This window comes from Mobula hypostoma, chromosome 6 (genome assembly GCF_963921235.1).
Source record: "Mobula hypostoma chromosome 6, sMobHyp1.1, whole genome shotgun sequence".
Classification (NCBI taxonomy): domain Eukaryota; kingdom Metazoa; phylum Chordata; class Chondrichthyes; order Myliobatiformes; family Myliobatidae; genus Mobula; species Mobula hypostoma.
In genome coordinates this window covers 149,196,833-149,341,011 of record NC_086102.1, presented here as the reverse complement: position 1 = coordinate 149,341,011, position 144,179 = coordinate 149,196,833, and the positions used below count along the sequence as shown (strand labels likewise).

Below are 144,179 nucleotides of genomic sequence, written 5' to 3'. Positions count from 1 at the left end.
TGTGGTCCAAAGGAATGCGAAGCAATACATTTGGCATCAGCTTGGCTGCAGGAGCTGCCAGGAGTTGACGAGATACGTCATCCAACCACGTTAGGGGCTCCACTCCAGATTTGTGTAGGGTTTACTCCTTAGCCTTCTCTTCTCCTGAAGATACCCACAAGGCAGTGGGATCCGTAACCTCTACCTGATAGTTACAGTGAGAAAAAGGCATGCCCTGGGTGCTAGAGGTCCTTAATAGTGGACACTGCCTTTCTGAGACACTGCTCCCTAAAGGTGTCCTGGGTACTTTGTAGGCTAGTACCCAAGATGGAGCTGACTAGATTTACAACCTTCTGCAACTTCTTTTGGTCCTGCGCAGTAGCCCCTGCATACCAGACAGTGATGCAGCCTGTCAGAATGCTCTCCACAATACAACTATAGAAGTTTTTGCGTGTATTTGTTGACATGCCAAATCTCTTCAAACTCCTAATAAAGTATAGCCGCTGTCTTGTATTCTTTATGACTACATCGATATGTTGGGACCAGGTTCGATCCGCAGAGATCTTGACACTCAGGAACTTGAAACTGCTCACTCTCTCCACTTCTGATCCCTCTATGAAGGTAGGTATGTGCTCCTTCGTCTTACCCACAATCAGCTCTTTCGTCTTACTGTCATTGAGTGTCAGGTTGTTGCTGCGGCACTATTCCACTACTTTATACTTGTACTTTATACGTTAATGTCGCCAAACACTTGATACTAGAACGTACAATCATCACAGCGATATTTGATTCTGCGCTTCCCGCTCCCTGGATTACAAATATTAAATATTAAGAAGATTAAAAACAGTAAAAATTAGTAGCTATTAAAAATTTAAATTATAAATCGTAAATAGAAAATAGAGAAATGGGAAGTAAGGTAGTGCAAAAAAAACGAGAGGCAGGTCCGGATATTTGGAGGGTACGGCCCAGATCTGGGTCAGGATCGGTACAGCAGTCTTATCACAGTTGGAAAGAAGCTGTTCCCAAATCTGGCTGTACAAGTCTTCAAGCTCCTGAGGCTTCTCCTGGAAGGAAGAGGGACAAAAAGTGTGTTGGCTGGGTGGGTCGTGTCCTTGATTAACCTGGCAGCACTGCTCCGACAGCGTGCGGTGTAAAGTGAGTCCAAGGATGGAAGATTGGTTTGTGTGATGTGCTGCGCCGTGTTCATGATCTTCTGCAGCTTCTTTTGGTCTTGGACAGGACAACTTCCATACCAGGTTGTGATGCACCCTAGAAGAATGCTTTCTACGGTGCATCTATAAAAATTAGTGAGGGTTTTAAGGGACAGACCAAATTTCTTTAGTTTTCTCAGGAAGTAAAGGCACAAGTTGGCATATCTCACTCCTGTACGCCTTCTCGTCACCACCTGAAATTCTACCAACAATGGTTGTATCATCAGCAATTTTATAGATGATATTTGAGGTATGCCTAGCTGCACAGTCATGTGTATATAGAGAGTAGAACAGTGGGCTTAGCACATACCCTGAGGTGCACCAGTGTTGATCGTCAGCGAGGAGGATATGTTATCACCAATCCGCACAGATTGTGGTCTTCTGGTTAGGAAGTCGAGAATCCAATTGCAGAGAGAGGTAGAGAGGCTCAGGTTCTGCAACTACTCAATCAGGATTGTGGGAATGATGGTATTAAATGCTGAGCTATAGTCAACGAACAGCATCCTGACATAGGTGTTTGTGTTGTCCAGGTGGTCTAAAGCCGTGTGGAGAGCCATTGAGATTGCATCTGCTATTGACCTATTGTGGCGATAGGCAAATTGCAATGGGTCCAGGTCCTTGTTGAGGCAGGAGTTCAGTCTAGTCATAACCAACCTCTCAAAGTATTTCATCACTGTCGATGTGAGTGCTACCGGGCGATAGTCTTCAAGGCAGCCCACATTATTCTTCTTAGGCACTGGTATAATTGTTGCCTCTTTGAAGCAAGTGGGAGCTTCTGCCAGTAGCAGTGAGAGGTTAAAAATGTCCTTGAATACTCCCACTAGTTGGTTGGCAATATTGCATAAACTAATTGATTTCTCAGTGCATCATTAAACCCATCACTGAACTGGCAATACTCAGACAATTTCTTCAATTCGACCATGTAAGATGATATGGACTCTCCTATGTTTTGATTCCACGTATAAAATCTAAATCATTCTGCAAACAACAATGATCAGTTCTAAATATTCTTGCATTACAGGTCGACTTTCACTAATCCGACTACTTGTAATCTGGTTCCTTCGATAATCTGCACTGATTCCAAATTTTCCAGGCCACTGTATCAACCTGCTGCGCTTGTTTTGGTAGCTCTAGATCTGTTCACATGTTGGCACACTCCTTTAAGCACAGACAAATGATTCCTGCTTGTTTTCCTGCATTTATTTATATCATTTGCGTGAGGTGTGGCTGCCCATCACCCGCCTGTCTCACCCGCCAGCGGCGGGGGAGCTGGCGCACGCTGGGTCAGTCCGCCTTCTCACCAGCCTGCCAGCAGTTGCACATTGCCCTCCAGCGTCGCCCGGCCGGTGCTCTGTTCTCTTCTACCTACAACTTCAGATCAGACGTGGTGACCCGCTAAACTTAAGCATATTACTAAGCGGAGGAAAAGAAACTAACAAGGATTCTCTCAGTAACTGCGAGTGCAATGCAGTCTTTGGGGTAACTGCAAGTCTGTGTCTTTGCTATCGCTTAGCTCACGCTTGAGTGCTGGTAGTGGGTGCGCTTAATTTTTTGCCAGTGGGGAGGGGGCATTGCTGCTTGCTGCCACTTACACGCAGGAGGGAGCGGAGCGGTGGGGGGGGGGAAGCTTAGGGGTTCTAACATTTAACTGTCGTTCATTCTTTGAGGCACTCCTCTGTTTTCATAGATGGTTGCAAAGAAAAAGCATTTCAGGATGTATATTGTATACATTTCTCTAACATTAAATTAACCTTTGAATCTTTTGATATTTTAAAGGTATGATGAGGCAGTTAGCTATTGCTTGATGTGATCCTTCTGTAATTTGGCATTTTCACAAATCCGGCACTCCTGAGTTCCCAATGGTACCGGATTATAGAAGGTCGACCTGTACCTTCACGATATCATCAAAGCTTATTGCGGCTGGTTTGGTTGGAGCAGTCAAACTTCTAAGCAAGCTGTTTGCTCTTGCATCAACTGCACTCAGCAAAACTGGCACTCGTTTCTCATCATCTATTCCATTTGCTTTAAAATACTACTCAATTCATTCAGTATACATCATCCACTTACTTGCTGTGCCATTGAACATGTCTATCTTTCTAATGCAGCCAGCCATTTGCTGCTTTAGTTTTATTTATTACTATTATTATTACAGCCTAGTGTCTACTGTTTATGAACCTGTACATCTTGTCCATTTTCTGCCTTTTTTTCAAACTCGACCATCTCTGTCCTGTTTTCCAAAGGAAATATACGCTGCTAGATAACAGGTAGGTAGTTGTCTTGGGTTTCATTTAAAATTACCTCATCTTCACTGTTATGCTTTGTAATACAAAGTGGCCGTGCCTCCAGCACAGTGTCTAGCCCTGTAGCTCAGAAGGGTAGGGCAAGGAAAAGGAGGGCAGTTGTGATAGGGGACTCGATAGTAAGGGGGTCAGATAGGCGATTCTGTGGACGCAGTCCAGAGACCCGGATGGTAGTCTGCCTCCCTGGTGCCAGGGTCCGGGATATTTCTGATCGTGTCCAAGATATCCTGAAATGGGAGGGTGAGGAGCCAGAGGTCGTGGTACATATAGGTACCAATGACATAGGTAGGAAAAGGGATGAGGTCCTGAAAGGAGAATATAGGGAGCTAGGAAGGGAGTTGAGAAAAAGGACCGCAAAGGTAGTAATCTCGGGATTACTGCCCGTGCCACGCGACAGTGAGAGTAGGAATGCGATGAGGTGGAGGATAAATGCGTGGCTGAGGGATTGGAGCAGGGGGCAGGGATTCAAGTTTTTGGATCATTGGGACCTCTTTTGGTGCAGGCGTGACCTGTACAAAAAGGACGGGTTACACTTGAATCCTAGGAGGACCAATATCCTGGCAGGGAGATTAGCGGGGGCTACTGAGGTGACTTTAAACTAGAATGGTTGGGGGCTGGGAATCAAATTAAAGAGGCTAGGCGTGAGGAGGTTAGTTCACAACAGGGGGATGGGAACCAGTGCAGAGAGACAGAGGGGTGTAAAGTGAGGGTAGAAGCAAAAAGTACTAAGGAGAAAAGTAAAAGTGGCAGGCCGACAATCCAGGGCAAGCATTAAAAAGGGCCACTTTTCAACATAATTGTATAAGGGCTAAGAGAGTTGTAAAAGAGCGCCTGAAGGCTTTGTGTGTCAATGCAAGGAGCATTCGTAATAAGGTGGATAAATTGAAAGTGCAGATTGTTATTAATGATTATGATATAGTTGGGATCACAGAGACATGACTCCAGGGTGACCAGGGATGGGAGCTCAACGTTCAGGGATATTCAATATTCAGGAGGGATAGACATGAAGGAAGGGGAGGTGGGGTGGCGTTGCTGGTTAAAGAAGAGATTAACGCAATAGAAAGGAAGGACATAAGCCAGGAAGATGTGGAATCGATATGGGTAGAGCTGCGTAACACTAAGGGGCAGAAGACACTGGTGGGAGTTGTGTTCAGGCCACCTAACAGTAGTAGTGAGGTCGGAGATGGTATTAAACAGGAAATTAGAAATGTGTGCAATAAAGGAACAGCAGTTATAATGGGTGACTTCAATCTCCATGTAGATTGGGTGAACCAAATTGGTAAAGGTGCTGAGGAAGAGGATTTCTTGGAATGTATGCGGGATGGTTTTTTGAACCAACATGTTGAGGAACCAACTAGAGAGCAGGCTATTCTGGACTGGGTTTTGAGCAATGAGGAAGGGTTAATTAGCGATCTTGCCGTGAGAGGCCCCTTGGGTAAGAGTGACCATAATATGGCGGAATTCTTCATTAAGATGGAGAGTGACATAGTTAATTCAGAAACAAAGGTTCTGAACTTAAAGAGGGGTAACTTTGAAGGTATGAGACGTGAATTAGCTAAGATAGACTGGCAAATGACACTTAAAGGATTGACGGTGGATATGCAATGGCAAGCATTTAAAGGGTGCATGGATGAACTACAACAATTGTTCATCCCAGTTTGGCAAAAGAATAAATCAAGGAAGGTAGTGCATCCATGGCTGACAAGAGAAATTGGGGATAGTATCAATTCCAAAGAAGAAGCATACAAATTAGCCAGAGAAAGTGGCTCACCTGAGGACTGGAAGAAATTCAGAGTTCAGCGGAGGAGGACAAAGGGCTTATTTAGGAAGGGGAAAAAAGATTATGAGAGAAAACTGGCAGGGAACATAAAAACGGACTGTAAAAGCTTTTATAGATATGTAAAAAGGAAAAGACTGGTAAAGACAAATGTAGGTCCCCTGCAGACGGAAACAGGTGAATTGATTATGGGGAGCAAGGACATGGCAGACCAATTGACTAATTACTTTGGTTCTGTCTTCACTAAGGAGGACATAAATAATCTTCCAGAAATAGTAGGGGACAGAGGGTCCAGTGAGATGGAGGAACTGAGCGAAATACATGTTAGTAGGGAAGTGGTGTTAGGTAAATTGAAGGGATTGAAGGCAGATAAATCCCCAGGGCCAGATGGTCTGCATCCTAGAGTGCTTAAGGAAGTAGCCCAAGAAATAGTGGATGCATTAGTGATAATTTTTCAAAATTCGTTAGATTCTGGACTAGTTCCTGGGGATTGGAGGGTGGCTAATGTAACTCCACTTTTTAAAAAAGGAGGGAGAGAGAAACCGGGGAATTATAGACCGGTTAGCCTAACGGCGGCGGTGGGAAAACTGCTGGAGTCAGTTATCAAGGATGTGATAACAGCACATTTGGAAAGCGGTGAAATGATCGGACAAAGTCAGCATGGATTTGTAAAAGGAAAATCATGTCTGACAAATCTCATAGAATTTTTTGAGGATGTAACTAGTAGAGTGGATGGGGAGAACCAGTGGATGTGGTATATTTGGATTTTCAAAAGGCTTTTGACAAGGTCCCACACAGGAGATTAGTGTGCAAACTTAAAGCACATGGTATTGGGGGTAAGGTATTGGTGTGGGTGGAGAATTGGTTAGCAGACAGGAAGCAAAGAGTGGGAATAAACGGGACCTTTTCAGAATGGCAGGCGGTGACTAGTGGGGTACCGCAAGGCTCAGTGCTGGGACCCCAGTTGTTTACAATATATATTAATGACTTGGATGAGGGAATTAAATGCAGCATCTCCAAGTTTGCGGATGACACGAAGCTGGGTGGCAGTGTTAGCTGTGAGGAGGATGCTAAGAGGATGCAGGGTGACTTGGATAGGTTGGGTGAGTGGGCAAATTCATGGCAGATGCAATTTAATGTGGATAAATGTGAAGTTATCCACTTTGGTGGCAAAAATAGGAAAACAGATTATTATCTGAATGGTGGCCGATTAAGAAAAGGGGAGGTGCAACGAGACCTGGGTGTCATTATACACCAGTCATTGAAAGTGGGCATGCAGGTACAGCAGGCGGTGAAAAAGGTGAATGGTATGCTGGCATTTATAGCGAGAAGATTCGAGTACAGGAGCAGGGAGGTACTACTGCAGTTGTACAAGGCCTTGGTGAGACCACACCTGGAGTATTGTGTGCAGTTTTAGTCCCCTAATCTGAGGAAAGACATCCTTGCCATAGAGGGAGTACAAAGAAGGTTCACCAGATTGATTCCTGGGATGGCAGGACATTCATATGAAGAAAGACTGGATGAACTGGGCTTGTACTCGTTGGAATTTAGAAGATTGAGGGGGGATCTGATTGAAACGTATAAAATCCTAAAGGGATTGGACAGGCTAGATGCAGGAAGATTGTTCCCGATGTTGGGGAAGTCCAGAACGAGGGGCCACAGATTCAGGATAGAGGGGAAGCCTTTTAGGACCGAGATTAGGAAAAACTTCTTCACACAGAGAGTGGTGAATCTGTGGAATTCTCTGCCACAGGAAACAGTTGAGGCCAGTTCATTGGCTATATTTAAGAGGGAGTTAGATATGGCCCTTGTGGCTACGGGGGTCAGGGGGTATGGAGGGTAGACTGGGGCGGGGTTCTGAGTTGGATGATCAGCCATGATCATAACAAATGGCGGTGCAGGCTCGATGGGCCGAATGGCCTACTCCTGCACCTATTTTCTATGTTTCTATGTAATTCCAGAAATTAATCGAAAGGAAATCACAGGAGCTCAGGATAACTTGTCTACTTAGTTGCTCTTTAGTGAGGCACTAACGTATGATGTGGTGGCTCAATGTTGTATGCCATTCATATATTTCTAATGATGTATCTCATTAACCCATTATGAATTATGTAAACAAACAAAGAATGCTTAATCAAGCAATATATTTACAATATTACTCAAATATTACTGAAACATTGAATACACAAAACACTGGCCTTGAAGTGGATGGGCTACCACAGCAGAAGAACATACACTGAGCGTATGTGAGTAAATTGTGCACAAATTAGCCACATTTCTCATGTATAGCACAGCTGTTATTCTTATGCTGTTAAATCATATTCTGCATCTCGAACTAAAAGTGTAAGTAACTATTAAATGCAAGTCTTCCTTTTCTCTGCAAAGGAGTGACAAGGATTGTGTTAGCAGGTAAACATGAGAAACAAATCTGATTTCAGCTTACATTTCAAAACTTTGGCTGCAGGGCATAATAGAACTGCATGACAAGATATGGGGAAATAATTTAAATTATTCTCCTTATGACATATCTTGGATAAATTCTCACATATATGTCAAACTGGCTGCATAGTCTATCAATACAGATTCAATCTCACCAAACAATTTCTTATTTTCCGTTGTTTTCCACTGTGGGTGTCCAAATTTTTAACCTTTATCTTAAAAATTTATTGAAACAATTAGAGAAAAGCACAATTAATGCATTAACAAAGTTCATCATGGACATGGCCTTTTCCTTTACCTATGATCTGTGATCAACAAATTTGGGGATCTTTTACCATGCACAAACTTGCAATGGGTAGCATTAACTGTTACTGAAAAATAGGTTTATCCTTTCTAGTCAACAAAAGTTCAGTAAATCAGCATTCAGGTATTTGAGACCAAATGATTTAATTTTACATTTATTGAATTGAATTTTTGAATTTCATGTCTTTTCCATTCGTGTGGGAGATTTCTCAACTGGACATCTGCTCTCAATCTTCATTTTGTACTGCTCTTGAATACCAAAGGTCTTAACCCTTACATACTGTTCGGGTCAAATTTGACCCGTATCTATTGAAATGGATTTTAGATCTCTGAAACATTAATTAAGGATTAATCACCCATTTTTAATGTCAGATAGGCTATTTATACATTCTAAATAGGTCTGAGGTTCAAAATTTGGTTTAGACACTTGCTATGAGGGGATTCTTGGGCCGGGTCAATTTTGAAGGTATAGAATACTGTGAAGGTATAGAATATGAACAGGTTGCCTGGGTTAATTGTCTGATGTAGTGCTTCTCAGAAGAGGCATGCAGTGTCTGCAGACTTGTGTAGGCACTGTCATAAATTGTGTTACTCCTCCTAGTTCTTTAATACAGCAGTTGAATGGCTACACTGAGAGAACTTTCATTTTTGAAGATTCACCTCTGCTGATGGCCTGTGAACTGGATTTCAAAGCTCTTTAACCTAAGGTTTCCTTAGCTGTCTGTTTAATTTTCTGATATTTTTTGGCCTCTCTCTTGATCCCTTGATTCATTCCAATGAAATCTTTCACCACCTTTTCAGTGTGTTCTCTCTGTGTGATAGTTGAGAATAATTACTAGACATAGAAGAAATAACAGAGCAGGACAGAGCCTGCACAGTTGTGTAAGGAATCATGAGGATCTAAAGCAAGTATAAGTGAATGTAAGGTGTAACATTCTGGATCAGAACAAATGGTTGGAGGGGAGGAACTAAGACCTGAACATTTAAAGCACTCATTTCTTTAAAAAATGCCATTGTCTTTTACATTCAACTTAGGGGATAGAAACTTGGTTTAACCTTTCATTTCAGATTCACAAGGTTAATAGCTGGGATGATAGCATTATCTTACGAGAGGTAATTGAATAGATCAGACTTCAACCTCATAGAGGTCAAAAGAACGAGTTGTAACTTTATTGAAGTACAACACTTTTTTAAAGCGATTTGATGAGAATGATGTAGATGAGGGAATCTATAATTTGGAGGTATAGCCTCAGGATAAAGGGCAACTTTCAGAACGAAGATGGGGAGGAATTCCTTCTCTCAGAATCTTTGAGCTCTCTACTAAAGAGAGCTCTGGAGGCCAAATCATTTCACATATACAAGGTTGAGACAGATATTTGGAGAAGAGTGGAAAGCATGGGCTACGGGCACTGGGCTGAAAAATGGGAGTTCAGGTCACTGATTTCATTATTCACAATTGCACTGAGTGTCAGTGCAGTGTGAGAAGCAATTTTAAACATAGGGCATAGAATAGTACAGCACAGTACAGGCCCTTTGGCCCACAATGTTGTGCCGACCCTTAAGCCCTGCCTCCCATATAACCCCCCACCTTAAATTCCTCCATATACCTGTCTAGTAGTCTCTTAAAATTCACTAGTGTATCTGCCTCCATCACTGACTCAGGTAGTGCATTCCACGCACCAACCACTCTCTGAGTAAAAACCCTTCCTCTAATATCCCCCTTGAACTTCCCACCCCGTACCTTAAAGCCATGTTCCCTTGTATTGAGCAGTGGTACCCTGGGGAAGAGGCGTTGGCTGTCCACTCTATCTATTCCTCTTAATATCTTGTATACCTCTATCATGTCTCCTCTCATTCTCCTTCTCTCCAAAGAGTAAAGCCCTAGCTCCCTTAATCTCTGATCATAATGCATACTCTCTAAACCAGGCAGCATCTTGGTAAATCTCTTCTGTATCCTTTCCAATGCTTCCACATCCTTCCTATAGTGAGGTGACCAGAACTGGACACAGTACTCCAAGTGTGGCCTAACCAGCGTTTTATAGAGCTGCATCATTATCTCACGACTCTTAAACTCCATCCCTCGACTTATGAAAGCTAACACCCCATAAGCTTTCTTTGCTTTCTATAACTCCTATCATTATTGTTTTCCTTTTGAAACAAGTCACCACTGACTCCCTTTCAGTATACTATTGATGTGTCAGCAGTGTCACACAGTTTGCTGTCCACATTTGTGTTACAGGAGAGAGGGGGCTCGGTGATGCTCTCTCTGCAAAGACAACTGCCTGTATTTAGAGAGCAACAGGTGGTGTAAGTACACAGTTTTGAGAGTGCTCCTAGTTCTTTGGGGTGTAGTGTATCACCTGATTGCACATACTTCAGTCTGCAGGCACCACATGTCTTTTCTGAGACGTTTTACAACAAAGAGCTGAGTCCCTCTGTATCCTGCCTGGTGTGGAACCAGTGACAACAAGCCCTGCAGGTTAGTTCCTACTAAACCTGACATCTGCGTCCATGCTTCCACTTGGCTCCAGACTTCGATTCACAATCTGAGGCACCGTAGCAAAAATAATTTTGGCTATTGGTGACAAGAATTCCCGCTGATTGGAGGGTCATGAAGATCAGTGGCATACTGAGGAAGGGGTACCATTGTCAGGATCGTGCTGAACCTGGCAGAGCCGGTACCAACATCCATAGAGCCTTCTGGATGCTGCTACAATCCCCCATTATGGGGGTGCGGACTCTGAGGGGCAGAGAAGTGGTGCAGGACAGGACACTGAGGAAGAGGTGAAGCAACCTGTAGATTCCTTTTCCAGCTGGGCTGTCTGCGAACATCTCTAGCAACTGAAATGGCAGTAAATACAGCATCAGTTGCCCACACTGATGGTCACTGTCAACAAGAAGTAAAACAGCACTGGCAAAGAAAGGGGCAGGGCTGAGAGGATGAATATTGTCTTCCAAAGAAAGGGCAACAAATTTGTGGCTCAGGGAGTCATGGTAGCATTCCTGGCAAGGTACCTCAGGGCATTAGGATGCAGTTGGCAAGACTGCTGATAGAGACCACAAACTTCTTTGGCTGATAATTGAAGCAGGTAGTGAGAGACTCTTTTCAAAGGTACACTTCCGACCACAGCTTCCAATATGATATTGTTGATTTTTTTTGTGCACTGCACCTAAGCACTTGGAGCCGGATTTCTAAGACAGATTGCTGCAGTTATTCCTCCCACTTGCTTTGTCTTGAAGGCCTCCTGATCTTTTAACATCAAGCCTACATTACACCTCCTCCACCAAGCTTCCAGTGCCATATAAACTGTAAAGCCTGCTGTCTCTTTGGCTGTGACATTATTATAGTGAATTCCACATCAGGTTTAGTCATTTGATGTCTTTCATGATGGTTTATTTTCTTAATCAGTTTCCTCTTTGAAAGTTGCATGTTGGCTTCAGGTAGCCAGACTAGCATTAAGATGTGCTGGCTGATAATTTCAGGTCCCCTCTGAATCATGCCTCAGCTAACGGCAAGGTTAGTTTTGGCTGCTCACTGTCACCTTGTAAATAACAGGCACCACAAGTTTGGCATGCTCGCTGCAACAGGAACAGGTTAAGAGTGCATCATGATCCCTGTGCCTATTTTCTATCCAAGTTACTTCCTTTCTTATCAGCAGATGGTGTGAATAAATTTATCGAGTTGTTGGAGATATATAATAGACTACATTTGGATTAGTTGCTTTCTGGAATTTGGAGTGTGTGATACAATCCTTAGGGCGTGTTGGAAGATCATTCGCTTTATCCTTCATGGACCTGTACGTTTAATTATCAGGATAAATGTTTTGCACACTAGGACAGCAGGTTCAAGTGAACCAAAGTGAACATGTGCCTCTCTTGGGAATAGGATGTGGAAGAAGATGTATAGTCTGCATTTATATCCCTCCTCCCCCCCCAACTACAACTATTTACCCTCCTCTCATTCAGTACTGTAGCACTTTGCAGTACAAGTCTTTGGATGAATCTGCTCTCAGAACATAGTGCATTCAAAGCTGATGGAAGTAGAGAGCTTGAATGTAATTTAGATGACTTGCCCGGAGTTCAAAGCAGCATGATCTCCTTTTTTCACCAGCCCATTGTTCCTCAACCCTTTTACCACAAACCTCCCAGTGGAAAGAAGGAAGCCAGTACAGGTGGAGGAATTAGCTGCCAACAACACTCCACTTGAAGCCATGCAAAGACGACACCCCGAGCAGCCTAATTACCAGAAATTGTGGGCAGGATGTCTCAGTCCTAACCCAGATAAACCAATGGAGCTTTACCGTGTGAATTACTTCGACTGGCCAATGCACTGTCTTATCTCCACCCCAGTGAATAAACTGGCATACAGTACTTACATATCTGACATAGCACCTGTGATGTTATTTTGCTATATTAGAGCAATTACTTTAGAAAAAGTGTATATTTTTCTCTTCAAGGCTATATATAGTTCATGAGCATGCTTGATATTTGGTTTGAAAAAACAACATCCATCTCTTCCACATTGTGCAGAAATGATCTTCCAACTTCTAAGTTCAAAGTGCAGAGGTTCATCAAAGTAAATTTATTATCAAGGTACATATATGTCACCACTTACAACCCTGAGAGCCCGAATGGTGGGGGTCTTTGATAATAGATGCTGCTTTCCTGCGACAGCACTCCATGCAGATGTGCTCGATGATGAGGAGGGTTTTACCTTTAGCGTTAGTCCTGATGAAGGGTCTCGGCCTGAAACGTCGACTGTACCTCTTCCTAGAGATGCTGCCTGGCCTGCTGCGTTCACCAGCAACTTTGATGTGTGTTGCTTGAATTTCCAGCATCTGCAGAATTCCTGTTGCTAGGGTTTTACCTGTACTGGGCCATATCCATTACTTTTTGTAGGTCTTTCCATGCAAGTCAATATAATCTCTACCCTCATCTATAGAAGTTTGTCAGAGTTTGAGATGACGTGCTATATCGACACAAACCTCAAAGAAAGTAGAGGCATTGCCGTGCTTTCTTCAAAATGGCACTTACATGCTGGACCCAGGACGGATCTTCTGAAATGATAAAACATAGAACATAGAACATAGAACATAGAATAGTACAGCACATTACAGGCCCTTCAGCCCACAATGTTGTGCCGACCCTCAAACCCTGCCTCCCATATAACCCCCCACCTTAAATTCCTCCATATACCTGTCTAGTAGTCTCTTAAACTTCACTAGTGTATCTGCCTCCACCACTAACTCAGGCAGTGCATTCCACGCACCAACCACTCTCTGAGTAAAAAACCTTCCTCTAATATCCCCCTTGAACTTCTCACCCCTTACCTTAAAGCCATGTCCTCTTGTATTGAGCAGTGGTGCCCTGGGGAAGAGGTGCTGGCTATCCACTCTATCTATTCCTCTTATTATCTTGTACACCTCTATCATGTCTCCTCTCATCCTCCTTCTCTCCAAAGAGTAAAGCCCTAGCTCTCTTAATCTCTGATCATAATGCATACTCTCTAAACCAGGCAGCATCCTGGTAAATCTCCCCTGTACTCTTTCCAATGCTTTCACATCCTGAGGCGACCAGAACTGGACACACTACTCCAAGTGTGGCCTAACCAGAGTTTTATAGAGCTGTATCATTACATTGTGACTCTTAAACTCTATCCCTCGACTTATGAAAGCTAACACCCCATAAGCTTTCTTAACTACCCTATCTATCTGTGAGGCAGCTTTCAGGGATCTGTGGGCATGTACCCCGAAATCCCTCTGCTCCACTACACTACCAAGTATCCTGCCATTTACTTTGTACTCTGCCTTGGAGTTTGTCTTTCCAAAGTGTACCACCTCACATTTCTCCGGGTTGAACTCCGTCTGCCACTTCTCAGCCCACTTCTGCATCCTGTCAATGTCTCTATGCAATATTTGACAATCCTCTACACTATCTACAACACCATCAACCTTTCTGTAATCTGCAAACTTGCCAACCCACCCTTTTACCCCCTCATCCAGGTCATTAATAAAAATCACAAAAAGTAGAGGTCCCAGAACAGATCCTTGTGGGACACCACTAGTCACAATCCTCCAACCTGAATGTATTCCCCCCACCATGACCCTCTGCCTTCTGCAGGCAAGCCAATTCTGAATCCACCTGGCCAAACTTCTCTAGATCCGATGCCTTCTGACTTTCTGGATAAGCCTACCGTGTTGAACCTCGTCAAATGCCTTACTAAAATCCATGTAGACAACATCCACTGCACTACCCTCTTCTATATGCTTGGTCACTTCCTCAAAGAACTCTATCAGGCTCGTTAGACACAATCTGCCCTTCACAAAGCCATGCTGACTGTCCCTGATCAGACCATGATTCTCTAAATGCCGAGAGATCCTATCTCTGAATCTTTTCCAACAGCTTTCCCACCACAGACGGTAAGGCTCACTGGTCTATAATTACCCAGACTATCCCTACTACCTTTTTTGAACAAGGGGACAACATTCACCTCCCTCCAAACCTCCGGTACCATTCCCGTGGACAACGAGGATATTAAGATCCTATCCAGAGGCTCAGCAATCTCTTCCCTTGCCTCTTGGAGCAGCCTGGGGAATATTCCATCAGGCCCCGGGGACTTATCCATCTTAATGTATTTTAACAACTCCAACACCTCCTCTCCCTTAATATCAACATGCTCCAGAACATCAACCTCACTCATATTGTCCTCACCATCATCAAGTTCCCTCTCACTGGTGAATACCGAAGAGAAGTATTGATTGAGGACCTCACTCACTTCCACAGCCTCCAGGCACATCTTCCCACCTTTATCTCTAAACGATCCTACCTTCACTCCTGTCATCCTTTTGTTCTTCACATAATTGAAGAATGCCTTGGGGTTTTCCTTTACCCCACTCGCCAAGGCTTTCTCATGCCCCCTTCTTGCTCTTCTCAGCCCCTTCTTAAGCTCCTTTCTTGCTTCCCTATATTCCTTAATAGACCCATCTTATCCTTGCTTCCTAAACCTCACATATGCTGCCTTCCTCCACCTGACTAGATTTTCCACCACACTTATCATCCATAGTTCCTTCACCCTACCATTCTTTATCTTCCTCACCCGGACAAATTTATCCCTAACATCCTGCGAGAGATCTCTAAACATCGACCACATGTCCATAGTACATTTCCCTGCAAAAATATCATCCCAATTCACACCCGCAAGTTCTAGCCTTATAGCCTCATAATTTGTCCTTCCCCAATTAAAAAAATTCCTGTCCTCTCTGATTCTATACTTTTCCATGATAATGCTAAATGCCAGGGAGCAGTGGTCACTGTCCCCCAGATGCTCACCAACTGAGAGATCTGTGACCTGACCCGGTTCATTACCAAGTACTAGATCTAGTATGGCATTCCCCCTCGTCAGCCTGTCCACATACTGTGACAGGAATCCGTCCTGGACACACTTAACAAACTCTGCCCCATCTAAACCCTTGGAACTAATCAGGTGCCAATCAATATTAGGGAAGTTAAAGTCACCCATGATAACAACTCTGTGATTTTTGCACCTTTCCAAAATCTGCCTCCCAATCTGCTCCTCGGTATCTCTGCTGCTACCAGGGGGCCTACAGAATACCCCCAACGGAGTAACTGCTCCCTTTCTGTTCCTGACTTCCACCCATACTGACTCAAAAGAGGATCCTGCTACATTACCCAACCTTTCTGTAGCTGTAATAGTATCCCTGACCAGTAATGCCACCCCTCCTCCCCTTCCCCCCCCCTCTCTATCCCTTTTAAAGCACTGAAATTCAGGAATATTGATTCCATTCCTGCCCTGGTGCCAGCCAAGTCTCTGTAATGGCCACTACATCATAATTCCATGTATGTATCCAAGCTCTCAGTTCATCACCTTTGTTCCTGATGCTTCTTGCATTGAGGGTACACATATTTCAGCTCTTCTACCTTACTGTCTTTACACTGTTTATTCTGCTTCTCTTTCTTCAAAGCCTCTCTATATGTTAGATCTGGCTTTACTCCATGCACTTCTTTCACTGCTCTATCACTCCGGGTCCCAACCCCCTTGCAAATTAGTTTAAACCCTCCCAAACCATGCTAGCAAACCTACTTGCTCCCCCTCGAGTTCAGGTGCAACCCATCCAATCTTTACAGGTCCCATCTTCCCCAGAAGAGATCCCAATAATCCAAAAATCTAAAACCCTGCTCCCTGCACCAACTCCTCAGCCACACATTCAACTGCCATCTCCTCCAATTCTTACCATCACTATCATGTAGCACTGGCAGCAATCCTGAGAACGCCACCTTTGAGGTCCTGTTCTTCAGCCTTCTGCCTAATTCCCGAAACTCACACTTCAGGACTTCATCCCTCTTCCTGCCTATGTCGTTGGTACCAACATGTATCACGACTTCTGGTTGCTTTCCCTCTCGTACCAGGATGTCGTGCATCCGGTCAGGGACATCTCGGACCCTGGCACCCGGGAGGCAACAAATCATGCAGGTGTCCTTCTCACATCCACAAGATCTTCTGTCTGCTCCCCTGGCTATAGAGTCTCCAAAGACAACAGCTCTCGTCTTCTCCGTCCCACTCTTCTGCACCACCGGGTCAGACTCAGTGCCGGAGGCCCTACCACCGTGGCTCACACCTGGTCGGTCGTCCCCGCCAACAGTATCCAGGACGGTAAACTTATTATTCAGGGGAATGGCTACAGGGGTGCTCTGCACTACCCGTCTGCGCACCTTCACTTTCCCCCCTCTGACTGTCACCCAACGACCTGCTTCCAACAGCCTAGGTGTGACTACCTCCCTGTAGCTCTCATCTATGACTGCCTCATTCTCCCTTATGAGTCAAAGGTCATCCAGCTGCTGCTCCAGATTCCTTACACGGTCTTCCAGATCGCCCAGCCGTATGCACTTCTGGCAGATGCGACTCTGCGGGAGAGGGGCGTTCCCCCAAGACTGCCACATCTCACATGAGAGGCACATCACCGTCTCAGGAGGCATTGTAAACACTAACTGCGAGCAAGCTTGTCCTCTGCCTCTTCTCGTCGAAGCCTCTCGAGTCAAAGCCTCAAATCTCCACTCCTTCACTGGCCCACTCACTCACTGGCCACTTTCCACAGGCCACTCTGCTTGAGCTACCCCTCTATTTATCTGTTTGAGCTTTTCACTTGACACTGAGGAATTTAAAATTGCTGACCTTCTCTACCTCTGACCCCACCCCCCAATGACGACTGGCTTGTGGACCTCTGGCTTCCTCCTACTGAAGTCAATAATCAGCTCCTTGGTCTTTCTGACCCTGAGTGAGAGGTTGTCATTGTGGGATCACTCAACCACTTGCCTAAGGAATCACATGCTAAGTGAAAGTAAATGGGTTTGGTACCTGATGGTCAGCTTAGATATGGTAGGTGGAAGGGCCTGTTGTTATGCTCCTTGACTCCAACACTCTATAGCAGAGACTTATCAGTCGCTATTTTAAATAAACTTCAGACATTATCCAGCAGTTGTCCTCTTCTCAAATTGAAGATCTCTACGTAAATCTTTTGAAAATGTATGAAGCAAAAGTGAAATAAACATTCTTCTCATCATGGAATTTATGAGAAATTTCTCATTGCAAGTAAGGACACAGAAGGACTCCACAAAAATTTATCTTCAATTGGTGGCATAAAATATTCCATACCACACTTTTCCTCAAATATTGACGTTATTAACTTTACACTCTATCCCTGAAATTAATACTGTAATGAGCTATAGCTACTACATAGCACTTTAGGATTCTACCTGGGGCTGATATGCTAGACAAACATTTTTAATATAATATAGTATAATACTTAATATAATCAAACAGATAATAACATCAATGATTAAGGATCTTAGTTATTGGTAAAATGGTAATAAATTTTAATAACCTATGAATGTTTGCATAAGAATCAATGTGTGTAACATTGTTTATTCCTTTTGCTAAGTATCTTTGAGAATCCTGTGGTTATAAGAACCAAATGCACTTCACAATGGCCTCTGCACCACTCCTCTGTCAGCAGAAGATTGGTAGAGTAAATGGGTCATTAAATTCTTAGCAGCTTGCCCTTGACTAAAATAACCTTATATTCCCAGATCTGCCATTATTCAAAAAGAATACCTCTGTACAATTGTCATGCCCTGATATATTTTATTGGAATAAATTATTGCAGATTAAATTCATATAAGTAAATTTATATTGAAATCTGCAATTCTCTTAACTGAGGAAATATTGGAAAAAGCATGGCTTGGATCAGCAGGCCACTAGAAATAGTAAGAACTTGCTCCCTTTTACTTTTTTAAAAATCAGAATTCATATTGGACTTAATTCCTTAGCTTCTGAACACCTGGAATATTGCATTTCCTTTGCTGCATCTGTTCACTTTAATTTGACTGCAGTTTAACTGTCAGAGAATGCATGTGTTTGTATGTTTGTGCATTTGGAACATCCTGCAGTTAATCTGTGTTGTTTTAAATGCTTTCTCCAGTTATATCCTCCACGGTTCTACTCAGCAGCTCCCCATCAATTTTGTTTCCCTTCTAACCTTCAATTCTCTCTTCTATCCTCAGTAAGCCTACCACTTGCCCTTTCTATATTTAATATATTTAAAATTTGTCTGGGGGAATCCAGGTAATTGTTGTGTGTTAATGTGGGAGAAAATAATCTTCTGCTTGTTTTCAGATGTCTTTGCAATAGTTCCTGCAACAGTTTGCTAATATTTGGGTGCCATGTCTTTGTTCCCTGGTTCTATTTCTTGGCATCATACTTGCACAAATTGTCAACAGCAGAACAACTCCTATTAATGAATAACACAGTTGCTGATTATTACAGCATTATCAGTCCTAACAAATACTGAATACTCAGAAACAATATTAGTTAAAAGACTAATCACACTAAATGTGCAATGATAAAGAGACCATACTGACTATTGCACGTGTTCACAGCTTGCTCAAACTGATGGTTGACCCTTCCATAATAAGCAGATGAATTAGGCTATCTAGTCCATTGAGCCTGCTCGGCCATTCCTCAATTTCAACACTGATCTTCTACCAGAGCTACATTTTCCTGCACTACTCCATATCATTTCCAGGACTGTAATATCCATAAATTTATTCAATTCAGTTGTGAATGAATCCAAGGATGGAGCTTCTGCAGCTGTCAGAGTAGAAAATTTTAATGAATCTCCACCTTCTATGTGAAGAGATCTTTTCTCATCTCAATCCTGAATAACATATCCCTTTTCCTGATACTCTCCGGACTGCTCAGTCAGAAGAACCACCCTCTCTGCTTCCAGCTTGTCAAAACCTGAAATATTTTGCAAGTTTCAAAGAGATTTCCTGTCATTCTTCATATCTTGAGAGAGAGTCCAGGCCTAGCCTAATCTATGCCTCCTTATTTGCTGCTGTCATTGAAACCACTCTGATGAACCTTTGTTCTTTTTCCGGCAATTAAATTAATTTTCAATTTAGGGGACAAGACTGTCCACAGTACTCCCAGCAAACCTATCTAATTGCAACAGGACACAGTTATCAGAAACAAAATCAGAATCAGGTTTATTATCACTGGCATGTGATGTGAAATTCGTTAACTTCGCAGCAGCAGTTCAATGCAATAGATAATCTAGCAGAGAAAAAAATGAAATAAAAAATAATAATAAGTAAACAAGTAAATCAATTATGTATATTGAACAGATTTAAAGAACCGTGCAAAAACAGAAATACTGTATATTAAAAAAAGGTGAAGTAGTGTCCAAAGATTCACTGTCCATTCAGGAATCAGATGACAGAGGGAAAGAAGCTGTTCCTGAATTGCTGAGTGTGCGCCTTCAGGCTTCTGTACCTCCTACCTGATGGTAACAGTGAGAAAAGGGCATGCCCTGGGTGCTGGAGGTCCTTAATAATGGACGCTGCCTTTCTGAGACACCGCCCCCTAAAGATGTCCTGAGTACTTTGTAGGCTTGTACCCAAGATGGAGCTGATTAGATTTACAACCTTCTGCAGCTTCTTTCGGTCCTGTGAAGTATTTTACTTTATTATCGCCAAACAATTGATACTAGAGCGTACAATCATCACAGCGATATTTGATTCTGCGCTTCGCGCTCCCTGGAGTTCAAATCAATAGTAAGTATTAAAAATTTAAATTATAAATCATAAACAGAAAATAGAAAAGGGCAAGTAAGGTAGTGCAAAAAACCGAGAGGCAGGTCTGGATATTTGGAGGGTATGGCCCAGATCCGGGTCAGGGTCCATTCAGCAGTCGTATCACAGTTGGAAAGAAGCTGTTCCCAAATCTGGCCATACGAGTCTTCAAGCTCCTGAGCCTTCTCCCAGAGGGAAGAGGGACGAAAAGTGTGTTGACTGGGTGGGTCGTGTCCTTGATTATCCTGGCAGCACTGCTCCGACAGCGTGCAGTGTAAAGTGAGTCCAAGGACAGAAGATTGGTTTGTGTGATATGCTGGGCTGTGTTCACGATCTTCTGCAGCTTCTTCCAGTCTGGACAGGACAATTTCCATACCAGGTTGTGATGCAGCCTAGAAGAATGCTTTTTATGGTGCATCTATAAAAATTAGTGAGGGCTTTAGGGGACATGCCAAATTTCTTTAGCTTTCTCGGGAAGTAAAGGCACTGGTGGGCCTTCTTGGCAGTGAACTCTGCTTGGTTGGACCAAGTCAGGTTATTTGTGATATTGACCCCAAGGAACTTAAAGCTTTTGACCTGTTCCACTTGCGCACCACCGATGTAAATGGGGTCATGCGGTCCGCTACTCCTTCTGAAGTCAACAACCAATTCCTCGGTCTTGCTGACGTTGAGGGATAGCTTATTGTCTTTGCACCATGCCACCAGGTTCTTAATTTCCTCTCTGTACTCAAACTCTTCATTATCTGAGATATGGCCTACAATTGTGGTGTCATCAGCAAACTTATATATTGAGTACGATGGAAACGTGTTACACAATCATGGGTGTACAGTGAGTACAGCAGGGGGCTGAGTACACAGCCTTGTGGGGCACCGGTGCTCAGAGTGATTGTAGAGGAGAGCTTGTCCCCTCTTTTTACAGCCTTGGTCCTGTCTGTGAGGAAGTTGAAGATCCAGCTGCAGATCTGAGTGCTAAGGCCAAGGTTCCGGAGCTTAGGAATCAGTTTATTTGGAATGATGGTGTTAAAGGCAGAGCTGTGTCAATGAGAAGGAGCCTTACATATGCGTCTTTATTCTCCAGGTATCCTAAGGAGGAATGTAGGGCCAGAGAGATGGCATCTGACCTGTTGCTCCAGTAGGCGAATTGCAAAGCGTCGAGGTTGACCGGTAGGCTGTGGTTGATGTGTGCCATAACCAATCTCTCGAAGCACTTCATAGCAATTGATGTCAGAGCCACAGGTCGATAGTCATTCAAGCATGTCACCTTGCTCTTCTTCGGCACCGGGATTATCGTTGCCTTCTTAAAACAGTAGCCCCTCAATAGCAGACAGTGATGCAACCTGTCAGAATGCTCTCCATGGTACATCGATAGAAGTTTTTGAGTGTATTTGTTGACATGGCAAATCTCTTCAAACTCCTAATAATGTATAGCCGCTGTCTTGCCTTCTTTATAACTACATCGATATGTTGGGACCAGGTTAGATCCTCAGAGATCTTAAGACCCAGGAACTTGAAGCTGCTCACTCTCTCCACTTCTGATCCCTCTATGAGGATTGGTATGTGTTCCTTCATCTTACCCTTCATAAAGTCCACAATCAGCTCTTTTGTCTTACTGTCAGTGAGTGACAGGTTGTTGCTATGGCACCACTCAAATCCTCTTGCCATAGGAGGTACCATCAGCCTTCCTGAATGATTGCTACAGTAGCATGTTAGCTTTCAATGGTTTTAAGATGGCACCTCGGTCTCACTGAATATCAACATTTACTAATCAGTCACAGTTTGAAAAAAATACTCTGCTTTTCTGTTTTGTACACCAAGGTAGGTAATAGATTTTTGGATATTAGTATTCCACTTGCCACACTCTTGCCCACTCACTGAGCTCAAGTACTTAAAGCCTCTTTACGTCCTCCTCCCTACTCAATCCCAATGATCTGAATATCATCACTGAATTTAGGAATATGACATTAGATGTCCTGAGTCATTTTGTTAACACAGGATAGGAATAGCTGGGCTCAAGCTCTTCATCACATGTTCTCGATATTAATTGCTTTCTTATTTACTATTATTATTTAGTTGTCTTTGTTCTTTTTGTATTTGCACAATTTGTTGCCTGTTGCACTTTGGCTGTTTGTAGGATTTTGTGAAGAAAACATGTGAGATCTGTTTTATGTACGAAACAAAAGCAGCTGCTTTATACTGACATCATTACATCACACACCATCTCTCAAAGTGAACTCAACTCAATGGCGGTGTTTGTGAATTATGTAAAACAGTTTCTATCATGAATAATATGTGTCATCTGTCACCCAGCACATTACCCTACACAGGCCTCCCCAAGAGTTCTCCAAAACTGGCATTGTGAGTCTGTCCGAAGCTCATACGAGCCTCCTAACTCAGGTCCTAAGTGCTTTGGTTGGAGTAACAGCAGGTGCCTCTGGCTCGTGCCGGTGTGTGCTGGCACACACGTAGTCATGCTGGGGTTCGGGGATGTATGGAACCATCCAGGTCTTGGTGGGCCCATGCAGGGCGATCTACAGAAATATATTCAGGGTTACCCTTTCTATCGGCAATAAAAGTCTTTTATCCCTGTTCCAAAATGTATTGTAAGGGGGTGTTGATGTGCGTCGTGGCTGGCAAAAACAAAGTAGAACGTAGGTCAACAGGAACCGGAAAGTGCTGTAGACCATGATGGGAGGTAGGAATGGGTGTAAAAGAATTGACCTTACTGAGGAAGGTGGCACGCTGCTGAGATGTCAACCCGGTGGTTGAGGCTTGAGGAATAAAATCATCAGCTGGCACCCGTGGCAGCTCACTCACTTGTCCATCAGGGAGGCCCTCAGAGCAGCCTCTAAGGAAAGGTAAGATCATTCGCACAGGTCATTGGACTGCAGGTGTTGCACTTTCATGCCGAGGTCTGGGCCATTGCAGCCGAGAGCTCTGATGTGAATTAAGAACAGTGGTTGGAAGAAATTTCAGATGGGGTGGCAAACCGAGTGACCCAGATGTTGCTAAAAGTTCAAGCCACATCCGCTGCTGTTGTTGCTGCTAGAGGGACAACCTCTGTTCACCTGCAGATATGGTCCACCATGGTAAGGAGATGCATGAAACCATGGGGGGGGGGTGGAAGGGGGTGGGGAAAGGGCCAACCAGTTCCACATTGATGTGATCAAACTGACTTGCAGGGTCCTCGAAAGATGCTGATGGTGCCCGAACCTGACGGTTAATTTTCACCTGCTGACACACAACACAGTCTGCATTCCAGTCTCACATGTCCTTCCTAAGGCCATACCACACAAGCATTAAAACAACCAGTTTCTGTGAAGCCTTCCTGTCTGGATGTGAGCGGTTATGAATGGCATTAAAAGTATTTGGCAGGCACTATGGAGTGAGGGCAACCAGTTGAGACATCGCACAGAAGAGAAACTCCTGCATCCCTGAATTTGTCGCCAGCCAACCACAGGCCCATGACTGCTGTCCGGCAAGCCGGGACCTCTGGTTTGGTAGCTTGGTCAACTGCCATGCCGGCATAGTCAACCCCTACATGTATGCCATCGATGGCGGGTCATCAGAGGCAATCAGCTACAGCATTATTTTCCTCTTCGATAAGTTGTATGTGAGTCATGAATTCTGAAATGTCGGTCAAGTGGCCTCGCTGACATGCAGACCAAGGGTTTGACACTTTGGCCACCGCGTGCAAGAAGGGTTTATGGTCAACAAAAGCTGTGAAATGCCAGACCTCCAGTAGAAAAGGAAAACCGCAGACAGCCAGATCGAGATTGAGAAACTTACAATCAAATGTTCTGTATTTCCTCTCTGAGGAGTGCAGGGGGTGAGGTTGCGGAGCTGCCGGCCAAAGAAGGCAAGAAGCTGCCATACCCCTCCCGCTAACTGTTCATGCACAGCACCCACAGCAACGTCTGAGGCATCAGTAGTGATGGCCATTGGTGTGTTAAGGAGTGGATGCCGATAGGGTCACGTTTGAAAGAGCTCATTTGGTGCTGTCAAATGCTCTGGTTAGGTCTGCTGACCACTCAAGTATACAATTAGGGGTACTGTCTTTAAGGGCATTATATAAGTGGAATGAAACTGTTAGAAATTCACCATACCAAATATCTCTTAGAGTGCTTTGGTAATGTGGGACAGTGGAAATTTTATAATAGCAGCAACTTTCGATGGCCGGTGTATTGCACTTACTGCAGAGATGCAATGGCCAAGAAAGTCAATTGCAGACAACATGAACTGACATTTAGTGGGGTTAATACTCAGCCCATTTTGGCTTAAGCACTTGAAAGGTGTTCAGAGATGTGATAAGTGTTTGGTTTGGATGTACTGGTGACAAGCAAGTCATCCAGGCAAACAAAGAAAATCTTTTAACACAAGAGACCATTAGTCACTGGAAAGTCTGTGCTGTGCTTTTTAGCCCAAATGGCATGTGCAGAAACTCAAGTAGGGGTTATAACAGCAGTTCTGGGAATGTCCTCATTGCACACAGACATCTGATTGTAACCCCTGACTAAATCCACTTCAGAAAATATTATCTTTCCAGATAAACGTGCCAAAAAGTCTTGAATATATGGGACCAGATAACGATCAGGTGGTGGTGGTCTTGTGAAGGCAACCTTGCCACATGGACCACAACCACCATCGGGTTTAGGGACCATGTGGAGGGGTGAAATTCAAGGGATATTCGACCTGCATACAATGCAAAGCATTTCCCTGTCAGTAAACTTAGCCTTTGCATTGTTCCTCTTCGTACTTTGTGACACATCAGGCGGCAACCTTGTCATTCCTTTAGCATGTCTGTTCTTTCCCATGAATCCCAGTTGCTAGGTCAATGCTCAGCCCAGCTGATGAAGGGTTCGGGCCTGAAACTTTGACTGTTCTTTTCCATGGATTCTTCCTCCAGTGTGTTGTGAGTGTTGCACTGACCCCAGCATCTGCAGATTATTTTGTGTTAAGTGTGCAGGTAGCTGCCTGGACTTGAAGCTGGGGCCACTCGCCTCGAAGTTCGGTGCAGATACCACTACACCGCCGGGCGCCTTCGCCTTCGCGCTTGCCAGCTTTCCTCAGTCCAGCCTAGGTGCACAGACGTGGACCAGCGATTCACTTGTGGAAATGTAGTGCCCACGTTTTGTGACTGTAGTGGAAAATGTGGGCTTGGTAAGGTTAGGGAATTTCCCCATCAGGTGAGTGAATTTACACATTGTGGTGCAAGTGCCATACAGAATTATCATAGGAAATTTACTGGAGGTACAGGGTTTTGACCCAAAGAACATCTGCAAGCCTGCTTTTCTTTAGATTTATTGACAGTCCTTTGGCGCACAGAAAATTTGCACTGAGCAGAGGTCTAGCATCTTTAGTCAAGACAAAGTCCCATGCATAGCAGAGCATCACCTATTGTGTCCCATAAGTCCAGATCCTGCTGCCACTCTCGGCCTCCAGCGAGGCTCCATCACTCTCTGCCTTACAATCAACTGGCAACACACTCACTTGAGCACCTGTGTCACACAGGAAGCGTTGCCCTTAAGGGGTGACCGTAATGAACAATAGATGGCCCTGGCAGCTGGAACCCATGGTGTTCACAGTCCCCTGTCGTCCCGATGCGCAGGCACTGTAAAAGCTGCAGGGCAGTTGGCACTTCTTGGCATTCATGCCGAAGCGTGAGTGGTAAAAACACAGATCCACCAGTGTCTGGTTTGGAGCTGCGGACAGGAATCTGCTGGCAGGGCCTAGTGAGACAGGGAAAGGTGTAGGAACAATGCATCTCTGCTCAGATGAGTGTAGGCTGCCAGCCATTTTAGCAAGCTCCCTGTAGTCCTTCATGTGTGTATTAGTGGGGACTGTGTGGACTTGATCAGGCATTTGTTGCAGAAAGAGTTCTTTAAAAATAAAACAAGGATAGTGATTGCCCATGAGAGATAGCATGTGGTCCATCAGTTCTGAAGGCCTAGTGTCACCCAGGTCAGGGAAGGAGAGCAACTGTTTGACTCAGACAGTCTAAAGGTTTGCAATAGGTAAGCTTTCAGAGTGACATAACTTCTAGTAGACTCAGCACTCTGGCAGCAATGCAACTACTTAGCGATGCCACAACGTAGTAACATTTGGCACTGTCTGCAATGGTTTCCTGCAGCATGAACTGCGCTTCCACCCATGAAAACTGTACAATAGTGTGCTGTTCCCAAAACTATTCAGCACAAAATGACGGCGTTGGTCAATATGTCGTTGAGCACCTCTGGGATCATCGGACAGTGTCAGAGCCACCATTGTAGGATTTTGTGAATAAAACATGTGCGAGTCATTTTATGTGCCTAAAAAAAGACCGAGTCCTTTACTTTTAAACCCCAAAAGTGGTCACCTTATACTGACATCATTACCTCAGACACCATCTCTTAAAGTGAACACAACAACTCAGTGACGGTGTTATGGATTATGTGGAACAGTTTCTATTATGAACAATATGTGTCATCTGTCACCCACTACATTAACCAACAGTTTGTCCATTGTGTGTGGTTTTTCATTGATTCTGTTTTGTTTCTTTGTATTTGCTGTGAATGCCCACAAGAAAGTGAACCTGGAGATAGTATATGGAGACATATATAGTTTGATAATAAATTTATTTTGAACTTTGAGCATCAGACTTCGAAACATCAATTCCAACAGAACCTCACTACTCACAGCCTGCCAATATGAGACAGAGACGTGTTTAATCATATTCTTTTCTTTCTCAATCCAGGCCAGTACATTACACCAATCCCACGTGTTCTAACCTTGAAATGGACCACATTTGCATTGCCGGTCTTTTTCTCTTTACATACCTAGAGAGGCTTCTGCAGTCTACTTGCAAGCTTTCCATTGCTTTCTTTGCAAATTCTAATTCTTTTTTTAAAATCAATTTCTTGGTCCCATTCTGTTGAGGTCTATACTGCTTCTAACCCTCAGGTTTACAGCTATTTCTGGCAACTTCACTGTCTCTTCCTTTGGATTTACTATTATTAATTTTTCTTGTCAGCTGTGGACAGATCACTTTTCCCTTTTTTGTTATAAAATATGTTTTTTGAAATCATATACTATTTCCCCAACTACTAACCATCATACCTTTTAGCTTGGTTCTCCAATCAACCACAGTCATTTGACTCTTCTTTCCTTCAAAGTTTTCTTTGTTTTGTTTAAAGACTTCAGTTTCTGTTTGAAGGACAAAACATACAGAATCAATGAAAAATGTTATCATGTTGTGTTCATGCTTCCTAAATGTTCCTTTTCAACAAGATTAGTAACCAACACTTTCTCATTGCACAAACTGATTTAATATAGCTTTTTCGCTCATTAGTTCAGCAACATATTAGTCTAGAATACCAAAATTCAAAGTACAAAATAAATTTATCATCAAAGTACATAAATATACAACCCTGAGATTTATTTTTCTTACACTATATATAAGAGAAACAACAATGAAAGACCTCACCCAGCAGGATAAACAATGTGCAAATGACAACAAATTGCACAAATACAAGAAGTAAAAAAAAATGAAAAAAAAAAGCAATAAATACCTAGAACATGAAATGAAGAGTCCATAGGCTGTGGGAACAGTTCTGTGACGGGGTGAGTGAAGTTGAGTGAGGTTATCCCCTCTGGTTCAGGAGCCAGATGGTTGACGGGTAATAACTACTCCTGAACCTTGTGATGCAGGTCTGAAGACTCTTGTACCTTCTTCCTGAGGACAACAGTGAGAAGAGAGCAATTCCTAAATGGTGGGGTCCTTGATGATAGATGTTGCATTCCTGCCACAGCGCTCCATGTATATATTCTCAATGGTAGGGATGGTTTTACCTGTGATGGACTGGGTCGTACACCTTGCAAGAATTTGTCCTTAATTTCATGACCACTAATTTGACTTGTCCAGTCTGTATGTTCATGATTAGTGTATTACCTCTAATTTTCACTCTTCTAATCCTGTGTTATACCATGCCAAATATAACAGCCACTATTTGGTGATCAAGATCTAACTCCCACAACGTCTTCACCTTTGTGTTCCATAGACACAGTCAAGCTGATTCTAATTGCTCTTCATAATCTGATGAGCCAAGATAATTTCTCACTACTCTCCTGATCTCATCTCTTATTAATAGTGTCAATATATCTCCTTTTCCTTTTTCTCTAAATGTGGAACATATTGAACATTCTGCTCCTTGTGGAAATATTTCTATAAAGACAATTTAATCATTTCCATCTGTGCTATTAATTTATCTAACTTCCTGCAAATGTTGCATATATTTTGAATCATCTTGTTTAATTTTATAAATTTAACATTTTTTCAACACATTTGCTCAATTTGCTTCTTCCCTTTGTATTCCCTGCCTATTTATTTTAGTTAATAGTTTTCCAATTTCCACTTTCTCTCAATTTCTTTCTTTTTGAATTCCCTCCAAGCTTCCCATTACCCTGTCAAGATTCCTCTCCCAGCAGACTCCCTTGCAATGTTATTGGAACCAGACCCAATGAAATGTGACCCATCTGACTTCTATTGGCTCCGCCTTTCTCAGAAATGGTCCCAGTGCTTCAGAAATTTAAATTCCTCCCTCCAGCAACACAATTGATTCCATTATCTTGTTTTTCTATACCTGTTAGTGTATCGCACAAGGAGTAATCCTGAGATTTTGAGATCCTGTTGTTAAATCTCTTCCCTACTTCTTTTAAGTCTGCTTGCAAGACATCATCCCCTTTTTCTACCTTTTCTATTAGTAATGACATGGATCAGAACTTCAAGATCTTCAGGATGTTTTTCCATCATTCGGAGACATCGTTCTACACCCATAGAAGACAGAGGATAGTGGTTGATAGGTCCTTTTCTGTCTGGAGGTCCATGACTTGTGGTGTTCTATAGGGATCTATACAGAGAACTCTTCTGTATTTGATGTATAATTTGGATGAATATGTGGGTTGGTTAGTAATCTTTGCATGATACTGTATTAAGAAATAGCTGAAAGTGCTGAGTGCAGTAAATGGTGCAGAATGACAAATCTCAATTGTATATTAAAGACCAGCGCTCCTAGAGTAGATGCATACAATTATAGAACACTACAGCAGAGAAACAGGCCCTTTGGCCCATTTTGTCCATGTCGACTTGGTCTTCTGCCTAGAAACAGCGACCTGCACCTGGACCCTATCCCTCAATACCCATCTCCTCCATATACCGTACTTCTCCAAACTTCCCTTAACTGTTTTTAGGGTCTTTTAAGAGACTCCTGGACAGGTACATGAAGCTCAGAAAAAGGGAGGGCTATGGGTAACCCTGGGTAATTTCTAAGGTAGAGGCATGTTTGGCACAGCTTTGTGAGCCGAAGGACCTGTATTGTGCTGTAGGTTTTCTACGTTTCTATGTTATAGTTGAACTTGCATCTTCTATTTCCAATGGCAGCTTGTACATTGGGTGAAAACATTCCCCCTCAGGTTCCCCTTAAATATTTCACCTTTCTCCCTACACCTATGACCTCTAGTTTGAATCTCACCCAACCTGAGGCAAAAAAGTCTGAATGCACCTACCCTCTCTATATTCCTCATTATTTTGTATACCTCTATATGATCATCCCTTCATTTATCAGAGCTCCAGAGAATAAACTAAATCAAACTTTCCCTAGATTTCTCAACTCCTGGTACCATCCTTGTAGATTTTCTCTGCACTCTTTTAAGCTTACTGCATCTCTAGACAAGCTGTTCCACTTATGTTCAAACACCAGCAGCTAATTGACAATGTGAAAGTTGTTTTGTTCTCAAAAAGGCAGGACAAATCCAAACTGATTAATTGCTTCACAGCCATCTATATCTTAGCCGTCAGTAACATGATGGAAACTGTCATGTCATATCAGGGACTGTGAAACAGTACTTACCAGTTTATGTTTCACTGGGGCCACTCGCTCAGTTCCAGCTCCCATGAGACCCCGGATTTTAATATGGATGCATGAGCTGAACTCCAGAGATGAGATGGTCGTGACTGCCCTTGACATCAAGGCAGCATTTGACCAAGTGTAGCAACAAGACTGAAGTCAATGGATATCAACTGGGTTTCAACGGAATACACCCCAGTTGCTGGGAGTCTTAGCTCGCAAAAAGGAAGATAGTTGTGGTTATTGGAAGCCAATTAACTCAGGCCTAATGTATCAATGCTGGAGTTCCTCAAAGCATTGTTGTAGAGCCAATCATAGAAACATAGAAAATAAGTACAGGAGTAGGCCATTCGGTCCTTCGAGCCTGCACCGCCATTTATTATGATCATGGCTGATCATCCAACTCAGAACCCTGCCCCAGCCTTCCCTCCATACCCCCTGATCCCAGTAGCCACAAGGGCCATATCTAACTCCCTCTTAAATATAGCCAATGAACTGGCCTCAACTGTTTCCTGTGGCAGAGAATTCCACAGATTCACCACTCTCTGTGTGAAGAAGTTTTTCCTAATCTCGGTCCTAAAAGGCTTCCCCTTTATCCTCAAACTGTGACCCCTCGTTCTGGACTTCCCCAACATCGGGAACAATCTTCCTGCATCTAGCCTGTCCAATCCCTTTAGGATTTTATACGTTTCAATCAGATCCCCCCTCAATCTTCTAAATTCCAACGAGTACAAGCCCAGTTCATCCAGTCTTTCTTCATATGAAAGTCCTGCCATCCCAGGAATCAATCTGGTGAACCTTCTTTGTACTCCCTCTATGGCAAGGATGTCTTTCCTCAGATTAGGGGACCGAAACTGCACACAATACTCCAGGTGTGGTCTCACCAAGGCCTTGTACAACTGCAGTAGTACCTCCCTGCTCCTGTCCTCGAATCCTCTTGCTATAAATGCCAGCATACCATTTGCCTTTTTCACCGCCTGCTGCACCTGCATGCCCACTTTCAATGACTGGTGTATAATGACACCCAGGTCTCGTTGCACCTCCTCTTTTCCTAATCGGCCACCATACAGATAATAATCTGTTTTCCTGTTTTTGCCACCAAAGTGGATAACTTCACATTTATCCACATTAAATTGCATCTGCCATGAATTTGCCCACTCACCCAACCTATCCAAGTCACCCTGCATCCTCTTAGCATCCTCCTCACAGTTAACACTGCCACCCAGCTTCGTGTCATCCGCAAACTTGGAGATGCTGCATTTAATTCCCTCAACCAAGTCATTAATATATATTGTAAACAATTGGGGTCCTTGCACTGAGCCTTGCAGTACCCCACTAGTCACCGCCTTCTGAAAAGGTCCCGTTTATTCCCACTCTTTGCTTCCTGTCTGCTAACCAATTCTCTATCCACATCAATACTTTACCCCCAATACTGTGTGCTTTAAGTTTGCACACTGATCTCCTGTGCATCTTCTGGTACTTCATCAATGGCCTTGCTTCTTTTGGAACACCTTCAGTGGGGATGTTCACTGGTGTCTGCTCCACCCACAACTCCTCAGTCAAGTCTGCATGCAGCAAGATTTAGACACATTCAGCCAAGAGCTTATAATTGGCAAGTTACACTGCCAATACAAAAGCACTAGGCAATGAATGTCTTCAACAAGAACGAGTCTAACCATTTACCCTTGACACTCAGCAGCAGTACTATTGCAATTCCTTTGCTATTGACATTCTGGGAGATAGGGGGAGGGTGGTGTGGGAGGTTAGGAGAGCACCATAGACCAGAAACTAAACTGGACCAGCCACATAAGTGTTGTGAATAGAAGAGCAAGTTAGGAATGGGTATCTTGTGGCAAGTGACCCAAATCCTGACACCCTTAAATCTTTCTAGCAAAGTAGGAAAGCACTCCACTTACCTCAATGAATGCTGTGCGAACAATACTCAAAATGCTAGCAATGTCCAAGTCCCATAAGTGAATAGTAAATGAAGCAAGCTATCTCCTAACCAATTCAGAGGTGTGATGTGCAGGTAGGCAATGCAGTCACAAGTTAACACTCACAACACGCTGGAGGAACTCAGCAGGTCGGGCAGCATCTGTGAAAACGATCAGTCAACGTTTCGGGTCAGAACCCTTCGTCAGGACTGTTGGGAGAAGGGGCAGAGGCCCTATAAAGAAGGTGGGGGGAGGGTGGAAAGGAGAAGGCTGGAAGGTTCCAGGTGAAAAACCAGTAAGGGGAAAGATAAGGGGGTGGGGGAGGGGAAGCAGGGAGTTGATAGGCAGGAAAAGTGAAGACGGAATAGGGAAAAACACAATGGGTAGTAGATGGAGGCGGAACCATGAGGGAGGTGAGTTTAGCCTCATCGTGGCAGTAGAGGAGGCCGTGTATGGACATATCCGAATGGGAATGGGAAGCAGAGTTGAAGTGGGTGGCAACTGGGAGATCCTGTCTGTTGTGGCGGATGGAGCGGAGGTGCTCGACTCAGATTGGAGGAGCAACACCTCATATACCATCTAGGTAGTCTCTAGCCCCTTGGTATGAACATAGTGTACGGGGTCTTACTTTTATTACATTTAAAATGGCGACTTTGTTATGTTAATCTGGGGAATGCGGCTTTGTTGTGCTTTAACGCTGAAGAGAGTTTGCGCTAACAGTTTGTTTTACTTTAAAATGAGATAACAAAGTTCTATTAGCCAATGGGTGGTTATGTATCGTTTTGTTTTCAGATACCATGCTGTATGATATGACTGTGGACTGAGTTTTGGCGGGGAGTCGGAGGAAAGACGAGGAAGACCGCGGACGTGTGGAGAGGCTCCGGTCGATCACTCAGGGTGGTCCCGAGCCGTGAGTCGACGGAATTCGGGTGGTCGTCTGAAGTCGAATTGAGCTCCAACGTAGCGCGCGAAGAACTTGGACTTTGATAAGTGTTGGCGCCTTTTTTTTTCATTACTTTCCTCTCTGTATCAAATGTATATTAATGTCATAGAATTAGTAATATCTATAAAGTGTATTTGTTAAAATTCACTGGGCGTGCTGGCTGATGATTGATGTTTGTGATTGACTCGGGCGGCAACCGACCCTGTGGGGAGTGTTGAGGCGGGTGCTGGGCTGGATTTCCCCTAGACATACACGAGGCAATATAACTGAACGTTACAAGTGGGGGCTACCGTCTGGGATTTGGACTTTTCGGGAAAGTTGTACTTGTCGTTGTGGTAAGTGGTGTGAAGATGGATCGAGATAAGATTGTCAGTTGGTGTGAATTGGAGGAGGTACCGGTGAATCATGCATGTGTGGTAAGCGGGGTCGATTATCGCATTCCGGCAAAGGTACTGGTGCGAGGGTTGAGTTTGATTAAAGGTATCGGGCAGGTAGAACTTGTAGCTGGAAGGGCTGGGAAAGAACTGGAGGCTAGCTGGATGTTGGTGCGGACGAGTGCCAACGTCATGACTTTGGAACTACCAGCGACAGTCCATGCCCCGGGGGTGGCGGGGCCGTGGGGTCTCCACACTCTCCCCGAGGACGCAAGTGAGGAGGTGCCGGAGGAGGAGGAGCTAGATGAGGCCCCAAGGGAGGTGCCAGTAGCCAGGGGTGGAGGTGTGGAGTGGGCAGGTTTGGCCAGGCCCGGCCCCCCATGGGCGGGATGAGATTGCCGAGTTAACGGCTGCCATTACCTCCCTGGCGAGAAGGGTTGAGGGGCCCCGCCCGAAGCTGAGAATTTTCTCGGGAGCCAAGCCCACCCCGGAAGGGGAGGATGACTATGATACCTGGGTTGAAGATACATCCCAATTGTTAGAGGTGTGGCCAGTTTCGGATGAGGAACAGAGACAGCGATTGGTGGAAAGCTTAAGGGGCGGGGCGGCCCGGGTGGTCCGCGATCTGAGAGCGGCACGCCCCTTGGCTTCCCTATCGGAGTGTTTGGACGCTTTGGAGGAAGTGTTTGGACTGTCAGGGGATCCCTGGCGGCATTTAGCGGAGTTTCAACGGATGGGGCAGAGAAGAGGGGAAAAGCTCTCAGACTATGCTTTCAGGCTGGAAGGAAAGCTTACGGGGTTGCTGCGACGAGGGATAGTGAAGGAGGACGAAGTGGCGGAGTTAAGGATGAGCCAGATATGTAGCGGTTCCCGGGAGGATGACAGAGTGGCTTGGAGTGTACGGCAGTCATTTAAGCAGAGCCCCCCTCCATCATTCGGACAGCTGATCCGAGAGGTACGGGCCGAGGAGTGTGCTTTGGGCCGACCAGGGGGCTCGGACCCTCAGGGACGGTCTTCAGCGGTTCAGGAGGTGGTAGTCGGGGTGAGACCAGATAAATCCAAGGGGTCTCTGGGGCGCCGTATCGGGAGGAGAGAGGCGGCGAGTAGTGGGTGCTATAACTGTGGGAGAAAGGGGCATTTCCGCCGGGAATGTGAGTGGCCGGGGGCGTGCTACCGCTGTGGGGAAGCTGGCCACTTGCGGAAGGATTGTGAGAGACGAGATGCGCCGAGGGGGGGCGGGCCACTAATAAGGGAGAGGTGTCGGGAAACTTAGGAGAGGCTCAGTGAGGGAACGGACTGGAGTCTCGGGAGGAACACGTTCCCAGAAAACCGCTATGGAACCCCAGAAAGAACAAGCCCAAATTCCTGATGGACTGGTGGGACCCCGTTCCAGCGTGTCCCTACGGATAGAGGGAATCTTTGCGAAAGCCATCCTTGACACTGGGTCGCAGGTTACCTTACTGTACCGGTCGTTCTACAACAAATATCTGAAACATTTGGCAGTCACTCCGTTTAAAGCATTGGGGATTTGGGGCATAAGTGATGGTGATTACCCGTACGATGGATACTTGTCAGTGAGATTAGAATTTTCGGAGGGAGATGTGGGAGTATCGGAAGCCTTTGAGACGCTGGTGTTGGTTTGTCCGGACCCGGTGGAGACCGGTGGTGCTGCCCTATTGGTGGGGACTAACTCCCCTCTGGTGCAACGGCTCTTGGGAGTCTGTAAGAAGAAGGGGGGGGGAGAACTTTTTGGAGACCCTCTCGGTACACCCTGTATTCCGAGCGGTGTACGAAGGAGTGAGTGACCCCCAGGGGCTGGATCCTGAGTGCAAACAAGGGACGGCGTGGTGCACTCAGGCGAGGCCTAAGGTGATACGGCCAGGGGAGGCGGCATTAGTGATGGGGACCCCCAGATTCCCTGGATTACCGCCGGGCGAGGCCCTGCTAGTAGACGCCCCCGACGACCTGGAAGGAGAGTCCCGGTTCCCGGCTGGGGTGCTAGTGAGACCTGAATTGCAGAGGCCTTCAGCTGTACAGGCACGGCGGATGGGGGTGATGGTAAGGAACATAACGGAGAGGGAGATCACCTTTAAGCGCGGGATGTCCCTCGCCCACTTGTTCCCGGTGACGGTGATGTCCAGCGCCCCCGTGAAGCCCACTGGAGGGAAACTATTGGGAAACGGGGGGCGGCCGACCGAGGAGGCCTTTAATTTTGAAAACTCCCCTGTACCGCCGGAGTATAAGAGCAGGCTGGTGGAGAAGATGCTGAAGTTAGGGGATGTCTTTTCTCAGGACGAGTTTGATGTAGGGTATTCCAAGAGCACTCGGCACACCATTTGGGTAACAAATGACACCCCGTTTAGGGAGAGGTCGCGGCGGTTGGCCCCAGCAGAGGTGGAAGATGTGCGGCAGTTGAAAGACGCAGGGATTATTGTGGAGTCCCGAAGCTCCTATGCGTCCCCCATAGTGGTGGCAAGGAAGAAAAATGGGAAGGTACGCATGTGCGTGGACTATAGGACTCTGAATCGCCGCACTGTACCAGACCAATATACGGTCCCGAGGGTGGAAGATGCCTTGGCTGCCTGAGTGGTGCACAGTGGTTCAGTGTATTGGATTTGTGGAGTGGGTATTACCAGATTCCGATGAGCGAGACTGATAAGGAGAAGACAGCCTTTATCTGCCCCCTGGGGTTTTTCCAGTTCGAACGAATGCCCCAAGGCATCTTGGGGGACCCAGCCACCTTGCAGTGGCTCATGGAGCGGACAGTGGGGGATATGAACCTACTGGAGGTATTGGTGTACCTGGACGACCTGATAGTGTTTGGATCTACGTTGGAGGAACATGAGGAGCGGCTGCTGAAGGTGCTGAGTTGGCTGACGGAGGAAGGATTAAAACTTTCCCTGGATAAATGTCAGTTCTGCCAGACGTCAGTCAGTTATGTTGGGCACATAATCTCGCGAAATGGAGTGGCCACCGATCCGGATAAGATAGCTGCAGTCACCACCTGGCCGAGACCTCAGAAGGTGAACGCCTTACCCTTGTTTTTGGGGTTTTGCGGATATTACCGGCGGTTCGTGAAAGGATATGTGAAAATGAGTCATCCATTGAACCAGCTGCTGTGTGGCTATCCACCTGTGGGGAGGAGGAGGAAGGGAGACCGAGGGTCGGAGGTAGGAGGATACTTGAACCCGGGAGAGCCTTTTGGATTGAGGTGGGATGCTCAATGTGAGGAGGTGTTCCAATCTCTAAAAAGTGTGCTGACGCAGGCCCCAGTGTTGGCATTTGCTGATCCCCGGAAGCCGTATGTTCTACACATTGATGCCAGTCACGAGGGTCTGGGGGCTGTTCTGTACCAGGAACAGGGAAACGGATTGAGGCCGGTGGCATTTGTCAGTCGGAGTTTGTCGCCATCTGAGAGAAACTATCCCACTCACAAGCTGGAGTTCTTGGCGTTGAAATGGGCAGTGGTGGACAAGTTGAGTGACTACCTATATGGGGCCCAGTTTGAGGTGAGAACTGATAACAACCCCCTCACTTATATCCTGACCTCGGCGAAGCTGGACGCTACTGGGCACCGGTGGTTAGCAGCCTTGTCTGCCTATGAGTTCAGCCTGAAGTACCGCCCGGGGAGTCGGAACATCGATGCAGATGCCCTGTCTCGTCGGGCGCACGACGAGTCAGGCACGGCCGAGGAATGGAAGAGTGTCCCCGCTCAGGGAGTAAAGGCCATGTGTCAAGTTGGGAGCGACGGGGAAGTGGGAGCACAGATGGGAATGGATCGGGCAGTAGATCAACTGGGGGCTGACGATGTCGCGCTGCCCACTGTTTACTGTAATGTGACTGCTCTGAGGAACAGGCAGCTGCCGGAGTTGAGTCCCCAGGAAGTAGAGGTGGCTCAGCGTGATGACCCAAGCATTGGCACTATCTGGTACGCGGTTAGCCAGGGTGATATGGGGCAGGTGGAGAAGGCGAAGCATGCCTCCGTTCCCCTACTACTGAAGGAGTGGCCCCGGTTGAAGCTGAAGAACCACGTCCTGTACTGGGTCACGTCGCCCCCGGACCACCCCCGGCGCTGGCAGCTGGTCATGTCTGAGAAGTATCGGAAGACTGTGCTCCAGGCACTACATGATGATTCCGGGCATTTGGGGGTAGAGAAGACCTATGGATTAGTCAAGGACCGGTTTTACTGGCCCCGGATGAGGGAGGAGGTGGAAGAATGCTGTAAGACCTGTAGCCGTTGCGTCAGGAGGAAGATCCTGTCTGCGCAGGCGGCCCCGTTATCCCACTTGCAGAGTGCGGGACCCATGGACCTGGTGTGTATGGATTTCCTGTCTATTGAGCCAGACACCAGCAATACCGCGAATGTCTTGGTCCTCACGGATCACTACACTAGATATGCGCAGGCTTTTCCTACTAAGGATCAGAAAGCGACTACAGTGGCGAAGGTGTTATGGGAGAAGTACTTTGTTCATTATGGCCTTCCCCGACGGATCCACAGTGATCAGGGACGGGACTTCGAGAGCAGGCTTATACATGAATTGCTGGATATGCTTGGGGTTGAAAAGTCCAGAACCACCCCCTATCACCCGCAGGGTGATCCTCAACCCGAGAGGTTTAACTGGACCCTGCTGGACATGCTCGGCACCTTGGAGATTGGACAGAAGAGTAAGTGGAGTTGGCACATCGCCCATTTGGTTCATTGTTACAATTGTACTCGCAATGATGCTACGGGGTACTCGCCCTACTATCTGATGTTCGGGCGGGAAGCGAGGTTGCCCATTGATCTGTGTTTTGGGACTGAAGCGGGGGAAATACCTTCGAAGCCATGTCTGAAGTACGTGTCCGATATGAGGAGAGAGTTGAGAAGGGCGTACGAGTTGGCTGAGGCGGCAGCCACCAAGCAGAACCAGCACAATAAAAGGAGGTATGATCAGAAGGTAAAGTTCATCCAGCTATTGCTAGGAGACCGAGTCCTTATCCGGAATTTAGGACTACAGGGTAAGCACAAGTTGGCGGACCATTGGGCAGCCACCCCCTATGTGGTGGAGAGTCAGATGCCGAATCTCCCGGTTTACTGGGTGAGACCTGAGGCTGGGCAGGGGCCTGTCAAGGTACTCCATCGGAACCACCTGTTGCCTCTGGGTCGAGAGGTGAAGATGGACCCAGAGCTCAAATGGGAGTTTACTCCTATCACGAGGACTCTGCGAGGGCGCGGGGCGCGGGAAGAGCTCTCTGCGAAGAAAACGGGGCGGGTCCCCACCTCGAGAAGGGATACGTCACCGGAAGATGATGAGTCGGACGTGTGGTACCTGCTTCCGTTCGCTGATTCCCCGGTGCCGGGAGAAGAGACTCTTAGCCCTTCCATCACTGAGTCAGGGGAACCGAGGGAGGGAGTTGCAGAGCCGCCTGTAGTCCAGCCGGGATTGGGGGAGGAGAGGGTGCAGGCAGAACCCGAACCAGAGGGCTCACAGGGGCAGAGGGATCCCGGTGAAGGGGAATGTCCGACAGATTGGCCCGAGGGGTCAACTGGGGTGTCTGAACAGGGAGAGTCAGCAGAGGAAGTACAGAGGCCTCAGAGGAGTAGGCATCCCCCGGAAAGACTCACTTATATAGCGCTGGGAGAGCAGGGTGTGATCTCTACTGCCCTGCAAAGTTATGTCACTGCTTTATGCACCTGGGTGGGGTTTTGTGTTTTACAAGGAGCACTGGTGAACTCTGTTAATGTCATGAGGGCATGACTTTTTGTGGTGGGGGGAGAGTGTACGGGGTCTTTCTTTTGTTACATTTAAAATGGCGACTTTGTTATGTTAATCTGGGGAATGCGGCTTTGTTGTGCTTTAACGCTGAAGAGAGTTTGCGCTAACAGTTTGTTTTACTTTAAAATGAGATAACAGGGTTCTATTAGCCAATGGGTGGTTATGTATCATTTTGTTTTCGGATACCATGCTGTATGATATGACTGTGGACTGAGTTTTGGCGGGGAGTCGGAGGAGAGACGAGGAAGACCGCGGACGTGCGGAGAGGCTCCGGTCGATCACTCAGGGTGGTCCCGAGCTGTGAGTCGACGGAATTCGGGTGGTCGTCTGAAGTCGAATTGAGCTCCAACGTAGCGCGCAAAGAACTTGGACTTTGATAAGTGTTGACGCCTTTTTTTTTCATTACTTTCCTCTCTGTATCAAATGTATATTAATGTCATAAAATTAGTAATATCTATGAAGTGTATTTGTTAAAATTTACTGGGTGTGCTGGCTGATGATTGATGTTTGTGATTGATTCGGGCGGCGACTGACCCTGTGGGGAGTGTTGAGGCGGGTGCTGGGCTAGATTTCCCCGAGACATACACGAGCCAATATAACTGAACGTTACAATAGAATTCTCCAACTTCCAGTAATTCCCTCCCCCTCCCTTCCCTATCTCTATTTCACTCTGCCCCCTTCCCCAGCTGCCTATCACCTCCCTCATGGTTCTGCCTCCTTCTACTACCCATTGTGTTTTCCCCTATTCCTTCTTCACCTTTCCTGCCTATCACCTCCCTGCCTCCCCGCCTCCACCCCCTTAACTTTCCCCTTACTGGTTTTTCACCTCGAACCTTCCAGCCTTCTCCTTCCCACCTTCCCCCCACCTTCTTTACAAGGTCTCTGCCCTTTCCCTCTACAGTCCTGACAAAGGGTTCTGCCCTGAAACGTTGACTGATCGTTTCCAAGGATGCTGCCCGACCTGTTGAGTTCCTCCAGTGTGTTGTGAGTGTAGCTTTGACCCCAGCATCTGCAGAGTATTTTGTGTTCGCAGTCACAAGGTAGTTCTCCACAACACTATCAACCCCCACAAAACTAATTAATAAGCTTCAACACTGAGCCGCAATACCTCCTTGTGAAATGGGATTTGCTGCGGATCTCTTGCTCCAGTAGGCAAATTGGACTGGATCCAAGTTGCTTCTCAGGCAGGAGTTGATGCGTTTCATCATCAGCCACTCAAAGCACTTCATTACAGTTATACTGTAGGTTATACTAGATGATAGTCATTGAGACAGGTTACCGTGACGCCTCAGAATTGCTTCAGCTGGTATGTCACAGGTGGATTTTTGCTGCTGCAAAAGGTGAAGTTGGTATGCTCTGTTCCACAAAACCAAACTTCCCTCTGAGGCACTGAAGGGGCAGACTGACCTTGGGCATCTGCTGCCATTGCAGGCTTTCTCAGTGAGGACACTTGGGCATTGCACCATGTCACCATTATGGCTCCCAACCATATCCCACCAACTCTCACTAACAGGAAGACAATTAGTAGTAGAGGTTCAGAGGGATGTGCTGGCAGCTCTCACTATCCACTGCAATAAAAAAATCCACTGGAGCAACTCAACGGGTCGAGCAGTACAAGTGGGAGGAAAGGAATCGTTCATGTTTCAGGATGAAACCCTGCATCAGGACTTTGAGAGGAGAGGTGAGATGGCCAGTGCGGACAGAGGAACAGATGTGTGCTGAGAAAGGAGACGTGAGGCAGTTTGTGCCAGGTAGGGAAGGGAGTAGGGGTGGAGTTAACAGGTGAATAATAGGTGGAGGCAGACAAAGAGAAAAAATGAGGAGAGGCAGATGGAACAGGGTGGGGGAGAGGAGTGTGAAGATTGGAGACCATTTCTGAAGGGAGATAAGTGGGAACACAAAGGACTACTGGTATTAAGTTAAGACACTGTCCATTCATTCTTAGGGAATCACACCTAGCGCTTACATTTCAGGGGTTACAATGTTCTGAGGATGGATTTTGGCAGACAAGGGCTATCCTCTGCTCAAATGGTTGATCATTCCGATCACAGCCACAAAGATGAGCAACGCTAAAATCACAGCTACAGTATGTCATCGCCAGAAGCTTTGCCAAATCATTGCTTAGCAGCATTCACTAACCAGAGTCTCTTCCATTTTATTGAGGTGCATATCTTGACCATCAGGTAGGACTAGTCAATAAATGCTAAGGTAGATCAGGATGAGGACCAACAGGGTGAAAACAGCACTGGAGGCTTGAGGTAGTGAAGAAAGACAAAAAGAAAGAGGTACCCAGTTCAGATGGTCAAAAGCAGAATCTGTCTGCCCTGAAGAGAGCACTCTTCTTTGACTGTTTCATGACAAAAAGGCCCCCATAAGCCCTATAACATCCAACGTTTCTTGCGTACTCTTCTGAACAGCCAGACGTTGAAGTCTCAACAGCAGATAACAAGTGGTCTTAAGTCAGTGTGATACCATCATTTATGGCTGCATAATACCATAACTGTATTGCAACTAGTAACGATTGCCAGAAAGTTACTGAGCTTAAAACAGGCACAGGCTTTCTCTCCTATAAGCAGTAGGCTGAAGCTGCTAATACAATTCTCAGATTCAGCCTGATATCACAACAAATGATTAATCAGTAACAAAGATTTAATTGAGTAAGTCCATTCATTATCACAACCATCAGACTTGGTAAAGTATATCTGCTGTTCCTCATTGAACACACTGCCTACTCTTTCCAAGCCAATGCCAACTACATCATGAATTCATCATGGAGGCTGATTAGCCTCAATATAAGCAACTCTTCCCAGTAATAAACCTTACAGGTGCTCATCAAACATCCCATTTTAGAAAAAGCGGGAACCACTCAGCAGATCTGAGAAACAGCATTAAAATTCCACATCAGAGGCTCTTTGTCAGTTTCAGATCAAATGCTCCTGTTCTGATGAAGAGTCTTCAACCTTGAACTTTAACTCAGCTTCTCTTTCCACAGCTGCCGCTTTATGGACATACAGTCCCTTCAGCATTTTGTATTTCGGATTTACAGTGTCTGCATTTGTTCTTGACTTTCATTTGACACTGCAGTCCACTTGCCAGATCATTCTCTTCAATTATAGCTTTGATTACTATACTCAGGTCCTTGTGCTCCCACAGAACCTCTGTGAAAGAAATGTGGCACTGGAGCTGTGCAATGACGTGCTTCAGACAGATGCAGCTATCTCCACCCTTCTGTGATTCTTCAAAACACCACGACATTTCAATGACAGATGTCCTAATGGTTGACATCTGTCAGCATAATTGCGAATTTGATGTCACCCTCATATTTCCAAAGGCATCTCAACTCAATGATTACTAGTTATGCTAATGTGCATAACTCTGTACTACATTTGAAGGAGCTCTGCTTCTGCAGCAAATCAGCATTTTAAGCCTTTGAACAATATGCATGACTTACTTCAAAGGACCATTACAACAGCTGGTTGCTGCTGTAACATCGGTAACTATCTGAGCCCAAACTCCATTATGTAGTACAAGTAACTTCATAACGATTGACTATTTCAGGAATGGTTACACATCATACCAGAAGAAGACTTAATGCTCTTTCAGCTCATAACAACATGGCCCAAGTTGTTCCAATTTACAGAAGCATTCATTTTGTGCTTTGTTAATCTAATATTTGCTGGAATATAGTCACTGTAAAGAATGTAAAGAATACCGAGGGCATTGAATTTCGAAATTGTATTCACAAGGATTTTTATTGCAGGATAAATTATGGTCCATGGGAAGCTGAAGGTATTCAAAAGATGCATCAAGTGCAGGGAATTAAGTTGGCAGGATGAAGGGCACTTATATTTCAGTGGTGGTGATCTTAATTCAGTTATACTTAGTACATTTACAGAAAAGAACAAAAAATTCAAAATTCAAGATTATTTATTGGCATTCTCCTGATCACGAGTGTAAAGCAGAACAAAATGATTGTTACTCTGGATCTGATGAGCAGGAAAAAAGCACAATAAGCATAAAAAACACAATAATAAGAAGCAAAAAGCACAATAAATATAACTATGAAAAGAATTCCTATAAAACACAATATACAGGTAACTGTTGTACACACAGACTGAGCCTGTATACATAGAGGTGGTGGGTTAACGGGGGGAAGGTGTTGATCAGCCTGATAGCTTGGAGGAAGTAACTGTTTTTTTGAGCCTAGTGCTCTTGGTCTGGTTGCTGCGTCGCCTCTTCCCTAATGGGAAGTTGGGTTTCTGATGTGCTCAGGCACAGCGGCTTCTACAGTGCCAACCAGAGGTGTTATTGTCTTTTGTAAATGTATTGTTTTTATGATTGCAAACACCCTGCTGGACATTGAGAACTTGGAGCTCTGCAGGTGTACCCCAGCAATGCTTGTTGGCAGAGGAGATGGAGGAGCTGGGCTTGGTGCTGCTGCCTGCATCAGAAAAGTCAGTATGCGAAGGCGGTGTGCAGTCTAACAGCAAGTGATTGTTTTAGTTGCTTTTCTTGTGATCGCAAGACCCTCTTGGACATTGTTGATGTAGAATGTTGCAAGTCTAATCCACTGATAGTGGGGGAGCTGTGAAGACTGGGCCTTGGGCCGGAGTAACGCTGTTTCGTTCGGCTGTATTCGTGGTTATTCATGTATGATTGAATGAAAATTAAACGTGAATTCAATGGGAGTGGGACGAACAGTCAACATGCAGAGTGAGTGCTATTGCTGTTCTTTTTCCAGCACCTTTCTGGATACGTTCTGATGCCGGTTAAGCTGGTGCCGGTGATGCATGGAGCAGCTTTAAATTTCTTTTGCAGGTTTTCCTGAAGTTGATAACCATCTCCTTTGTCTCGTTGACATTGAGAAAGTGGTCATTTGCCTGGCACCAGGCCTTGAGCTCTCGCACCTCCTGCTGTAGACTGCCACATTTTTGTTGGTGAAAATAAGGGCTCTGAACAGGGATTAGGCCATTTTTTACAAGTCTGAGAAATAATTTAGCGTAAGTGGATTGGAACAAGCAAAATGAAAGGAATCATGAGATGAGGATTTAAAGGAATTGGGGTCAACATGTTCCCTCAATGAAAATGTCAAAGTGCATTGAGGGTAAGTAAAAGTTATAAAACAAAGCTTATTTGAGATATTGAGAGCTTAAGATAATAGAAAACCTAGCAGAACGTGTAGGGGTGAAATTAAAAGGGAAACTATAAAGGCAGGAGAGACTAAGAAAAAAACTGGAAAGTAAAAAAAAAATCCAATTATCTCTTTATATATATGCATAGTGTTAGAGTATAGCTGTGAAAAGATTAAGGTCTATCAGGGACTAAAAATGAAAGTTGAATATGGAGGCAGGGGATGTTGGTAATATTCTTAATAATGCTTTCAACCTTCCTCAGGAAAAAGGGAAGACAACAATGTTTTTAAGAAGGATGTCCACAGGTTTGTAAAGCTAGTGAGACAGGTCAAGAAGGTGATTGAAAAGGAAGACAGGATGCTTTTCTTTATTAGCTGAGGCATACGACATAAGAACATTGATGTTACACTGGAAGGAAAGGCAGTATCTCAATATGACTGTAGCCATTATCAGCTGGTGCTTCCAGTCATGATACATTTATCTCTTATACAACAGATACGGGTACATGGATAGGAAAGGTTTAGAGGGATATGAGCCAAATGCAAGCAAATGGAACTAGCTCCGAAAGATATCTTGGACAGCACTGACAAGTTAACTTAAAAGGCCTGTTTCTGTGTCTTATCACTCTCTTCTGACTGTATGAAACCTCTTCACCTGTGGAGCCACTATCTGAGCTGGTGCTCTATAGCAATTGACTGATGCAGCCTGCCTCACCTGCTGCTCTGGCCAGCAGGCTGCAGCTGTTCCACCTCTTTGTAGAAAAGCTAAAAATGGAAGTAGCATGAATTTGTTGATCCTGCGGCAATGCTGATCTGCAAATGTTATGTCCCTTGTATCCAGTCACCAGCAGAATACAGAACTGCAGTGAGTACACATGCAGTTGTTTCTTGCTGCCCTAAGCAAGCTGCGATTCTGGCACAGTAAGAACTTACGCAGTGCTCCCTCTCACCTGAATGGTTTACCACCAACACTCTCATATATTGGTATTTGTTTGAGGACAGAGTCTGAATAAATATGCAGAGGCAGCCTCTGTGCTAAACATGTTTACCTTGGATTGTATACATGTAAGGGTAAATGTTAACGTAAGACGTTGGTGTGTTGCACAGTCCCGTCGAGATGTTATGCTGCATTGTGACAGCTGCCAGATTTTTAACAGGGTATCACAGATGTCAGATTGTTAACACAAGTGAGAGACTGATTATGGAAGATAAATGGAAATAAAAGACAGATAAGTAGAGAGAATGAGAAAAAAACATGCAGGAAGCAGAAAAGGGTATCCATAGGCATATGGTTCAGAAAAGGCTGTAACACAGTGGGGAGTGGAAATTGGGACGTAGAAAGAAACCAGACGGGAAATAAAACTCTTCCGGGAGGCAGAAGTAATAAGTGATTACTTTCCTTCAACCTTGTTCTTAGTATTATTTACTTACAGTATGTTGACAGGCCGACTCGGGGGAATGCCATACTAGATAGTAGGTAATGAACCGGGTCAGGTCACAGATCTCTCAGTGGGTGAGTATCTGGGGGACAGTGAACACCGCTCCCTGGCCTTTAGCATTATCATGGAAAAGGATAGAATCAGAGAGGACAGGAAAATTTTTAATTGGGGAAGGGCAAATTATGAGGCTATAAGGGTAGAACTTGCAGGTGTGAATTGGGATGATGTTTTTGCAGGGAAATGTACTATGGACATGTGGTCGATGTTTAGCGATCTCTTGCAGGATGTTAGGGATAAATTTGTCCCGGTGAGGAAGATAAAGAATGGTAAGGTGAAGGAAGCATGGGTGACAAGTGAGGTGGAAAATCTAGTCAGGTGGAAGAAGGCAGCATACATGAGGTTTAGGAAGCAAGGATCAGATGGGTCTATAGAGGAATATAGGGAAGCAAGAAAGGAGCTTAAGAAGGGGCTGAGGAGAGCAAGAAGGGGGTATGAGGAGGCCTTGGCGAGTAGGGTAAAGGAAAACCCCAAGGCATTCTTCAATTATGTGAAGAACAAAAGGATGACAGGAGTGAAGGTAGGACCGATTAGAGATAAAGGTGGGAAGATGTGCCTGGAGGCTGTGGAAGTGAGCGAGGTCCTCAATGAATACTTCTCTTCGGTATTCACCAATGAGAGGGAACTTGATGACGGTGAGGACAATATGAGTGAGGTTGATGTTCTGGAGCATGTTGATTTTAAGGGAGAGGTGGTGTTGAAGTTGTTAAAATACATTAGGACGGATAAGTCCCCGGGGCCTGACGGAATATTCCCCAGGCTGCTCCACGAGGCGAGGGAAGAGATTGCTGAGCCTCTGGCTAGGATCTTTATGTCCTCGTTGTCCACGGGAATGGTACCGGAGGATTGGAGGGAGGCGAATGTTGGCGCCTTGTTCAAAAAGGGTAGTAGGGATAGTCCGGGTAACTATAGACCAGTGAGCCTTATGACTGTGGTGGGAAAGCTGTTGGAAAAGATTCTTAGAGATAGGATCTCTCGGCATTTAGAGAATCATGGTCTGATCAGGGACAGTCAGCATGGCTTTTTGAAGGGCAGATCGTATCTAACAAACCTGATAGAGTTCTTTGAGGAGGTGACCAGGCATATCGATGAGGGTAGTGCAGTGGATGTGATCTACATGGATTTTAGTAAGGCATTTGACAAGGTTCCACACAGTAGGCTTATTCAGAAAGTCAGAAGGCATGGGATCCAGGGAAGTTTGGCCAGGTGGATTCAGAATTGGTTTGCCTGCAGAAGACAGAGGGTCGTGGTGGAGGGAGTACATTCAGATTGGAGGATTCTGTTCTGTTCTGGAACTCTACTTTTCGTGATTTTTATTAACGCCCTGGATGTTGGGGTAGAAGCGTGGGTTGGCAAGTTTACAGGTGACACAAAGGTTGGTGGTGTTGTAGATAGTGTAGAGGATTGTCGAAGAATGCAGAGAGACATTGATAGGATGCACAAGTGGGCTGAGAAGTGGCAGATGGAGTTCAACCCAGAGAAGTGTGAGGTGGTACACTTTGGAAGGACAATCTCCAAGGCAGAGTACAAAGTAAATGGCAGGATACTTGGTAATGTGGAGGAACAGAGGGATCTGGGGGTACATGTCCACAGATCCCTGAAAGTTGCCTCACAGGTGGATAGGGTAGTTAATAAAGCTTATGGGATGTTAGCTTTCTTAAGTCGAGGGATAGAGTTTAAGAGTCGTGATGTAATGATGCAGCTCTATAAAACTCTGGTTAGGCCACACTTGGAGTACTGTGTCCAGTTGTGGAAGCATTGGAAAGGGTACAGAGGAGATTTACCAGGATGCTGCCTGGTTTAGAGAGTATGCATTATGATCAGAGATTAAAGGAGCTAGGGCTTTAGTCTTTGGAGAGGAGGAGGAGGAGAGGAGGAGGATGAGAGGAGACATGATAGAGGTGTACAAGATAATAAGAGGAATAGATAGAGTGGATAGCCAGCACCTCTTCCCCAGGGCACCACTGATCAATACAAGAGGACATGGCTTTAAGGTAAGGGATGGGAAGTTCAAGGGGGATATTAGAGGAAGGTTTTTTACTCAGAGAGTGGTTGGCGCGTGGAATGCACTGCCTGAGTCAGTGGTGGAGGCAGATACACTAGTGAAGTTTAAGAGACTACTAGACAGGTATATGGAGGAAATTAAGGTGGGGCTTATATGGGAGGCAGGGTTTGAAGGTCAGCACAACATTGTGGGCTGAAAGGCCTGTACTGTGCTGTACTATTCTATGTTCTATGTTCTCTGTTCTAAGAATGGTAGGGTGAAGGAACCATGGGTGACAAGTGAGGTGGAAAATCTAGTCAGGTGGAAGAAGGCAGCATACATGAGGTTTAGGAAGCAAGGATCAGATGGGTCTATTGAGGAATATAGGGAAGCAAGAAAAGAGCTTAAGAAAGGGCTGAGAAGAGAAAGAAGGTGGCATGAGATGTCCTTGGTGAGTAGGGTAAAGGAGAACCCCAAGGCATTCTTCAATTATGTGAAGAACACAAGGATGACAGGAGTGAAGGTAGTTGGAAGCACAGCAAGGGAGATGAGGCTGAGTACAGGGCAACGGTAGGAAACGTTGTCACATGCTGTGAGCAGAATTATCTGCAGCTTAATGTGAAAAAGACTCGGGAGCTGGTGGTAGACCTGAGGAGAGCTAAGGTACTGGTGACCCCTGTTTCCATCCAGGGTGTCAGGGTGGACATGGTGGAGGATTACAAATATCTGGGGATACGAATTGACAATAAACTGGGCTGGTCACTGAGGCTGTCTACAAGAAGGGTCAGAGCCATCTCTATTTCTGGAGGAGACTGAGGCCCTTTAACATCTGCCGGACGATGCTGAGGATGTTCTACGAGTCTGTGGTGGCCAGTGCTATCATGTTTGCTGTTGTGTGCTGGGGCAGCAGATGAGGGTAGCAGACACCAACAGAATCAACAAACTCATTCGTAAGTCCAGTGATGTTGTGGGGTTGGAACTGGACTCTCTGACGGTGGTGTCTGAAAAGAGGATGCTGTCCAAGTTGTATGCCATCTTGGACAATGTCTCCCATCCACTACATAATGTACTGGGTGGGCACAGGAGTACATTCAGCCAGAGACTCATTCCACCGAGATGCAACACAGAGCGTCATAGGAAGTCATTCCTGCCTGTGGCCATTAAACTTTACAACTCCTCCCTTGGAGGGTCAGACACCCTGAGCCAATAGGCTGGTCCTGGACTTATTTCCTGGCATAATTTACATATTACTTGTTGACTATTTATGATTTTATTACTATTTATTATTTATGGAGCAACTGTAACGAAAATCCAATTTCCCCCGGGATCAAAAAGGTATGACTATGACTATGAGGTAGGACTGATTAGAGATAAAGGTGGGAATATATGCCTGGAGGCTGTGGCAGTGGGCGAGATCCGCAATGAATATTTCTCTTTGGTATTCACCAGTGAGAAGGAACAATGATGGTGAGGACAATATGAGTGAGGGTGATGTTCTGGAGCATGTTAATATTAAGGGAGAGGAAGTGTTAGAGTTACTAAAATACATTAGGACGGATAAGTCTCCGGGGCCAGATGGAATATTCCCCAGGCTGCTCCACGAGGCGAGGGAAGAGATTGCTGAGACCCTGGCTAGGAACTTTATGTCCTTGTTGTCTACGGGAATGGTACCGGAGGATTGGAGGGAGGCAAATGTTGTCCCCTTGTTCAAAAAAGGTAGTAGGGATAGTCTGGGTAATAATAGACCAGTGAGCCTTACATCTGTGGTGGGAAAGCTGTTGGAAAAGATTCTTAGAGATAGGATCTATGGGCATGTAGAGAATCATGGTCTGACCAGGGACAGTCAGCCTGGTTTTGTGAAGGGCAGATCGTGTCGAACAAGCCTGATAGAGTTCTTTTAGGAGGTGACCAGGCATGTAGATGAGGGTAGTGCAATGGATGTGATCTACATGGATTTTAGTAAGGCATTTGACAAGGTTCCACATGGTAGGCTTATTCAGAAAGTCAGAAGGCATGGGACCCAGGAAAGTTTGGCCAGGTGGATTCAGAATTGGCTTGCTGAAGAAGGCAGAGGGTGGTGGTGGAGGGAGTACATTCGGATTGGAGGATTGTGACTGGTGGTGTCCCACAAGGATCTGTTCTGGGACCTCTACTTTTCGTGATTTTTATTAACGACCTGGATGTGGGGATAGAAAGATGGGTTGGCAAGTTTGCAGATGACACAAAGATCGGTGGTGTTGTAGATAGTGTAGAGGATTGTCGAAGATTGCAGAGAGACATTGATAGGATGCAGAAGTGGGCTGAGAAGTGGCAGATGGAGTTCAACCCGGAGAAGTGTGAGGCGGTACACTTAGGAAGGACAAACTCCAAGGCAGAGTACAAAGTAAATGGCAGGATACTTGGTAGTGTGGAGGAGCAGAGGGATCTGGGGGTACATGTCCACAGATCCCTGAAAGTTGCCTCACAGGTGGATAAGGTAGTTAAGAAAGCTTATGGGGTGTTAGCTTTCATAAGTCGAGGGATATAGTTTAAGAGTCGCGATGTAATGATGCAGTTCTATAAAACTCTGGTTATGCCACACTTGGAGTACTGTGTCCAGTTCTGGTCGCCTCACTAAGGGAAGGATGTGGAAACATTGGAAAGTGTACAGAGGAGATTTACCAGGATGCTGCCTGGTTTATAGAGTATGCATTATGATAGAGATTAAGGGAGCTAGGGCTATACTCTTTGGAGAGAAAGAGGATGAGAGGAGACATGATAGAGGTATACAAGATATTAAGAGGAATAGATAGAATGGACAGCCAGCACCTCTTCCCCAGGGCACCACCGCTCAATGCAAGGGGACATAGCTTTAACGTACGGGGTGGGAAGTTCAAGGGGGATATTAGAGGAAGGTTTTTTACTCAGAGAGTGGTTGGTGCGTGGAATACCCTCCCTGAGTCAGCGGTGGAGACAGATACACTAGTGAAACTTAAGAGACTACTAGATAGGTATATGGAGGAATTTACGGTAGTGGGTTATATGGGAGGCAGGGTTCGAGGGTGAGCACAACAATGTGGGCTGAAGGGCCTGTACTGTGCTATACTATTCTATGTTCTATGTACTTATTAACTTTTTTTTTGTATTTGCACAGTTTGTCTTCTTTCGCACATTCATTAATTGTTGGTCTTAGTGAGTAGTTTTTCATTGATTCTGTTGTTCAGCTGTGAATGCCTGCAAGAAAATAAATCTGAAGGTAATATTTGGTGACATACAAGTACTTTGAAACTAAATTTACTTTGAACTTTCAACTTCTTAAAGGAAGAAGATGCTGCTGAAATCTTAGCAATGGAAGGTGTAAATTGAAATTCTGTTTGGGCTAAAAATGGATAGAGAGAGAAAATAGGAATTGCATTCACAATGGATAAAGCACCATGCGCAGATTTGATGGGCTTCACGTTGATGAGGAAAGTAAGGGAGGGAATTGCAAAGGTATTAGCTACAATCTACCGGAGATCAGTAGGTTTAGGGGAAATGTCTCGCATTGGAAAACAGCAATTGTTCAAATAAAGATAAATCCTATACTGTCCTCAACTGCTTTCTGTACGGAGCTTGCACATTCTTTCTGTTTACTCTCAAGTACTCTGCTTTCCTCCCATATTCCAAATATCAAGCTGATTGGCCAGTTAAATTTCTACTGTAAATTTACACCAGTGTATCAGAAAGTGGTAGAATCTGGAAAGAAAATTTAGACAGTGGGGAGAGAACGATGAGAGTGCAGGGAGAATAATGAAATGGGGCTCTATGATGTAAATGAGTGGTTGATGGTCAGTGTGGAGTTGGAGGCCTATTCCCCTCCTGTATGTTTTTGTGACTCTACATCTTTATGAGTCAATGAAGGAGATGTGGTATATGTTAAGTCCCAATATGTCTTTGATAAAAAGTCACAATATCTATATCATACAGAATGAAGGCCATGGAATAAAGAGGCCAAGAGAGAATGCTAGCTAAGTAACCAGAAAGAGAGCGCGTTCATTAATACAATGAAGGTAAGTGTATGATGGATTTCTCAGGGTTTGTACAGTATATTAGGACAGGTTGAGCACTCCTTATCCGAAATTCTTGGGCCCTGCTGTGTTTTGGGTTTTGGATTTTGGAATATTTGCATCTATATGATGAGATGCCTTGGGAGATGAGACACGTCTAAACAGAAAATCCATTTATATTACATATACAGCTTATACATACACCCAGGAGGTAAGCTGTATGTAATATTTTTAGTAACAGCCACTACCTCAGCCACACAGGTAGAAAGTCAGTGGCTATTTGGCATCACCATCATCCCAACTTTGAATTTGTGTGCTACCAGTAAGCAGTCTTTGTCTCACACTTGTTCATCCCACATATGTACTCATGCAGCCATTCAATGTACTAGACAATTTATTAGCGACAATCTTGGCAAACTCATTAATGAATTTCTCTGCTGCTTTGTGATCAGCAGACGCTTTAGCACCACAGTTTGGCAAAAGAATAAATCAAGGAAGGTAGTGCACCCGTGGCTGACAAGAGAAATTAGGGATAGTATCAATTCCAAAGAAGAAGCATACAAATTAGCCAGAGAAAGTGGCTCACCTGAGGACTGGGAGAAATTCAGAGTTCAGCAGAGGAGGACAAAGGGCTTAATTAGGAAGGGGAAAAAAAGATTATGAGAGAAAACTGGCAGGGAACATAAAAACTGACTGTAAAAGCTTTTATAGATATGTAAAAAGGAAAAGACTGGTAAAGACAAATGTAGGTCCCCTGCAGACAGAAACAGGTGAATTGATTATGGGGAGCAAGGACATGGCAGACCAATTGAATAATTACTTTGGTTCTGTCTTCACTAAGGAGGACATAAATAATCTTCCAGAAATAGTAAGGGACAGAGGGTCCAGTGAGATGGAGGAACTGAGCGAAATAATGTTAGTAGGGAAGTGGTGTTAGGTAAATTGAAGGGATTGAAGGCAGATAAATCCCCAGGGCCAGATGGTCTGCATCCTAGAGTGCTTAAGGAAGTAGCCCAAGAAATAGTGGATGCATTAGTGATAATTTTTCAAAACTCGTTAGATTCTGGACTAGTTCCTGAGGATTGGAGGGTGGCTAATGTAACCCCACTTTTTAAAAAAGGAGGGAGAGAGAAACCGGGGAATTATAGACCAGTTAGCCTAACGTCGGTGGTGGGGAAACTGCTGGAGTCAGTTATCAAAGATGTGATAACAGCACATTTGGAAAGCGGTGAAATGAGCGGACAAAGTCAGCATGGATTTGTGAAAGGAAAATCATGTCTGACGAATCTCATAGAATTTTTTGAGGATGTAACTAGTAGAGTGGATGGGGAGAACCAGTGGATGTGGTATATTTGGATTTTCAAAAGGCTTTTGACAAGGTCCCACACAGGAGATTAGTGTGCAAACTTAAAGCACATGGTATTGGGGGTAAGGTATTGATGTGGATGGAGAATTGGTTAGCAGACAGGAAGCAAAGAGTGGGAATAAACGGGACCTTTTCAGAATGGCAGGCGGTGACTAGTGGGGTACCGCAAGGCTCAGTGCTGGGACCCCAGTTGTTTACAATATATATTAATGACTTGGATGAGGGAATTAAATGCAGCATCTCCAAGTTTGCGGATGACACGAAACTGGGTGGCAGTGTTAGCTGTGAGGAGGATGCTAAGAGGATGCAGAGTGACTTGGATAGGTTGGGTGAGTGGGCAAATTCATGGCAGATGCAATTTAATGTGGATAAATGTGAAGTTATCCACTTTGGTGGCAAAAATAGGAAAACAGATTATTATCTGAATGGTGGCCGATTAAGAAAAGGGGAGGTGCAACGAGACCTGGGTGTCATTATACACCAGTCATTGAAAGTGGGCATGCAGGTACTGCAGGCGGTGAAAAAGGCGAATGGTATGCTGGCATTTATAGCGAGAGGATTCGAGTACAGGAGCAGGGAGGTACTACTGCAGTTGTACAAGGCCTTGGTGAGACCACACCTGGAGTATTGTGTGCAGTTTTGGTCCCCTAATCTGAGAAAAGACATCCTTGCCATAGAGGGAGTACAAAGAAGGTTCACCAGATTGATTCCTGGGATGGCAGGACTTTCATATGAAGAAAGACTGGATGAACTGGGCTTGTACTCGTTGGAATTTAGAAGATTGAGGGGGGATCTGATTGAAACGTATAAAATCCTAAAGGGATTGGACAGGCTAGATGCAGGAAGATTGTTCCCGATGTTGGGGAAGTCCAGAACAAGGGGTCACAGTTTGAGGATAAAGGGGAAGCCTTTTAGGACCAAGATTAGGAAAAACTTCTTCACACAGAGAGTGGTGAATCTGTGGAATTCTCTGCCACAGGAAACAGTTGAGGGCAGTTCATTGGCTATATTTAAGAGGGAGTTAGATATGGCCCTTGTGGCTACGGGGATCAGGGGGTATGGAGGGAAGGCTGGGGCGGGATTCTGAGTTGGATGATCAACCATGATCATAATAAATGGAGGTGCAGGCTCGAAGGGCCGAATGGCCTACTCCTGCACCTATTTTCTGTGTTTCTACAAATCTTTAAAAATTCAAAGCCGCTCCTTTTCTTAAATTTCTGCAACCAGCCTGGGGAATATTCAGAAATTCCTTCAGTTTTCAGTTTGTCATGATAGATCTTTGCTAGCTTCCATTATCAGCATACCATTGATCAGCATATGTTCACTCCGACGCCGACAAGTCCACCCTTTCAATACAATACGTGATCTTCATTTTTCACCTTATGCAGTGCTTTTATGTTTTTTATTTACTTCATTACATATGCGAGATCACCTGTCAGAACAGTTTGTGGTGAGCAGAGACCCATGCATCGCCTGGGATCCTTCGTAGTTCTTTGTGTAATTTTCTATTTTTGGTATCATGTCAGTGCTCAAAAAAAATTCAGATTTCAGAGGTTTTTGCACTTTGGAATTTCGGATAAGGGGTATTTAACCTATATTTTTCAAATAGGTATAGTGGAAATCAAATTAAACAGGGTTGCTTTTTTGATTGAAATGAAGTGCGTCATGGAGTTCCCTGGGGCGGGGGGCAACTTCTAGGACATAACATATATTAATGGCTTGAGCCTGGGTGTAGTAGACATGACTTCCATCTCTCTAGCTGACTCAAAAATGTGTACTGAAGATAGTACCGGACATCCAGGATATGTAGACAGAGTGAATGGAATGGGTGGGCATATGAAGTTTAATATTGAGTTTTCTATTGTCTGGAACTGGTATGAACTAGGTAGGCTAAATGAACTCTTTCCTTCCTGAAATTATTCTGTTTTCCTGTGCCTGCAACAACAGGACTTCCTGTTGTGTGGACTTGCTATGGATCTAATTGGGTTGTCTGCTTGCCCAAACTCATCTCATTAGCGTGAGTGCTACCAGCCATTGAATACAACTTGATAATGCACCAGAATGCCTGCTGGTGTGTGAAACATTCATTATTTGAACGTGGTCATTTATGACTGCCGTCTCCTCAGGTCAAGAGGTTTGTGTTTCTGAGGTCCAAGGTGGTCAGACCCAGCTGATCTCCTGATGCTTGGGATATCAGCAGCCATGAAGACAAGCACTCGCAAGATCAAAATTCTGCAGATGCTGGGAGTCTGAAACAAAGGAAGAAAACACTGGGAACACTTAGCAGGTCAGGCAACATTGTGGAAGGAAAAGCGGTGAACGTTTCATATCTGGTAAACAAAAAAGCAAATTAGTTTTCAAAAGGAGTGACGCTGGTGGGGGGGGGGTTCAGTGGGGATGTGTAGGGTAAAGTAAATATCCTTTGATAAGGTGAGAGCAAGTTGCTTAATGGACATATGGACATAATTGCCAGTACAGTAATGTCAGGAAATGTAGCGGAGGCTTGACCCAAACACAAAGCAGCATAGATGATTTAGTGGCCTGGCGGTTTTCTTGATTAATTTTTGTTCTTTAAGTGTTGTGCCAAATATGAGCTGTCCCAATTAACCAATGGCCCAATAAACCAGAATTCACTGTACTTAGTAAAAGAGCATGTACTTAGTGCAGAGGAGAAGATGCAAAAGCACTTCAAACATGTTAAACATATGCATTACCACAACTAAGCTGTATCATTTTTATGAGATCTTGCACATTGCAATTCTTTTTTCGTGTTGGAGAAAATTGTCAGTAGTCTATGATAATATAATGGTTATGGCACAGCTCAGTAAACCAGAAGCAGTGACTCCAAATCCAATCATTGTACTAAAGCTGGTCATCTGTGGACTGTTCTAAAAAAAAAAGATTATAAACCAGTTGAACTGTTGTAAACACTCAGCTGGATTGCTAATGCCGTTTGCAGAGTGGAATCTGCCATCCCTTTTGATAGAGTGTACATATGACTCCAGTCGCACGCTACATTTACTCTTCAGGCCCTTAAGGAAAAGATCATTTATTTTTGTCGCAGTTGTAAAGCTTCTCATGTTATTATCCAAGGACTTGTGGAGGCAGGTGTCCATGGAGATTGAACATTAGAGGTTATTGGGTCTTCCATAAGATCTGTAAAGGAACAAATGGATAATAACAATATTCTATTAATTCAACAACAATAACATTGTTTTGTTTTTCATTAACTACATTCTGGTTGTAGATATTAACTGGCTGCTTCTTCCAAAAATAACTGTAAGCTCAAAATGGAACCTAGAATGCATGCTACTTCAAGACACAAACTTTCCTCTGTGTTTTGCAGCAATATTTACTTCCAGGAATAGGCCTTCTTGGCACCTGCCTGGTACAGCTATTAAAATAGCTGAAACTAGACCCGCCCTCTGATTGACTGTAGGCGGAGGGACATTAGGACCAGCAGCTGGCCTGTGCTGGGGTTAGTTTCTGATTTGACCAAGAGACTGCAATGTGCCACAAGGTTTCATTAGAATAGATGTGAACAAAATTAGCTCTTTCCCTCTATTTTTGTTAATGACATTCCATTTTTGGGTTGCAAGGAGCCCTTTGAGCTGCCTTAAGCGCAGATGAACAGTCTGTTAGTGCTTTCTATTAAAATGACATTCTATTTTACTCACACCTTTTATTTTCAATGAATTTATTCAATGGAGGAAAATAAGGCTCTTAAATTTTCAACCTTCATTGTGATTCATTATTCAAATCTTGGTTTTTAATTTAATCAGGATAATTGAAATGGAATGAATATAAATGTATTTCAACAATGAGATTATTATTACTACATACACCGAATCTTTCTCTCATTTAGCCATTGAGAAGAAGCTGCAATATTGATTATGAATGCACCTAACCTCATTTCTCTTTAAACCATCTGGCTGAGAAATGTCATGTTACGTCTGTGTGAGATCTTTAATTAAAATAGAAAGCATTACACTAACCATCAAGGGATCGAGCAAGCTGGAACTGGTATATCTTAGCAATGAGACACTGCCGAGACTGCATAGTGTCAGTTTGATAGTTCAGCCATCATTGATGAAGGCAGAATTTAGATAATTAAATCTGCTGGATTACAACTATGATAAATTAAATACACAATTGCTATACTGTAACTATAAATAGGAACATGCTATCACTTTCTGCAAGTTTAACAATTAAAATTTTAAAATGTAATCATGTATTAATGACAACTAAAATGTGACAGGATAAAGCCATCAGTTTCAGTAATGCTGAATACTAAACCAAATACCTGAGGGGTGAATGCAGTGAGTGATGTGTGTGTGAAAATGCAGATTTAAAAAATGCTGAATTTAACCTCTGCATTGAGTGTGGAAAGCAAAGTCATAGATTCTTTTTTGGGTTATTATCCAGATCCCCACTGTTAATCCACAAAGAGATAGATTCCAGGGTGGGGCAGAGGTCCTGGGCTGAATTAACTAACTGATTGTTCGCCTTCAGATATGAGGAATAGCATCAGTACAAGTTCAACTATGTAATGCAGAGCTGCACAAGTGGCAATAAAAGAAGCAGTTTAGTTGAATTCTTCTCTCTGTATAATAGCATTTTATTGTTGATGCTAACACTTTTGCTTCAAGACTCAACTCATTGACCAGTGTGCTATTCTAACAACTCTTCATTTTACAACACCAAATCCTCAGTGTTGGATTTAGCCTGACTGTGATCATGTGAAGTGTCTGCGGCACTTCAAAAATGTTACGTAAATACAGGGTGTTGTTCTTGACCTCAAAGACCATGGCAAGTATGAATATGAACTTCTGTCTAACTGCCCACATCTACAGATCATTAGACATGGCCATGGGATTGTTCAATTTATAGAGCTGGAGTAGAAAATTGATTCAATTGTAGAACTTAACAATCAGTAGCTTTTCAGCCTTATACTGAAGTTCATCAATTATTGTTTTGAGAAATCTGAGACACAAATAGTAGAGAGAGGTGTTCTGCTAACCCAAACAAAATTAGTTTTTTTTCTTCTCTGCTTCTATACAATACTGATTTAACACTCTTGATAAATATATATTTCTCTGGTTTTATCATTCTCAGTACAACTCTGCCCATTCTGTCCTCCACCCACACATCCCCTATTGCAGTGCCCTTGGAGACTGAGAAATCCAATTATTTACTATTGTTGTACTAAGGTTAGTTTACGGTGTTGGCCTCAAAGGGGAATAGATTTTTCCATGTTATTCTCACTGGCTTTGTTCCAATATTGTGTAGTTGCAGTGCATACTCCAAGTATGACCTTGCTGTTTTCAAAAAAATAAAAGCTTTAAAGTTAACTAATTTGACCTTAAAGGAGCAATGTCAACAAGAAATCTACTTTGAATATCCCAGGAGTGAATTTCTATGCCCTTTTCTGTATTGCCATTATAGTGAGGGAAGATAATTGGTAACTTCCAAAGGTTAAATGAGTTACTTACATAGGAATTTCACTTACTGACACCATGACTGTGAAAGTAGTTGGTGTAAATCCCATGGAAAATGACTACGAGGTGTCGGAGAGAAAGTTGGAGTATTGCCTTTTAAAGAATTGGCTCAGCTTTGCAAACTTTAGCATCAGACTCATGGTGATGAAAAGAGAAGAGAGCAGTGTTTGTCTCATTCAATTAGGTCTGAGGTAACTTCACAGCAGGTCTCATCACACCTTCAGGAAACATTAAGGAGAAACCAAACAAGTCAGCAGGGCATAGGAAACATACACTGAAAGGGGTATCTCCTTCCACGTGAATAATAAAACACAGAAAAGTATAACCCATCTACATATAGTGTCAGAAATCCTTCCTGGACACACTTAACAAATTCTGCTCCATCTACACCTATTGACTAAGGAGGTGCCAATATTCAGGAAGCTGGAGTAACCCATGACAACAACCCTGTCATTTTTCCACCTTTCCAAAATCTGCCTATATCTGTGTCCCTATTGCTATTGGGGGGGGGGCGCGGGGGGGGTAGGGAGCATGTAAATTGCTGCCGTCCTGTTTCTGACATCCATCCAAATTGACTCAGTATACCCCAAAGAATTCCTCTCTTTCTGCAGCTGTAATACTACTGCTGATTAGCAATACTATTACTCTGCCTCTTTTACACCCCCCTTCCCCCCTCCCCTTTTCAGATTTCTAAACCCTGGAACATCTAGCAGCCATTCCTTTCTTTCTGATAGCCATCTCTGTAATGGTTACAACATGGTGATTCCATGTACTGGAACATGCTGTAAGTTCATCATCCTTCTTCCTTATACTTCTTGCATTATAATAGACTCACCTCAACCCATCCAACTGACTGCATTTATGTCCTATCCACTGCCCATCCTTCCTTATAATCTCTCTACACACTGCAACCAACTTTATCCTCCCCATCCTCTGACCTAACACTTTGGTTCACACCTCCTCGCTAACTTAATTTCACCCTGCTCCAATAACTCTAGCAAACCTACCTGCAAGGATATTGGTTCTCCTTAAATTTTGGTGTAAACCGTCCCCTTTCTACAGGTCATACCTTCTCCAGAAGAGTTTCCAATGATCCACAAACCTGAAACCTTGCCCACTGCAAATTTTCCTCAGTCACTTGTATAAAAGGCACGCCACTGACTTGGGATCCATTCTCACTAAGGAAGAAAAAAGGAGAAACTTGATAGCATCCCCAACCTAGCCTCAGTCTCTTCTCACCAAAGCCTTTTGAGCTGAAGCCTCAGTTCCCCACTCTAACTCTGTCCCATACACACAATGGCTAACATTTTTAAATTGGCCCTTGTAAGTGCTTAATAACCCAAACAATCTCATGCATGACAAGTCCCGCACGCTTTTTAAATCTGGTGCTATCCTCTACAAGTAACTGTCTTCACAATCTGAAGCCCCGCAGGAAGTCCCAACAGGCCCCGTTCACTTTTGAAATCGCGTGCTACACTCCACAAGTAACTGTTCCCAAGATCTCAAGCTCTGTAGAAAGGCCTGACCAAATTAAGAAAGTGTGGACTACTTGGTGTCAGTGCCAGCAGGAATACTCAGAGTGTTATTTGTGCTATTAGAAAGAAAGCAACTCCGACACACTGCCAGTTCTTTTACCCCAAGTCTGCCAACTAGTGTACAAAATTCAACACCCCTATAAGGTGACAGTCACAAAAAAATTGCTTATACTAGATACATGTATATTCCTCAATGTTTCAAAGCAGCACTTGGCATTAAGCATTAACAATCCAGTCTCATTGAGGGGATATTCAGCTAAGGTCCTTGCTGCAAGGTTATTCAAACTTTCTCAGAGTAATTTATTTGTCTACTTACATACACAGCACTACTTCAAACAGATGCTTGCACAGCCATGTGGTTGGTGCACTGGCTTGTGGATATTTTCACCTGCACTAACACAGAGCTCACATCAAAGTCTTGAGACACTGATTAGTTTTCAGAATTTTAGTTCTCCGCTCTCAGTTCAATACTTCGCATTGGATAAAGCGAAGGCAACAATTCTCTCGGAGGAGTGTTCCTGCCATGCGAATTGTTACAAGGACTTGAGCATTGTGTGAAAAAAGCTTGTAAATACTTAAGGAAAAGTAGGGACATTCTCCACAAGGCGTTAATAATATTTGAAACCAAAGAAAAAATTGCATATAGCAACCTTGTTGCTGATTGTTGGGCCATGCTTCAAGCGAGACTGCTGCCATATACTGAACACAAAATCATAAGGAATAAATACTTCAGAGTTTATTCAGTGGCTGCAAAGGATTTGGGTGATAAAGTCATTACATTAATACCATTTTACTTTCTCTCCATATATTTGCTAAATATATGTTCAGTTATTTTGCAAGGTTTTTCTAATAATAAATACTTCTCTTGTCATCTCAGCATTCTTGATGACAATTTAATATTTCTTCACAATTGTACGTGGTATACACTGAAAGTGTGTATGTCTTGTTAGTTTTCAGTTTGCTGTACACAATGTGACAGAAGTACACTCAGTGGCCACTTTATTAGGTACACCTGTACACGGGCTCATGAACTGAAATGTCTAATCAACCAATCATGTGGCAGCAACTCAATACATAAAGGCATGCAGACTTGCCCAAGAGGTTCAGTCAGTGTTCAGACCAAACATCAGAATGGGGAAGAAATGTGATCCAAGTGACTGTGACTGTGGAATGAATGTTGGTGCCAGATGGGGTGGTTTGAGTATCTCAAAAGCAGCTGCCCTCCAGGGATTTTTTTGCACAACAGTGTCTAGAGGTTACAGAGAATGGTGTGAAAATCAAAAATACAATCAGTGTGCAGCAGTTCTGTGGGTGAAAACTTCTTGTTAATGAGAAAGATCACAGCAGAATGGACAGATTGGTTCAAACTGACAGGAAGGCGATAGTAACTCAAATAACCACGCATTACAACAGTGGTGTGTAGAAGAGAATCGCTAAACACACAACATGTTGAACATTGAATTGGATGGGCTGCAGCAGCAGAAGACCACAAACATACACTCAGTGGCCACTTTATTAGGTACAGGAGGTTCCTACTAACATGACAACTGAATGCATGTCTCGTTGTATTCCAGTGTCTCTACTATGGAAAATTTGTATCCAGTTATTATTGAATAATAGTTTAGCAGAGAATATAACGATCACACCCAAGGTGGTATAAGCCCTGCTATTTTAGAATTACTAGTTACTCTTTACCATATGGGCTTTGACAGATTTATGTCCGATTATTTTACAATAATCTGATATTGAAATCTGACAGGCATATATTCTGTTATTTTTGCAGTGTATGTATTGTGACAGATTGATTCCTGGGATGGTAGGACTTTCATATGATGAAAGACTGGATCGACTAGGCTTATATTCGTTCGAATTTAGAAGATTGAGGGGGGATCTTAATGAAACGTATAAAATCCTAAAGGGTTTGGACAGGCTAGATGCAGGAAGATTGTTCCTGATGTTGGGGAAGTCCAGAATGAGGGGTCACAGTTTGAGGATAAAGGGGAAGCCTTTTAGGACCGAGATTAGGAAAAACTTCTTCACACAGAGAGTGGTGAATCTGTGGAATTCTCTACCACAGGAAACAGTTGAGGCCAGTTCATTGGCTATATTTAAGAGGGAGTTAGATATGGCCCTTGTGGCTAAAGGGATCGAGGGTATGGAGGGAAGGCTGGAACAGGGTTCTGAGTTGGATGATCAGCCATGATCATACTGAATGGCGGTGCAGGCTCAAAGGGCCGAATGGCCTACTCCTGCATCTATTTTCTATATTTCTATGTTTCTATATGTCCAGTTATATTACAGAGTAGCTTTTGTGACAGAAATACATCCATTTTTATGGTACAATAGTTTAGAAGAGTAAGTGATGATGATAACAGAAATGATGGAAGAAACAAAGAGCTTACTGTATATGTGTGGAAACTGCACAATGGTAAGCACTGAATGATTCCAGCCTACAATGTGAGTGTCAGTTAGTATGTGTTCTGTCTGGTAAAGCAGAGAATGAATGCACGTCAAAACAAAGTCAATCCTTTCCAATTAATAATGAAATATATGCCGAGTTTCAGCAATATTGTTCTAATAAATGACAATACAGTATAATGTACTGTATTATACAGTAATACAGACTGAGGTCCTTTAACATCTGTCGGACGATGCTGAAGATGTTCTACGAGTCAGTGGTGGCCAGTGCGATCATGTTTGCTGTTGTGTGCTGGGGCAGCAGGCTGAGGGTAGCAGACACCAACAGAATCAACAAACTCATTCGTAAGGCCAGTGATGTTGTGGGGAGGGAACTGGACTTTCTGACGGTGGTATCTGAAAAGAGGCTGCTGTCCAAGTTGCATGCCATCTTGGACAATGTCTCCCATCCACTACATAATGTACTGGTTGGGCACAGGAGTACATTCAGCCAGAGACTCATTCCACCAAGATGCAACACAGAACGTCATAGGAAGTCATTCCTGCCTGTGGCCATCAAACTTTACAACTTCTCCCTTGGAGGGTCAGACACCCTGAGCCAATAGGCTGGTCCTGGACTTATTTCCTGGCATAATTTACGTATTACTATTTAATTATTTATGGTTTTATTACTATTTAATTATTTATGGTGCAACTGTAACGAAAACCAATTTCCCTCGGGATCAATAAGGTATGACTATGACTAATGTAGAACTGGGTTTCAAAGCACTCTCAGGAATGGATTCACTGATCATCAGCGGGTCATAGAGAGCTACAACATGGAAATGAGCCCTCTTCCTTAGCAATTGCACACTAACCATCAGCCACCATGAAGCACCATCACATGTCTGATTCATTGCCAGGGTGTCAGCATGGCCAATGCCATAGCTCATTCAGACAAAACTCTCTGATCAACAAATTTCCACCTGCCCATACCTGACGCTAACATTTTTTAGATTTTTTTTTAGGCACTGGGCTTAAATATTTAACTTGCAATGCTGAAGATACAAAATATAAGTGTATCTTTATCATTGTATTGATGTTTTATTTTTCTCACTTTTGTTCTCAGCCAAAGCCTCAGTCAGAAGATCTGACAAATTCCTGTTTTGATCTTCTCCCACAAAACCGGATTGTTCTACAAATAGCCAGCATGGATCGAATTTACCTCCTTCTGTGCCATAATGATCCTACGATTCACTGATATTAACAGGCTTCTTCAATAAAGAAGCTAAGTTCTTGTTACTTTAAAGGGAACTGTGATTATTTATAAAATATACTTCATGTAACTTAAATTTGCGGTATTTTGTGCATGAATAAACTTCGTTTTCGTTTCTTGGCCTGCCTTCAGTCTTTTTTTTGTCATTTATCCAGTATCCTGGTAGAAGCTTTTAATGTTTTTTTTTGTGCAGAATGTCTTTTTACTTACAAAGTACTCATTCTTCGTGAGTCATCTGTGCAGATGGCACTACGCATGCCAAAGCTGAATTCATGACTCTGTGGGGCACAGTGACACACACTTTCTGCAAGTTAGGTTACAGAATTTGGGAACAGTAATGAAGGATTATCTATATGGTTTGCTCACAGCAGCGCTATCTCCAACTTCCTGTTCAACTCCAAGATAATTGATTGCACAGTCATCTCCCAAAGCCACACTTGTTTTACCTGTAAGTCCATAGCCAGACTGCCTCTTTCAGATGCCTAACCCTGTCATGTTTTGAATCAAGCCTCTATTGGATATGCCTTATCTGGGTCATAAGTAAATGTGGGGACTACATTACAGGCCTACACCAAACCCATTCAAATTATATTTTTATCAGCAGTCTAAAACTGATCTCCACATCATCAGCCTAATTTAAACAAGCTTCAGGCTCTTACCCAATCAATTTTGAAATGACCCATTCCAGAAAAGGTGTTGTTATCCTTTCTTGTCTCCTAATACATCATATTTTCATTGGATATAGTATCAAACTAAAGCTATTCCTTCAACTCAGGTTAAACAGTGCACATAGTGCTATATAAATCATGCTAATTGATTATTGAAAGTACTTTTAATGAATGTGATGATCCTTCTTTAATTATTGGATTGTAAAATTGAGATGGGATAAAGCAAACTTGCCCATGAACTTCCAGTCATTAAGATCGCAATTTTGAATGCTCAGTCCAGCTCCACTTGAAGGAAGACACAACATTCAGCAAGCTTGCCCATTGGAATAATGAATTCCGAACTACTGGAACAGTGAAACAAATAGTGCTACATAAAACAAGAAGTTTGTCTTAGAACTGAAAATATCATGATTATGAGATTGATTCTAGGTACTGTTACAGAATGAGCCAGTGACTCGTTTCTCACTTTGCGTGAATTTTCTGTTTATTTCTTTTTTATTTATTGAGATACAGCGCAGAATTGACCCTTCTGGCCCTGTGAGACGTGCCACCTAGCAATCCCCCGATTTAATCCTAGTCTAATCATGGAACAATTTCAATGACCAGTTAACCTACCAACCATCATGTTAATGCCACGTCAGCTGCTTTTTCACCCTCCCCTATTTCCACTCACACTGAAGTGTAATTACACCTCCTGTGTTTCAATTTATTGTAATACACATATTGTTGTATTTACACCAGCCTTTTCATTGAAAGATTCATTGACCAGTTTTCTACTGAATAAGCACTCAGTTCTTTGAGTTAATACTACAATAGTTTATGTAAAGATTAAGAGAGTATTGGCATTTTGGGCTTGCATGCTCTTAAGTAGTTCCAATTACTTGTAGCCAGTAGTTATCCTCTTGTGACATTGCTCTCAGTAAGGTGTATTAAACACAGCATATTAGAATGGAATCATATCATCTAATTGCCAATTTACCATTCTGTTGCTTAGGTGGAACTTTAGACCACATTTGCGGAGTTTTATAGGGACACGAGTATTGTACTGTGTTATGCAAAAGCAACTACTATGCCAATTCATGGTTATACATTTTAGCAATGGAGAAGGTGCTCCATTGGTTGAGGTCAACCATGGATGTTGCAATCCTGCTGTTTCCTTGATACACAAGCTAGGATAGTACAATATGGGAGCAAGCTATTACCCATGCAGTAGGCTTCCCCTCTTCACACAGCTGATGAATCCAAAGGAATGACAGAAACTGAATGAATTTGGCACCAGCAGTGTCATAGGGGTTGCCAGTCATCATTGAACTAATTCCTGAAGCCTTTCCCATGAGTGGGTATAACTGCAAGGCAGCTGAGTCTTGAGATTAGTTATCTTTTTCCTAGATGAGCAGCCAACCATGGCTAACAAGCCCGATCTGCCCAAACCAACTGATTTTAAGGTGCCTGTAACCTGCCTTTGCACCCTCTCTTGTCAGTAGAAATGGTTCCACTGGGCTCAATAGCTAAACTACAGGCCAGGAGTAAGACTAGTTGTGAGAGACTATTTAAGACGCATAATGTTGGGAACATTTAATCGGTAGTGGGAGCTTACCTCCCCCAGCTATTGTTGTGTTCTTTATATTTATACGTACTGTGGTTTACTAATAACGAATCATATTCTGGAAGACATAGAACTATGTCTATGTCTTCCAGAATATGATTTGTTATTAGTACTTTCCAATCACACTCTGACACGTCATATCACTGCATCTTCCCTTCCTTAAAAAGAAACAATTAGCAACATTAACCAGAACAAATGCATAATTTAACATGTTTCTCTCTGGTCTGCACCAGTTAACTGAAACGCTGAAGTTGGCTCTTTCTTGAGGTCTTTGCAATTTCTCCTAACACTGCTGCTTCTTCTGTTTGGACCATGTATGATCTGGGTTGTACTACTTCAAGTACTGCAGCTTTCTTAATTTCTTCACTTCCATTTGTAATGAAATACGAATCTTCTTTTCTTCATCTAATTCATTCATTAACTGTGTAATCTCTTTTTTATGCTGAGACTTCATCATTTCAATAAAACTTCTCAATTCCTTCACTTGTGCTTTCACTTCTTCAATTGGATCCTGATTCTTGTCGCTCTTTGGCTTCAGATCAGTATTGTACTGTACCGGCAAGTTTGGCCTCTGTCCTCCGGCAGAGGTGAGATTGTGATGGAATGCATGGCCCATTGATGCATGTGTGTTACTTCCAGGGGGCAAAATTGCAACTCCTGTTTTTGGTGGGAATGTTTTGTCAGATGCTAGTAACAAAGGGATGGGTCTGGGAGCTTTCCTTATGACTTCTTGCCGTTCCATTCTGTCAAGCTCTGTTTTCAGTTGATGATGTAATGCAAAGGGCACTTTTCTACATGGATGTGCTACGGGTTGCACTGTGTTGTCAATTTTAATTGTGTTCTCTCCTGGAAGACAACCAAGCCCTTTGAACAAGTCCTCATACTCTTTCATCAAGTCACTGTATTCTGACTCTCTGTCACTGTCCAGGACTAAAACTCTTTTCACCAAATTCGGTCTCTCACAGGCAGATAAACCCAGTATTGACTGTACGTTCTTTGGCACCACCACAAATGAAAGCGTGTGCACAATATTTTTGTGTGATACCTTTGCCACATATGTTCCTCTATCTGAAATGTCTGCACCTGAATACCCAGACACTTTTATATTTGTCTTACGTAACTTTGGTCTTGGCTTTAATGCATTAAACTCAGATTCTGCAAGAACATTTACTTTTGCTCCAGTATCAAGTTTAAACAGAATATTGTTTTGGTTCACTTGCAATGGAATAGTCCAGTCATCCTTACTTTGTTTGTTTTCACAAAGCAGATCTATATAAAACTCCTCAAGTTCATTTTCAAGCACTGCATTTACCAGTTTTATTTTCTCTCTACTTCTGCAACAATGTGAAAAAGGATTACTCTTACTGCAGTCGTGGCGCATTTTCCCATATGCTGGACACTGTTTTGGCCGATGCTGCCACCCACAGTGATCACATAGCCTTTTTTTGTCGGAGGACGTCTTGATCTCCGTTGTTTTTGTTGTCATTTGATTATTTTTCCTAATATGTTCGCACTTTTTTACAGTGTCTACGTTGCAGTTCTCAATGGGAAGGTTCTTAGCTTGTGGCGTCACGGTTTCCAAAGCTTTGCAGAGCATCAAAGTTTTTTCCCCAAGTCTAAATCTTGTTCTCTTAACAGCCTTTCTCTCAGACCATTGTCCCGAATGCCACAAGCAATTCTGTCTTTAATGAGAGAGTCTGTCAGTTCTCCAAACTCACATGTTTTATCATGGTGTCTCAACTCAGTAACATATTGATCAATAGTATCACCAGCTCGCTGCTTACATGTAAAAAATTTGTGCCTTTCGAATGTCACATTATGCTTTGGTATACAAAATGCTTCAAATTTGTCTAGTATCAATTCCAGATTTAAATGATCTCATCTTCAAAAGTAAAATGATTATATATCTCAACTGCGTCATCACCTATTATGTGGAGTAGATGTGCAGCTTTCGTTTTTTCCGGTTTTCCATCAGCTTCGATTGCCGATATATGTAGTTCAAAACATTGTTTAAATCTTCTCCAGTTCTCAGCTATGTTCCCAGACAATTGAAGTGTCTGTGGAGGTTGCAGCCCTTCCATTTGTAAAACTGTTAGCACACCAAAACAGTTCGAACTCTTTTCAATTATCTTCGATTCTTCCATGTTAGTTAACGTAGTATCCTTCCAGACCGACTTCTGACACCATGTTGTGTTCTTTTTATTTACACGTACCGTGGGTTACTAATAACAAATCATATTCTGGAAGACATAGAATTTTTATTTACAGCAACAATCCAAACACGTTTCTTACAGTACATGTTCTCAATCATTCTATCATTTCTGCGCATGCTCAGAACTCTTTCCAATCACGTTCTGACACGTTATATCACCACAGCTATAACAACCTTAAGGAACCTAATAACAATAACTGTAGTGGAAAAAAAAGACTTGTCGATTATAAAATATGTTAGGATGAAAGGCACTATTTAAGTGAGTGTTTTCTTCATTTTTAAGTTTCTGCTATTGAAATGAGTGAGGTTGGCTTTCTTGTTTAAAACAAAGCAGTAACATTGTGAGGAGGAGAAGATGGAGGCATGACACAGCGCGCGCGGCCTCTCCAGTGAATGATATCTGTAATCTGTCAAGTAGGGGACCGTGCACAATTCTGATTTGATGGAGACGGACGTGAGAGTACGGAGGAACATCTGGAGAAACTTTTGAAATGCCCACTTCGCTGCCGCCGCTACTGTGTGGTAACCAGAATCTCCGGAGCAGAAGGCCCCAAATCCTTGGCTTTGCTTGTTTCAGTGGCCGGAGCTAAGTTGAAGGCGCTCAGCAGAGGATGGCGCTCGGGAGGCTGTATCGGAGGGGCTGGCTGGTTGGAGGCTTGAAGTTTTCAGATGGACAGACTCGGTGTCGGCTGTAGTCAACTGCTTCTAAGGCATCGGCAAGCTGACGGTGCCTGGAGGTTTATGGCAGGGAGTTTCTCCCTTTTGCCACTTGTTATCGGGGACTCGGAAGTCGATCGACTCGAGGACTTTGAGACTTTTTTTTACCGTGCCCATGGTTTGTTCTTCATCAAATTATGGTATTGTTTTGCACTGCTGTAACTATATGTTATAATCATGTGGTTCCGTCAGTGTTAGTCTTTGGTTTGTCCTGTTTTCTGTGATATCACTCCAGAGAAACATTGTATCATTTCTTAATACATGTATGCATTTCTAAATGACAATAAAAGAGGACTGAGTGTTCTCATAATCTAAAAAAAAGTTTTGAATAGAATGTCAGTTGAAGGTCTCAGCTCAAAACAACCTAGCCTTTTAAAACTGTGCTATATTGGCAACAGAAATGTAGGAGAGACCTGTGTGCCCAAACATGCCGTTTTAAATACACTCCTGACAGATAGATAATAGGATACAATGTCCTGCTGGAAACCTACACAGGGTATTGCTCTGTTCTATTCCCGCTGTAGAAAAGATTCTTGAGCTGTTATTCCTTAGTGTAACGAATATCTGAGAGCTTCATTAAGCAGCCAAATTTCCTTCCAACTGGGGAATGATGAGGCATCCTACGATCTCTTCTTTCCCATTCTCAATTTTTACCCATCACTAATTCAACATTAAAGGTCCTTTATTTGGAAAGGAGTCTTTAGAAGCATTCTTAGACATTTTGCTTACCATTCCAGTGCATGATATAGGATAATTTTAAACAGCATTACATACCTTCCATTAACCCAGCCAATACATCCAAAGAATAAGGTGAGGCTATGTAACGATGCTGCATATATGCAGACCCAGATACAACAGAGAGATCGTCTGTGAGCCAGTAGGGTTGGTTGGTACCATCTGAGGGGAATAATGTACATAGTGATTTTTGGCAAGGTATACATCTCCAGAGTTAGAAAATATGTGATAGCATTGCACTAGTAGTAGCTTTATCAGTGCTATCATGCATTTTATAACACTACCCTATAATAAGCATTTCTGAAAAGTGGCCAATATAAAGTACAACATATTTATTCAAACTAGTGGTATTTTGTCATCAGTGATCCCTCAACATTGAAATTTGTTACAATGATAGCGGAGTTCAAGCACTTTTCATCCAATGTTGTTATAAAAATCTACACAGAAAACTAAGTCATTGGTGGCACTCGCAGTACAGTGCCCATTTTCAGTAGAGTGAATCATTTCATTTTTTGAAAAATATTTGTCTGTTGTTTATTTTGGAAAAGTCAATAAAAACCCTAGGACACATATAAATCACATGGATTTGTGGAGAATTTATTCAGGAATTCAAATAAGTAATCACATTTTGTATATATTCCATATTAACACCAGTACAGCAGAAAATGTTACCTCACCCCACAAAAGGTGAAAAAACTTCATTTGGAGAGATTTCTGGAGTTTTATCAATGTCATGATATTTTCCATATTGTTGTATCAAATCAAAACAATCTTAAGCATTTGTCATAGCATATAGAATAATTCAAATGTGGGGTTCCACATGGCCATAACCTAGGCCCTATTTGGTTGTAAAATTAATATATTTAATCAAAGACTGTTTTCCATACTTTCATAACCTATTAATAATCATAATAATTTTCCAAGTCTTCCACATCTTCATCTGAACTTTCCACACTCTCTGAGGTGGATGCCTGGTTCTTATAGTCTGCCGGTCTACACATGTCAGTACACCTGAGGCCATTTGCAACACACGTACATCTTGGGAGTGAACATTTTTTTGGACAGTTACAGGCCAGTAGATCCAGGATGGCATCGGGTGCTGGCTGGCCTTCCATCCTGTGCACCACCAACTGTTCAGCTTCCTCTTCTCTCTCCATCTTCCATCTTCTGCCAACAGGGCTTGGCACTTGTGGGTCCTTCTCCAAACATCTTCTCCATATACCAGCCAGGTAGTTGGCTTACTGTGCATGCTTTGTTAAGCAGTCCTTGCATGGTGGGAGCTGATTACTTTCGATTTCACCTTTTTTGGCACAGGAAAGGTGATACCTGAGCTCATTGACCTTGGTGGTTGATGTTTTTGGGGCATACAGGAGACAAGTAAATGCTTCCAGTTTGTCCATCAGTTCTGGGGAGAGGTCCCATTCCTTACCCAACTCTAAGAATGTGTCCTGAGTTTCCCTGTTGCTGGTCAGAAGTTTTAGAGCACTTGTTTTCCCATTGCCTGCAAAAGCGTTTACAGTGTCGCATCCTGTATATGTGTGCAACCCGATGAAAGCCCTACAAACCTCTATGCCAACAGTGGCAGCAACCTTCCTGATCTCTACAAGCCTTGTGCGGGTTCTAGTGCCACACTTCTGGAACAATGGGGCCTCAATCTTGTCACAAAATCCTAAAGACATGATAAAGACATCTGTGTCTTCTGAGCAGATCCCTACAGATTGGTACCCCTCTCTTGTGGCATGGGCAGCATGGAGGAGGAGGCGGCCATCTGCTTCTTCTTGTTGACACTGAAGAGCTGACACCTCCTCACTGTCTTGAGATTTGATTCTGTAACATTTGACATTCACAGTTGCATACAAAATCTTCTCCTGTAGCTTTGCTCTGTACTCTGCCTTCCTCCATTCATGGACTATGAAGCTAATGAGACTATTTTTGTTACTGACTTTGGTCAGGAAGCTCCTCCACTGCCTCACCATCTGTGTGCCTGTGATAGCTTGCAACTCATGACCAGTCTCTTCACCCCGTAGAGACCTTTCAGTATTCTTGATAGAGTTCTCCTTGTATGTGTCGAACACAACATCTATTCTGCTATTCTGACTGTCTTCCCTCAGAGCCATAACCAGAACTGTTGTGGCAACATCTCTGAAAGTAACTTGATCACCTTTCACTCTTCCAAGATCATTCCATCAACCACTGTAACAGAGTTTCCTGGGAGTTGCTCTTCTACTGCTACATTTTTCTGCAAGATTGTGGCTAAAGTAGCTTTATTTGTCTTTCTCATCGATCCTCCTGGTGTGGACAGGGTCCAGGGCAATGGTCCAAGGGGATGAGAAAGGATATCCTCCATACGTAGACTGCGCCCTTGTGCCATCACTATGATGCGTCCGAACAAAGACCTGTCTGCTTTCAAGATGATTGCCCTCCCATTTGATTTCACTTCTCTCTTCTTACGCATATCACGGAATGTTTTCAGCTTGTTGGTTTTCATTGGGTCATGGAATTTCTTTGCTGGTGGGTCTTCCTCTACTCTCTCATCTTTGATGGTTGGTGAGCAATGCTATGCAATCACATATGCCTTCATCAGGTTGGAGGCAATATCTTTGGGGGCTGTCTGTGCCGTAGTGATGTTAATGAGATCCCACTTCTCTGCAAATGGGTTGACCCATTCATGTATGAGGCGAACCACTGCTGAAACTGCTTCCTCATCTTTCTGGATTCTTGGCCGCTGTAGCTCCGCATGACAAAATTCTGATTTGTTGCCTTGCACCATCTCCCTGAACTGTCCCAGGAATGCACTGCGGTGCTCAGCTGTTATGTAGTAACGCTTAATAGCTCCAGCATTCAGGCTTAACCGTGATGTGCCTCCAGGAGTCTGTGTGTCTTTGTTCACCATGGCTTCAATAGCCTGGTCCACAGGGATCTGCCCAAAGGGGCTGCTACTTGACAGCTGCACTGAGAATTGGCCTGTCTCGAAGGCCTCATACACAGAAGGATTCTTCTCTGGGAAGTTCATCATCTGAGCAAAGTAAAGGGATGGGTACCTGGCATAATTCATCTTATCATAGGCAAAGCACCATGGGATCATGGTTCTTACAACATGGAGGTGCAACTCCCAATCCCCCTCATGAGAGGCGCGCAGAAACCCAAGTACTACGTTCTCTACCATGTCGATGTATGATATCCAGAATGCGGAAAGCTCTCCATTGTTGTGACGGAGGTGTTCCAGAAAGTCTGTCCACAGGGTTATCAGCTCAGCTAACCGTGGACTTTGCAGCAGATTATTCAACTTCTGTTGGTTCAAGTCACTGGCCATTTCGTTCACATGGTCTAAGAATGATTTCATCATCCCACTCCTCCCTGGAACGTTGTCCTCAACCCACAGTGTGATCTCTGCCCATGCGAGTCTCATCAGTGCTTCATAGATGTACTTGTGGACCCTGACAGCACGATTGTAGTGTTTACCATCAAGGACTCCATTGATGGACTCCTCTGTAACAATTCCGGCCTCTATGCATACGTCCTTTAGACCAGCATCCCGAAATCGCTTTCCTAGGATGGCTAAGGCATTACATATGGTATGGAATGTCCCCATCCTGAGAAGAATGTTGGAGAAGCGCTCTTTGTGCTTCCAGGCAATTCCAGTGGCTTTTGCATAGAGTGTTTGATCCATGACTACCACCATTGTTTCTAGATGAAGTTCCTTCCTGATTAGCTCTGATTGGTTCAGGATTTCAAATACTGTGGTCAACTCTGTGGCTGGTGAATTGATGGTTGGCAGATACCCAACAATATCTTGTGAGATTGGTTCTTGGTCCCTAGTGCTGGTATTAAAACCAGTCCAGCTTGGGATTGTCTGATTCTCTGGATCTGTCTGCCTTGCAAGTGTCCACACCAGGTTCTTGCAAGCAAGAAGAGCAGCTTCCTTGGATTCCTGGACACAGTGTTCCCTGGTTGGGAGAGGCTGTGGGCCCACATGTGCACGTGCTACATATACTTCCAGTTCTTGGTCCTCAATGGTGACTGATCTCTGCTTTGGTTTCTCAAGAAAGCTACCACCGCTGCAATGCTATCACATATTTTCCAGCACTAAGGGTGCATACCTTGCCAAAGATCACTATAAGAATTAATCCCCCCAGATGGTACAGGTGGCCCAATTGGGGTCCTGGCTCACGGACTAAGACCTTCAAGTAGTCTCTTTGCTAATATAAAAAGCCGGAATACAGTACCCTGAGAAATGAGGATTGAGCTGAATCTGTAATTTGCTCCTTTAACCCCATTAAAGTGGTTTGGAGGTTTGCCTCCTACAATGGTCTTAGGGATGAATAATCCCTTGTCTTGACCTCCTAAACAATCTTACATTAAAATGCAATTTATAAGCCTTCAATGGGTTACCCTCAAGCTGCTGGATGATTGAGTTTTATCAAGTTGAACTACCAAGGAAAGAGTCACTGCACTGGTAATTTACGTGGCTGGGAGTGTCCAGGAAAAAGGCTATGGTCTTAAAATTAAACTAGGTTTCTTTTTTTTTAATATAATTTTTATTGAGTTTTTGAAGTGATTACATAGAATGATAATATCTACCCTCCTCCCTCCCCTTAACCCTTATATTCCCCTACCTGAAAAAAAAGATAAAGAAAGAAGAAAGAAGAACTGCCTGGATATTGGAAGGTTTCCACACGCTCCATGGGATTCAAAATAAATTTAGTATATTTATTTATTACTTTCCCCAAGGGACCAACGTCTTTATCATCGGAGCAACTAAATATGCCATCCTATCTTTTGTAAATATGGGCGCCAAATATTCAAAAATGCATCATATTTATCTCTTAGATTATAAGTAATTTTTTTGAGTGGAATACAGCTAGAAATTTCATTATTCCAATGATCCATACTTAAATACCAATCCGATTTCCAAGTAACTGCTATAGCCTTCTTGGTTACTGCCAATGCAATTCTTTTATAAATTCTTTCTGATATTTATTCAGTTTAAGTTTCGGTTTTATCCCTTCAATATCACCTAATAGAAATAATATAGGGTTGTGGGGAAGTTGAGTTCCAGTAATGTGTTCCAATAAAACTCTTAAATTTATTCAAAAAGGTTGAATTTTGGAACAAGACCAAATAGAATGTAAGAAAGTACCAATTTCTTGATTACACCGAAAACATTGATCAGATAAGTTTGAATTTAATCTATTTATTTTTTGTGGTGTAATGTATAATTGGTGTAAAAAATTATATTGTACCAATCTAAGTTGAACGTTTATTGTATTTGTCATACTGTCAAGACACACTAGTCGAATGCCAGGATGCACTTTGCCACGTGAAGGGCAATAGGAAACTGTAGGTCTCATTATCCAGAGAAACACAGATCCTAAGACAATTGTTACATTCAAAGCTGAGAGCGATGAATCTTTTAAAAGCTAAGGGTAGTTAGTGGCATGGGACCAAAGCAAGTGAATGGAGCTAAGACACAGATCGGGTGTGGTCTAACTAAAGGGAGTTGCAGACTTTGCCTTAAATATCTGGACAATTTAACAGTTATGAACAGCTTGGCTACTGGATCTATTATTTTTATCAATCTGAGAAGTAAAAATATTGTCCACCAATACACCAAATGTTCCCATACTAGAAGACAATGCTTCAGCACATCTACTAGCTTTTGCATGAAGTCACACTGAGCAGAAGTGCAGTCAATACCAGTCTTGCTGAGAGTGTCCCTAATATACTTAAGGCTCCCATTAAAATGCATCACAGTTTGGCATGACAACTGGACTGCCCATGACTGCAAGAAACCGCATAGAGATGTGGATACAGCTCCGTACAACTCAGAAACCAATCTCTCCTCTATGGAATCTGTCTATGTGATCAGTTTAAACATTGTTTAAAAACAGTAAAAACATTGTTAAAAGGGGCTAAAATGCTAAAAGGTATTTAAGTCATTTCATTGTTTAGTTCATTCTTTATTGTTAAAAGTTAAGCTCTAATCAGATTATCAGAGTAGCCTTGATCTGCTGGCCTGAAGTCGATTGCTTTTGTCTCCACCCACATACCCAGGAGAACGCGTGTTTTTTTTTACCTCATTTGAGTAAAGGCTCTAGATGAGAAAACACCCCATCACTGTTGTGATTAATTCTCCCCGTGTTTCAGGGGCGTAACATCTACACGTCTCCCTGCTTCAGTAAAGCAGCCAGCATAGGCCCAGCACACAGTTCAGTTGACATTTTGGGCCAAAACCCTTCAACAGGACTGAAGGGTTTTGGCTCAAAACGTCGACTGTACTCTTTTCCATAGATGCTGCCTGTCCTGCTAAGTTCCTCCAGCATTCTGTAGTACAGCTAGTGGACCTGTTTCGATGAAATCTTACAATGAGGGTGCTTTGAGTTGTTATCCCTGCCTTCAGTAAAACACACCATTCAAGCCTTTGTAGCACAAAACAGTCTTCAAAAGGACTTTTGTTCCTAATTTGAGTGGACTCAAGAAAGGCATCTCTCAATATTGATGTCATGTAAGCACTGGGGCTCCACAGGGGACTGTCTTGTCTCCCTTTCTCTTCACCATTTACACATCGGACTTCAACTACTGCACAGAGTCTTGTCATCTTCAGAAGTTTTCTGATGACTCTGCCATAGTTGGATGCATGGATGCATCAGCAAGGGAGATGAGGCTGAGTACAGGGCTACAGTAGGAAACTTTGTCACATGGTGTGAGCAGAATGATCTGCAGCTTAATGTGAAAAAGACTAAGGAGCTGGTGGTTGACCTGAGGAGAGCTAAGGTACTGGTGACCCCTGTTTCCATCCAGGGGGTCAGTGTGGACATGGTGGAGGATTACAAATACCTGGGGATACGAATTGACAATAAACTGGACTGGTCAAAGAACACTGAGGCTGTCTACAAGAAGGGTCAGAGCCGTCTCTATTTCCTGAGGAGACTAAGGTCCTTTAATATCTGCCGGACAATGCTGAGGATGTTCTACGAGTCTGTGGTGGCCAGTGCGATCATGTTTGCTGTTGTGTGCTGGGGCAGCAGGCTGAGAGTAGCAGATGCCAACAGAATGAACAAACTCATTCGTAAGGCCAGTGATGTTGTGGGGATGAAACTGGACTCTCTCACGGCGGTGTCTGAAAAGAGGATGCTGTCCAAGTTGCATGCTATCTTGGACAATGTCTCCCATCCACTACATAATGTACTGGTTGGGCACAGGAGTACATTCAGCCAGAGACTCATTCCACCGAGATGCAATATGGAGCGTCATAGGAAGTCATTCCTGCCTGTGGCCATCAAACTTTACAACTTCTCCCTTGGAGGGTCAGACACCCTGAGCTGATAGGCTGGTCTTGGACTTATTTCCTGGCATAATTTACATATTACTATTTAACTATTTATGGTTTTATTACTATTTATTATTTATGGTGCAACTGTAACAAAAATCAATTTCCCTTGGGATCAATAAAGTATGACTATGACTATGAATATGACTAAAATCTGACTTGATTGAATATAATTGATGAAGAATGTATTAAGGAAATTATTACATTGAGTCAGTCTATTGGTCCTCAATATCTGTGGAGCAAACATGCAGTCACTCCTTTTCATAGCTGTGGTATCTCTAAATAAAGATTAATACATGCGTATTACATTTGAACATTACTGCGAGTCATGCTGTTGAACAGAATAGTTCTTCTGCTAAGCATTGTAACAGTAACAATCAACATCTGCGTGATTTCCACACAATAACAATGATAGATATTTTTCATTATCTTCTGAGTGAAGTGCAATGTATTTATCTGCCTCTGATGTATAAGGGCTTCATCTTTCTTTGAATGTGCGTATGTCAAAAATAAGAAAAGATTGATTCAGCTGCGAAAAGAGTACTGAAATGCATGACATTTGTAGTTTCTAGACAATTCAGAATTATTTTTAACAGCATCTGTAGGTGGAGGCTCCTGTAGATGTTGACTTATAGCTATTTCTACGGAGCTCCCAAACTAGCGATCACTGTCAGCCGGAAAGACAAGGGCAACATAGGCATGGAGAAACCAGCACCAGCTCTGGACTATCAGAACCTGCAGAGAGCGGTAAACACAGGCCAGCCTGTCACAGACTCAACACTTCCTTTCCTCCAGTCCATCTCCATGATCTGTTGCATCAGGAAGAATAACAGTATCAAGGATGCCTGCAACCATGCCAATTCCCAGTTTTTTCTTCTAACTTCTAAGACATGATAGATAGAGGAGCTGGAAAGCACAGGCAACCAGACTCATGTGCAACTTCTTCCTCACTGCCATCAAACCTAAACACATCACGTCTTTTACATCTCCTTCCCAATGGTGATGCCACAGCTTGAAACCCTTAATTCTAACTCTTCCACTATTGTAGCATTTCTCTTCACAGTACATTAGTTTGCACTATAATAGTTTGCACCATCCTCTTGTTTTGCACCTGTTTCTATATTACCAAGTATGCTCTTTACTCAGTGAGTTCCAAGCCAGCAAAGAACTTTATTGCACCTTGATGTAGATAAAAATATTCTGAATCTAAAGCTACATACCAACCTGACAGGAACAATAGAATTCCCATCTCTACCTCTGTCTCAAGATCTCAGCATTCTCTACCTGGCTGGACTCTGAGATCACCTATTGCCCATGGTGTTGACAGCCAATCTGGAGGTAACTGGTGATGGGTGATGAATAACAGCCCGGTGAGTGAAACTCATCTTTCAACAATAAGTCATCAAAGATACAAAAACAGTTGAGTAATTTCAAGGTAATATCTTACCCCCTTGCCATATATTTTAATTGAAAGTTGAGGTCATATTTTTATTCAGTGGACTGTTAAACCCAAGGTAATGCAGTCAATAGACAATAGACAATAGGTGCAGGAGTAGGCCATTCAGCCCTTCAAGCCAGCACCACCGTTCACTGTGATCATGGCTGATCATCCACAATCAGTACCCTTTTCCTGCCTTCTCTCCATATCCCTGCACTCCGCTATCTTTAAGAGCTCTATCTAACTCTTTCTTGAAAGAATCCAGAGAATTAGCCTCCACTGCCTTCTGAGGCAGAGCATTCCACAGAACCACAACCCTCTGTGTGAAAGAGTTTTTCCTCAACTCCGTTCTAAATTGTCTACCCCTTATTCTCAAGCTGTGGCCTCTGGTTCTGGACACCCCCAACATCGGGAACATGTTTCCTGCCTCTAGCATGTCCAATCCCTTAATAATCTTATATGTTTCAATCACATCCCCTCTCATCCTTCTAAATTCCAGTGTATACAACCCCAGTCGCTCTAATCTTTCAACAGTCCTTTTCCTGTTTTTTTCTAGATTTGTTTCCCCATTCTGTTCCTCAGTCATTATTTCAGCTTCTATCTAAATTCTTTTTCCAGTTAAATTCCTTTTCCCTTTAATTGCCCAGCCAACTCTGCAGTGTGCAGGTACTAGGATTCTCAATGTGGTTGTACAATACCCTCACATTTTTCTTGCTGGAGCTTGAAACGTTATTCTTGTATTGAACTAACATTCACTTTCCATGCAACGAGTTTGTACGATTAAAAATAAATAAATACTATAAATGCTATTAAAGTACTTCAAGCCCATTTTGCTTTTGTTCTGAAAGGTGATTGACGTCACTCAAGCTCAGGAAGTCGTGCTTCACATCTTTCTTAAATAAGTGATGTAAAATTGCCTGGTACAGTTTTAGTTGCTTTCCACGAGTGCAATAATGGATTTATTGCTGCTGTGTTATTGACTGCATCTGCGTTATGGATGTTGAAAGCTTTAAGCCATGCTTCAGATTCTTCACTTTTTTGTGTACATTTTAATTTGGGAGCAAGATTAATTAATGTACTCATTTCCCTGATGGTACACAGCAATTGTGTAATCCCTGTTTGTTATGCATGTTTAAATTAGTAGTTTTTGTAACTTGTGCAGAAAGCTCCTCGGAAACTTTAATGAGTTAATCACCCTACAAATTTTAAAAGCTCTTCTTGCAATATAAGTGCAAGGCATGTGCAAGTACAAAGATGTGAAGTCTGAAAATGAGATTCAATTTTTTTAATCGCAGCCAAATGTAACTGGGAAAGATGGACGAGTGATGCAAGGAGTGGTGGGGGTAAGGATAGGGGTATTTGGGCATTATATCACAGATCCACATAAAGTATTCTGTCTTGTCAATAGGTTTTGCAATAGTTAGGTCCACAGACTGCCAAGCTTATTGCAGGGTGAATTCTGGAAGATATAGTTCTTAAGAAAAGGATACAAGGTCTTTAGGGAACAGTCTACTAAAGGTCAACAATTTCACCCCCACTAATTCAAAGGAAAGCTCCATTTGATATATTTGGACTATATGTTTATGTGATCAAGAAGTAACATTCCTAGTCACATTTTTTACTTAGCTATCTTAGTAAAAACAGCAAACAGAAGCCTCGTGAATTTTACCAAACTCTTGATTCCCAGTTTTTCTCAGTTGCCTAGACACTTAGATCAAGCCAGCAGTGCATGCGGTCGATTCTAAACTCCATATGAGCAAAACAGCAACCACCTCAGCACAACAGTCAACCATTTCTCATTGCACGTACACCAGTGTCAATTGCTAATGAACTTTTCGCAAAACACTTGACACAGCAGTCATCAGAAGACACAACAATCAATTTGAAATGTCAGGTCAAGCAAAACACTATCAAGTGCCCCTAGCTGACAGCAATCAATCCCAAATCATTGACTCAAAGTGGTTCCATTTTGCAAGGAATTAAACAATCATTACAAATCTGTTTATATACCAAGCTTGTCTAAGACAAGGAGGTAAGGGAGGAATGTTATATGGCAATGGGCAATGGTCCAGATACCATGTGAGAGAGGTTTAAACATTCCCTTGAGTGCAGCCATATCTAATGATGGCGTTCTGCCATAACATCGGGCCATATAACATCCCAAGCCTTATCACATTCCATGATGGGTTATGCAGACAACTCTTAGCTTCCAAGGAGGAGCAGGATGCCAGGATCAATGGCCCAAATTATGTCATCATATGGAACAATAAGAAAATAAGAACATAAAAGAAATAGGAGCAGGAGTAGGCCATCTGGCCTGTCGAGCCTGTTCCAACATTTAATAAGGTCATGGCTGATCTGGCCATGGGCTCATCTCCACCCACCTGCCTTTTCTCCATAACTCTTAATTCCACTACTATGCAAAAATCTATTCAACCTTGTCTTAAATATATTTACTGGGGTAGTTTCCATTGCTTCATTGGGCAGAGAATTCCAGAGATTCACCACCCTCTGGAAAAAGCAATTCCTCCTTATCTCCATTCTAAATCTACTCCCCTGAATAGGCTATGTACCTGGTTCTAGTCTCGCCTACCAGTGGAAACAATTTTCCTGCCTCTATCTTATCTATCCTTCCTTGTTTCTATAAGATCTCCTCTCATTCTTCTGAATTCCAGTGAGTACAATCCCAGGTGACTCAATCTCCCCTCATAGTCTAACCCCCTCATCTCTGGAATCAACCTGGTGAGCCTCCTCTGTACTGCCTCCAAAGCCAGTATATCCTTCCTGGGTCTCCCTGCCTTGCGAAACTTGCATTTATTGGGGTACCTTCCATGGGTTCGTTGGATTGAACTGAGGGCCAGAAATCACAATTGGTGTCTAGGCCTCAGTGGTGATTTCACAAGTGAGTTGAATTTCGGAGTTTCCTTGACAACAGCAACAATTAAGTGATGACTACAAACTGTGAGCACTGAAATCTTTGTGACTTGCTATATAGTATTTTGTGTGGTTTACTTGTGCTTTCTATTTTATGAAAGTAAATTTGGCTTAAGTTACTGTGTTGTGCTTGTATGCTTATTACCACATCCCCTGGACACTCGAAATGTCGAGTCTGATTGATCCGGCCTATTACAGTTGTTGGAAAAGAACCATGCCAAGATGAGCAATTACCAGAGGGAAAATATCTGAGAGTCAGAAATCATAATATCATAAGTTTAAAGCAGTTGCTCCAAGGTAAAAATAGTCATTTGGAGAAAGGCCAGACTCAATAGGTTGAGAACAGATTTTGCTCAGGTAAACTGGAATTGAAACTTGGCAGGAAAAACTGTTATTGATCTGTGCAAAGTCCTTAAAGTAAAGATGTATCACTACAGTTCAGGCACATTACCATTCATATGAGGGAGAAGGCAAATTGAAAGAGATAGAGCACAATAAAGCAGAAATAAAGAGCAAATAACTGATGTCGGATTGCCACTATACTGAGAACTAGGCCAATGATAAGAAGTTCAGGATGGAAGTAAAATGAAGAAATAAAAGAGGCAAGGAGAACAAGGCAGTAAACATTTTAAAAAATCAGCAAAGGGGTAGGGCTTATCAGGAACAAACCTCTGTTGCAAGGATTACTCCTTAGTAATAATGATCAGTAGGGCACAGGATATCTGTATTTACTGGCAAGTACCATTATGGGCTCAGTTCACAAGCACATGGGTTTACAAGCTAACTGTATGCACATCTACGAAGCTTCCCTGACCCTCCATGAATAGTCAAAGAATAAAAAAGGAAATACCTGGGAAGAAGTCTACACTGGCCAAATAATAAATGTGGTCTAAATGTGGTTCCACATGTCTGAAGTGGGGTCCTCCATATCCATGACAGTCGGTCCCTTGAAGGTTTCACTGCCTGAACTCCCGAAGTCCTTTATGTTTATACTTTTCTTCATCAGGTCAATCTATGAGGTTTCAATTTTGTTGGCTAGATGTCATTTGACTGACCTGTGTCAAGTTCCCATTGGACGTAGCCCAGGGCAACAAGCAGTATTGTCTTATGGCCTTCACCTCCAACTTCGTGCCCTAGGTGACTTCTTTTGTTTATTCAACTCTGACTGATAATGAGGTTACTTATGTAAATGTACCATTTTACACAATAAGCAGCTTCTTGTCTGCGAGCACCCCCATGTTTAGCAAATCATTAGCAGAAACTTCTTGTGGCCACTTCAACTGCTCTCTAGTTAAATTATCCCCGAGCAAGAATCATTTCATCAAACAGTTCACAAAATGGTAGCTGCAAGGACAGTCTCACAAAATTGTCACCTCCATACCTGTTCACAGATTGTAGTTCTTTCTGGCCAACAGCATAAAGACCAAAAATGAAATCTAGGCTGATGAGGAAAGCAAAGGAGGAAACTGCTGAGGCACTAGCTGTAATCTTTCAAACATCAGTAGACAGTGATGGTTCCTGAGAACTGGAAATTGTTAATATTATATCCTTGCTTTAAATAAATCCTAATAACTACAAAAGTTAGTTCAGTCTTGGTTATATCAGTTATTTATGAGTCAGAAAGGATGGGGAAAAATTGATTAAAGGCAAAACATTTTTACTGAAATGAATTGTGTTTTGTTTCATGATGAAGTAGTAGAACGAAGCTTTGAAGGAAATTTCAGATATAAGGTATTCCAAAAGGTATCTGACAAGGAGCTAGATAATAGGCTTCCATCAAAATGGGCAGATATAAGACCATAATACATAGGAGCAGAATTAGGCCATTTGGCACATCATATCTGCTCCACCTTTTCATCATGGCTATTCCAATTTTCCTCACAGCCCCAATCTCCTGCCTTCTCCCCATGTCCCTTCATGTTCTGACCATTCAAGAATCTATCAATCTTTGTGCCTTAAATATACATAAAGACTTAGCATCTACAGCTGCCTGTGGCAAATAATTCCACAGATTCACCACTCTCTGACTGAAGAAATTCCTCCTCATCTCTGTTCTAAATGGATGGTCCTCTAACTTGAGGTTGCGTCCTCTGATCTTAGACTCTTCCACCATAGGAAACATCCTCTCTACATCTACTCTATCAAAGCCTTTCACCATTCGATAGTTTTCAATGAGGTCACCCCTCATTCTTCTGAATTCTAGTGAATACAGGCTCAGAGCCATCAAATGCTTTTCATATGACAAGCCATTCAATCCTGGAATCATTTTCGTGAACCCCCTTTGAAACCTCTCCAGTTTTAGCACCTTCTTTCTAAGATAAGGGGCCTAGATCTGCTCACAATACCCCAAGTGGAGCCTCACCAGTGCTTTATAAAGTCTCAACATTACATCCTTGTTGTTATATTCTAGTCCTCTTGAAATGAATGCTAACATCACATATTCCTTCCTCACCACAGGCTTAACCTGCAAATTAACCTTTAGGGAGTCCTACACATTGCACCTTTTTTTAAATTTTCTCTTCATTTAGAAAATAGTCAACCCTTTCATTTCTTCTACCAAAGTGCATGACCATACAAATCCCAACCTGTATTCCATCTGCCATTTATTTGCCTATTCACCTAATCTGTCTGAGTCCTTCTGTCGCCACTCTACTTCCCCCAAACTACCTGCCACTCCACCTATCTTCATATTGTCAGCAAACTTTGCAACAAAGCCATCAATTCTATCATCCAAATCATTGACATATAACATAAAAAGAATTGGCGCCAACACAGAACATCACGAGTTACCTGCAGCCAGCCTGAAAAAAAGCTCCCTTCATGCCTAATCTTTGCTTCCTGCCAATCATCCACTGTTGTATCCATGCTAGAATCTCTCTTGTAATACCATGGACTTGTAGCTTGTGAAATAGCCCCACGTGTGGCACCTTGTCAAAGGCCTTCTGAAAATCCATGTACAGAATATCAAGCAATTCTCCTTTGTCTATCCTGCTTGTTATTTCTTCAAATAATTCTAGCAGATTTGTCAGGAAGGATATTCCCTTGAGAAAACTAAACTGATTATGGCCTATTTTATCATAAGCCTCCAAGCACACTGAGACCTTATCCTTGATAATCGACTCCAACACCAGACTAACTGGCCTATAGTTTCCTTGCTTCTGCCTCTCTCTCTTCTTGAAGAGTGGAGTGACATTTGCCTTTATCCAGTCTTCCAAAACCATTTCAGAATCTACTGATTCTTGAAAGATCATTATTAATGCCTCCACAATCTCTTCAGCCACCTCTTTCAGAACTCTGCGATGTACACTATCTTGTTCAGGTGACCTATCTACCTTCAGACCTTTCAGTTTCCCATGAACGTTCTGTCTAGTTATGGCAATTTCACACACTTCATACCCCTGACACCTGGAACTTCCTCCATACTGCTAGTGTCTTCCACAGTGAAGACTGATGCAAAATACTTAGTCAGTTCATCTGTCATTTCTTTGTCCCTCATTACTACCTCTCCAGCATTGTTTTCCAGAGGTCCGATATGCACTCTCACTTCTCTTTTACACTTTTTGTATCTGAAGAAACTTTTGGTATCCTCTTTAATATTACTAGCTAGCTTACTATCGTATTCCATCTTCATCTTCTCACTGACTTCTGTAGTTGCCTTCTATTGGTTTTTAAAAGCTTTCCAATTCACTAACTTCCCACTAATTTTTGCTGTATATGTCCTCCCTTTGGCTTTTTTGCTTGTTTTGACCTCTTGTGTTAGCCACGGTTTAGAATACTCCTTCCTCTTTGGGATATATATATAACGAGAGGATTCGAGTACAGGAGCAGGGAGGTACTACTGCAGTTGTACAAGGCCTTGGTGAGACCACACCTGGAGTATTGTGTGCAGTTTTGGTCCCCTAATCTGAGGAAAGACATCTTTGCCATAGAGGGAGTACAAAGAAGGTTCACCAGATTGATTCCTGGGATGGCAGGACTTTCATATGAAGAAAGACTGGATGAACTGGGCTTGTACTCGTTGGAATTTAGAAGATTGAGGGGGGATCTGATTGAAACGTGTAAGATCCTAAAGGGATTGGACAGGCTGGATGCAGGAAGATTGTTCCCGATGTTGGGGAAGTCCAGAACGAGGGGTCACAGTTTGAGGATAGAGGGGAAGCCTTTTAGGACCGAGATTAGGAAAAACTTCTTCACACAGAGAGTGGTGAATCTGTGGAATTCTCTGCCACAGGAAACAGTTGAGGCCAGTTCATTGGCTATGTTTAAGAGGGAGTTAGATATGGCCCTTGTGGCTACAGGGGTCAGGAGGTATGGAGGGAAGGCTGGGGCGGGGTTCTGAGTTGGATGATCAGCCATGATCATAATAAATGGAGGTGCAGGCTCGAAGGGCCGAATGGCCTACTCCTGCACCTATTTTCTATGTTTCTATGCCCTTTGAATTGCTTCCAGAAAATCCAGACATTGCTGCTCCACCACCATTCCTGCCAGTGACTTTTTTTCCAATCTATTCTGGCCAAGTCCTCTCATGCTGCTGTAATTCCCTTTACTCCACTGTAATATTGAAATACTGATACATCTGACTGTATCAGGTTGGTGTTGGGTTGCAGGAGGGGGAGTTTCTAGAGTGCCTATGAGGTGGCTTTTTAGAGCAGCTCCTAGTTGAGCCCACTAGACAATCAGTTATTCTGGATTGGCTGTTGTACAATGATTAGAGAACTTAAGGTAAAAGAACCCTTAGGGGTAGGTGATCATAATATAATCGCATTTTCTCTGAAATTTGAGAAGGAGAAGCTAAAGTCTCAGACAGGAATTAATATGTTTCATAACCACCCTCTCAAAACATATCTTCACTGTGGATGTAAGTCTACTGGATGACAGTCACAGAGGCAAGTTTCTATGTTCTTCTTGGGCACCAGTGTAATTGAAGCCTGCTGAGCAGGTGGGTACCTCAGACTACTGAAGGGAGAGATTAAGGATATCAATGAACACTCCAGCTAGTTGATCAGCACAAGTCTTCAGCCAGATTCTCCTTCGGGGTGGGATGCTTTCCATGGGTTTACCCTCTTGAAAGATGCTCCCATGACAGCCTCAGAGACTGAAATCACAGGGGCATTGGGCTCTGTGGGAATTCGTGAAGGTTCCTCCATGTTTTGATTGTCAAAGCAAGCATAGAAAGAATTGAGCTCATCTGAAAGCGAAGCCCCGTTGCCACCTGTGTCACTTTATTTCACCTCATAAGAGTGGAACTGTCCAGATGTCAGTCCTAGGCCTGCTGCTTTTCTTAATATGGATTATATAATTTCCAAGATGGCAGGTGACATCAATCTTGGAGGCTTAATGAACTGTAAGAAGAATATTCAAAGACCAAGGAGATATGAATAGGCTAATAGAGTGGGTAGCTATGTGGCAGCTAAGTTTAATACTGAGAAGTGTGAAGCCTCATTTTTTGAAAGGAAGTATACATAGAATAAATGTAAACTCAAGCTTGGATTAGAGTAGATTGTGATGTGATCTGACTGAAGAATTTAAAATCTTAAAAGGTATAGACAGGGTTGATAAAAATATATTGTTACAAATGGTAGATAGTGTTGAAAAACTAGAGGACATACAGTGAAGGGGACTGGCAATGGGAAAAAATGTAATATAATGAGAAATTTGTTTATGCATGAATTAAAGTTTGGATTGCACTGAAAGCACAGACTCCCGAGTCAGAATGGCCTCCTTCTATGCTGTAGAATCCTATAATTCTGTTAGTACTAATCTGAGATATAATCTACATAATAAGAACATTAGGGCTCTGTAAGTAATACCAGTTCCGTACATTGTCAGAAAAAGCTGTCTGGCATCCTGAAAGCCAATGTTCTCTGAGCAAATATGTCTGTTTAATTTGAAACTTGCTTCAGCATTTTGACTCTTTGCAGTGGGTGGTTACTTCCTTAGCAGATGACAACTTGGAAAAAATGATTTTTGGTTCAACATTCTTTTGGACCAATTTTCAAATATCTCATCATTTAGTTTCCCTTCCATTCACCAAGTAAATGACAACTTTTGGCTGGGACTATTATCCTCTGTCACATTTGCACCCCAGCCTTGCTACTGTTAGTGCTTCAAGTTTAATTGAGTAAAACCACAGAGAGAATAAAGAAGAGTCACTGTGATTTTTTGAAGGATGAGCCAATTTAGTTATGAAGTGAACTGAAGAAACCAGCTTCTTTAGTACTTATCAAAACTATTCAACATTCTCTGAAGCTTTGGTGGAATAACTCAACATCTATTCATTCTATTGAAATGGTAATTGGATGTCCAATGACTAACATGGAAAAGAAAAACAAAAGAAGGATGATGCTTTGTAATGTTATTGCATTCCTATTAAGATTTCTCTGTTTCCCTTTCAGAACACGATATAAAGGACATAAAATGAACAATAATTGTACTGTAAGTATATAAAATAGCCAGATTATAGCAATGAAGGACTCAGTTTTACTGAGTAACAATGTGTGCATTTAATCTTTAATTTTAAACTTTATTTGTTATAGGAGATCAACTGTCAGAGTCAACAGAGTGGTTAAAAGACTTGCCCTTTGATGAAAATGGAAAATGTTGGAAACACACAGTGGTCAGGCAACACCTCTGAAAAGAGAAACATTAAATGTGCCAGGTTAAAGACAACCAAAACTAAATGTTACTCTTTTGTTACTCAGAAGGATATCAAATTATGAAACACCCACTTAGAAATAATGACAGAAGCAAACATCCATCTGTCATTTTAAAAGAGGTAGTAGAAGTGCATTTAGAAAAGTATAGGGTAGTAATGGGACAAAACAGATTGTTCTTTTATTGAATAAGTCCAAGGGATGAGCAGTTATGAGGGTCCTGCTGTGCAGTTATTGTAGAGTCACACAAGCCCTGTAATAAAAGGCGAATCATTGGAGCTGTATTTCCAGAGATTATCTGACTTATCGGAAAGAATTACAAAAGGTGAATGGGGAATGTCCCAAAGCAGCTGCACCATTGTGCCTATCTGATCAGCCTGTTCATTGGCCTGCCACAAATTAGCACAGAAGATACAGAAGATTCCTGAGTGCTGCCTCACTGCGGGCACTAGTTGACAGAAAAGCCTTTTACCCTTTGTGATACTAGATCCAGGTTGACAGAGGTTATGTTTATTTTTGGCTTTATTTACCTGTTGTCTGCTTTTGTTCTCATTCTTTCTAAAAAATGTTGTTCCTCATTTAAGGTTGAGCAACTAGTTGCAGGACAAGAGGCTTAGAAAATATAAGTTCACAGCCAGTTCAGAACTGTAGCCTTTCCATGCAGGTATTGGTGTTGGTTTATTATTGTCGCATGTACCAAGATACACGAAAAGCTTATCTTGCACGCTGTTCATACAGATCAATCGTTACAGTGCATTGAGCTAGAATGAGGTAAAGCAATAACAATGCCAAATAAAGTGGAAATCCTACTGAAAAAAATTCAGTGCAGGTAAACATCAAAAAGGGTAGGTTCTGAGGCAAGAATCCAACTTATCATACAAGAGCTCCACTCAAGAGTCTGATAACAGTGGCCAGAAGCTGTCCTTGAGCCTGGAAGTACATGCTTTCAGGCTTCCATATCTTCAGCCCGACAACAGAGGAGAGAAGAGAGAATATCCAGGTGGATGGGGTCTTCGAATATGCTAGCTGCTTAACTGGATCAGTGAGATTTATAGAGAGAATCCATAGGTGGGAGACTGGTTTCTGCAATGTAATGAGCTGTGTTCCCATCCCTCTGCATTTTTTTGCAGTCACATGCAGAGCTGTTGCCATACAAAGCCATTGCTTCCAGAGAGAGTACTTTCAATGGTGCATTTATAAAAAAAAAGGTAAGAGTTAACAGCAGAAAGAAAAACATTCTATATTGACGAGGGTCAAGATCCAACAATAGTTTCATACATTCTAGATAAGAGAGTTGCCTTTGTTCCACTTCCCGAAGGACTGGAAGTATTCTACCCTCCACAGTTTGCAGAAGATTCTTTCCGATTACACATGCTTTTCTGTCAGCTCATGGGAATATAGAAGCTGCACCTAGGAATCTTTTGTTCTTACCTGTGGAAGGCCTATGAACAGGCAAATTGGAGTGGCACAATGGTAGAGCTAGTAGAACTGCTACCCTAGGTTCACTCCCAACCTTGACTGAGTCTACAACCCTCTGCATTGTCTTGTGCATTGGTGCCTCCGTAGCAGGTAGTGGAGAAGGTAGTCGGAATGCTCTCCACCGCAAATCGAGAGAAATTTGGTGGCATACCAAATCTCCTCAAACTCATCATGAAGCAGGAAGCTGGTGATCCTACTTGGTGATTCCGTCAGTGCGTTAGGCCTCTGTTGAGCCGGCAGAACCCTCATCCTGGAAGTATCCCTTCCTTCATCCATCTGCATTTTGTATTCATTCATTCCGTCCCATCCACCACGAGCTCTATAGCTGCTCAGGGTGGTATTGCCATTTGTCACGCTTCAGTTTTATCTTTCATAACTGTGGCAAGAGAAAGAACTTTGGAGGGTAGCACCTGGGCCCAGCCAAATGTAACTGGCATCCTTTTATTTATTTTTCTCCTCTGGCTTCCCATTAAAACACAGGCATTAATCTTACTATACCCTTTCCATTTTTATATCACAACAAGGATCCCACTAATGGAAGCTTCCACAAGCCAAATGGAAGTGAGAGTTGTAGAAATGCTCAAAATGCTCAGAAATATTCCACTCACATTCTTTGTTCATTATGCCTCTGTTGCAAACAAAGATGGTTCCAAAAATCTATGACCCCATGTCGATGCTTAAACACTGCCATTGCTTCCCTGTGGCCCACAAACAATTCACTCTTGAGGCTGGCACTGTGTTTTATTCTTGTAATGGAGCAGTCCATCATCCTTCCCTTCGGATCTTTCACTGCTTTTGGATACAACTTTCCAGTGTTACCTCTTTGTTCTTTTTCTGCCTTGCCAAGTTGAGTAATTTAATCAATCAAGGAAGGTATTGGTATTACAATGCTTCAGGCTTTTCTGGCCAGATCGTTGCAAATTGTTCTATTTGTCTGGGAAAAATTGACAATGCAGACATCTGAGGCAGGGCACATAGAACAGCACAGGACAGGAAGGGTCATTCAGCCCACAATGTCTGCACCAACAACAATGCCTAATTAAACTCAATCTCTTTTTGCTGTACATGATCTATATCCCTCCAATCCCAGCATATTCATGCACCTGTCTAATCGTCTCTTCAATGCCACAATCACATCTGCATTCACCAAACCCGTGACAGCCTGTTCCAGGCCCCCACCAATCCTTCTGTAAAAAAAACTTGCCTCACATGTCTCCTTTAAAATTTCCCCATCTCATCTTAAATGTAGATACTCAAGTATGTGATACTTCCATCCTGGGAACAGGGATTCCGATTGTCTACATTACCAGTGTATCTCATAATCTCAAAAACTTCAATAAGGTCTCCCCCTAGCCTCTGACACTCCAGAGAAAACAACACAAGTTTGTCCAGTGAACCAGGCAGCATCTCTAGGAAGAGGTACAGTTGACGTTTCGGGCCGAGACCCTTCGTCAGGACTAACTGAAAGAAGAGCTAGTAAGAGATTTGAAAGTGGGAGGGGAAATCCAAAATGATAGGAGAAGACAGGAGGGGGAGGGATGGAGCCAAGAGCTCAACAGTTGATCGGAAAAAGGGATATGAGAGGATCATTGGACAGGAGTCCTAGGGAGAAAGAAAGGGGGAGGGGGGAAGCCCAGAAGATGGGCAAGGGGAATAGTGAGCAGGACAGAGGGAGAAAAAGGAGAGAGAGAGAAAGAATGTGTGTATATAAATAAATAACAGATGGGATATGAGGGGGAGGTGAGGCATTAACGGAAGTTTGGGAAGTCAATGTTCATGCCATCAGGTTGGAGGCTACCCAGACGGAATATAAGGTGTTGTTCCTCCAACCTGAGTGTGGCTTCATCTTTACAGTAGAGGAGGCCGTGGATAGACATATCAGAACGGGAATGGAACGTGGAATTAAAATGTGTGGCCACTGGGAGATCCTGCTTTCTCTGGTGGACAGAGCGTAGGTGTTCAGCGAAATGATCTCCCAGTCTGCGTCAGGTCTCACCAATATATAGAAGGCCGCATCGGGAGCACCGGACGCAGTATATCACCCCAGCCGACTCACAGGTGAAGTGTCGCCTCACCTGGAAGGACTGTCTGGGGCCCTGAATGGTAGTGAGGGAGAAAGTGTAAGGGCATGTGTCGCACTTGTTCTGCTTACAAGGATAAGTGCCAGAAGGGAGATCGTTGGGGAGGGATGGACAAGGGAGTCGTGTAGGGAGCGATCCCTTCAGAAAGCGGGGGGGGGAGGGAAAGATGTGATTAGTGGTGGGATCCCATTGGAAGTGGCGGAAGTTACGGAGAATAATATGTTGGACCCTGAGGCTGGTGGGGTGGTAGGTGAGGACAAGGGGAACCCTATTCTTAATGGGGTGGCGGGAGGATGGAGTGAGAGCAGATGTGCGTGAAAAAGGGTGCTGCCTGGCCCGCTGTGTTCACCAGCAACTTTTACGTATGTTGCTTGAAATTCCAGCATCTGCCGATTTCCTCGTGTTTGCAAATTTGTCCAGCCTCTTCTTAAAGCTCATACCTTCTAATCCAGGCAGCACATTGGTAAACCCGTCTGCATCTTGTCTACACCTTCCTGTAATGGGGCGACCAGAAACGAAGAAAAATCATGATTGATCCTCCACCAAAACTCTTTGTTCCAGCTTCATCCCTATTTCCCTTGATGCTTCATAGTTCAGCCCAAACTGGACTCAGAGATGGGGTATTCAGAGCCCTCTGTTAAAAAGGGTACCACGGATCTGCAATATTTGAACGTAAAACACTTTTCCTCATCTCAGTCCAAAATAATGACAATGTTCAAGTGTGCCAGGACCCAAGAAACAGCCGGCCCCAGCCTCACATCCTTGACTTCATATAGTTCGCTGAGATTGCCTCCCTGTATACTCTGACTGGTTTTCTTGAGTATCACTTCCCCCACAGCCCAGGAACCAATCACTTGAATCCAAGCTGTTTTGTCCCCAGCTATTATATCTTTCCTCTGGGAAGATGACACACACCTAACTTTTTCAGCTTTGGGTCCAGCAAAGCAGGATAGTATTGCAGTAAGAACTTGGTACTGCCTTCTTCCTCCAGTCGTGGTTGTGTTACCACTCAACTTTATAATTGCTTAGAATCCAGCTGTGTCATGTCCCTGTACTCTCAGTTTCCTCTGCTCCTCAGTATTTAACAATTTCTCTCTGTTTTCAAGGTAAGCTAGAACATGATTGGCAGTTGAAATGCATCACTGACTCACTGTTTGAGAATTCAACATCTCTCATTTGGTGCTACAGAACTGGCCTTTGGCAAGGGCAAAATGAGGGGAGTCAGGTCATGAAATATGGCCCTGAGCAGTGGGAATGGGGTAGGATATGGTTTGTATTATTGATGAGGAGTTTGGGTGAGTGCGGTGAGATTGAAATGGACTGGGGGTCAGCAGCTTTGGAGAAAAATGTGGTTCCTGAATGTGAAGTGGGAAGGGGACCTCACTAGGTCAAAGGTCAAAGTAAATTTATTATCAAAGTTTATGTCAACATATATGTATTATCTTGAGATTCATTTTCACAGTACTGTACTCACAGTGGAACAAATAAATACAACAGAATTAATGAAAAGCTACACACAAAGACTGGCAAAAAACCAATGTACAAAAGAAGGAAAACTATGCAAACTCAGAAAAGTAAATAAATAATACTGAGAACATGAGTTCTTAGGTTGTGAAATCAGTTCAGAGTTGAGGTGAGTGGACCTATCCACACTGGTTCAGGAGCTTGATGACTGCAGGGTAATAACTGTTTCTGAACCTGGTGGTGTGGGGTCTAAGGCTCCAGTACCTCCTTTCTGATGGCAGTAGTGAGAAGTGAACATGGCCTGAACTGTGAGGGTCCTTGGTGACAGATGCCACTTTCTTGTGCAAGTGTCTCTTGTAGATGTGCTCAGTGGTGGGGAGGCCTTTTTTGTGATGGATTGTGCTATATCCATCATTTTTTCTAGGCTTTTCCACCCTTGGGCATTGGTGTTTCCATACCAGGTCATGATGCAAGCATTCAGGATACTCTGTTATGTGCAGCCATAGAGCCAAATCTGTGCAGACTTCTAAGGTCTACTCAGATGTTGGGCATCTACTCAGGGAGTTTCTATTTAAATTGCATCGCTGTGGAGTTAGGAGCACTGATAGAGAGTCTCACTATATGTGAGTATCCAGTAATGGCTGGCCTTTGGAATAACGTGGCCTAATTTTGTCACAACCACAGATTCAGCAGTGCAGTAGTTATGGCAATTGCACTTGTGAATTTGTATGTGTCAGCTAATTATTATCTAATCGTGATAGTATTTAACTTGTCGTCGTAGTGCTTGTTGAGACTTGGACAGAGCACAGCAATGCTTCGCTGCCTGTTTGCTTTCGGCCTTCTCTGAGAAACTGGACTTTTGAGTCAACTGACTTTGAAGACTAGCAGTGTTCATTTAATGTTTTCAGCTGCAGTGTCGGCTTTGTTTCCCATTTCAGAGTTTTAGTTAACGGCCTGATTTGGCCTAGCGTTTATTGTTTATTTTCCCCTTAACACTTCTTGCAATGAAGTTTGTGAACTATCGACCTGCTTTACTGTCTTCCACTCCGTACTTGGGCCATATCTGAACCTGGTAACAAATTTCTCTTGTCAATGCCCACAAAAAGAAGGTTAGACTGGAAATCATGGCATTGTTACTTACATAAACAGCAGCTCACCAATGCATCCTGGCAATCCATAACTGTGCAGTGGAATGCAGAGGTAAAGGACATGTTGGAGGGCAGATGTAATGTATTTGTCTGTATTAAATCCCACTCAGTCCCAAGATTTATCAAAGTTCAAAATGTAAAGTACATTTGCTTTTAAAGTATGTATGCTTAATATAAGCTTGGGATTTGTCTACTTATACACAACCATAAGAAAAAAGAAACCAAGTAGAAGCCAGTAAAAACATAAGAAGACCATCAAACACCCAGTGCAGAGGGAGAGAAAAAAAACTAATTGTGCAAAACCATTCAGAACTTCAGTTCACAAAGTCAGGCATCACTGCACCCAATCTAGAGAGACCAGGAGGATTCCAGCCATCACTGAGCCGATGAGATGAATACACTTCATATCTGGCTCCTCAGCCTTATGCCAATGCACAAATGTAGATGGGCACAGGGGTTAGTATGGACATGGTGGAACAAATGGCCTGTTTCTGTATTATACAACTTCATGACTGTATCTGGTGCACCTAGCTCAGACCAATTATTTGTATTGGAAGGCTGATCTTAGTCAATGTTCGTTCAGGTAATTTGTTTACTTAATTTCCTTTATTTGACTAGATATTTATACACGTAATCAATAAATGGCAGTTTAATGTGTTTTGAATGCAGCTGCATAAGATACATTTTTTCCAAGTGTTTTAAAATATGGCAAACCATCTAAGACATTTGGAAGCTGTGCAAAAACAGAATACAGTCTGCACGCAAGGGGGTGGGTCAGGGGAGGGGTTGTTTTAGCTGGTGCTCCCTGAGGTTTATTTTCTACTTGAGGTACTGTGGGAGGGCCTCAGACTTGTTCTGAGACCAGCCAGCACAAAGGCTAGTGTTACTGCTAGGTTGCTGCTGTGATGATAGGGTTAGAGCTAGATTGAACTGGTCCCTTTGTGTACATCTCTGATGTTGATCAAGGCTCCTTTAGTTCTCCACAGGATTTGCCAAGAGAGCTTCCAAATCACAATGGCAGCCTTCCACTCAGGAATACATTGATGTTCATTCATGTGGCATTGAAATAGATGGCATCATACCATCCAAAGTTTCTGTCCCACTTTCTTTCCACCAATTTGAACAGATTCGCATTTTCTCATATTACTGTTCATCTGGCTCCTTCCTGCCCCAATCCCTTTGTGGAGTCTGTGTCCTCCCCGAAGTCTACTTGTCTAACTGGCTTTACTTAATCAGCAAACTGATAGATCACACTTTGCCATATTCATGCAAGGAGTGATCAATTGGTGTTTGAAACCGGGCTTTCTCACAAGCAACTGTAAGCAATGTAGCTTGTTTAGCCTCAAGATAGTGAAGGTAACAAGCCGGCTGGAAAACCCCTGATGAAGCAATAAGGAACCACACTGCAATCTCTGAAATAGTAGTTCTAATACTAATACAAGCACATGCAATATATAAATGAACTTCACCCTAGATTTTTGAGATGGCATTTCTCATGCGGTGATGTTGCTAGAAAATCCATCTCTTTCTAGTATTCTATATTACAGCAGCACTTATAGAATAAAAATGCTATTTATTTAACAAATACCAACCTTTAGAGTTATATTACTAATTTTAATCCTTTATTGTCCAACTAATGACCAAAGGTTATTTTCTTTAATTATTTATATCTATTAATTGGCTCAGAGCATTTCTTGTGACAATTCTGAGGGAAGACGTGTATCTGTGCTTCCTTTCTAAGTAAGTGGGTGCTTAATTGGCGGATGAATTAGATTTTAATCAACAGGTAGAGAAATATATTTCAATCATTCCCTTGATTCTTTTTTTCCAGGTAAAGTTGGCAATAAGCACATTTTTCCACTTTTTTAGGTAATAACTTTGGTTTAAAGTGATAATAGTGGATATTTGAAACTGAAACATTCAAAACAAATTGAGCTGAACATCTTCTGAGCACTTCAAACCTCATTCATTTGAGGCAATGAAATTTGAAAAGTGCGTGGATAATATATTTGTTATTACAAAATAGCTTATCTGCACTCAGGCTCTTCTGTTATTATGGAAATCATTCTTTTAATGAAAGAATTAGAGTTCACGCCTTCATTGATTCTAAGTTTTCCAAGAATCATAACCGCAATGGTCATTTTATACGAATGGAAGCAATAATTCGATATGCTATTGAATTCATCTACATTTAAAGCAATATTTCAAAACCAGTTGAAGAACGTGTTTCCATTTACTTCATTTTGCAGGTAATTGCATTGTACAATCTTCATGTATGGTAAATCTAATTTTGGAAGTGTTAGACCATACTTTCTCTGAGCAAACTGGAAACAAAAGAAAATTGATCTGATTTAATTTAGCCTGCATTTTTAGTGTTATCATCGCAGACTAATTTAATCGTTTTTCCATCCAATGGGGCCATTATCAGTATGTGTGACCAGAGCTGTCAACACAAAGAGTATGGCTAACTGGAGGGTTCACTTTGCAGCTAGGTTATAAACCTTCCCTCTTTCCCCACCACCACACCAGTCCTGGTGACTAGTGGCATGATTGTGTCTCAGTGAGTTAGTTTTCTGCTTCTGACATGTAAGGCAGTGGTTTACACTGGAGAAGCAACAAATATAAAATGTGAGCCATTTCTGAAAATTTTACTGTGCCTCATTAGTCAGTGTAAATCCTTTACTGTCTTTTCCCATTTCATCTTGACTTGCAGATATATCACTGTTTCTTCATTGCTTCTGGGTCTACATCTCCGAGCTCCTTTCCCTATAGCACTACATTCATGAGGAAAACAGCAGTTATTCAGGAAAGTGGCTAACCACCACCTTTTGGGGAGTAATTAAATTGGGCAATAGATTCTGATCTTGTCAGAGATGTTCACATCCTATTTAACATATTCTTAAAAGCTTGGAGAATTTGACTGCAGTTTCCATTTTTCATAACGTAAGTAATTAATTTAACACTCAACTACTTCTAGATCCATTGTATTATTTATACCAATGACATGCCTTCCAACAAGCAATCTGTTTAAAACTGCTATGAGAATGTCATGCTTGAGTTCAAGGAACAGGAAGCTATGTTGCAGCTTTATAAAACAATGGTTAGACCACCCCTTTCTGACTCTGATTACCCCATTCTAGGAAGGATGTGAAGGCTATGGAGGAGGTTCATAAGAGGTTTACCAGGATGCTGCCTAGGTATGTGCATATACCTAGAGGGCATGTGCTCTAAGTACTCAGGCGGCTGAGGAGAGGCCTGATGGAAGTTCATAAAATTATGAGAGACAACGATAGAGTAGATAGCTTGGGTTGAAGAGCATAACACTAGAGGATATGCTTTAATGTGAGAGGAGAAAATTTAAAAGGAGGTGTGTGGGTCAAGACTTTTTTATACTGATAGTAGGTGCCTGGAGTGGACTGCCAGTGTGGTAGTGGGGGCAGATATGATAGAGGGGTTTAAAAGACTGATCAGCACATGAAGACACAGAGAATGGAGGGATATGGACGTTGTGCAGACAGAAGAGATTAGGTATCACTAAATAGTTCATCATAATATTTTGGGCTGAAGGGCCTGTTTCTGTGCTGTACTGTTCTATGGTCTATATAAGTAACTTGCTGAGGCAGGCATTGCTCAGATAGTGAAGTCCTTGCCGCTAAATCCAAAGCTTCTGGGATTTATCCCCATTCCAGCATTTAAACTGGCAATCTAACAGAGTATGCAGAGAGTGTTCTGTTATGGGGGATACTGTGTTTGGAGGGAAGTCTTAAACAAATACCCTGCATGCTGTCTGGGATACGAGGTAGGTCCTGTGAAAGCATCTTAAGCTGAGGAGCAATAGATGCCATCCTAACCAATATTTATTTCTCACTTAACATTGCTAAAATAGATGTCCTAGTGACTTTGAGTTAGTGGATTTCAAAGGTAGAGCACAACAGGCAAACACTACTTCTTGAATAGTTTAGTGTAACTGACTGTGGCTACAAACTGACCAGTTTTAACTTACATTGCCTGGAATTGGACTTCTCCATGGAATTATGTATTTATACGCATCAAGAGATTAATATTAGAACCTGGAGATTGTTGCAGTCCATAAGTGGCCAATACATACCATGTCAGTAAATGGTTCCGGTATGATGGGAAAGGTGTGATTGTCTGCCCTTTATGTTTTTTTTTCATGATTGCAAGATACTGCTGGTTATCAAGAACATAGAGTACTGCAGGTCTATCCCACTACTGAGCTGCTGGATAGTGGTGGAGCTAGACTTGTTGTGTACCATGTTGCAGCCTGCTTCGGTCTGGTCTGGTCTGGTCTGGTCTGGACCCAGGGTTGAGATTTCTAATTGGAGAAAGGCTAACTTTGAGGAGATGTGAAAGGATTTAGAAGGAGTGGATTGGGACAATTTGTTTTATGGGAAGGGTGTATTAGAGAAATGGAGGTCATTTAAAGGTGACATTTTGAGAATACAGAATCTTTATGTTCCTGTTAGGTTGAAAAGAAAGGTTAGAAGTTTGAGAGAGCCATGGTTTTCAAGGGATATTGGAAACTTGGTTCAGAAAAAGAGAGATATCTACAATAAATATAGGCAGCATGGAGTAAATGAGGTGCTTGAGGAATATAAAGAATGTAAAAATAATCTTAAGAAAGAAATTAGAAAAGCTAAAAGAAGATATGAGGTTGCTTTGGCAAGTAAGGTGAAATTAAATCCAAAGGGTTTCTACAGTTATATTAATGAAAAAAGGATAGTGAGGGATAAAATTTGTCCCTTAGAAAATCAGAGTGGACAGCTATGTGTGGAGCCAAAAGAGATGGGTGAGATTTTGAACAATTTCTTTTCTTCGGTATTCACTAAGGAAAAAGATATTGAATTGTGTAAGGTTAGGGAAACAAGTAGGTAAGTTATGGAAACTATAATGATTAAAGAAGAGGAAGTAATGGCGCTTTTAAGGGTATAAAAGTGGATAAGTCTCTGGATCCTGACAGGATATTCCCTAGGACCTTGAGGGAAGTTAGTGTAGAAATAGCAGGGGCTCTGACAGAAATATTTCAAATGTCATTAGAAACGAGGATGGTGCCGGAGGATTGGCGTATTGCTCATGTTGTTCCATTGTTTAAAAGGGTTCCAAGAGTAACCCTAGCAATTATCGGCCTATAAGTTTGACGTCAGTGGTGGAAAGTATTCTAAGAGATGGTATATATAAGTATCTAGATAAACAGGGTCTGATTAGGAACAGTCAATATGGATTTGTGCATGGAAGGTCATGTTTGACAAATCTTACTGAATTTTTTGAAGAGGTTACGAGGAAAGTTGACAAGGGTAAAACAGTGGATGTTGCTTAAATGGACTTCAGTAAGGCCTTTGACAAGGTTCCACACAGAAGTTTAGTTAGGAAGGTTCAATTGTTAGGTATTAACATTGAAGTGGTAAAATGGATTCCACAGTGGCTAGATGGGAGATGCCAGAGAGTAGTGGTGGATAACGGTTTGTCAGGTTGGAGGCCGGTGACTAGTGGTGCGTCCCAGGGATCTGTACTGGGTCCAATGTTGTTTGTCATATACATTAATGATCTGGATGATGGGGAGGTAAATTGGATTAGTAATTATGCAGATGATACTAAGATAGGTGGCGTTGTGGATAATGAAGCAGGTTTTCAAAGCTTGCAGAGAGATTTAGGCCAGTTAGAAGAGTGGGCTGAAAGATGACAGATGGAGTTTAATGCTGATAAGTGTGAGGTGCTATATTTTGGTAGGACTAATCAAAATAGGACATACATGGTAAATGGTAGGGCATTGAAGAATGCAGTAGAACAGAGGGATCTAGGAATAATGATGCATAGTTCCCTGAAGATAGAATCTCATGTGGATAGGGTGGTGAAGAAAGCTTTTGGTATGCTGGCCTTTATAAATGAGAGCATTGAGTATAGGAGTTGGGATGTAATGTTGAAATTGTACAAGGCATTGGTAAGGCCAAATTTGGAGTATTATGTACAGTTCTGGTCACCGAATTATAGGAAAGATGTCAACAAAATAGAGAGAGTATAGAGATTTACTAGAATGTTACCTGGGTTTCAGCACCTGAGTTACAGAGAGAGGTTGAACAAGTTGGGTCTTTATTCTTTGGAGCGTAGAAGGTTGAGAGGGGACTTGATAGAGGTATTTAAAATTATGAAGGGGATAGATGGAGTTGACGTGGATAGGTTTTTTCCATTGAGAGTAGGGAAGATTCAAACAAGAGGACATGAGTTGAGAGTTAGGGGGCAAAACTTTAGGGATAACATGAGGGGGAACTTCTTTACTCAGAGAGTGGTAGCTGTGTGGAACGAGCTTCCAGTAGAAGTGGTAGAGGCAGACTCGATATTGTCATTTAAAGAAAAATTGGATAGGTATATGGACAGGAGAGGAATGGAGGGTTATGGGCTGAGTGCGGGTCGATGGGATTAGGTGAGAGTAAGCCTTCGGCATGGACTAGAAGGGTCAAGATGGCCTGTTTCTGTGCTGTAATTGTTATATGGTTATATGATTCAGCCACCCAGGAAAGAAGGCATCCGAGACAGTACACAGAGGACAGTGCAGTTGATTATCTTGGACGTTTTAGTTGTGATTGAAAAACCCTGCCAGACATTGATAATGTAGAACACTGCGAGTCTGATTCACTGCTTCATTGGCAAGACCAGCAGCAGGGGAGCATTGTAGCTTCATTTGTGGTACAGGCCAAGCCTCATTCATACATCGAGGTCACCCATTGTGGCCACCAAGGAAAGAAATGCCAGACTGGCTGGGTGCTGCTGATTCCATAGTGGGTTGGGTCGGGCCACTGCAACTGGTGCTGCCCTCCAGTGTTAGCTCAGCAGAAGACATTGGAATGCTTTCAACTACAGCTGCACTCAGTGAGATGAGAAACTGCTGTACGCTGTCCTTGTGGAAATATGGCTTCAGGACAACATCCATGCATCATCACTCTTCAGGCCATGACACTCAGGGAAATGGGTTATATATGTTTTTAATTTTATTTTCTTTTATAGCTCTGTGTTTTCTGTGATAATAATTATGTGCTTTGCGCTGTATGTAACTGTTGTTTCTGTGCTATGCATGTTAACCCCAGAGGAACGCTGGTTCATTTTGCTGCATTCATGTGTATGGTTCAATGACAATTAAACTTGAACTTGAACCTAAATTTGGTTCATGCTTGAACCTACAATGACAAAGTTTCAGTGGCACCCATGGAGACTTTACAAGTTTTCTTTCAGGCACCACTGGGTGTAGGATGGACTGGGTGGGTTGATGGTGGGAGTGATGATAAGTGTTCAATGGACTGCTCTGGGTCAGTGTTAACCATCAAGAGAGGGGTGGAAGAGATAGGGGGTGGACTTGCCTTGACTGGCTTGAGATTAGCACATTGCTGGATGGGGGTGCGTGTCACTGATTGTGGATTCACGAGGTTTGATGTCTTTACCTTATGGGAATTTAGGAGAGTGAGATTAGTGATGGGCTGAAAAGGATGAAGGGCAGAATGTACAGATGGTGAGTTTATAGAGATATGTAAATAATGAATTGCTATTGTGAGGCCCAAGTCTGGGATCATTGCATTAAATGCAATATCTTCTGGGAGGGTCCATCATTGTTACACTCCTTGTTACAACATGGTCCAGTTTTCCCATTAGTGCTCCCAAAGAGGAACCATATGGGAACTGTATCAGGTGAAGCCCCTCTGATGTGGAGACACCTATCAGTCCAGAAAGATATCCAGTGTGAGATGAAATGCTCAAGAAATTGTCATTCTAGCATTTCATTCCAGGAAAGTCCATTTCAATCACATAGTAATGAGGCAAACATTCTTTGAATTTCCAGTCTAAAATGTTATAGTTAAATTCTCGGGAAAATAAAAACTGGCTATAAGATTTTCCAAAGCTGCACTGGAGATTTTAGCCAAAGACTTGGGAAGATGCAGGAATGTGTTATACTCACCCCTCCTGACACATTGTCAAATGGCAGTCAGGTCCCAAGAACCTCAATGTACTGCAGCAATAATTTCAGTGACCTTACCTGAAAGGATAAGGTAGGTGAATGCATCTACAAATGTCACATCTTGCCACCTGTACCACCTGTCTCAACAGCTGCTCAGTCCTCATTACTCCATGATTAATAATCTCTGACAATCTGGATTCAAAGCAAACATTCATACATTACAGCACACCCTTACACATCCAGCACCACAATAAGTCTCGCACTCACAGTTTACACACTCACCACACAGCTTACACTCACCCACCATCCACTGAGCCACGGCAGGCACACCAGGATGCAGGACGCTCACCGATGCACTTACCTCTCCTCTTGCAGAACTTGACGCCACACAGCCAAAGGGGAAAGGAGTTACACTTAAAAAGAGTATTGCCTCCATGCGTGGCCTAAACCCCCACAAAAGGGATGATGTTGAGCACTTTTGAAACAGCCATTGCTGTGTTGAAGAGCCATGATACTAACCTTCTTTGTTATCCTCATATTTCTCTTACTCCATTTCCCAGTCTGGGCTCATAACTTACACGGGGTTTAAGCTCCCATTGTCAACTCAGCTCCTGCTGCCAGACGTCACCTCACCACATCTTTGCCCTTTTCTGTGTTATTTTCAAGCACACAGGAGCTGTAACCAGGTGAGGCAGTGTGGGAGCAGAAAGACAGAATGATCCCAGAGACACCCTGTCACATGAGCTGCCACACCACAGACCTGCTGGGACTCTGGCCATTTGTGTGCTGCTGTGGCAAAGGCTAAGGGAGGGGAGGAGCGCAGCCACTCAGTTCCTGTTGCTGGGGTCTCTGATAAGCGTTTCAGTGGGATAGCCTGACGGGTGAACACATTAGTATGCTTGATCCATTGAAAAGACTGCCAATAAAAAAGCCTGCCAGAGGCTTGATAATAAAAGTATTTCACATCCAATTAATCTACTAATCCATACGAGTTTAATATGTGGGAGGAAACTCACATGGTTATGGGGAGAATGTGAAAACTCCTTACACAGATAATGGGAGAATTGAATCTGGGTCACTGGCGCTCTAATTACATTAATCTAACCACTACTCCACCGTGCCAGTAGCCCCAACTCTGCACAGAGCACAACATGAATTTTGGAGTGTGAAGCTGATGAGCAAATCCATCAACACCGTTGTGGGTGTCATATGAGGCAATGCCAAGTGCCCAGTGTTGAAGCTTCCACCAGAGCTCTGGGAGCTGCAGTGGAATCTGAGATTGCCATCATCCCAGCAGTTAATGGTCCCAATCTTCAAAGGGACTTGTTCTCCGTCACAACATTTTAAACCAAACGATAACGGTGTCTGAACTTACAATCGACTGGCTCTGCTGAATGAGAGCTGGGCAACCTAGTCCACTGCCCCCCTTTTGAAGTACTGTAGTCTGAGGCCAGGCATCTAGGTTTGGAACTGGTTCAGATCATCTTCCAGGATTGTCTATGCTTATTATCTTATTTTTGTCACATGTAGGAAAATACAGTGAAAACCCTGCATTTGCATTTCTCCCAGACAGATCATTCCATATATACTGTAAGTACATTGAGATAGTACAAAAGGAACATACAAACAGAAGGCAGAATGTACTGTTAAAATTACAGAGTGCACGCAGGTAGACAAAAAAGGTGCAAGGATCATGACAGGGCAGATTGAGAGATCAAGGGTACATCTTTGTCAGATCAGAGATCTGTTCAAGGGTCTTATAACAGCAGGATGGAAGCTCTTCCTGAGCCTGGTGATATGAGTTGTCAAGCTTTGATATCTTCTGCCCGATTGAAGGAAAAGAAGAGAGAATGTCTGGGGTGCAAGCAGTCTTTGATTATGTTGGCTGCTCTCTGAGGCAGAAGGAAGTTAAGATAGAGTCGATGGAGGGAAGATTGGATTTCATGATAGACGGGGCCTTGGTCACAATTCACTGAAATTTCTTGTGGTCTTGGCTAGTTGACATATCCCGTTAGGATACTTCGGGATAGGATGCTTTCCATGGCACATCTGTAAAAGTTGGTGAGAGTATTTGGGGACATGATGAAGTGGAGATTCAGTAATAGCCCCTGAAAATCAGTTGGACATATAATTAACAAGGATCTAACTGCAGGGCTTTGAAGAAAGAAAAGGGCTGTGGCAACATACACAAGATGCTGGAGGAGATCTGCAGGTCAGGCAGCATCAACGGAAATGGTAGCTTTTTTTGTAGAGATAGCATACACAACTAGGACTAACTAGCTTCCTTGTGCCATGAGGTTCTGTGAATAAAATCATTCATGTCCTTTAAATTGCCTTTACCAAGCAGTCTCCAACAGGGTGGCTCCCTGAAAAGGATGCAGAGATCAGGATCTGTGACCTCCCTACTGCTCTCAGTGGAGAGATTCCGATGACACACATCACTGGATGCTGTACATCGGAGGGACAAAAGATTTAAGAAATAAGATCTCAAATAAGCATGACCTACTTAAAGTCAACTTACTCCACTGAAAGATTAAAGATGACCTTTATGAGTCACATGAGTCATTTTATGATAAGATGCATTGTTTTCATCAACAGCCAACACAGCCTGAGGATAGGCTGGGGGCAGTCAACAAGTTTCGCCAATCTTCCAGAGCCAGCATAGCACGCCCACAATTTACTAACCCTAACTCGCACGTCTTTTCAAATGTGGGAGGCAACCAGAGAACCCAGAGGAAAGGGAAGTATTATGACAGCAACAGGCATTGTGAAATGTTCACAGTCTTACCTGGGAGATACAGATATATAGAACAATAGAGGAGGTAGAGAGCAGCAAGACACTCCCCTGCTACACTAGTAGCCTTGGTGGAGAAAGTGCTCTGGTTACAGGGAATGAAGTACAGATAGTTATCTTTAAGTGGAGAGCATGAGGATTTTCCTACATGCAGCAGCACACCACCCAGCTGGCACATGATCTCAACGAGCCATACTGTGCTAGTCAGTACCCAGTATCCCATTCAGCCTTATAGTGTCTTCACTCTGTGGACATTTGTTATTCCAGCTGTGTTTTAGCTGCATCTTGGCCAAGTGAAATGTAGCCCTGCACTGTGGCCCTGGCTGATCATTGCAATGCACAATGCATTGTCATGCATGGTGCATACACCACACAGAGGTCACTAGAAACAGCAGACCTTTGGCTCATAGAGGAAAAAAAAAATAACTTCACCATTTAACCTGCCCTGGAAGAACCCTCCCATGCTCAACAGAGCAGCTGTCTAGGCACATGTGGATTGCTACATGCTCCTGACAACCTGCCATCAGGAGCAGACTCCATTTTGCTACCAGTACTTTGAGAAGGAGTTGGGAGCAAGGGCATGAGAAGGAGAAGGAGAAGGAAGAGGGGGTAAGGGACCAAACTACCACTCTGAGCTGATCATTCCTACTAGGACTTATCTTAGACATGATGTAAAAACAAAAAGAGCCAGAGAATAAACATTGGACAAGTAATATATAATAGATAGTCATAGTCTTGCTTCCAGGGGGGCTAGTGGAGTGAGAGGAGAGGAATTTAAAGGAAATCTGAGGAAGAAGTTGTTTTTTACACAGGGGGAGGTGGTTATCAGGAATGAGCTGCAAGAAAGAGGCGACAAAGGTAGATACTGGTCATTGGTGCAGATATTTGAATAACTATCCAGTGGATAGTGCAGACAAGTGAGATTAGCACAGACAGGCATTATGGTTGGCACAGACAAGATGAACTGAAGTGCTCATTCCTTTGATTTATAATTTTATGCTTCTATGAGAATAACTCCAGAGTTATAGTTACTCCACATAACTGAATTCTCTCATCTTTACTGCCATTTGTATGGATCGCATTTTGTGTTCTCTTCCTGCAGGAAGCTAAGTACATTTGTGGTGGTATTAAATTCCCTGTCCACAAAGCCCAAAACTTAAAAGAAGGTATTAAGCCCTATCTGATATAGGTATCTACAGATAACCTCACTACAGGGAGTTTATACTTTATCCACCTACTCTTCAAAGACTAACTTACCTAACAGTGTAGCCTCTGCAGAGAGGTTTAGCTGCCAATACCTACTGCTTACGAGGTGGGTCCCACCTCCCTACCAAGCACTCACAGAGGATTTTTAAAAAGATTTCTAAGTTACAAAAGATTTTACAAAAGGGCATGATAGATAAGACATATGGAGTGGTAGTTACACCCAAGGTGCAGGATACAGGAACCTGGGTGACAGTCAGGAAGGGGAAACAGGTTAAGGAACACCTGTGGCCATCGCCCTCACAACATGTATATCACGTTGGATACTGTCTGGCGGATAACCTCAGAGGAAAATCACAGCAGTCAGGTTTCTGGCACTGAGTCTGGCTTTGTGACTCAGAAGGAAAGGGAGAGAAAAGGCAAGCTGTGGTACAGGGGATTCCTAATTAGGAGAGCAGAAAGGAGGTTCTATAGGCGAGAACGAGATTCCCAGATGGTATTCAAATCACAAACAAGAGAAAATCTGCAGATGCTGGAAATACAAGCAACACACACAAAATGTTGGAGGTACTCAGCAGGCCAGGCAGCACCTATGGAAAAAAGTATAGTCGACATTTCAGGCCAAGAACCTTCAGCAAGACAGGGGAAAAAGGATGAGGAATAGATTTAAAAGGTGGGGGAGGGTAGAGAGAAACACAAGGTGATAGGCGATGCACCATCAATAACTCCAAAAGACTGGAAGTAGAGTAAATACTGAAAGGCTTTTATTAGCAGTAAAATGTGACCTCCATCATGCTGAGTATCCGCCCCTGCACTGAGGAGGAGGATCAATGGCGCAATCGCCTTTATTCAGGGTACTGTGGGAGGAGCCACAGGAGCAGTCAGCAGAGGGGCGTGTCCAGACAGGTAACCCAGTTACAACATTTATATATATATGGTTTACCACAATAGGTGAAATCGGGAGGGGGAGGGATGAAATTGATTGGTGAAAGAGATACAGGGCTGGAGAAGGGGGGGGGTGCGGTCCAACAGGAGAGAATAGAAGGCCATGGAAGAAAGAAAAGAGGGGATGAGCACCACAGGGAGGCTATGGGCAGGCAAGGAGATAAGGTGAGAGAGGGAAAGGGGATGGGGACTGGTGAAGGAGAGTGAGAGGGGGGCCATTGCTGGAAGTTCGAGAAATCAATGTTCATGCCATCAGGTTGGAGGCTACCCAGACAGAATATAAGGTATTCAACCTGAATGTGGCTTCATCACAGCAGTAGAGGAGGCTATGGATTGACATATTGGAATGGGAATGGGAAGTGGAATTAAAATATGGGTGGCCACTGGGAGACCCTACTTCTTCTGTTGGATGGAGCGTAAGTGCTCGGTGAAATGGTCTCCCATTCTACATCAGGTCTCACCGATATACAGGAGGCCACACTGGAAGCACCAGATACAGTATATAACCCCAAATGACTCACAGGTGAAGTGTCACCTCACCTGGAAGGACTGTTTAGAGCCCTGAATGGTAGTGAGGGAGGAGGTGTAGGGACAGTTGTAGCACTTGTTTTGCTTGCAAGGATAAGTACCAGGAGGGAAATCAGTGGGGATGGACAAATGGCCAAAGGAGTCATGTAGGGAGCGATCCCTCCGTAAAGCAGAAAGTGGGGGGCGGGGTGGCGGAGAGGGAAAGATGTGCTTGGTGGTGGGATCCTGTTGGAGGTGGCAGAAGTTCCAAAGAATTATGTGCTGGACGCGGAGGCTGGTGGGATGGAAGGTATGTTGAGTCACAGGTGCCAGGGTCCGGAACATCTCGGATTGAATCTTCAGCATTCTTAAGTGGGAGGGTGAACAGCCAGAGGCCATGGTCCATATGGGTACTAATGACATGGGTAGGATGAGTGATGAGGTTCTGTAAAAGGAGTTCAGGGAGTTAGGTGCTAAGTTAAAGGGCAGGACATACAGGGTAATGATCTTAGGATTGCTACCTGTGCCATGTGCCAGTGAGGGTGAAAATAGGAAGATTACACTGTTTAACACGTGGCTAAGGAGTTGGTGCAGCGGGGGGGGGGGGGGGCCGAAGACTTTTGGATCATTCAGCTCCCTTCCAGGGAAGTTGAGACCTGTACAGAGGAACCAATGTGCACCTGAACTGGAAGGGAACTAATACCCTTGCGGGAAGGTTTGTTACTGTTTCATGGCGGTGTTTAAAATAGTGTTGCAGGGGGATGGGAACCAGAGTGCCAGAACAGTTAGTGGAGAGGTTGTGGAGACAGATGTTGTTAAGACCTTAGACAAAGTCAGGAATCAAAAGGTTGAGCATGGTGCGACTAGTGTCTTGAGCTGTATATATTCCAATGAAAGAAGTATTGTAGGAAAGGTGGATGAGCTCACGGCATGGATCAACACCTGGAATTATGATATTGAAGCCATTAGTGAGACTTGGTTGCAGGAGGGGCAGGACTGGTAACTCAATGTTCCAGGCTTCTGTTGTTTTAGATACGACAGAGTGGGAGGGATTAAAGGAGGAGGGGTGAAGATAGTAGGCAGAGAAAATGTTATGGGAGTACTCCATCAGGACATTGTGGAGAACTCATCTAGTGAGGGGTTATGGGTGGAACTGAAAAATAAGAAAAGAATGACCATGTCAATGGGGCTATATTACAGACCAGCCAATAGTCTGAGGGATTTAGAGGAACAAATTTGGAGAGAGATTGCAGACTGTTGCAAGAAACATGAGGTTGTTAAAGTAGGTTTCTACATATTACCATAAACCATAGAAACTGCAGCACAGAAACAGGCCTTTTGGCCCTTCTTGGCTGTGCCGAACCATTTTCTGCCTAGTCCCACTGACCTGCACATGGACCATATCCCTCCATACACCTCCCATCCATGTATCTGTCCAACTTATTCTTAAATGTTAAAAAAGAACCCACATTTACCACCTCGTCTGGCAGCTCATTCCATACTCCCACCACGCTCTGTGTGAAGAAGCCCCCCTAATGTCCCCTTTAAACTTTTCCCCCCTCACCCTTAACCCATGTCCTCTGGTTTTTTTCTCCCCTTGCCTCAGTGGAAAAAGCCTGCTTGCATTCACTCAATCTATACCCATCATATTTTATATACCTCTATCAAGTCTCCCCTCATTCTTCTACGCTCCAGGGAATAAAGTCCTAACCTATTCAACCTTTCTCTGTAACTGAGTTTCTCAAGTCCCGGCAACATTCTTGTAAACCTTCTCTGCACTCTTTCAACCTTATTTATATCCTTCCTGTAACTTGGTGACCAAAACTGAACACAGTTCTCCAGATTCGGCCTCACCAATGCCTTATACAACCTCATCATAACATTCCAGCTCTTATACTCAATACTTTGATTAATAAAGGGCAATGTACCAAAAGCTCTCTTTACAACCCTATCTACCTGTGACACCACTTTTAGGGAATTTTGTATCTGTATTCCCAGATCCCTCTGTTCCACTGCACTCCTCAGTGCCTTACCATTAATCCTGTATGTTCTACCTTGGTTTGTCCTTCCAACATGCAATACCTCACACTTGTCTGTATTAAACTCCATCTGCCATTTTTCAGCCCATTTTTCCAGCTGATCCAAGTCCCTCTGCAGGCTCTGAAAACCTGCCTCACTGTCTACTACACCTCCAATCTTTGTATCATCAGCAAATTTGCTGATCCAATTTACCACATTATCATCCAGATCATTGATATAGATGAGAAGTAACAATGGACCCAGCACTGATCCCTGTGGCACACCACTAGTCACAGGCCTCCACTCGGAGAAGCAATTCTCTACTACCACTCTTTGGCTTCTTCCATTGAGCCAATGTCTAATCCAATTTACCACCTCTCCATGTATACCTGGTGACTGAATTTTCCTAACTAACCTCCCATGCGGGACCTTGTCAAAGGCCTTACTGAAGTCCATGTAGACAATACCTTCCCTTCATCCACTTTCCTGGTAACCTCCTCGAAAAACTCCAACAGATTGGTCAAACATGACCTACCACACTCAAAGCCATGTTGACTCTCCCGAATAAGTCCCTGTCTATCCAAGTGCTTGTAGATTCTGTCTCTTAGTACTCCCTACAATAACTTACCTACTACCGACATTAAACTTACTGGCCTATAATTTCCCGGATTACTTTTCGATCCCTTTTTAAACAACGGAACAACATGAGCCACTCTCCAATCCTCTGGCACCTCACCTGTAGACAGCGACATTTTAAATATTTCTGCCAGGGCCCCTGCAATTTCAACACTAGTCTCCTTCAAGGTCCGAGGGAACACCCTGTCAGGTCCCAGGGATTTATCCACTTTAATTTTCCTCAAGACAGCAAGGACCTCCTCCTTTTCGATCGGTACAGTTTCCATGATCTCACTACTTGTTTCCCCTAATTCCATAGACTGGGACTCCCATACTGTAAAAGGACTAGATGGGATAGAGTTTGTCAAATGTGTTCAGGAAAGTTTCCTTCATCAGAAATCAGAGACCTATCAATCTCTGCCTTAAATATACCCAGTTAACTGGCTTCCACAGTCACCTGTGGCAATGAATTTCACTGATTCACTGCCCACTGGCTAAAGAAGTTCCTCCTCATCTCTGTTTTAAATGGACATTCTTCTAATCTGAGGCTGTGATTTCTGGTCCTAGACTCCTCCATCATAGAAACATGCTCTCCACATCCACTTTATCCAGGCCTTTCAACATTCAATAGGTTTCAATTCTATGCTTTTGCTCCTTCTACCAAAGTGCATGACCATGCACTTCCTCACTGTATTCCACTTCTTTGCTTATTCTCCTTCTACAGCCTCTGGGCTTCCTCAACACTACATGGACCTCCACCTATCTGTGAATCATCTGTGAACTTTCATATTAAGTGGAAAAAAAACAGTCCAGCATTGGCCTCAGTGAAACACTACTAGTCACCAAAGGCCAATCAGAATAGGCTCCCATTATTCACACTCTTTGTATCCTGCCATCAGCCAATCTCCATGCTTGTAACTCACTTATAATATAATGGACTTTTGTTCAGATCATGCTAAGCACCCTCATGTGCAGCACCTTGTTGATAAGACCATAAGATATAGGAGCAAAATTAAGCCATTTGGCCCATCAAATCTGATCCACCATTTCATCATGGCTAATCCATTTTTTCTCTCAGCCCCAGGTTCCTCCCTGCCCCCCATGCCCCCAACCCTGTATCCCTTCATACACCCAGCAATCAAGAATCTATCAACCCCTGTCTTAAATCTACATAAAGATGTAGCCTCCTTTTCAGTTCATTCACCTTTTCCTACATCTCCATCATCATTTTCCAGCGACCTGATATCCACTCTTGCCTCTACTTTACCTTTATTTAGGCATTCTTACAGCATTCTAGAAATTCCCCCTCCTACAATCCAGCACCAACCTGTTTTTCCCAATTTACCAGCATATTGAGGTCCTGCACGACTATTGTAACATTTCCCATTTTTAACAATCGACTAGGACATCTTCCCAACCACTAAAGTCAGACTAACTGGCCTATAGTTTCCTTTCTTCTGCCTCTCTCCATTCTTGAAGAGTGAAGTGATATTTGCAATTTTCCAGTCTTCCAGAACCATTCCAGAACCTAGTGATTCATGAAAGATCATTACTAATACATCCACAATCTCTTCAGCCATCTCTTTCAGAAATCTGGAGTGTACACCATCTGATCCAGATGACTTATCTACCTTCAGACCTTTTAGTTTCCAAAGAACCTTCTCTCTGGCAATGGTAACTTCACACACTTCATGAGCCTGCACACCTGGGACTTGCACCATACTGCTAGTGTCTTCTGCAGTGAAGACTGATGCAAAACACTTATTCAGTTCATCTGACATTTTGTTGTCCCCCATTATGATCTGTCCAGCATAATTTTCCAGTGGTCCAATATACAATCCTGCCTCTCTTCCACTTCATGTATCTAAAGAAACATTGGGTATCCTCTTTATATTACTTTCATATTCAATCTTTACCTTCTTAATGACTTTTTAGTTGCCTTCTGTTGGTTTTTAAAAGCTTCCCAATCCTCTAAATTCCCATTAATTTTTGCTGTATTATATGCCCTCTCTTTGCCATTTATATTGGCTTTGACTTCCCTTATTAGCCATGGTTGTGACATCTTTCCTTTGGAATACATCCTTCCTTTAGAAGGTATATATCCTGTACCTTCCGAATTGCTTCCAGATACGCCAGCCACTGCTGCTCTGCTGTCATCCCTGCCAGTGTTCTTTTCCAATCAATTCTGGTAATTTCCTCTCTCATGCCTCTGTAATTCCCTTTACGCCACTGTAATACTGATACCTCTGACTTTAGCTTCTCCTTCTCAAAGTTCAGGGTGAATTCGATCATGTTATGATCATTTGGTCCAAGTGTTCTTTTACCTTAAGCTCTCTAATCTATTCTGAGTTATTGCACAACACCCAGTCAAGAACAGTTGATTTCCTATTGGACTCAACTACGAGCTGCTATAAAAAGCTATCATAAGACCATAAGATCATAAGACAAAGGAGCAGAAGTCGGCCATTCAGCCTATCGGGTCTGCTCCACCATTTTATCATGAGCTGATCCATTCTCCCATTTAGTCCCACTCCCCCACCTTCTCACCATAACCTTTGATGCCCTGGCTACTCAGATACCTATCAATCTCTGCCTTAAATACACCCAATGACTTGGCCTCCACTGCTGCCCGTGGTAACAAATTCCATAGATTCACCACCCTCTGACTAAAAAATCTCGTAGGCATTCTATAAATCACCCTCTTGGAATCCTGCACCAACCAGATTTTCTCAATCTACCTGCATATTGAAATCCCCCATGACTATTGTGACATTGCTCTTTTGGTATGCATTTTCTACCTCCCATTGTAACTTGTAGACCACATCCTTAGTACTTTTTTGGCGTCTGTGTACAGTTCCCATCAGCATCTCTTTACCCTTGTAATTCTTCAGTTCTATTGACAATGATTCAACACCTTCCGACCTATGTCACTTCTTCCTAATGATTAAATTTCAGTTTTTACCAACAGAGCCACGCTGCCCCCTCAACCTTCCTGCCCATTCTTTTGATACAATGTGTAGCCTTGGACATTAAGCTCACAGCTGTAATCTTCTCTCAGCTATGATTCAGTGATGTCTACAACATCATACTTGCCAATCTGTTATGGTGCTAGGAGTTCATTAACCTTTTTCCAGTATGCTGCGCACTTTCAAATATAACACCTTTAGTCCTGTATTTACCTTTTTTGATTTTGTCCACATTTTTCACTCCAACTCATCCTTTTGACTACAATTCTGCCCTATCATCAGCCTTCCCTTGCTAGAAAGTCTCACTACACATAGACTCTGTTGGTTCCCATCCTCCTACTGTTAGTTTAAACCCACCTGAACAACCCTAGCCAACCTGCCCGCATGGATATTGGACCCTGTTTGGATCCAGGTGTAATACATCCTTTTTGTACAGGTTCTTCCCCAGAAGAGATCTTAATGATCCATAAATCTAAACCCCTGCCCCCACACCAGCTCCTCAGCCACACATTCACCTGCCAAATTTTTCAGTACTCAGGAGCTATACCAGAATCTAGTGATTTTTGGAAGATCATTATCAATGCCTCCACAATCTCCCCAGACACCTCTTTCAGAATCTTGGGGTGTAGACTAATCCACCTTCTGACCTTTCATTTTCCCAAATACCTTCTCCATAGTAATAGGAATTGCAATCACATCTGCCCCCGATTCTCTCGAACATCACACATACAGCTAGCATCTTGCACAGTGAAGACAAATGCAACATACTTATTTAGTTTGTTCGCCATTTCCTTGTTCCCCAATTACTACCTCTCCAGCAATATTTGACAGCAGTCTGATATCCACTCTCGCCTCTCTTTTACTCTTATACATCTGAAAATCTTTTGGTATCCTCTTTGATATTATTGGCTATCTTAACTTCATATTTCACCTTTTCCCTCTACATGGCTTTTTAGTTGCCTTCTATTGGTTTTCAAAAGCTTCCCCATACTCTAATTTCATACTATTGTTTGCTCCATTATATGCCCTCTCATTTGCTTTTATGTTGTTTTTGATCTCCCTTGTCAGTCATGGTTGTGCCATCCTGTCTTTAGAAAACTTTTTCTTCTTCGGGATGTATCTATCTTTTGTCTTCCAGATTTCTCCTAGAAACTCCAGCCACTGCTGTTCTGCTATCATCCCTGCCAGTGTCCCCTTCTGATCCGCTTTGACCAGCTCCTCTCTCATGCCTCTATAATTACCTTTATTCCACTGTAATACCGATACATCTGATTTTAGCTTCTCACTCTTAAATTGCAGGGTGAAGTCTATCATATTATGATCACTGCCTATCCAGGGTTCCTTTACTTTAAGCCTCTAATCTTGTCTGGCTTATTACACACACCCAATCCACAATAGCCTTCCCCCTGGTGGGCTCAACCACAAGTTGCTCTAAAGAACCATCTTGTAGGCATTCCAAAAATTCTCTCCCTTGGAACCAACCCGATTTTCCCAATCTTCCTGCATATTGAAATCCCACATGAACATCACAACCATGCCCTTTTGACATGTATTTTCTATATCCCATTGTAATTTTTAGCCAAATCTTGGCTGATGTTTGGAGGCCTGAATGTAACTCCCATCAGGACCTTTTTACTTCTGCAGTTTCTTAGCTCTACCCGCAACAATTCAACATCTTCTGATCATATGTCACATTTTTCTAAGAATTCGATTTCATTTTTATACCAGAGTCACCCTACCCCTTCTGCCTACCTGCCTTACCTTTCAATACAGTGTGTGTCCTTGGATGTTAAGTTCCCAACTATAGTCATAGTCATAGTCATACTTTATTGATCCCGGGGGAAATTGGTTTTCGTTACAGTTGCACCATAAATAATAAACAGTAATAGAACCATAAATAGTTAAATAGTAATATATAAATTATGCCAGTAAATTATGAAATAAGTCCAGGACCAGCCTATTGGCTCAGGGTGTCCGACCGTCCAAGGGAGGAGTTGTAAAGTTTGATGGCCACAGGCAGGAATGACTTCCTATGACGCTCTGTGTTGCATCTCGGTGGAATGAGTTTCTGGCTGAATGTACTCCTGTGCCCACCCAGTACATTATGTAGTGGATGGGAGACATTGACCAAGATGGCATGCAACTTAGACAGCATCCTCTTTTCTGACACCACCGTGAGAGAGTCCAGTTCCATCCCCACAACATCACTGGCCTTACAAATGAGTTTGTTGATTCTGTTGGTGTCTGCTACTCTCAGCCTGCTGCCCCAGTACACAACAGCAAACATGATAACACTGGCCACCACAGACTCGTAGAACATCCTCAGCATCATCCGGCAGATGTTAAAGGACCTCAGTCTCCTCAGGAAATAGAGACGGCTCTGACCCTTGTAGACAGCCTCAGTGTTCTTTGACCAGTTCAGTTTATTGTCAATTCGTATCCCCAGGTATTTTTAATCCTCCACCATGTCCACACTGACCCCCTGGATGGAAACAGAGACCTTAGCTCTCCTCAAGTCTACCACCAGCTCCTTAGTCTTTTTCACATTAAGCTGCAGATAATTCTGCTCACACCATGTGACAAAGTTTCTTACCGTAGCCCTGTACTCAGCCTCATCTCCCTTGCTGATACATCCAACTATGGCAGAGTCAGCCGAAAACTCCTGAAGATGACAAGACTGTGCAGTAGTTGAAGTCCGAGGTGTAAATGATGAAGAGAAAGGGAGACAAGACAGTCCCCTGTGGAGCCCCAGTGCTGCTGATCACTCTGTTGGACACACAGTGTTGCAAGCACACGCACAGTGGTCTGCCAGTCAGGTAATCAAGAATCCATGACACCAGGGAAGCATCCACCTGCATCGCTGTCAGCTTCTCCCCCAGCAGAGCAGGGCGGATGGTATTGAACGCACTGGAGAAGTCAGAAAACATGACCCTCACAGTGCTCGCTGGCTTGTCCAGGTGAGCGTAAACACGGTTCAGCAGGTAGACGATGGCATCCTCAACTCCTAGTCGGGGCTGGTAGGCGAACTGGAGGGGATCTAAGTGTGGCCTGAACATAGGCCGGAGCAGCTCCAGAACAAGTCTCTCCAGGGTCTTCATGATGTGGGAGGTCAATGCCACCGGTCTGTAGTCATTGAGGCCGCTGGGGCGCAGCGTCTTCGGCACAGGGATAAGGCAAGACGTCTTCCACAGTACAGGAACCCTCCAGAGCCTCAGGCTCAGGTTGAATACATGGCAAACTACTCCACATAGCTGAGGGGTACAAGCTTTGAGCACACTGGTACTGACACCATCCGGTCCTGCAGCCTTGCTTGGGTTGAGACGTTTCAGCTGTCTTCTCACCTGTTCAGCCGTGAAGCCCACTGTGGTGGTTTTGTGTGGGGAAGGGGTATAGTCATGAGAGCAGGGTGGGGGACTGTGAGACGGGGTAGGAGGGGAGAGTGGAATAGCTGTTGGTTGGGGGCTGACAACAGATGGCTCATGTGGGGGCTGGGCAGGGGCCACAATGTCAAATCTGTTGAAGAACAGGTTAAGTTCTTTGGCCCTGTCCACACTGCCTTCAGCTCCTCTGTTGCTAGTTTGCCGGAACTCAGTGATGGTCCTTATCCCCCTCCAGACCTCTGTCATGTTGTTCTGCTGGAGTTTCCACTCAAGCTTCCTCCTGTACCTGTCTTTAGCCTCCCTGATCCTGGCTTTCAGGTCCCTCTGTATTGCCCTCAGCTCCTCCCTATTTCCATCTCTAAATGCCCTCTTTTTAGCATTCAGGATGTCTTTAATGTCCTTTGTCACCCATGGCTTGTTATTTGGATAACAAAGGACAGTTCTTGTCGGAACATTGCAGTCCACACAGAAGTTGATGTAATCAGTGATGCACTCTGTGAGCCCATCAATATCCTCTCCATGTGGCTCACAGAGTGCCTGCCCGTCTGTCACCTCAAAACAACCCTGGAGCGCCTCATAAGCCTCCTCCGACCATTTCCTCACTGTGCTCGAGGTTGCAGGTTTACTCTTTACCAGATGCACGTAGCAGAGTTTTAGATGCACCAGGTTGTGATCTGACCTTCCCAATGGGGGGAGGGGAGAGGAGCTGTATGCATCCTTAACGTTAGCGTACATCAAATCCAGAGTCCTCTCCCCTCTGGTTGTACAGCTCACATACTGTGTGAAGTTGGACAGTGTTCTAGCCATGGTAACATGGCTGAAGTCACCCGAGATGGTAATGAGGGCACTCGGGTTCAGGGTTTGTAATCTGGCTATGACGGTGTAAATGATGTTACACGCCGATGTCCGGTTGGCAGAGGGAGGGATGTACACAGAAACCACAATTGCATGCGAGATTTCCCTTAGTAAATAATAAGGCCGAAGTCCAACAGCAAAAAGTTCAATATCCGGGCTACAGACCCGTTCCTTGATCGTAATATGCCCAGGATTGCACCGTCTGTTATTTACCAGAACCACCAGCCCCCCTCCTTTACGCTTACCGCTCTCAGTGCAATTCCGGTCAGCTCGAACGGTCTGGAAGCCCTCTATGGAAACACTTTGATCGGGTATGTCCTCGTGCAGCCACGTCTCAGTAAAGCACATGACACTGCTCTCCCGAAATGTTCTCTGACTCCTGCCAAGCGCAGTCAGTGCCACGATTCTGTGATGCTCACAGTGTCATATGTGCCATTCTCTAACCGCGCAACAAGACCATCTACCTTACTCTGTATACTGTGTTCATTCAAATGTAACTCCTTCAGTCTTGTGTTCATCGCCCTTTTTGAGTTTGTCCCCCTGTTACATATAAACTCATCCCAATGACTGCAATTTTGCCCTATCATCCGCCATGCTTCCTCACGGTCTCACTGCACACTGCATCTCATTGTAAGTCAACTGCCGCAACCTCATTCCTATCACTCAGGTTCCCATCCTCCTCCTAATTTAGCTTAAACCTTCCCCAACAGCACTAGCAAACCTGCCCAAAAGGTTATCGGTCCACCATGGGTTCAGGTGTAACCTGTCTGTTTTGTACAGGTCATACCTTCCCCAGAAGAGATCCCAATGACCTAGAAATCTGAAGCCCTGTTCTAGTTCTTCTTTCTCTCATTCTACTTGCCATGCCTAGCAATTTCCCCATCTTTCCAATATTTACAGTATTTTCTACTAGATGACATCATCTGCATGTAATGTTTTCCGGTACCTTTGGTGGGACAAAATAAACTCAATTGGATGGTCTTAAAAGCTTCTGGTGATTGAGATCAAAAACATCCACAATTAATACTGCGAGGGTTGATCATCTGATTACACATCATCCGACCTTGTAACCATGTTTGATCTGTTATGTGACATAATACCATTGTCGTGTGTTTGGCTAATGGAGACAAAACTCCTGGTCACATTACTTTGCAAAGCTGTACCTCCAACTTCAAACTGATTGCTGCTTGCAATTTACGTTAAGAAGCTGGGACTGATTCTTGTTTGAAATAAAAAATCTGAGCAAAGAATATTTGTTAGAAGTTTAACTTTGTCACCAACAACTCTGATCCTTTGGAAAGGTCATGCTGCTGTGCTGGAAACCTCAGTTTAGCAATAAGCTTCTCAAGCCCTGCAAAGTGAATATCCATCACAAATCCAAGTGGGTACTGCCAACAGTCACTCCAACACATTTCTCCTCCCTGTTTAGAAACACTGTAGATCAAATTTCCACTGATCTGGCCATTAAGTTGGATAGGTCAAATTTACAAAACTGTATCAATTGAAAGATATGAGGAAATATAAAGAAACATAGAAACATAGAAAATAGGTGCAGGAGTAGGCCATTCGGCCCTTCGAGCCTGCACCGCCATTTATTATGATCATGGCTGATCATCCAACTCAGAACCCCGCCCCAGCCTTCCCTCCATACCCCCGACCCCTGTAGCCACAAGGGCCATATCTAACTCCCTCTTAAACATAGCCAATGAACTGGCCTCAACTGTTTCCTGTGGCAGAGAATTCCACAGATTCACCACTCTCTGTGTGAAGAAGTTTTTCCTAATCTCGGTCCTAAAAGGCTTCCCCTCTATCCTCAAACTGTGACCCCTCGTTCTGGACTTCCCCAACATCGGGAACAATCTTCCTGCATCTAGCCTGTCCAATCCCTTTAGGATCTTATACGTTTCAATCAGATCCCCCCTCAATCTTCTAAATTCCGAGTACAAGCCCAGTTCACCCAATCTTTCTTCATATGAAAGTCCTGCCATCCCAGGAATCAATCTGGTGAACCTTCTTTGTACTCCTTCTATGGCAAAGATGTCTTTCCTCAGATTAGGGGACCAAAACTGCACACAATACTCCAGGTGTGGTCTCACCAAGGCCTTGTACAACTGCAGTAGTACCTCCCTGCTCCTGTACTCGAATCCTCTCACTATAAATGCCAGCATACCATTTGCCTTTTTCACCGCCTGCTGTACCTGCATGCCCACTTTCAATGACTGGTGTATAATGACACACAGGTCTCGTTGCACCTCCCCTTTTCTTAATCGGCCACCATTCAGATAATAATCTGTTTTCCTATTTTTGCCACCAAGGTGGATAACTTCACATTTATCCACATTAAATTGCATCTGCCATGAGTTTGCCCACTCACCCAACCTATCCAAGTCACCCTGCATCCTCTTAGCATCCTCCTCACTGCTAACACTGCCGCCCAGCTTCGTGTCATCCGCAAACTTGGAGATGCTGCATTTAATTCCCTCATCCAAGTCATTAATATATATTGTAAACAACTGGGGTCCCAGCACTGAGCCTTGCAGTACCCCACTAGTCACCGCCTGCCATTCTGAAAAGGTCCCGTTTATTCCCACTCTTTTCTTCCTGTCTGCTGACCAATTCTCCACCCACACCAATACCTTACCCCCAATACCGTGTGCTTTAAGTTTGCACACTAATCTCCTGTGTGGGACCTTGTCAAAAGCCTTTTGAAAATCCAAATATACCACATCCACTGGTTCTCCCCTATCCACTCTACTAGTTACATCCTCAAAAAATTCTATGAGATTCGTCAGACATGATTTTCCTTTCACAAATCCATGCTGACTTTGTCCGATCATTTCTCCGCTTTCCAAATGTGCTGTTATCACATCCTTGATAACTGACTCCAGCAGTTTCCCCACCACCGACGTTAGGCTAACCGGTCTATAATTCCCCGGTTTCTCTCTCCCTCCTTTTTTAAAAATTGGGGTTACATTAGCCACCCTCCAATCCTCAGGAACTAGTCCAGAATCTAACGAGTTTTGAAAAATTATCACTAATGCATCCACTATTTCTTGGGCTACTTCCTTAAGCACTCTAGGATGCAGACCATCTGGCCCTGGGGATTTATCTGCCTTCAATCCTTTCAACTTACCTAACACCACTTCCCTACTAACATGTATTTCACTCAGTTCCTCCATCTCACTGGACCCTCTGTCCCTTACTATTTCTGGAAGATTATTTATGTCCTCCTTAGTGAAGACAGAACCAAAGTAATTATTCAATTGGTCAGCCATGTCCTTGCTCCCCATAATCAATTCACCTGTTTCTGTCTGCAGGGGACCTACATTTGTCTTTACCAGTCTTTTCCTTTTTACATATCTATAAAAGCTTTTACAGTCCGTTTTTATGTTCTCTGCCAGTTTTCTCTCATAATCTTTTTTCCCCTTCCTAATTAAGCCCTTTGTCCTCCTCCGCTGAACTCTGAATTTCTCCCAGTCCTCAGGTGAGCCACTTTCTCTGGCTAATTTGTATGCTACTTCTTTGGAATTGATACTATCCCTAATTTCTCTTGTCAGCCACGGGTGCACTACCTTCCTTGATTTATTCTTTTGCCAAACTGGGATGAACAATTGTTGTAGCTCATCCATGCAACCTATAAATGCTTGCCATTGCATATCCACCATCAATCCTTTAAGTGTCATTTGCCAGTCTATCTTAGCTAATTCACGTCTCATACCTTCAAAGTTACCCCTCTTTAAGTTCAGAACCTTTGTTTCTGAATTAACTATGTCACTCTCCATATTAATGAAGAATTCCACCATATTATGGTCACTCTTACCCAAGGGGCCTCTCACGACAAGATTGCTAATTAACCCTTCCTCATTGCTCAAAACCCAGTCCAGAATAGCCTGCTCTCTAGTTGGTTCCTCGACATGTTGGTTCAAAAAACCATCCCGCATACATTCCAAGAAATCCTCTTCCTCAGCACCTTTACCAATTTGGTTCACCCAGTCTACATGTAGATTGAAGTCACCCATTATAACTGCTGTTCCTTTATTGCACACATTTCTAATTTCCTGTTTAATACCATCTCCGACCTCACTACTACTGTTAGAAGATGCCAACGTTTCACGTATCTACATGCTTTCACAATGAGAAACTAGTGTTAAACTGGATATAAGCAGATTATAAAGACTTAAAGATCAGTTTTGTTTGTTACAGGAACATCAAAACATACAGTGAAATGTGTCATTTGCATCAAATCAAATCAAATTGGTGAGGATTGTGCCGGGAGCAGCCTGCAATTGTCGCCATACATTCGTGCCAACTTAGCATACCCACATCATATACCTTCATGACTCCAATTTGACTTGTACACCTTTAAAATGTGGGAGAAACCAGAGCACCTGGAGGAAATCCATGCAGTTATGGGGAGAATATATAAAGACAGTGGCGGGAATCAAACCCCAATTGGTGATTACGCTATTCTGTCATGAGCTTTGGCAGCTATTTCACTTATGCAATAAAAACAACACCAAAAAGTAAAGCTAAGCATAACCCAGCTCCAAAACAGGGGAAAAGCAGAATGTGATTAGAAGGAACATACAAATCTAAATATACATTGATAAAAGAATTCTGCTTGGTAAATGTTTTCTTTGTGTTGAACAGAATTCTTTAATGTCACTTCAGTAGAAAGTTTCATGGGCATATTATCAAAGGCCCAAAGGTTCATTACTGATTCTTACGCTTTTTAATTTGTGAGATCCCATCAAAGTTAATTGGATGGCTTAATTTACCATCAGTGCTAAATTACCATGTGACACTGTAAGAAATGGTGTTCTAACAATCCAGCAGTAACTTAAAACTGTAAACTGCGGAGCTGAAACTAGCTGGTAGCCTTTCGTTGAAGATGCTTCTACCTGTCTGAGCTGGAGTGAAATGTGTGATATAACACTTATTTTTCATCATTTAGGTGCATGAAGCATGCTGTGCTCCAATATGTTCTATTGCATGACTGAGTGGATGCAGTGCCAGAATAGAACATTAATTAGGTATGAATTCTTCCATATCAGGAACAGCTTGATGGTGGACTTAACAGCCATCGGTAGACTGAGAATTTTAAATGCTTTGACTTTGGATATGCAATTCCATCAAATTCCACTCAGCACCAGCTTTCAAATACCTGTGCTTCAAATGCTGGGAGACATCCAGCCAAACCCCCACTCGGGAATTAAAAGCTGCCAGTAGCTACTTAGATCATACATGTTTTCCCCCCACTGTTAATTGATTGTTTGGTCAGTGCAGCCAGCGATGCTACTAACTATCTGGCACCCATTCCTAGCTGCCTGGCAGTACTTTTATTTCCTTTGGTATGGACTGAGGGAATGTTGTTAATTACTCTGAAACTAGATAGTGACAGCAGTGTCCTGGCAACTTTTCCTGAGCATTGCTGCCGATCAGCACTCCTCGACCTTTTCTACTCTCCTGATGCCATCCTGGCTTTACTCCCTCTTGCAAAAGCTCACAGCCTCCCTCTGCGCCTCACACGGCATTCATTGAAAAGCCCTTCGAGACACCAACCACTGCCTCCTTATGCACAGCATCCTCAGCACTTTGCAACATCCAGTCCAACACACTGGCCATGGTCCAATCTTGTCCAATCACTCCCCTCTCGCAGTCTGGTGTAGCCTGGCAGCAAAAAAGTTCATCATTGTCCCTCTTTGCACTTCTTGCTAAATGTATTTTTACTTGTGGATCTACTAGCTTTATTGTGAAAGATTGGATCAATCTTATTGACTTATGAAATCCTTCCTCCAGGCACTAAGAACTCCTAAATGGTGCTTTGTTGGCTGACTTTATCTTCTATCACTTCTACAACCTAGAACACAAATATCTTGGTGGGTACCAATTCATCTTTGAATATCTGCTTCTGATTATGCCATTCTTGCAAAAAAACATTCCATCCATGACTATTGCTCCCTCTTCAGTCCTTCAATATATCACACCCAAATTTGTACCTGACTTTCTCACAGCCTCAGGTCATTTACAGCCAAAATCTTAATCATGGCTCTTTTACCTTCAAATCTTACAACTCTAATGACCTTCTGGATTACTCATCATCCTCTGGTCACCAAAATTTAAGATTGTTCAAACCTCTGCTGTGTGTATCCTAACTTAAATCCTAACTCATCTGCCTACTATCACTGTGCTCAGTCATCAGTCCAAGTCTTGGTCATTGTTTGCAGATACCAAAGTGGCTTTGCCCAGTCCATATCACAGTAAACTATCCTGGCCCTACCACCCTCTACACTTGTCTAGCTCTGACCATGTTAACCACTCGGTCATTGGAGATTATGGATTTCACAAGTTGGGGTCTAATTTTCCCTTCTAATTCTTTCCACCTCCACATTGCCCTTCAACAGTTATCGTGCTTAATCAAGATTTTAGTCACTTGCTCTAATTCTACTTTGTGCACTCTGGTGACATTATTTTGATGCAATAAAATGCCTATATAAATTCAGAGCTAATTCTCAGTGTAACATGGTTGCTGCTTCTGGAGTTTATCATATTCTGCATTCACAATATTAGAATTCAACAGGAGATGGGAGGACCCACCCCTTCCTGGCCCTGTCCTGTTATCCATGCTTAGTTCAGCATGATTCTTCTGGTACGCATCGGTATTGGCCTTATGTGGCTGGAAAAGCAATATACTTTTATGTCCATGACAGATTTTCTGCCAGGATGTTTTACTACACACGGAATAGAGCCATTGCCAAATAATTGACAAGGCAACTGACTATAATTATCACATAATTCCAGATATATTGCAGAAACAGATAGGGCATACAGCCAAATCTGTTTTAAAAAAATAATATTCAGCTACCCATGTAGACTTTTAAGCAGATTCCAGGCAATATTGAAATCCCAATTCATTGTGGAAGAATCTATTCACTCATCCATTTCACATCATTGTTGAAACTCAGGGGTTTGAAGCAATCAAAGTTCAGCAGCTTGTGAGATACTTGAGTCTTTTTTTTCCTCTGATTCCAAACTAAAATTCAAATGAATGAAATAGCTTCAAAAATCAATGTTGTCTGTCAGACTGAATCCACGTTGCATAGACCAGATCAAATTACAATTCATAGGAGCAAAGTTAAAACAAGAAGAACTACAATTCATGCTTTGATTATTCTAACAATGCCTTGTGGGTTTAACAATGAAAAGTTTTTGACAAGATCCCATATGGTAACATGGTAGGCAGGTCTGGAATGTTATGTTCCATGGAATACAGGAAGAGCTAGTTAGGTGGATTCAGAGACAGGAAGCCGAAGAGGGTGGTTTGAGGTTGTTTCTTGAATGGTGGTGTGCTGCAGGGGTCAGTTTTAGTATCCTTATTATTCATAATTTATATTAATGATTTAGATGCAAATGCACGAGGCTCTATCAGTAAGTTGTGGATGGCAAGAAATTAGGAGGTGAAGAAGGTTATCGCAGATCAGAGGGATTCTTGGTCTGTTGCAGTGTATATCAATACAGCCAAGAGTGAAGTGATGCACATTGGGAAGTTAAACCAGCATTGGACTTGATGGTAGGGTTGAGGACGACTTTGCTTTCACTCCAATTTGGTGCCTTCTATGGAGGCTGCTGAGGCTACTGTGAGATCTACATACCATAAGAACATAAGACCATAAGATATAGGAGTGGAATTAGAACATTTGGCCCAACAAGTGTGCTCTGCCGTTCCATCATGGCTGATCCAATTTCCTCTCAGCCCAATCTACTGCCTTCTCCCCTTATCCCTTCATGCCCTGATCAATCAAGAATCTGTAATCCTCTGCCTTAAATATACATAAAAACTTGACCTCCACAACTGCCTCTGGCAAAGAATTCCACTGATTCACCACTCTCTGGCTAAAGAACTTCCTCCTCATCTCCTTTCTAAAAGGACACCCCTCAATTCTGAGGCTGTGTCCTCTGCTCTTAGACTCTCCGACCATAGGAAACATCCTCTCCACATCCACTCTATCAAGACCGTTTACCATTCGATGTTTCAATGAGGTCATCCCTTATTCTTCTGAATTCTAATGAATACAGGCTCAGAGCCATCAAACACTCTTCATATGACAAACCATTCAATCCTGGAATCATTTTCCTGAATCTCCTTTTCACCCTCTCCAGTTTCAGTACATCCTTCCTAAGATAAGGGGCCATCTGCCATTTCTTTGCCCATTCTCCTAATCTGTCTAAGTCCTACTATAGCCTCTCTACTTCCTCAAAACTACCTGCCCCTCCACTTATCTTCGTATCATCAGCAAACTTTGAAACATAGTCGTCAATTCCATCATCCAAATCATTGACATATAACGGAAAAAATATTGGTCCCAACACAGACCCCAGTAGAACACCACTAATCAACGGCAGCCAACCAGAAAAGACTCTCTTAATTCCCAACTTTGCCTCCTCCCAATCAGCCACTGCTTTATCCATGATAGACTCTTTCCAGTAATACCACGGACTCGTAGTTTGTTAAGCAGTCTTATATGTGGCACCTTGACAGAAGTATTCTGAAAATCCAAGTACACAAGCTCAACTGATTCTCCTTAGTCTATCTTGTTTGTTATTTCTTCAAAGAATTCCAACAGATTTGCCAGGCTAGAGTTTCCCTTGAGGACACCACGCTGACTATGGCCTATTTTGTCTTGTGCCTCCAAGTACCTCAAAACCACATCCTTAACAATGGACTCCAACATCTTCCAAACAACTGAGGTCAGACTAACAGGCCTATAAGGCTTAACTGTTTTCCACAGTGAAGACTGAGGCAAGATACTTATTCAGTTCGTCCACCATTTCTTTGTCCAATATTACTGCATCTCCAGTGTCATTTTCCAGTGGTCCAATATCAACTCTTGCCTCTTTTATACTTGATGCATCAGAAGAAACTTTTGGTCTCCTCTTTAATATTATTGGCTTTTGAATTCTATCTTTACCTTCTTAATGACTTTTTTAGTTGCCTTCTGTTGGTTTTCAAAGGCTTGCCAATTCTCTAAATTCACATTAATTTTTGCTAAATTATGTGCCCTCTCTTCAGCTATTACATAGGCTTTGACTTCTCTTGTCAGCCACGGTTGTGTCATTGTCCCTTTAGAATACTTCTCCCTCTTTGGGATGTATATATCCTGTGCCTTCCGAATTGCTTCCAGAAATTACAGACATTGTTGCCCCTTTCCAATCAATTCTGGCCATCTCTTCTTTCATGCCTCTGTAATTCCCCTTCATCCACTGTAATACTGATATTCTGACTTTAGCTTCTTCTTCTCAAAATTCAGGGTGAATTTGATCATCTGATTATCACCTGCTCCTAAGGGTTCTTTTATCTTAATCTCTCTAAATCAATTCTGGTTCATTGCACAAAACCCAATCCAGAATAGCTGATCCCCTAGTGGGCTCAACCATGAGCTGCTCTAAAAAGCCACCTCATAGGAACTCAAGAAATTCCCTCTCCTGGAATCCAGCACCAACCTAATTTTCCCCATCTACCTTCATTTAGAAATTCCCTATGACTATTGCAACATTACCATTTTGGCATGCATTTTCTGTCTCTTGTTGTAAGTGGTAGACCACATCCTTACCACTGTTTGGCGGGGGGGGGGGGGTCTGTATACAACTCCCATTAGGATCATTTTACTCTGACAGTTCCTTAGCTCTATCCACAATGATTCAACATCTTCCGTCCCTATGTCACCTCTTTCTGCCCTGTCACACATGCTTGCTTCAGCAGGCTGGTAGATGTTCTTTGGGATGTTGTGCGATCCTCCAGTTCTGATGATGTGACTCACTCAGTGGGCCTGAAAGGTTGATTGCTGAGTGGACTGTGTAGGGTGAACCAGGAGCATGAATGGACAGAGCAAGGAAACAACTAAACAACAAATGGGCAACTACAAACAGCTGCAGGGTGAAGAAGAGAGAGCAGGTCACTGAAAGTGGGCCACAGAAGGAGAAGAGGAAGAGCTAATGCACCAGGTAGGGGGATGCTCCAAGGTGAAAATGGGAAACTGGGAGCAGACCCAGCAGAGAAAAGCTCAAGTGGATGTGGAAGGGAGACAGCAGGATGTAGCTAAAGCCTAATTTATACTTGTGCGTAGCCCTACGCCATAGCAAGCATGCGTAGTTGTGTCTGCGTCGCTCTGCAATTCACCGCCTAAATGCAGTTGGTGGTGTGGTTTCTTGCCACTGTGTTGAGTTTCTTCGTGAGAGACATGGACGAGGAAATGTATTTCAAATATTTTCGGATGTCGGCAGGTAGATTTGACGATTTGGTTCATCGTCTCCGACCATTTATTTCGCATCAGTGTACAGACATGGCAGAGAAAAGCAACCGGAAATGCGTAGGAGGAAATGCGATGCTACTAAGCTGACCAATCACAGTTGTTGCGGTCTGCGTCGCCGCGATGCGTGAGTTAATTTTTTTGGGGAGGTGCACGTCACCCTACGGCATAGGGGACGGCATAAGGTACACGGTACCTACGGTGTACATTTGACGCAGAAGTATAAATTGGGCTTTAGGCAGAACTGAAAGAGCCTAGTGGGAATAAAAATAGCCAGAGAGAAGCATGAAATTCACAGCAAGTAATCAGCCATGGGAGAGCAGAGTAGCTGGACCATGGAAAGCGAAGATCTGCAGAGTGATGAGCCAGCGCGCCAGCTAGCAGGAAGAATGAACAGCCTGAGAAGGCAGAGAGAAGTGAGAGTGAATTTCAAGGGTGCAGAGGAAGCAGGCAGCAAGGGAGAGCATGAATCAACTGGGTGATCCAAAATGGAAGTGGCAAACTGAGTGCGGAATCAGCAGAGTACATGAAAGGGGGAGGAAGGGTCGCGCCAGGTGACCAGAAAGGGGGAGAAAGGGTCATACCAAGTGGACCAGAAAGGGCGGTGGCCTGGGGGACCACATAGAGTGAGTCAAGTGCAGGGGTGGATAGAGTCAAAGGGCAACTGAGTAAGGAATGTGCAAGCTGAAGCACGGGGAATGGGGTGATCACAAATGGACTGGGCAACCTGAAAAGGGAGCAGGCTTGGCATGGTGAAGCACAGATCAATGCAGTTAAATAGGTTTGCTATTGAGAAGATTAAGGGCAGCACAAACATTGTGGGCCAAAGGGACATTTTCTGTGCGGTATGACACTATGCCTCTAAGGCACTCTACTGAGCTGGGCAAACATCAGCTGAGGCTCAATGCTGGGGATGCTGGATGTTCATTGCAGGTGAGATGTAGTAATGCAGCAGGTCCGGAGATAAATAAAAGGAGCAATAGACCTCCCTCCTGATCTGTCTGATAACAGTATCCTGACAGTCCATGAGTTATTCCTGACTTGGTTATTAAATGAGCTCCAACCATCAGAGAATGTTTTTTTTCTGGCTTTAGGCATGCTGTTCAACATTTCCTACTATATTTGACAAAAACATACAAAAGATATATATATTATAAGTTGGTGCTTTTTAAAACTGCTGCCTTTCCCTGTAGGTATACTCCTTTGTGAAATGCATTTATAATTCCAAATTGTATATTTAGCTTGTTTGAAAAAAAATGGTTAGAAAATATATTTTATAAGCTTGTGAATACAAGCTTAACATACAAGCATAAAGAGAAATAATATCTAGCAGCAGTATTCACGATCAAAAAATTTGTTCTATTAAAATATTCAATTGTGTCAATACCTTCATGCTGTTTTAGTGGAACTGAGGGAATTTTAATTCAGCAGGGAAGATAATTTTGAATTGGGAGGTGAGGAAAGATGACAGGAGACAGTTTCAGCCTTTCTTCCTCTATAGTTAACCGTAAGATGTTAGGGCACTGGCAGGCATTCCCCCAGAAGAGAGGAGGGGTCAATTTCTGGGTTAATTTTTCAGCCAGACCAATTTAGCATGGACTTTGGTTCCTCATGTGCAATAGCCTTCAATGAACCTGCCAGTCAGAGCCAAGCAAGATATGTAGCAGCAATAAGGAGAATACAGAATATGGAACATAAAATAGTACAGGCCCTCCAGCCCAATATTGTGCCAACCTCTTAACTTAATCCAAGGTCAATCTACCCCATCCCTCTCACATGGCCCTCCATTTTTCTATCATTGATGTGCTAGCTAAAAGTGTTTTAAATGTCTCTATCACCACCTCTGGCAGTGAGTTCCATGCACCTACCACTTTTTGTATTCAAAAAACACAATTTTGATATTTATATTTTCCTCCAATCATCTTAAAATTATACCTCCTCTTGTGAGCCATTTTTGACCTGAGAAAATGTCTCTGGCTGTCCACTCTATCTATGCCTCTTATCATCTTGTACACTTCAATCAAACCACCTGTCATCCTTCTTCACTCCAAAGAGAAAAGCCCTAGCTTGCTCAACCTCTCCTCTTCAGATATACTCAATAATCCAGGCAACATTTTGCTCAATCTCCTATGCACCCTCTCCACATCCTTCCTATAATGAGGCAACCAGAACTGAATACAATACTCCAAGTGTGATCTGACCAAAGATTTATAGATCTGCAACATTATCTCATGGCTCTTGAGCTCAATCCCCTAACTAATGAAGGCCAATACACCATACACCTCTGAGCACCCTATCAACCTGATGGCAACTCTTGAAGAATATATAGATCTGTACCCCAAGATCCCTCTGATCCTTCACACCATTAAGAATCCTGTCAATAACTTTATACTCTCCCTCCAAGCCTGACCTTCCAAAGTTTATCACTTCAGACATTTCCCAATTGAATTCTTTCTGCCATTTCTCAAACCATCTCTGCACCCTATCAATGTCCTGTTGCAACATACAACAACCTTCTACACTTTCCACAACACCACTGACCTTCATGTCATTTGCAAACTTAAGTCATTGATAAAAAACAAAAATTAGGGCTCCCAGAACAGATCCCTGAGGAACACCATAATTCACAGACTTCCAGACAGTATATGCTCCATTACTATCATTATTTGCCTTCTGCAGGCAAGCTAATTCTGAATCCATGCAGCCAACTTTACATATATCTCATGCCATCAGATTTTTTGAATGAGCCTATCATGATGAACCTGGTCAAACACCTTACTAAAATCCAAATACCCCATATCCGCAGTTTTGTCCCATCCTCAAAAATGTCAGTCAGTCTCATGAGGCACAACCTGCCCTCAGAAAAGCCATGCTGACTACTCCTAATCAGAGTGTGCTTCTCCAAATGCTTGTAAATCCTATCTGTAAGTATCCTCTCCAATAGTATGCCCACCACTGATGTAAGACTCACCGGTCTATAATCCTTATGGTCTTCCCTATTATCGTTCTTGAACAAAGGTCTAAGATTTGCCATCCTCCATTCAGATTCAGATTCATTTATTTATCACATGTACATTAAAAAATACAGTGAAATGTGTCATTTGTGTTAACAGCTAACATCCTAAGGATCTGCTGAATCGGCCTGCAAGTGCTGCCACACACTCTGGGGCCAACATAGCATGCCCACCATGTTCACAAAACAACAAAAGCAACAACAATAGAAAAACAACAACAATGCTCCGTCCTTCTACCCCCACACACACATAGACAGCTCTCTAATCCCAGGACAGTATCCTTTCAGTACCCAGCCTCCATGGACTCAGACTGCCAGACATTGGACCTTTGACTTCTCCAGCAGACTCATTGACCCAGGTCTCCAGTCATTGGAGCTCAACTTCTTGATTTCCAATCGATCATCTGGTCTTGATCTTCAGTATTGACTCCAGGACTCATTAATAATGATGAAAGAAGACACTGGATGAGGACCCCAAACTCCAGGTCTTAAGCTCTGGTCTTGCCGATATGAGGCCGTGAGCATTTAGGCCTCGAACTTGAAGAGTCTTGCCAGCTCTCACACCTAAGGGGTCACTGGCCCTTGTGCCTATTGCCCATACAGAAACCCCATCCTGGAACCCACTGATGACTCTCTATCCTGACAGTGGTGAGGGGAATGGGAGGAAACACTAGTGTTCATACTCACTCCATTCTTCTGGTACTACTCCTCTGGCCAGTAAAGACACAAAGATCATAGGTAAAGGCACAACAATCTCTTCCTTTGCTGCCTATAGTAACATGGAGTATATTCTCTCTGTCCTGGCAACTTTTTTTTTGGCTATCCTTCATGATTTTCAAAAGTTCCAACACATTTTCTTTCTTAACCTTGACATGTTTCTTAACCTTGAACCTTAGCCTGTTCTATGCTGACCTCGTCTTCATGCATATATTGGATAAGCTGCAGAGGAAATTGTTGAGGCAGATACAATAACAGCACTTAAAGAGTATTTGGACACGTATATGGATAGGAAAGGTTTAGGGATTATGGGCCAAAAACAAGCAGACGGACTAGCTCAGGGTATCTTGGGTGGAATAGAGTCAATGGGCTGAATAGCCTGTTTCCAAGCTGCTCTATCCTCCTGGGACACTAAGTTAGACCACCAGTAATTTCAGAGTCTTACCCAAGATATTTATAATCTGTCATACTGTCGCCCACCAGAACTGGTGACAATGTTTTAGTGGCAGCTGTCAAAGCCACCAGGATCCACATCTTTGCCTTGGACTCCTTCCAGGGCTCTGTCGGAAACAATTGCTGGACCTCACGGCTGTCAGCAAGCAACCTGTCAGAAGGCAGGTTGACTCCTGGCCAGAGCAGTCAATTGTGTAAATGCTGCCTGTGTGGATAGAACAGTGGCTTCCTGCTGGCACAGAGTGTTAACAACTGAGCTCACATAACAGTCACAGAACTCCCAAATCACCCAGGCATGTTCATCAACTCCACGGGCTTGCACTTCATTGACATGCAGCCAGAGCAGATCTTTCCGCAGGTGTGCATAAAATTCACAAAGGCAGCCGCAGCAAAGCTTGTCTCTCGAGCATTACATCCTGGCTGGTCTCTCAGCACCTGGAGCAGACTGACCAGTGGGAGGCAGAGGACACACACTTAAAACACGACTGATGCCTTGTCTCATAAACCCCAGGCACGAGACCCTGGATGCACTAAATGGGTCACTGAACAAGCCCTCATTGTGCTGAAAGAATACTTCAGGTTCCAGGATCGATCAGACGACATGCCGCAGTGTACCCCAGCAAGGGTCTTCTACACGCTCGCGCCTTGCTGCATTCCACACATCAGACCGCAGCAAGCTTGTGACCTGTATGAAGGATAAGCCACCTGCAGAACACGAAGACTGCTTGAAGGATTCTGAAGAAGAAGAATAGGGAGAGAGGGGAGGAGGAAAGGATGAGGGGAAGAGGAGACAAGGGAAAATGAACCAGTGCTAATTGATGCAGATGTGCCACGCTGTTGGCCAGTATGCTGACTAAGCTCCTACTGTCACACATTGCTCACTCAGCAGCATCATTGCGTGCCGCGTCATATGACTTGGGGGATTATGGTCTTTGACCATGATTTTTCTTGGCAATTTTTTCAGCAGAAGTGGTCTTCTTCTGGGCAGTGTCTTGCAAGGCCGATGAGCCCAGCCATTATCAGTACTCTTCAGAGATTGTCTGCCTGGCATTAGTGGTCGCATAATAAGGACTTGTGATCTGTACCAGCTGCTCATACGACCATACACCATCTTCTCCCATGGCTTCACGTGACCCTGATAAGGGCAGGGGGGACTAAGCACCTTGTCCAAGGGAGTCCTGCAGGGCTAGCGGAGAGAAGGAGCACCTTACAGCTTCTTTAGTAAAGACATCTCCATCCCACTACCCTACTGTTTACTGACTCACACAAAAATGGCAACCACTCACCTTTTCTTACCATCTCCAGCAACCACAATACAAACCAGCACTCCAGAGAACTATACATTCCTTTCACATAATAAAAATGTTAGGCAAAATAATATCACTGAGCCATATCACATGGAAGGGGCCCTCGGGCTCAGTTCACAGATGCAAACCAAGATTCCCACCTAAGCTAGTCCCAAAGAAGGCAAAAGGTGGGAATAAATGGGGTTTTTTCCGGTTGGCTTCTGGTAACTAGTGGTGTTCCGCAGGGCTGGCGTTAGGACCGTTTCGATTCATGTTATGTGCCAGTGATTTGGATTATGAAATTAATGGCTTTGTGGCCAAGTTTGCAAACAACACAACGATAGGTAGATAGTGTTGAGGAAGCAGGGAGTCTGCAGAAGGGTTCAGACAGATGAGGAAAATGGACAAAGAAGTGGCAAATTGAGTAATGAATAGTGTAATGAAGTGTATGGCCATGCTCTTCGATAAAAGAAATAAAGGAATGGACAATTTTCTAAATGGGGAGAGAATTCAGAAATCAGAAGTGCAAAGGAATTTGGGAATTCTCATGCAGGATTCCCTAAAGGTTAACTTGCAGACTGAGTCGGTGGTAAAGAAGGCAAATACAATATTAGCATTCATTTTGAGAGGACTGGAGTATAAAAGCAAGGATGGGATGCAGAGACTTTATAAAGCATTGGTCAGACTGCACTTGGAGTATTATGTCATAAAGAAGAGAAAATCTGCAGATGCTGGAAGTCAAAATAACACATACAAAATGCTGGAAGAACTCAGCAAGCCAGGTACCATCTATGGAAAAAAGTACAGTTGAGGTTTCGGGCCGAAACCCTTCAGCAGGACTGGAGAAAAAATGCTGAGGAGTAAATTTGAAAGGTAGGGGAGTGCAGAGAGAAACTCCAGGCAATAGGTGAAACTTAGAGGGGGAGGGATGAAGCAAGGAGCTAAGAAGTTGATTGGTGAAAAGACAGAAGGCCAAAGAAGAAAGAAAAAAGGGAAGGTTGGGGGAAGGAGTACCAGTGGGAGGCAATGGGCAGGGAAGGACATGAGAGAGGAACAAGGGGATGGGAAATGGTGAAGGTGGGGGGGGGTGGGGGGGGGAGGCATTACTGGAAGTTTGAGAAATCGATGTTCATGCCATCAGGTTGGAGGCTACCCAAATGGAATATAAGGGGTTGTTCCTCCAACCCAGGTGTGGCCTTATACCAACAGTGGAGGAGGCCATGAATGAACATATCAGAATGGGAGTGGGAAGTGGAATTAAAATGGGTGGCCACTGGGAGATCCTGTTTGTTCTGATGCTCGGCATAGTGATCTCCCAGTCTATGTCAGTTCTCACCAATATACAAGAGCCCGCACCAGGAGCACCAAACCATTCAAGGCTCCAAACTGTCTTTCTGGCTGAGGCGACACTTCACCTGTGGGTCTGTTGGGGTCATATATAGGTTTGCATAAAAACTTTTCTCTTCACTTTAAAACAAAGTCCTCTAGTTCTTGATACCCTGGCCCTGGGAAGAGGACTAATGACATTCAACCCATTGCATGTGACCTATCAGCGTCGTCAACAGAGCTTTACCAAGAAGGATTTCTCACAGGTCGGCGGTGGTTATTTAAAGAGGGAGCTTTGAGAGCATTTGTCCATTGTACGTGGCCTATCAGCAGCTAAAACGGTGAGTTAGATTGCAGGGAAGGTTCAGGCATAAAAGGGAGACATTGCCAAGAAGAGTGGTCATCGATGGAGGTGATCTGAGGCAGAGTAGTAGGGCTTTGGTTCATTCAGGCTTCGGCGAGGTAAGTGGGTGAGTGGACTTCGTTTTTCTTTCTTTCCATTTTGTTTTAGAGGAATGTCTGTAGGATTAGTACTTTGCTCTGGGTGTCAGATGTGGGAATCCTAGGAATCTTCGGGTCTTCCAGATGGCCGCATCTGCGCCAAGTGCACCAAGATGCAGCTCCTGAGAGACCATGTTAGGGATCTGGAACTGCAGCTTGACGACCTACTACTTATTAGGGGGAATGAACAGGAGATGGAGAGGAGCTACAGTGAGTTAGTCATCCCGAGGCAACAGGAGTTAGATAAATGGGTGACAGTCAGGGTAGGGATGGGAAGAGCTCAGATGGTAGTGAGCACCCCTGTGACCATCCCCCTCAGTAATTGTTATCTCATTTTGGATGCTGTTGAGGGGGATGACCTGACAGAGGATGACCATGGCAATTGGGCCTCGGTCACTGAGCCTGGATCCATGGTGTAAAAGGGAGAGAAGAAGATGAGGAATGCAGTAGTGAAAGGGGTTTCCATAGTGAGAGTAATAGATGGGAGCTTCTATCAGCCTGACAGAGATACCCACATCGTGTGTTGCCTCCCAGGTGTCAGGGTACGGGATGTCTTGGATAGGGTGCACAGTATTCTGAAGGGAGAGGAGAACAGCCAGAAGTCTTGGTATACGTTAGTCCCAATGACGTAGGTAGAAAAAGGGAGGAGGTCCTGAAGAGGGAATTCAGAGGGTTGGGTAGGAATCTGAAAAGCAGGACCTCCAGGGTAGTAATCTCAGGATTGCTGCCTTTGCTACGTGCTAACAGAGATGATAGAAAGAACAGGCAGGAAATGAGGCATAATCACAGCCAGCGGGATGGGTTATAGGCAATGGAGGTGTGGTGCAGTTAAAACAGAAAGCAACAAATACTGGACTGAAAGTGCTGTATTTGAATGCATGCAGCATAAGAAATAAAATGTATGATCTTGAAATTCAGCCACAGATTGGCAAGTATGACATTGTGGCCATCTCTGAAACTTGGCTAAAGGATGGCTGCCATTGGAAGTTGAGTGTCCAAGGATATACAGTGTATCGGAAAGATAGGTTAGTAGGCAGAGAGGATGGTGTGGCCTTGTGTATAAGAAATGATATTAAATCATTAGAAAGGAATGACATAGGATCAGAAGATGTAGACTCTCTATGGGTTGAGTTAAGAAATGGCAAAGCTAAAAGGAACCTAATGGCAGTTGTATAAAGGCCTCCAAACAGCAGCCGGGATGTGGATTACAAGTTACAGCAAGATATAGAAAAGGTGTCTCAAAAGTGCAATGTCGTGGTAATCATTGGGGATTTTAACATGAAAAGGCAGGAGAGTGGAGATGACTGGAAGAATTGGATCAGCCCATGACTGAATGGCAGAGTGGACTCGATGGGCCAAATGGCCTACTTCTGCTCCTATATCTTATAGTCTTTTAGTCTTATCTATCTCCCTCATGATTAAATACATCGCTATTATGGCAACTCAAACAACTCAAATCATAGTAGACCACTTTTTCATTATCCTCTCCTACTTCTTCAATCAGCAATCTAGAATTTCACCAAAAAGTGTGAGACATTAAAGAGTGGAAAGTGTACGTTGAAAGGTTGTGTTGTACCACATGCACTCTCACTATCAGTCCACTGTTGGGTCTTTTAGTAAGATGGTAGATAACACTTTACTGCAGATAACAAGGATGACAAACAGCCAAAGATGGGTCTCATACCTAGTGCATCACAGTGTGTAAACGACTGCTGAAAGCTTGCATCTACTTACACAATGGTGTACATGTTGTTCCACACAAACGGGGCGCTCTGTTCATAGATGAGATATGAGGCCATAAGACATAGGAGCAGAATTAGGCCACTCAGCCTATCGAGTCTGCTCTGCCACTCCATCATGGATGACTCTGCATCCCATTCAACCCCATACACCTGCCTGCATGCCATATCCTTTGATGCCCTGACCGATCAGGAAAATATCCACTTCTGCTTTAAATATACCCATGACCTCCACTGCAGTCTGTGGCAGAGCATTCCACAGATTTACTACTCTCTGGTTAAAAATCTTCCTCCTTACCTCTGTTCTGAAGTTTTGAAGCTGTTCCCTCTAGTGCTGGATACCCCACAATAGAAAGCGTCCTCTCTACCTTATTTAGTCCTTTCAACATTTGATAGGTTTTAATAAGATCTCCCCCCACCCCCACATTCTTCTAAATTCCAGTGAATACAGGCCCAAAGCTGCTAAATGCTCCTCATATTTTAACCCCTTCATTCCTGGAATCATCCTCGTGAACCTCCTCTGGACTCTCTCTGATGACAACACATCTTTTCTGAGATATCAAAACAGAGACACATAGAAAACATACAACACAATACTGGCCTTTTGGCCCACAAAGCTGTACTGAACATGTCCCTACCTTACAACTACCTAGGCTTTACCCATATCCTTCTATTTTCTAAGCTCCATGTAGCCATCCAGGAATCTCTTAAAAGACCCCATTGTTTCCGCCTCCACCACCACCGCCAGTAACCCTTTCCACACACTCACCACTCTCTGTGTAAAAAAATTACCCCGACATCTCCCCTGTACCTACTTCCAAGCACCTTAAAACTATGCCCTTTACCCATTCTTCCAATTTGTGTGAGTTCTGCTGCAATCGAATTGCTTCGTCAGCACCACCTACCCCTCCACCTATCTTTGTATCATCCGCAAACTTTGTAACAAAGCCATCAATTCCATTATTTAAATCATTGACAAACAGTGTGAAAAGTAGCGGTCCCAATACTGACTCCTGAGGAACACCACTAGTCACTGGCAGCCAACCAGAGAAGGCCCCTTTTATTCCCACTTGCAGCATGCTGCCTGTCAGCCATTTTGCTATCCATGCCGGTATCTTTCCTGTAATGCCACAGGATTTTATCTTGTTAAGCAGCCTCATGTGTGCCACCTTATCAAATGCCTTCTGAAAATCAAGTAAATGACATGACTTCCTCTCCTTTGTCCACCCTGCTTGTCACTTCCTCTAAGAACTCTAACAGATTTGTCAGGCAAGATTTCCCTTTTCAGAATCCACGCTGACTTGACTTATTTTATCATTAGTCTCCAATTACACTGAAACCTCATCCTTAATAATAGACCTTAATTCTTCCCCACACTGAGGTTAGGCTAACTGGCATATTATTTCTTTTCCATTACCTCTTCAGCACTCTTGCTCCCTGACACTCATGGACCTCTGGCACACTGCTAGTGTCTTCCAGAGTGAAGACAGATGAAAAGTACCCATTTAGTTTATCTGCCATTTCTTTGTTCCCCATTACTACCTCACTAGCATCGTTTTCCAATGGTTCAATAACAACTCTCACCTCCCTTTTACTCTTTATATAACTGAAAAAACTTGTAGTATCCTATTGGCTACTTTGCCTTTATGTTTCATCTTTTCCCTTCTTATTGCTTTTTTAGCTGTCTTTTGTTGGATATTAAAAGCTCTCAGTCACCCAACTTCCCACTCACTTTATACTTTATTGTCGCCAAACAATTGATACTAGAATGTAAAATCATCACAGCAATATTTGATTCTGCGCTTCACGCTCCCTGGAGTACAAATTGATAATAAATATTAAAAATTTAAATTATAAATCATAAATAGAAAATAGAAAAGGGAAAGTAAGGTAGTGCAAAAAAAAACAAGAGGCAGGTCCGGATATTTGGAGGGTACGGCCCAGATCCGGGTCAGGATCCATTCAGCAGTGGTATCACAGTTGGAAATAAGCTGTTCCCAAATCTGGCCATATGAGTCTTCAAGCTCCTGAGCCTTCTCCCGGAGGGAAGAGGGACAAAAAGTGTGTTGGCTGGGTGGGTCGTGTCCTTGATTATCCTGGCAGCACTGCTCCGACAGCGTGCGGTGTAAAGTGAGTCCAAGGATGGAAGATACCCTATATGGTTTTACTACCCTATATGGCCTTTTCTTGGCTTTTATGCAGTCCTTAACTTTCCATGTCAGCTATGGTTGCCTACCCCTGCCACTTGAGAATGTCTTCTTTTGTGGGACATATCTATCCTGCGCCTTGTGAACTATTCCCAGAAACTTCAGCCACCTCTGCTCTGCCATCATCCCCGCCAGTATCTTCCTCCAATCCACCTGTGCAAGCTCCTCTCTCTTGCCTCTGTAATTCTCTTTATACCATTGTGATACTGATATATGTGACTTATACTTCTCCCCCTCAAATTATAGTATGAATTCTATATTATGATCACTGTCTCCTAAGCGTTCCTTTACATTAAGCTCCCTAATAAGATTTGGGTTATTACACAGTACCCAGTCTAAGATAGCATTTGCCCAAGAAGGTTCAAGCACAAGCTGCTCTAAAAAGCCATCTTGTAGGAATTCAACAAATTTCCTCTCTTGCAATCCAACACCAACCTGATTTTCCCAATCCCCTTGCATATCGAAGTCCCCCATTACAATTGTGACATTACCCTTATTATATTCCTTTTCCAGCTCCCTTTGCAATCTCAATCCCACAACGTTGCTACTGTTTAGAGGCCTATATATGATTCCCATAATGTTTTTTTTTTAGCCTTGCAGTTTCTTAACTCCACCCACAGAGACTCAATATTCTGACTCTAAGTCACCTCTTTTTAAAGATCTAATTCTATCTCTTACCAATACAGCCACACCACTGCCTATGCCTTCCTGTCTGTGCGCTCGATACAAAGTATATCCTTTGATGTTAAGCTCACAACTATGAGCTTCTTTCAGCCACAACTCAGTGATGCCCACAACATCATACCCACATGCTCACATTATTCTGAATGTTACACATATTTCAATACAGCACCTTCAGTCCTGCATTCTTCACCCTTTTGAATTTTGCCTCTGTGGTACAACTTAACTCTTGCTCTGTCTGCATTTGTGCCCAGTCAATGGCTTGTCCTTCCTTACATTTATATTACACCCACCATCTACTTGTAAACCTGCTGGCTCATCCTGAGTTCTATCATCCTGGTTCCCATCCTCCTGCCATAGTAGTTTAAACTACTCCCAACAGCTCTAGTAAATCTGCCTGCAAGAATATTGGTCCCCCTTGGATTCAAGTGCAACCCATCCCTTCTGTACAGGTTACATCTTCCCCAGAAGAGGTCCCAATTATCCAGAAATCTGCTCCAATTCTTCAGCCAAGCATTTATCTGTCACCTTATTCTATTCCTATCTTCACTGTTGCATGGCACAGGCAGCAATCCCAAGATTACTACCCTCAAAGTCCTGCTTCTCAGCTTCCTTCCTAACTCCCTATATTCTTTTTTTCAGAACCTCCTCCCTTTTCTACCTCTGTCATTGGTACCAATATGTACCACAATTTCTGGCTACTCACACTTCCTTTTCAGGATATTGTTGACACACTCAGAAACATCGCAGACCTTGGTACCTGGGAGGGAACTACTATCCATGTTTCTTTTCTGCATCCACAGAATCAACTATCTGTCCCCCTAACAATAAAGTCCTCTATTACTGTTGCCATTCTCTTTAGTTTCCTGCCTTTCTGAGCCACAGGGCCAGACTCAGTGCCAGAGGCACGGCCACTGTTCCTTCCCCAGGTAGATCGTCCCGCCACAACAGTACTCAAAATGGAGTACTTATTGTTGAGGGGGACAGCCACAGGGAACTGTCCACTATCTGATGTTCTGCCTTCCCTCTCCTGCCAGTCGCTCACCTATCTGTCTCCTGTAGCCCTAGGGTGAATACCTCCCTGTAGTCCTGTCTATCATCTCTTCATTTCACTTAACAAATCGAAGGTCATCGAGCTGTAGCTCCAGTTCCCGAACACGGTCCATAAGGAGCTACATCCCAATGCACCTGGAGCAGATGTGGCCATCAGGGAGTCTGGCAGTCTCCCGGAAATCCCACACCTGACACCCAGAACACAACACTGGGCCTGCAGACATAGCCCCTATTCTCTCAAGAGTTAAATAAGAAAAAAGAAGTAAGAAATAAGGAATGAAATTACCTACTTAACTTGCCTCCGCCGGTTCTTGCCGAAGCCCTGTTGAGCCAAAGTCTTATCACTCTGACTCAGACCACTCCAAGGATGACCACTCCGCTGGACGGTACACCTCTTTTATGGAGACTGGGTTTTTAAAGTGCTTCACGCACCCTGTATGAGAATGCTTCTACTCCATCTGAGCTGTAATCCAATCAAAGGGAAATGTCTGCAAACCTGGAGACAGATTCTCCCAATATTTTAAATTCCCCAGAATGTGATGGGAATGCCTGCTGGTACATCTCTCATTCTTTACTGCTGCTCAATCAGTATCCTCTGTGTTCATGGAGCCCAAAATACAACACATGTGCTCCACTGAGCAGGGCTCAGAATGTTCTGTTCATCCTAATTGTCTTAGACTCCACCATCTGCAACTCCTTATTGTGAAGCCCCAGTTCTTTCTCTAACTACAGCCCTGATGAAGGGGCTCAACCTGAAATGTCAGCTGCTTATTTTCCTCTGCAAGTGCTGCTGGACTTGCTAAGTTCCTCCAGCATTTTGTGTGTAGCACTGGAACTGCCAGCATTTGCCAACAAAATCCAGGCTAATAAACTTCCTAGTAACAGTTATTTTCCCACAGCTAAATACAGCTGGCAAAGATCTGACATCACATTGACTTTTATTAGATTTTTTTTTACATGCCACAAGTGACAGTGGTACAGAAGTCTTCGTAGAGAAATTGGCTGATTATCTTTTGAAATATAAGATGTTAGGTATGTGGAAAACTGAAGTCAGCCTGTGCAAAACATTGGGTAATGTCATTGTCACCTACGACAGCAACTGTGAAAGCATGGGATATATTTCTACAGTTACCAGCCCACATTAGTGTGAAACCTGAAGTAACTTGAAGAGAATTAGTAAACGCTTTTTACAGCTACTATTGAATCCACACGTGCCTTCTTGAATCTTTACCAGAGAAGGAAAAAGTGATATTTGTGCCTGTGATCCATTATATTACTGCTTCTTTCTCTATATTGCAGAACTATTTGGGAACGTTAGAGAGGTGAAGAGTCTTGTTTATGTGCCTCCGGTTAAAATAATAGAGAAGGGCAAGGTGACACCAGCAACCAACATGACTAATGGTGATGTCCTGCAGACAGTTCACAAAGCTATTTTTTAAAAAATATATTTCTACTACTTTTCTGTGTGCATTTGGAGTCTGTAATTCACATTTTGATCATGTATTTTGGGTCGACTGAGTGATCTGGCTCTTTTGCTGTCTCTGAGGGGATTCAATGTGATTGGGAGCGAGGCTGTGAACGGAATATGCAGCCTAATGGTGGAGTTGGCTCCGATTCTCGATCAGCTCACCAATTGAAGTTTGAAATCAATGAGGACGAGAGCAGAAGGCGAACAGGTGTTCAGCGCCGCCTGCCTCCATTTAACTGGTCTCCCTCTCGCTTGCTGCCGCTGGGGGAAGGTGCAGGATTCTTGGGTCCTGTGCAATGTTTGATTGGTGTGGTTTGTGGATTGAACTCATTTTTAGAGGACTCTGCAGTTCATGTAATATGTGTTTCTCATTTCTTGTTACTCTTTTTTTTAAATTGCTGTTTTATGCAATTTTGATCAGGATGGGCTGGCTCTGTAACCTGCAGTCAACAAACGACGCCGCGCTAAATTGAACTGAACTCAACTCAACCGGAAGTTCCTAGAGTGTTCCAAGGACTCTGCAGTTTGACGTTTAATATTCTGTGTGTTATTTGCTCATTTTTTTGCCAGTTGTGCGATTTGGTCTTCTTTTTTTGTGCATTTGGTGTTTGATGTTTTCTTTGAATGGGTCCCATGGTGTTCCTTTATTTCATGGCTGTGAGAAGATGAATCTCAAGGTTGTATACTGCATAAATACACAATGCGACCTTGCTTCTGTCCCGCGTGCCGGGATGTAACCATTTCCAGCGCTAAAGAAAACCCAAATAAAACTCTCTCCACCAGCACGTTAGAGAGGGTGCAGCTTCGACGCGTTACCATGAGAAAAAAAATACAAAAAATCACGTAAATTAAAAAGTAAGAAGAAGAAAGAAAGAATAGATCAGAACGGCTGTACCAGGCTGCACGCACGACCGGCGCATGCGCACTAACTCGGATGGGTAAAACAGGATGGCCTGCCACACTCCTGTAACTGGCCATTAGTTCCCCATGGATCTTCTAGCTCACCTTTAGGGACTTTTAGCTCATTAATCTGAATGATCGATTTTGTAGCTTGTTTTCCCACAGGGGTCATTTATGTTCCAGCTCTGAAAATACTTGCTATATTCATTTTCCTGCAAAATAAAATGACAAGTGAAGGAAAAATATAAATGGCATTAATCAAGAGGTGAACTTATTAAAGCCAACTATGTGTGATCCATGAGGGCTTGATAGGAGATGTGTTGATAGGATATTTCCTGGCGTTGAAGAATCTAGGACGATGGTACTATTTCGGAATAAGAGGTCAGCCATTTAAGATAGAGATAAGGAAAATTTCTTTAGATATTCATTAATCTTTGGAATTCTCTACTCCCGAGAATTATGGAAATGGAATAATTAAATATATTCTTGACTGGGATAGTCAGATTTCTTGTTTCTGTGGAGGGATTATTCAGAATAGGTAGGAAAATGGAGCTGAGATGAAATAGGATCAGGAATTACATTACTGAATGGTGGAGCAGATTTGTTGGGCTCCCATGTTTTGTGCTCTAATCTCTTATGAATGTATTGGGGAAGTGGAGCTGGGAGAGGCAGCCGTTGATCCCACGGGATCATGGGCTGGCGCCTCTGGTGGACTGTGTCCTCTCCAGGGTGCAAGCCTGGGTGGGAAGAATTGAAGAACTGGCTGCAGCCCATGCAGCAGGTTCCCTCTCTCCACGTCACTGATGTAGTCCAAGGGAAGGGCAAGTGCCGATACAGCTTGGCACCAGTGTTGTCACAGGGGTTGCCAGAGTGAATTTATAAACAACATCAAACTGCCTTAGAGACCCCGGCTCCGATTTCTTCCTCAGGATTTACTCCCGAAATCTTTCCCATGGGTGAGTATGACTGCAAGGCAGCAAAGGTTTAAAGTCAGAGTTTTCCTTCTCCTAGGCAGGCTGCCATCCAAGGCTGATGAGCTCCACCTGTCCAAAGCAACTGGTTTTGAA

General features: G+C 43.3%; 3 long non-coding RNA genes across 4 annotated transcripts; 1 reads left to right on the top strand and 2 right to left on the bottom strand.

The window, feature by feature from the left end:
* Nucleotides 1–17,467: 17,467 nt before the first annotated feature.
* On the bottom strand, nucleotides 17,468–27,804 carry LOC134347681 (uncharacterized). The gene is made up of 3 exons (XR_010018229.1): nucleotides 27,701–27,804; nucleotides 27,249–27,335; nucleotides 17,468–17,539 (listed from the first exon to the last, which is right to left on the bottom strand). It is a non-coding gene; the product is annotated as an uncharacterized LOC134347681 (long non-coding RNA).
* A 21,007-nt stretch (nucleotides 27,805–48,811) lies between these two features.
* On the top strand, nucleotides 48,812–88,499 carry LOC134348496 (uncharacterized). Of its 2 annotated transcripts, XR_010018435.1 has the most exons (4): nucleotides 48,812–51,680; nucleotides 55,170–55,330; nucleotides 87,785–87,824; nucleotides 87,926–88,499. It is a non-coding gene; the product is annotated as an uncharacterized LOC134348496 (long non-coding RNA). The 2 variants fall into 2 exon arrangements; XR_010018434.1 differs by lacking the exon at nucleotides 55,170–55,330.
* Nucleotides 55,470–83,912, bottom strand: LOC134347680 (uncharacterized). Its single transcript, XR_010018228.1, has 3 exons — nucleotides 82,240–83,912; nucleotides 69,727–69,849; nucleotides 55,470–56,199 (listed from the first exon to the last, which is right to left on the bottom strand). It is a non-coding gene; the product is annotated as an uncharacterized LOC134347680 (long non-coding RNA).
* Nucleotides 88,500–144,179: the final 55,680 nt, after the last annotated feature.